Raw genomic sequence first — 140,389 nt, 5'->3', positions numbered from 1 at the left:
GTGTTCCACCAGCCCAGGTGGGCAGATTATTCCGCGTTGGCACGGCCGCCCCTGCCCCCAACTTTCCAGTGCGGCACCGACCTCTTTACACCTCATTCCCACCGCCGCCACCTCCGCCGTTGCCACCCCAGCACGCCCTCGCCGTCGCCACGGCCCTATATCTCGCGCCCCTCGCCTCTCCCACTCTTTCTCCACCCGCCCGCTCGCCTCCCTCCTACGCTTCGTGCCGCCGCCGCCACCTCCTCTCTCCCGTTTCAGGTGAGCGCATGCGCATCGAGGGCCCCTTCTCTTATGCTCCTTTAATGCTGCTGTTTCTTGTTGCTACCGAGGATGTTTGGATATCAAGAAGCTGGGTTGGGTGGAAGGGTGCAGCGGGGTTCGCCGATTGTCTTGGGGTTGTGGTTGACTGTCAGGCGCAGGATCCGTAGTAGTAGGAGTAAGGGTCGCAAAGTTGCTGGGACTTTCTTGGTGACCTGTGGATGCTTCGATCTAATTTGTTAAGGTGGGATGGTAGTATCGCAGTAGATCTCTTGGTAATTTTGTGGTATGATACTAGTTTTGTGCTAATGGATGTCTAGTTCTTCTCAATCGCAAGAAATGGAATTTGTGATCTTAGTGTTCAGACAGAACCAGTTTGCTTGAAGTCAGCACGAAATTGTATTGGCTTTCGTTTGAATCTTCCAAAAGTAGTTGTTATCTCTGATTAATTTTTAGTAGCGAATTCGTTTCATGGGGCGATCAAAATTTTGGCCAAATTTTGTGCTTCTACAGGACACGGTTAGAAAGAAGCATAGCCAAATATTGCTTCATGACTTCTTAATTTTTTTTAAAATGTCCTATGATCGAAAATCTCCTGTCCACAAATCATGGAGATGGTATTCATTTACCCCAGAAGGTAACAAACATGTCATGAAGTGTGTATTGGAAATCGATGCGCATTGTCTGTATTCCTTGAGCTGCTGATGCCTCAAGGGCCTTCTGATCAGAAGATGCTAAATTCTTCAGATCGTCAGTTTTTAGGGATCATAGGTTTGGTTCCTGCAATTGACCATGTGTTTGACTAAATCTTTCATGGACTGGCAACATGCCTTGCACTATTGCGCCAAGAATTTGCATGTATTGGACTTTTGGTGCTTCAAACCAGCCTGATTTGTTTGTATATTTACAACTGAAATTTAATTGCTTATTAATACAACTAGAAAAGAACGGGTTTTGTTCTTGTAAGACTAGCGGTTTCTGATTACGACTATTTTTCTTTTGTTTGAATATGGTCCCTTTACAGTTAGCATTACTTGTAAAGTTGTGTTAAGCTTTCCTGTTTTATAAATAGCACTCAAGGGGTGTTTAGAGGCATTAGCATGGCCTGTTAAGATGTAACTCAAGTTTTCTGTTGGTAGAAGGAACATCAGCTTTTTCTCTGTTACTGAAGTAACTTTAATGCATATTAGTCTACAGTCTTGGTAAATGCTGTTTCCATTCTTGCAGACTGCAGATCATTTAACATAAATGGCTGACGGAGAGGACATTCAGCCCCTTGTCTGTGACAATGGAACCGGAATGGTCAAGGTAATTATGGCCACTTGGCATCAGATTCACTAACGAACATTTTATGGACCCTGTTATAATTAGAATTTCAGTAAGTGTTAAGTAATTGCTTTCATCTCAAATAGGCTGGCTTTGCTGGAGATGATGCTCCACGTGCTGTTTTCCCAAGTATAGTTGGTCGTCCACGCCACACTGGTGTCATGGTTGGGATGGGACAGAAGGATGCATATGTCGGTGATGAGGCCCAGTCCAAGAGGGGTATCCTGACTTTGAAGTACCCCATTGAGCATGGAATTGTAAGCAACTGGGATGACATGGAAAAGATCTGGCACCACACCTTCTACAATGAGCTTCGTGTAGCACCAGAAGAGCACCCAGTTCTTCTTACTGAGGCTCCTCTTAACCCTAAGGCCAACAGGGAAAAGATGACACAGATCATGTTTGAGACCTTCAGTGTTCCAGCCATGTATGTTGCTATTCAAGCCGTCCTTTCACTATATGCTAGTGGCCGTACCACTGGTAAGTGATCAAAGAATCCACATTTTACTGTTGTACATTCATTTAGGCTGCTCTGCAATCTTAATCTAAAAAGAGCAATTGGCCAATGGTGAAATGTGATACTTGCATTTAACCAAAACTGATAATGTATCTTCTGGAATGCAACTAAATCAAATTCACTCGATTCTTCTTTAAAATAACACATGGACATGATCGTTTAATAATTTCTTCATAAATGATATGGGGTAGAATTATTTTTTATTTTGTTTCATTTAATTGCTCAGTGCTCACTTGGATTTTGTTTCATTGAAAAGGTATCGTCCTGGATTCTGGAGATGGTGTCAGTCACACAGTCCCAATCTACGAAGGTTATGCTCTCCCGCATGCCATTCTACGTCTTGATCTTGCTGGCAGGGACCTCACTGATTCCCTCATGAAGATCCTGACGGAGAGGGGCTACTCTTTCACAACCACCGCCGAGCGGGAAATCGTCCGTGACATCAAGGAAAAGCTTGCATACGTCGCACTCGACTACGAGCAAGAACTCGAGACTGCCAAGAGCAGCTCCTCAGTTGAGAAGAGCTACGAGCTGCCTGATGGGCAGGTGATCACCATTGGCGCAGAGCGCTTCAGGTGCCCCGAGGTCCTCTTCCAGCCATCTTTCATCGGCATGGAATCTCCTGGGATCCATGAGACAACCTACAACTCCATCATGAAGTGCGACGTGGATATCAGGAAGGACCTGTACGGCAACATTGTCCTCAGTGGTGGATCCACCATGTTCCCTGGCATCGCTGACCGCATGAGCAAGGAGATCACCGCGCTTGCTCCGAGCAGCATGAAGATCAAGGTTGTAGCTCCGCCCGAGAGGAAGTACAGTGTTTGGATCGGAGGATCAATCCTTGCATCTCTGAGCACATTCCAGCAGGTAATACCAAGTTTTCCAACAGTTATTCAGTATCCTGTATCTAGGTTTATTTGAGGCGTTCTGACGTAAGTTCCCCCTTCCCCCCCCCCCCCCCCTCCGTGCAGATGTGGATCTCGAGGGAAGAGTATGAAGAATCTGGCCCAGCTATTGTCCACAGGAAGTGCTTCTAGTCGTCACCTAGCCTTATTCCCTGTCCTGGAAACGTTGGTTTTGATGACTTGTCTGTGGGTGTATCTACTCTACTATAGCTCGCGGTTTTTTTGTGTATGCATATATACATATCCTGTAACAATGTGGAGTCAGTTGGGCACTGTATGAAGTATGTAGTTTGCTTTGATGCATTGATTGAATTATTCGATTCTATGGGTGCTCGGATGCATGGAATGTGCAGGATTCCTGATTTTTAAACCTTTTGTGCGATGCAGTGGATTTCGCACTTGCAGCATCATTTCTGCTGCTGTGCATATGTTTGTTCTCTCTGCTTGGCTTGCCAGTGGGTTCACAATGGCTGATGGGAAGCAGCTGGAATTAGCTGCACCACCCTTATCTCGGAGGCTGGGAACACGCAGGTCCGTGGGAATCTTCCGTGCCCTCCCGGGGCAGCATTGGTCAGCTCGCGCGTCGAGTGGAAATTTCCTGACTAATTCCGCGCGAGAAAAAAAGGGTACTCCTTGGGGTTTATTTACTCTTTCGAAAGAGAAAGGAAGTCAAGTCTTCAGAAAAGAGAGAAAGGAATGAAATGGAGACAGCACAACCTTTTCTTTTCTTTTTTCCATCTGATCATCATTGGCTCATCGCTGCCCTACTGTGCTGAGATGCACTGATTCGATTCGACGGGGGCTCAGGAAGTCAGGAGCGATGCTTTTGTTCGTGTATCTCTTCAAGCCCCCACCCTGCCGGGCGATTCAGTTGAGTACCCTGCTGGTCGTTTGAACGGGTCCAGGAACTTTCGGAATTCAATCTTCCTTTGATCTTACTGCCATGATCGAACTGAACAAATTCACCAGTTTCTTTTCGATTTTCATTGACACGATTTGAATCTTAAACGCAGGAGAGGTTTGTTCAGAGTTGCGTCTTCTATGGGAGCTCACATGGCATCAGAATCCCCAATGACCTCACTCCCTTTTGCCTCTGTATCCCACTGACGGGATCGAATTCTCTTCTCTGGCACAGTAGGACACCATCACCGATGGGTTTCCTTCCCATCCGCAGAATCATCACACTGGTTTTCTGCTCAGCCAGCCTGTTGCCGTCCTGCTCGTCAGACAGCAGCCTTCTTCCCAACAAGCCGCTCACCGTCGGAAGCACCCTCATCTCCGACGACGGCACCTTCGCCCTGGGCTTCTTCTCCCCATCCAGCTCGGGCGGAAACCACTACTACGTCGGCATATGGTACAACAGCATCCCCAAGGACAACGTCGTGTGGGTTGCCAACCGTGCCACGCCAGTCATCGATCCTTCGTCCGCGACACTTGCCCTGACAGACAGATCCAACCTTGTTCTGTCCAGTACTGACGGCCAGCTGCTCTGCATGGCAAACGTCAGCGCTCCAGGGAACCTGGCATCATCAGAGAACGTAACCGGAGAAGCCACGCTCGACAACACTGGGAATTTTGTCGTCCGGACATCAGAGGGCGCCGTCCTGTGGCAAAGCTTCGATCACCCGACCGACACCCTTCTCCCTGGCATGAACCTTAAGAGTCACCCACAACAGACATGAGCTACAATGGCTGGTTTCTTGGAAGGGGCCCCAGGACCCATCCCCGGGCAGCTTCTCCTACGGCGCAGATCCGTATCAGTTTCTGCAGCGCTTTGCCTTGAATGGCTCAAGACCATACTGGCGAAGTCCGGTATGGAATAACTACTTGATGGTTGGGTCATATATGGAGAGTATCAAGTCCACTATCTTCATGACAGTGCGCCGCATTGAGGATGAGATCTACATGTCCTTTGGCATGCCAGGGGGCTCCTCAACTGTAAAGATCAAGATGGAGTACTCAGGAAAGATAAAGATCCTAGTCTGGAATAGCAGCATGTTGGAGTGGGATGTCCTGCAGGCAGAACCTGACCCTGAATGCCATGCATACGGATATTGTGGTGCATTTGGTTTCTGTGATAACACAGAGCCTGTTCCGACTTGCAAGTGTCTCGATGGTTTTGAGCCGATAAGCAAGGAGGACGGGAGCAATGGTAGGTTTCCAAAAGGATGCCGTCGCAAGGAGACATTAAGATGTGGTCGAGAAAATAGGTTCTTGACTTTGACGGCCATGAAGATTCCTGACAAGTTCGTGTATGTCAGGAACAGAAGTTTCGAGGAGTGCTCAGCAGAATGCACTAGCAGCTGCTCCTGCACAGCGTATGCTTATGCCAATATGAACACCTCGGCTATCAATGGGGATGACACAAGGTGCCTAATATGGATGGGAGATTTGATCGACACAGACAAGCTCATTGGAACAGGAGAAAATCTTTACATTCGAGTGAACAGTTTAAGCGGTATAGTTTCTTGCTTCTCTTTCTCTGCTTTGCTTATGTTATTTTCTGCAGGTCTGGAAAGGATCCAATAGCTTCCACCTATTGCTCCACACAGATCACAGTGTTGGACCATGAATACAGTCTAAATAATAGTTAGTGGCGGTTAAAAATTATAGTATAATGCTATATCATTGATCTATAAAAATCTTACTGATTTGATTAGGATAATACAATCTGCCATTTGAAGGTATCCCATGATTTTTTAGGACTTAAGTTCCTCTCTGATCGTCCATGAGAGAAATAGGTCTTCAATATTTGTGATATAGAAAGTTAGGGTATTTAATTTTAAGGGTAAAGTCCGGTTTACACCCTCGAACTATCACAAAAGTCTGATTTTCAACCTTCAACTACAAAATCGGATAACATAGGCCATCCAACTGTCCAAACTGGGCAAATTTAGCCTTTTGGATGGTTTTGAAGGTGGTTTTCCATTTTATAAAAATAAAAAATATTTAATTTTAAACTAAAAAATTATAAGTAATTCATTTTAAATTAGAAAAATATGAAATAGGTATCAAAAGTTTTTAAAAAATATAACCTATCTATTGGCACTATACTTGTCAGTTATTTGGATCCATTTTCTTTATATTCATAGTATTTTGTTGCTTGTAGTTATGCCTATTAATTTTTAATAAAAAAGATTCAAATAGAGCAATAATAGATAGGTTACATTTTTTAGAAAAAATTGGTATTAGTTTTATATTTTTCTAATTTAAAACCAACTAGTTTTAATTTTTAGATCTAATTAGAATTTTTTATTTTTTTAAAAATATACAAAACCACCTTCGAAACCACAGTAAGTGCCAAATTTGTCCGGTTTCGACAGTTGGATGACTTCTCTTATCTGGTTTTGTAGTTGAAGGTTGAAAATCAAACTTTTGCGATAGTTCAAAGGTGTAAACTGGATATTTTCCTAATTTTAAACATCAAGCAAGGATTTGCATTGCGCCCAATGCTACTATAATGCCATATTTACCACTAACCCAGTAGTCCATGCGAGAAATAGGTCTTCAGATAGTTTTGCGTGTAGTGTTTGTTTGCTGTCTAGTTATAGCACGAATTCTCAAATCACGATCCTCTTTCTGGCTTAAATTTGGACAGATAAAAAGAGAAGGCGAAATATACTGAAAATTACTCTGCCAGTTGTATCAAGTTTGCTCATACTCATATGCATGTGGCTTGTTTGGATCTGCAACTGCCAAGGTAAAACACAAGTTCCCTATTTTTGCTGTGTATTTCTCCCAGGACGTTAGGCCCCTTCAATTATTTCATAATCGAATTTCTCCAACTAGCTTTAAGAGTGTGTGCTAATATTCCTGTCAGCCAAACAGAGTAACAAGAAAATTTGGAAAAAGATGGTATCTGGAGCTTTGAGCAATTCTGACGAACTTGCGGATGGAAAGTTTCCCTTCTTTAGTTTCCGAGAAATTGTACTGGCAACAAACAATTTTTCTAGCTCCAACATGCTTGGACATGGAGGTTTCGGCAATGTTTATAAGGTAATGAGAAATCTTTTCCTATAGTAAAAAGTCATTGTAATCTGTTTTGATCTAAGAAATATGTCATTGTGCAGGGAACATTAGAATGTGGTAAAAAAATTGCTGTCAAAAGGCTTAGTAAGGGTTCTGGCCAGGGGGTATTGGAGTTCAGAAATGAAGCAGTTCTCATTGCTAAGTTGCAACACAGAAACCTAGTTAAACTTCTTGGTTTCTGCATCCATGGAGACGAGAAACTATTAATATATGAATACTTGCCAAACAAAAGTTTGGATGCCTTCCTTTTTAGTACGTTCTCATTTTGTCTTGCTAAATTTCAGTAATAATTAATTAAACCAACAAGCATTTCTGATGTTATCACTCAATTTATGCTACTGCTGCCAGATTCCACAAGAAAACCATTGCTTCATTGGTCAATTAGATTTAATATAATCACAGGGATAGCTAGAGGGCTTCTTTATCTTCATCAAGATTCAAGATTGAGGATAATCCACAGAGATCTCAAAGCAAACAACATACTGTTGGATGATGAAATGAGCCCCAAGATATCTGATTTTGGTATGGCAAGAATATTTTATGGCAACCAGCAACAAGGAAACACCAACCGCGTTGTTGGCACATAGTGAGTAATATAATACATGAGTGAACTTTACAATACTGTTCTTGCACTTGAACCAAAAAGTTTTATTTTTATTAATTGGACAATGTTTCAAACAGTGGTTACATGTCGCCTGAATATGCTTTGGAAGGTGTGTTTTCTGTCAAGTCCGATGTGTATAGCTTTGGAGTTTTAGTTCTAGAGATTGTGAGTGGATCAAAGATCAACTCTACGCACGTAACAGAAGATTTCCCCAACCTTATAGCCTATCACTACCGGATTCAGGACCTTTGCCGAGTGTCTGGGACACTCGGCAAAGCTAAGAAAACACTCGGCAAAGGATTTGCCGAGCGTAACACTCGGCAAAGCGCACTCGGCAGCGAATATTCCGGCAAAGACGTCTTTGCCGAGTGCCTTCTGTCGGGCACTCGGCAAAGGCTTTGCCGAGTGTCATGGAAGTCACTCGGCAAAGAAAAGTAGCACGGACGGCGTTTGCGGCCGTGACGGCTCTTTGCCGAGCTGGCGCTCGGCAAAGACTGGACCTTTGCCGAGTGCCACGACACAGGCACTCGGCAAAGGGCCTAGCCTTTGCCGAGCGCCCTCAGTTAGGCGCTCGCAAAGGCCCATTCTTTGCCGAGTGCCTGTGTCGTGGCACTCGGCAAAGGTGCAGTCTTTGCCGAGCGCCGGGAAGAGGGCGCTCGGCAAAGTTTAGGTCACTTTGCCGAGTGCCTGGCACGTGGCACTCGGCAAAGTTTAGGTCACTTTGCCGAGTGCTTCGTTTATACACTCGGCAAAGAGTTTTTTTTTAAGATATTAATTTGTTTTATCCCCACCATTTTTCACAGGCATATATTCACACAGGCATATTATATATTCACACAGGCATATTATTTGAAATTTCACAGACATAACCAAATTCACGCAAGTCTTATCGTCACAACGAAATTTAACAAAGTCTAGTTATCACACAAGTAATATCACATACACAAATTCACCACATAAGTGTTAAGAACGATAAAGGTTCATTACAGTTCACCACACAAATTCAGCACACATGGTCACCACACAAGCTCCAATGTCACATATGAAGATTTCGAGATGGCTGATTTGGAGATGGCGTAGCATGCGGTTCATTTGACGCCGCCGATTGTCTCTACACAGAGAAGAAGAGATTGCATGTGAGACAAGATAAATGACGATCATACGTAAATATAGCCAGACTATTAGAAACCTAACCAATAAAGCTGACAAAGAAGATGGATTACTTTTAACCAATAAAACTGAAATGCAAATGACAGCAAATATGAATATAGTATACTGTTATATAGCTTGTAATCTGATCAGATTTTAGTTCAAATGAGACCTTGCAAAGCAATGCCTGATAACTGTATCAATATACTATACTGTTATATAGCTCAAAATCTGATCTTGCAGAGACATAAAATGTTCATCAAATATCAACCCATAGTAGCAGATGTCACAGACATGTGAATGGTTTCTGTTTTTCAAAGGCCAAAATTGTTACTACTTATTACGCCTATATATGATCATCTTACTACCTGCCTCATGAATGTAGCACATATTGTAGTATTTAGAAAGTCACCATTTAGCTAGATGACTCTGCAATTATTTTGTTGCCTACTAGAAATGATAATGTTATATAATGCGTATCTAATTCTTATCCATAGAAGAGAAAACAAAACAATCATAAACATCAGCATTTAACTAAATGCCCATCTCAGTATGGTCTCCAAAGTAGAAAATGTACATGCAGTAGTGGGTCCAGCACTCCTCCAAGGAAAACTCTACTACGTACAATTTAGTAGAATATATGTGTGGGGGATCTACTACCATTCTGAATGAAGCGGGAAAGATGCTACACTTACAGGAGTAGAGTACGGATCAGGTGGTGGAGGTTGCGCAAACAGAGTAGCTGGCGGAGGTACACCCGTTGCAGCGTGCATGTAAGTAAGTAGAGCACTCATCCTTTGCTCCAACTCCTGTCGTTTCCTCGTCTCTTCTTCCAGCCGGCCCTGCACAGTTTTCACCCCAATGTTACAATAATGCAAAGAAAACGTATGTAATAATCAACGAACGACGGATAAAGAAGGAATAACCTCGAGTGCCTGTATCTGATGGCGTGAAGTGTCCTGCCGAGGTCGTATGGCCGGGCTCGCACTCGTGCTCCTTGCTCGGATCTGAGAAAGTGTAGGAGTAGAGGACGAGTCGATTGCGGCATCGGCAATCCAGTACCGTCCTTTCTTCTTACCTCCTCCGACCCTCATGACGATCTCTGTGTCAAGATCCTCTGTGGTGGGATCATATTCTGGGCTATGGACCTCTCTTGCCATCGATGTGTAGTCACTGAGGCGGGAGTGGATGCTCGCATTGCTGTATGCCTCGGGCCCGTCCTCCGGGTTGTAGCTAACGTCGGAGGTCGCCTTTCCCTTGTGGGACAGAGCAAATGCTGTGAAGAGATTGCAAGGCTGGCCACCATGTGACGATGACTGCGAGAAAAGCAACAAGATGATTAGAAAGCATGCATAATTGAGTGTTAGATGAAATAAATGTGCGTACCCATGCTTCAGCGTATCCGCTGAGGTTGCGGCTGCCTTGATGGTGTGCTACACCTGGCATCATCAAACGTCGCTCCCGGCAAGCAACGTGATTCTCCTCCCACTCCTCGGAGCACCACTTCTGCACTATGTGTCGCCAGCAATCGGGATACGAGATGCACCAATTAGGAGTCACCTAGAAGACACCAAGTACATGCATGACTTATTAGAAGATGAAATTAAGCCATCCTTATGTACAAAAAGAATCAAGCCACAGTGTTTTGTTCTTTACCTGTATGTACTGCTCCGGAGTCAAATAAATTGTTCTTGCTTCTTCTTTGGTGACCCTCTGTCCAAGGACGGTGGCGTGGTAATTTCTGACGGCTTGGATACGCGCCTCGTAGTGCATCTCCCAGACCAGTTTCTTGCAGCAATTGGTGATCACCACATCTGCCTCGCCCTCTTTACCAGTCTCGCATCGGAAGAAATCCTACATATACAAACACAATGGATCTCATTCATTTATGGTATAAAATTGTGCAATTAATATGCGATTTATCGAGCACTTACCCACAGCTCCCCCTTCACCCGCTCCGCCTTGTTGCTGAATACCCTGCCCTCCCGATCTTCAGCATCGGGGGCCGCGGCGTAGTGCTCAAACGTATAGGCCGGCTCCCACACTCCGCCATACTCAACCATGCCAGGAAAGTGTTGCCTGCATAGAATACCGATGATGCCATTGACGGTGCGCTTGTGAGAAGCTCCAGGCTGCACAATCTTCCAACCCCTGCACAAGTGATTAAGAAAAATCATTACTTTCTATTCCAGATTTGAACATATTACATGTACAAGCGGTGAAAACATTTAAAGTTACCTGTTCTTATCGGGAGTAATCAGCGGGCGCCACTCACGAGGTATTGGTCGGTGAGGGAGACTCGAGGGACCTCGCAAGTAGACTCTCGACGCACCAGAGGCTGCGGAACCAGAGCCCGTGGAACCAGAGGCGGTGTGCTGCAAATCCTCGTCCTCCTCCTGCGAGTCCTCGTCCCTCTCCTGCACCTCCTCGTCCCTCTCCTGCACCTCATCCCTCTCCGACCCCTCATCCTGCGTAGGCAACTGTGCCACCTCCTCCGTGTCGTCCTGCGAGGGCCCCTGTGAGCTCCCCCTCCCCTCCCCCTCCCCCTCCTCCCCCTCCCCCTCCGTGACGACCCCTCTGCTACATCGGACGGTGCAAGGGCAGTCCTCGCCCTGGAGTAAAGGGACCGTACGTTCCTCAAGTAACCACCGCCCACCATCTTTGTTCAATCACCTGAAATTAAGAAGAGTAAATCAATGAGTACAGATAAATACTTGCCATACTTAGAAAGAGATGCAAAATAAATAAAATATAATTACGTAATAATATAGTATTACATTGATTAAAAGTAATCTTCATCATCAGGATTAGCTGGATCATAAGTCTCGTCATCACTATCAACCATGTCATAGTCCGCATTATCCGAAGCATAACTATCGTCATTGACATTGCCTAAATGTAATGCTTCTAGCATTTGTAAGTCTTTTGCATTTTGCACCTCATCCTCCTCTTCCTCATCATCAATAACCATTTCAACTTCCGTTTCGATCGCTTCGGTTAAGTCTATCTCAAATCGCCCTTCTAGCCCGTCTTCTTGAAAGAACTCTCCGTCGTATGTGTTTGGGTCTAAGTTGTAATCCTCATCGATTGGGACAGGTACTTTGCCATGCGGTGATACCTTGTGCACAACATACCAACCCTTAAGATGCTCCTTGGTTTGGCACGCATATGGGAGATAATAAACTTGTACGGCTTGTTGGGCCACAATATAGACATCATCTCCTGGTAAGATGGAATCCTGTCGGACCTCCACTAGCCCAAGATTAGAATATGTCCGTCTCGTTACCTCTGGATCAAACCAATGGCATTTGAATATGACGGGATTGAGAGGTTTGGAACCACGAAAACTGAGTTCGTATATTTCTTCAATTCTTCCATAATACTCGACATTATCAAGGCCGAGAGTAAATACTCCAGAATTTGTGGTCTTTCGATTGGGTCGACTTGCCTCATGGCTTCTCGTCCAAAAACGGTATCCATTAACGTCATAACCAGAATATGACCTGACCCTATAGTCAAAGCCATCTGCAACCTGTCTCAACTCGGCACTCATCCTATGACCCTGCATGTTCAAGCACGATAGATCGTTATATTATTTGCACGTAACAACTACGTTTGACAAACTAAGTACGAGCTACATTGGACGGTACCTGCTGTTTGAACCAAGCAATAAAAGTGGGCGATCCATTCCCCGCGCCCTGTCTAATAAGGGTGTCACATTCCTGCTCGGTAGGATCCCTTGATTGACGCCAGAACTCACGAAGAAATCGCTTCATGTACGGCACCACCTCTTCAAGGTTGGTCAACACATATAGCATGATCTGAAGCCATTCTTGAGGGCTCAATGTCTTATTGCTCGAACCACTTGCACTTCCGAGTTGCCCTTGCAACAGGCTGAGGTTTGATTCATTTTCGCTAGCATTGTAACGAGGGGGAGGATTATGCACGCTAGGGAGGTTGTCACCTACAGGACAGCAAGTACATGCATGACATATTAGAAGATGTAATTAAGCCATCCTAATGTACAAAACGACTAAAGCACCTTTCTTACCATAGTATGTTGTTGTGAAGTTGGACACCTCTTCATGAATGTATGCCTCTGCAATGGAAGCCTCAATTTTGCTTTTATTTCCACATTTCTTTCGAAGCACCTTTAGACATCTCTCGATTGGATAGCACCAACGACCCTGCACGGGCCCCCCCATTCGTGCCTCATACGGGAGGTGCAAAATCATATGCTCCATCGGATTGAAAAAGCCGGGGGGAAGGATCTTCTCCAACTTACAAAGCAACACCGGTGCCATTCTTTCTAAGTCTGCAACCACGGTCCGAGATAACTCCTTGGCACAAAGCTGGCGGAAGAAATAGCTCAACTCTGCAAATACTAGCCAGACATGCTCAGGGAAATAGCCTCGAACCATCGCCGGAAGAAGCCGCTCAATCCATATGTGGTAGTCATGACTCTTCATCCCTAAGACTCGCATAGATGAAAAGTTGACCCCCCTACTCAGATTAGCTGCATACCCATCAGGGAACATCAACTTCTTAATCCACTCTAGTACTTCCCTCCTCTGGGGCTTGGTCAAGACGAAATCGGCCTTAGGCCTTCTCCATGTCTTTCCGCGACAAGGAGGCTTCATCTCTAGGTTCGGTCTATCACATAATATTGCCAGATCAACTCTAGCCTTAACGTTGTCCTTTGTCTTGCCGGGAATATTCATGATTGTTGACCAAAGTGCCTCAGCGATATTCTTTTCGGTGTGCATGACATCAATGTTGTGTGGAAGGATCAGGTCATCATAGTAGGGGAGCCGAGTCAAGCCTGACTTATGAGTCCACATATGTTGTTCGCTATATCCCACAAAGCCACCTGCTGGATTGACCACGAGACCATCTATTTCCTGACGAATTGCGGCACTAGTCTTCATTGGTGGTGCAAGGCTTGTCACTGCGACACCTTTCGTAAAGTTCTTGATGTCTCGTCTGAATGGATGGTCAAGAGGGAGGAATTGCCGATGTTTGTCGAAAGCAACATACTTGCCACCCTTCTGCAACCAAATGAACCTAAGACCTTCCTTGCATACAGGACATGGGAACTTCCCGTGAACACACCATGCGCATAATACCCCATACGCCAGCAAGTCATGCATGGAGTATTGGTACCAAATATGCATTATGAAGTTTTGCTTTGTAGCCCGATCGTATGTCCATACCCCGTCCTCCCAAGCATGGATCAAATCATCAATGAGAGGCTCCATGAACACACCCATATTATTCCCCGGGTGTCCAGGAATAATCAACGACAAGATTATGTTCTGCCGTTGAAAGCATACGCCCGGGGGAAGATTGAGGGGGATAACGAATACAGGCCAGCATGTGTATGTGGTAGCCGACATTCCATAAGGATTGAACCCATCTGTTGCCAGCGCAACACGTACATTACGAGCATCTCTGGCTTTCTCATGATGAATGCTATCAAAGTGTTTCCATGCTTCACCATCGGATGCATGTACCATCTTGTCATGATTGTATCGTTTGCCATTTTTGTGCCAAGTCATTTGTTTCGCGTAGTCCTCAGTCATGTATAGCCTCTGGATCCTCGGTATGAACGGAAGGTATCGTAGGACTGTCACGGGAATGTTAAGCTGCCTCTTTGGGCCATCACCATCACAGTCTACCTCCATGAACCTTGATAATTTACACTTTGGACAGTACTTTGCTTCCGTGTATTCTTTGCTAAACAGGACGCACCCATTCCTACAAGCATGTATCTGCTCATACGGCATCTTAAGTGCACGAAGCAGTTTCCGTGCCTCGTACATGCTCTTTGGCAGAATGTGACCCTTCGGAAGCAGGCTGCCAATAACTGTCAATAAAGCATCAAAGGCGCCTCGACTCAGACTGTACTGCGACTTTAACGCCATTATGCGTCCAATGGCATCAAGCTGAGAAACCGTCGTATGTCCATGAATGGGTTTATGTGACGCGGCAAGCATGTCGTAGAACGCCTTTGCGGTCGACTCTGGCTCCTCCTCCGTTTGTCCCTCGGCGAACCGTGCCTCCCCATAGTCATCCAACATGTCCGCTACACCGGCATTAGCATCATAATCCTCGACACGTGGTCTCACCACATCCTCTCTCATACGATTGGCTTCACCGTGGTAGATCCACCGAGTATAGTCTGCCGTAAATCCATTCTTGCAAAGATGTTCCCCCATGTTCTTCTTATTTTGTCTTTTCCTGTTTGCACACTTGCTGCATGGGCAGAGAATCATATTCGCTCCTTTAGCAGCTTCACCAAACGCCATTTCCAAGAAAGCATCGGTCTTTCTGATCCATTCACTAGTCATCCCAACCTGACTTGGCCGGCCAGTGTACATCCACGCACGGTCTTCCATCCTCTAACATATACACCGGAGACAGAGTAATATCAATTGCCCTACGTATATGCACGGAAGCGAGGAATATGGCATGTTATATCAACACAGCAGAATGATCTATAACAACTCCTAAAGATACATGGTTTATTTTTTTAAAGAAACGTGCATCAGCTGGTGGAACATGAACGGATGCAGTACCTGCAGCGGCCGGGGCGCGACGGGGGCACGGCCGAGGGCGCGGCGGGGGGCAGTACCTGCAATGGAAGCCTCAATATATGTTACACATGTTACATCAAAGGAGGCACACATATCTTCACTAAATGGTATTCATTTCCGGTAGTGCTTGTAAATAGAACGAACATGTACAAGAAGAAGTGCAGCACCACATATCTTCACTAAATGGTATTCTGTTGAACCTTGTGAATCCTATGGGAAGAAATGCACTGATGCAAGTGGGTGAGGAGATTGCCAATTATTTACGTGTGGAAATACAGAACACTAAGGAGCTTCTGCTAACTACATCGCAGAACGCAGATAAGTTGAGGGACATCATCAACAGGACTTCTGAAATGAATTGGAGTCTACAGGTTCTGGTAATCAAGCAATGAACATCCGTTCTATCATCTGTAGGCTTTGTCATCCTTACACACTGCCCCATCTGCGTTTCTCCAAAAGCCAGCGCTGCTGCAGTTAAATTTGTCTAAGAAAAGAAGAAACAACAGTCTGAAAGTGATGTGTCAGAAGTGACTAATAAGAGCTTTGTGTTCTCTTCTTTGAAGTGTTGTAAACCTTGTAAGAGTATGGCTCCTATGTATCTTTGGATGTTCTAGTTTGTACTGGTGCTGTTGTTTCCATGAGTATCCAAACATGTAGTAATAATTCGCCACAAGTGCATCTGGAGACTCTAGTCTTACCACGCACGACGGGGGCCGGGGGCGCGGCTCGCGGCCGGGGGCGCGGCGGCGGCTCGGGCCGGGGGGGGGGGGGGGGCGGGGGCGCGGCGGGGGCCGGGGGCGCGGCCGGGGCCGCGGGGCGGGGGAGCGGCGGCGGCGCGGCGGGGGCGGGGGCGGGGGCGGGGGCGCAGGCGCGGGCGAAATTGAAAATAGCGTGTGGGTAACGGGCGCGCGGGGGGCGGGGTGGGCGCTGGTATATACTCCCTCTTTGCCGAGCGCCTCCGATCTGAGGCGCTCGGCAAAGCGAGGCGCTCGGCAAAGAGGGAGGCTTTGCCGAGCGCCCCGAGCAGGCACTCGGCAAAGAGGAGGCTTTGCCGAGCGCCGCTAACAGGCACTCGGCAAATTATTTTAATTTTTTACAATTATTTGCCACCAAACTTTTTTGAATTGATACTCACATTACATGCAACAGTATGTGCAATTCGTGCCCATTAATTGAAGTGTTTGCTATATTTCATCAATTTATTTCATGTTATTGAATTTCTTGTAATTATTAAAATTTGAACTACAAGTCACACGAATAATGGAAAATAATGAATCAAAAATTGATATTCACGTTATTGAAGCATGCGTTAAGATATTATCGAGAAAAAAATCAGAAATTTCAAATTTGTTGTCCACGAAACATGACGACGAACTTATTGTTCAGTTTTTTTTAAAATGTATAAAATCCAAATATGGTCCGAAAATTATGAAACTTGTCGAGATGTAATGATATCACATGGGGAACCTATGATAAAAATCTGATGAGGTTTCGTTAAAGTAAAACATATGATGCTTACAAATTAAAAGTTTCCCAAAGAGATGCATGATTTTATATACAGACCGGTTAGGTGTTAAGCATTGTAGATTGCAAACTTTCATGAAATCTTATAAAAATTTTATCACAATATCCTCACATGATAACATGACATCTCGACAAGTTTCATAATTTTCCGACCAAATTTGCTTTTTATACAATTTAAATACGACTCGAACACAATTTAGTCGCCATATTTCGTGAATAGTAGTTCAAAAATTTCTGGTCCATTTTTCGGTAAGGCATCAAAGCATGCTCATTAACATAAATAACAATTTTTCATTCATTTTCTCCACCATTCGAATGACCACGCAGTTCAAATTTGAATTATTCAAGAAATTCAATAAAATAAAATAAATTGATAAAATATAGCGGACACTTTGAGAAGTGAACCTAAATTACATATGTTGTTGAGGAGAATGTAGGATGACAATATAAAAAAATTAGGAGGAAATAGAGAAAAAAAATATGTACATTTTGCCGAGTGTCCTGGCCAGGCACTCGGCAAAACGTCTCTTTGCCGAGTGCCTGTGACGCGGCACTCGGCAAAGAATGACGCCGTTAATTGCGTGGCGCTTGTTTGCCGAGTGTCGTCCTTTGCCGAGCGCCCGACACTCGGCAAAGTGTTCTTTGCCGAGTGTTTTTCTTTGCCGAGTGTGTGGCGCTCGGCAAAGAATGCGTTTACCGTGTGTTTTTCTTTGCCGAGTGTTGCACTCGGCAAAGAGTCTCTTTGCCGAGTGCCCGATATTTAGCACTCGGCAAAGCCTCGGACACTCGGCAAAGTCCGCGTTTCCGGTAGTGTACGTAAGTGCTACTGTCCGAACTACTCGAATCACCGCAACTTACAGTAAATATGCATCTTGATGGGATATTATCTGTGCAGGCATGGAGTTCATGGAAGGATGGGAATACAGAAGATTTTGTTGACTCATCAATTATGGAGACTTGTTCTCTTGATGAGACTTCACGGTGTATCCATATAGGGCTCTTGTGTGTTCAAGACAACCCAAATGCTCGGCCACTCACATCATCAATCGTTTCATTTCTGGAGAATGGAGATATATCACTTCCACCTCCAAAGCAACCAGTATATTTTAAAGAAAGGAACTGTGGAACATATGGGGCGTCAGAAACTATTGTGAATTCTGCAAATACTATGAGCATTACAGTGTTGGAGGGACGCTAGAAGTCTAATTCCTGCAGATACCAATTAGTATGCTTGCTTGACTATTTTTTTACAGCTGTATAATACATGATAAAGCAGCATTTAAATTTACAGAATAAGTAGCTTTTGTTAAAATGCTGGCAATGCATTTCTTCTTCAACAGCTTTCATGTCAAATGGGAGAAGACTACATGTTCGCATCCAAAGAACCTCACCACCAAGGATTCCAAACGTTTTAAGTGAAATAAGAGAAGGTATAATATAACATGCTTAAAGTAGGTATCCCAACGGAGAAATATTTGTATTGCGAGAATTCTTCTTCATTGTATGAGAATCGAACTACTTCCTATGATATTAGCACAAAGTTCTCACAAAATTCATGTGCTCTAAATGGGGCATGGGGCATAGGGCATTGTCTTTAACAAAGATTATCCTAGACCACTATTTTTTTTTGGGGGGGAGGGGTGGGTGGGTTGGGTCTAACTAGGTTCTTTCAGGTTTGATTCAGGATTGGTTTCTTGGGATAGATGGGTTATTGATATTGCACAGCCTGAAAGGGCAGAGCTGTGCGACCATGCTCGGGATGTATGTGCAATTAGCCAACGTATCATCACATATGTCTGCTGGAGATAACAATATTTCAAAATAAAAAGTTGAAGATAACAATATTTTAAAATATTTTTATTTTATTTTGAAATATTTTATTTTATTCTGAAATATTGTTATCTTTAACGAATACGATAATACAATAACAAGTCGTACATGGGACGAATAAACGCCGTCATTGTGCCTCCATCTCTGCCTCGCCCGCTAGTGCGCACGTCCACTCCTCCACGACCTTTTCCATTGTTTATCCGCCAAGATGGCAGACGGCTATCCAGCTAGCTCGGCCCTCGGCGGATCCCGCCTTCGGCCAGCGGGGACGGTGGTTGAGCAGGTTCCCGGTTTGAGAAAGCTGGGTTTGGCCGCCTGATCTCTCCTCCAAAACCAAAGCCGCCCCAAAGTCCCCCCGGCAAACCGGAACCGGAAGTCCGGACCGAGGTTGGCTGCCAGTTCACTCCCGCCTTATCCCATCGTCGCATGACCAATTCCGTCAGCGCTGCACCAACCTCTCTCGTTGTCCGTTGACATGAGGAACATGTTTGCTCGCTGGCAGAGCTGCTCCCTCCTTGTCCTAAGCCAAGGGTCAACTCCATGGTGCCAATCCTGCCACTACCGGACACTGGGAGTCCACTTGTTTTGCTCGCATGGCGGGATGCCCAAAACAGGAGCGCGGCCGCAGCCGGCGCCAACCTGCCCGTGAGTGAATCCGACCATTTCTTTACGGCAACTTGCTGCCACCGCCTCCGCCCCCGGCCATCCAATATAAGCTCCCGTCCTTGTCCCCGGTTGCCACTCACGAACTCACGATCACATCAGGAAGCCACACGACTCGGAAGTCAGGATGCATTTGACGCTCAGCCCCGTGAGGACGGCGAGGAAGGCCGCGGCCGCGGCGGCGCACGCGCGTTCCGCGAGCGAGCCGTGCCACCCGGCGCTCGCGCGCCTCGAGGGCACCGTGCGCGCGCTCAGGTCGTGGTCCTGCTGCTGTGGTGGAGCCGTGGACGGCTCTTCCTCCAGCTACGGCCTCGCGCTCCTGGAGGCCGTCCTCGCCACGCTCGGCGAGACGCTCGCGACGCCGCGGGCCGCGGCGGCCCTCCGCGACGCCGGCGACCAGGCGCTCGACGGCTTCCTCGCGCTCGCGGACGCTTACGGCACGTTCGGCTCCGCGCTGCTCGCGGCGAGGCAGAGCGCGGCGGACGCGCGGGCGGGCGCCCGGCGCGGGGACGGCGCGGCGGTGGCCGCGTCCGCGCGCGCGCGCAGGCGGACCGAGAGGGAGCTGCGCCACCTCGCCGCCGCGATGCGGCACGCCTCGCGGCACGCGGCGGCGGTGCCGGGCTCCGCGGACGCCGCAGGCGCTGAAGTGATCGGCGTCGTGGCGGAGGCGACCGTGGCCGTGGCGGAGGCGTCGGCGGTCATCTTCTCGCGGTGCGCGGCCATGTCGCCGGACGTGTCGGCCGTGTCCTCGCGCAAGTGGCTGGCGAGGCTGGGCGTCGCGCCGGCGACCAGCAAAGTAGCGCCGGAAACGGTGGCATCGGCATTGGAGAGGCTTGAGGAGCTAGAGGAGTGCATTGCCGGGCTGGAGAGCGGGAGCGAGAAGGTGTTCAGGAGGCTGCTGCAGAGTAGAGTTTTACTCCTTAACATCCGTAATCCCTTGTAATTCCTCGGCTGTGTTGCATACTTGCGGTCAGGATTTCAGAGTATCAAATAGGAAATATACAGAGTAGTTTCAGTTGGGATGAACCACACTCTTTGCTTCTTGAACAGAATCGTTTCTTCCCTCACGTGGTATTTTGATCAACGAACTAAGCTTCGTTCATGGAACGAAATCAGTTTGACCCGTGCATGCCTTACAAAAAGAAATGGAGGGAGTACCATAGCGAATAGAATTATATGAGTTTACTGGTAAATCTAGAGCCAATATCTCCAAAGACAACACGCTGACAATTGGAAGAAAAATAGAAAATATGAATTTGAACTATCAACAATGGTGGCAACAGACAACATGGCAAAAGTATATGCTTATTATTTATAAGCGAACCAAACACTCAACCAATTACAGGGAAGAAAAGATACAACTACAGCGAGGTATATGAAGAAAATATGCTTGCTATGTACCAAGCATGAGGGAGACTGTAACCACCAATCTTCAGGACATAGATTGGGTCGTACATTGGCGGCCACAAAATTGTTAACTATGGAGAAACACTTAGCAACGCTGCAGCACCTTTTACATGAGCATTGTATTATTAGAAGGTGCAAAACTGTCTCTCCATCAGGGATAGTATAGGGTTATTCCATCATCATCTCTTCATGATATTTGAACATCAGGCACTTGTTCTGTGATGCCAACCAGCAGCAAAACTTGCAATTCATAGGCATTCAAAGTTCCCACATCAGAGTAGGCACTGAAAGCTGAACTGACAGTGTATAGTATAGGGTTATTTGATCATCATCTCTTCATGATATTTGAACATCAGGCACTTGTTCTGTGATGCCAACCAGCAGCAAACTTGCAATTCATAGGCATTCAAAGTTCCCACATCAGAGTAGGCACTGAAAGCTGAACTGACAGTGTAAGTGCCTGAAGCCGTCCATTGCTATATTTGCACATCTTGCTGACCCTGTTGAAGCTGAGAATGTTGCAGTAATGACTAGGTTGCACAAATTACTTAAGAGAACCTGGCTCTTCAATTCAAGCAATGCCACCAACCAGGCATAGTCAGTAGCACTTCAGCCAATAGCCATAACCAAAAGACTATCACTGCCAGACCAAAGTGAGGAGCTAGAGGAAACTCATGAATCCTAACAAAGTTTTTCTGACCAGATAACTAAAGCAAACCTTCAAAGGTTCAACCTTGCCTCATGAACCTTGACCTACCACCAGGATAGCGCGGACAGTTGAAACATGACTTTTGAGTTCCAAGCATCAAAAGCCACAACAACGTCCAGTTGAAACATGACTTTTGAGTTCCAAGAATCCAAGCATCAAAAGTCACAGCTATGGCCATCGCACTAACCCTATCAACCATGACATACCCATTCTCGGTAAATTCATATACCTTCTCATTTGCTTATCTCAAGCACAGTTGACAATGGCCTACTGAACATGATTCACCATGAAGTTGGGAAAATCTTTACTGCTCTTATGTCTCCGGTACATCCAACAAGCAATCCTCATGCTCAACAAAATCATGAGCACTCTCTTTGGCATCAGAAGTGGCACCTGAAGCCATGTTGGCACTTGAATTGGCGTTCCCAAGTCCACGCCGGCGCAGAAGCATGAGCTCAACGAGCTTGGCCCTTGCCTCAGAGACTTCATTAGGCTCAACAAGCTTCCCACGATCATACGCCTCCCTCAAGAACACTGTGTGCCGCTTTCCCTTTGCTGAGAGGTAGAATATTCCGGGGTGATCCAAGAACACGTCCCGGACATTGACCTCGGTCCCAAACCACTTCCTGAACTGGCTGAATTTCTCCACCTCCACCATCTTCTCCGCTGTCAGGCTCAGGAACTCGTGAGCAATCCCCACTGCCCTCTTCTCCATCTTCCTCCTGGCAAGCTTCGACACTCTCTTGCTCCCTCCAGCCTTCGGACTGACGATCTCATACGGCCCGGCGTACGGGAGCTGCTGCCACTCCTTCACCTTCTTGCGATACTCCTTGGTCAGCCTAAACCCCGGCGGGAACTGCAGCTTGAACGCATACTTGTCCGGCCGTGTCTTCTCCACCGCCGGGGTGAAGTCCTCGGCCGCCGGATCGGCGATGAGGTGAAGAATGTGGGTGTTGGGCTCGGCGGGGTTGGGGGCGAGGCGAAAGAGGTGCGGGTGCCCCGCGACGACAGAGTCCTCGAAGTCGTCGGGGAGGGCGAGCTCGCGCCAGACACAGAAGACGGCGCGGAGGGGCAGCGCGCGGGAGGCCGACATCGCGAGCAGGCGGTGGAGCGTCCGCGCCGCGTCGGTGGGGGAGCTGGCGACGGCGAGGAGGTCCGCGGCGGCGGGGGTCAGCGATAGGGAGAGCGGGAGCGGGGCGCGGAGGTGGAACACGCGCGGGAAGAGACGGAGGAAGTGGAGCGGGCCGCGGCGGTGGAGGCGGAGCGGGAGGCGGCGCGCGAGGTTCGGCAGCGCGAGCGGCTCGGGGGAGGCCCGCAGCGCGTCGACCAGCGGCGACGCCGCGACGAGCGGGAGGTGCGCCGTCGCGAGGCGCTCGAAGGCGTGGTCCAGGTGCCGCGCCGCCACGTGCTGCGCTGCGGTGGTCTTGCCCCGCGCGTGCACCAGCCGCGCCGGCACCCGCAGCGGCGACGGCATGGCGGCGCGTCCGGCTCCGGCCGGGCCGGCGCGCCTTCTGAGTGGTGTGAGGATGCCGCTAGGAACTGGGCCGTTGGGCTGGATGGGCTCGGCATGCGGAGATGCGGCAGCAGCCTTCTGGGCCTAAGGGTTTCGTTGCGGAGTCCATAGTATTTTCCGCCGAGGTAGGACTCGCCGGCGGCGAAATTTCAAACGACCCCCGGAATCAGAAGAGGTTTTCTACGGCGCCGGAATTCTCTGCTGCTGTTGCGTGGATCGTCTTCGTCTCCTCCTCCTCGTCCGTCCTCTTTGGAGTTATACGCAGTCGAGGACCTCATCCGGTGAGAGTGCTTACGCAGTTAATTTTCAGTTCCTTCCGTTCGTGCTAATGTTCTATGCTGAAATTGGAATTGCTCTTGCTTTTGCGTTGGCCCATGATGATTGGTGAGCGAGAGACTCCGATCCCGTTCTTTGTTTCGTTTTGAAATGGGAGACACCGGTTCTTGGATCCTGTGAAAGAGGGGGATTTGTGCCCGAGAAACCCTCCCCATGGAGGAACATCGATGCTGGTTCAAGGGGGAAGGGAGGTGCGCCATTGCGTGCGTCCACACTTTTTTCCTTTTTTAGAGATTCCATCCATGGCATTCTCTTTTTCCTTTCGTTCTCCGTGGGGTTTTTTATTTGGTTTCATCATGTGAGAGAGAGAGAGAGAGAGAGAGAGAGAGAGAGAGAGAGAGAGATGTGCGTCCACCATGCAAAAAATCATGTCTAGACAACCAGGATTTGTGTCTTTGCAGGTCTCTGACTGCATCATCAAATGTGAAATAGCACACCTCTGAATATCTATCCGCCTGGCTTTGACAAAATCATTTCTCCCTGAAACAAAATTGAATTCAGGAGTTAGGTGTGCACAAAGGATCCTAGGAACCGCAGCTTTCATTATTCCCTGGTGAAATCATGTACAAAATATCAGGCCAAATAGGTAGGACACGCATGAACAGGAACCATGGCAAGGGGTTGCATCAGTCTGTGCTGTGGTCCCTGCATTTTTATTGCACCGACACTGTCTAAGCATGCCATCAGCCCATCACAAAGCTGCCCTTTTTTTCTCCCCACATAAGGCTTTCTATTTTCCAAGTCAAAAGGAAAAGCAGAAAATGCTGAGAGCAAATGGAGGCCCGACAATCTCTCCCCATAACCCTCTGTGGTGCTCTTTCGCCATTGACCCAATCCTGTTCATTCTCCATGCAGGCGAGGAACCAAGGAGGGAGAGAATCGCCAGCGGCAGTGTGTGAGGAGATAAAAAAGGGTAACAGCTCAAAAGGAGAGCCTTTTGGTTTTACCCTGCTTATACTGCAAACAACCATCATGGCCGGGCAAAGCTGCCCAGATCAATGATAGAGTGGGCGAGAGTCAGAGAGGGGCAGGGCAGATTTGCTACGGTGACATCGTAAGATTTGCAGGTGAGTAATCCCAAGATTTAAACCAGTTCTTTTGTGGTTATTTCATCGTATCCATGCTTTCCATCCTGCCATATTGGGAAAAAAATTATGTGGGGTATTAAAATTTTCCTCTAAAGTACTAAAAAAAGTTACTTTCCCCCTCAATGCAATGCCCTGAAAAGGTTGTGCGTTGTGCTTTGGGAGCAAAATACCTAAAACATCATAATTTGTATGCAAATGCTAGCTGATTGGTTCTTGAGATGTCAAAGATTGTTCAGAAACCAATAGTCCAGAAATTTTGTTCAGAATCCAATATGCCAGAAATTCAGAGCACATTTCTTGTCATGGTCCATGCGACCATGCATCATCAAATTCATCATCATCATCTGTTTACAGTCCAAGGAAAGAAACGTCACATTCGTGCAAGGGGCCTAATTCCAAGGACTGAAGACTGCTTCCTCTCTCTTTTTTGAAAAGAAATACTTTTTCCTCTCAGAAGTCATCTTCCTACCTTTAAAAAATAAGAAATCATCTTCCTCCCCCCACGATCCGCTGGGGTCTCCATAGCAAGCCAATCAGCCATTGGTCCATGGCCATTACCACGTGAGGAAGGACAGGCAGTGGTCTGGCCTCGCCCTCGGTGCGCTCCCCGCTTTTTTCTTCCCAATCCCATGTCGGCCTGATCTTTCCGGGTGTGGCTTCCATTCACACCCCCGCTTTCTTTATTTATTTATTTATTAGATAAAGGAATATTTATTTATTTATTTATTTATGAAAGGGGACGGGGTTAGCTGGGCTGCTGCTGCGAGCGTGTTCGGCATCACGCCACCACTTCACTCCCCCCCCCCCCCCCAGTGCTCAGTGCCGGCCTCACTCACCTCACCAGTCACCATGGCTGAGGCAGCGCTCGAATAAATTGGCCGGGCCCGTGGTGCTACTCTATTGCCCCCTTCCCCCTCTGGAACTAGGGGTTTCGCTGCCTCTTCTTCGTCCTCCACTCGTCTTGGCGTCCTCCAGGCTCCAGTGCTCTGCCTTCCTGAGCTGGCTTCTTGCTCGCAGGTCTGGTACCTATGCTGATTTCATTTCGTGCTCTTTCTTTCTTGGAGCGGATGGATCCATTTGGAAATGCAACGGCTCCGACCGAGGGTCATTGATGGGGTCTATTTCCCATTTCGTTAAATTTTTGGATTCATGGGATGGGCTGGTGCTTAGCTGCCACTATGGTGTAGCTTCCGATTTGCCTTTTTGCTTGGAATCTTAACTGTTTAGCCCCTTTGCCCTTTATCCTAGAACAAAATACTTGCCTTCAGCAAGAAGCACGAGTCCTGCTGATTTTTATTTGAGGCGTGCCTAGGATCCTGCTTAGTTTTCTCCTCTTGGGCAAAGCAATTTTTTTCAAGAATTTTATCACGAATTGAGGATATTATCCCTGATATTTTCCTCTGGGTATTTCTTTAAAAGCGACCTGTCTGTTGCTTTTCGATTTCTTTAAATTCAAGTATTATTCAGTTAAACAGATCAAGCAAATTTGCTATTTTGACACCCTTGCTGTCTGGATTTCTATGTTCTGAGTCTGAATCGCAGCTAACTACAGAAATTTACTGCCCATATTCAAAATGCTTATAGTTTTGATCTCACCCACTGGTACAGTAATTCCGCACAAACCCTCACCAAATCATTGTGAATTTCAAATATTGATAGTATCTTAGACTTCTTTCACGGCTTATTGTAAAATTGCTGTTTTTTTTATACAGCAGTACAAGTACTATGTTTTTACCTAAATTTTCAGCTCAAATCAAAGATGTGTAACCTAAATTTGTTGGTTTAATCCCTCTACTCCTGAACACTATGAGCAGTTCCTAAATTTGGTGTGTCTCTCCATGAGATTAGCCTCTGTTGACACCTCATTGATTCTTGAAACATGCAGGAGCCATGCCGAAGGAGTACCCAGCTTCTCCCAAAGCCCAACAGCTGCAGGAATCCAAGAAGCAGCGCCTAACATACATCCTTGTGGTGAGCGCGCTCTGCATCGCCTTTTATGTCCTTGGTGCATGGCAGAACACCACGCTTCCGAAGCCTGTGGGAAACTCTGCGGACATCACCCGGGTTGGCTGTGACCCCACCACCGCCACAGCACAGTCCTCGGGCTCTGGCTCCGTGCCATCCTTCGGACCAGGTTCCGGTGAGGCACTCGACTTCGACGCACACCACCGGCTCACCATCAATGACACAGATGCTGGCGCGGGACTCCAGCCGTTTCCGGCTTGCCCGCTCAATTTCAGTGAGTACACGCCGTGCGAGGACCGTACGCGTGGGCGCCGGTTCGACCGCGCCATGCTGGTGTACCGGGAGCGGCACTGCCCTGGCAAGGACGAGCAGATTCGATGCCTCATTCCCGCACCGCCTGGGTACATGACCCCCTTCAAGTGGCCTAAAAGCAGGGACTATGCTTATTTCAACAACATCCCCCACAAGGAGCTCAGCATCGAGAAGGCTGTGCAGAACTGGATCCAGGTGGAGGGCGACAAGTTCAGGTTCCCCGGTGGCGGCACCATGTTCCCACGTGGCGCTGATGCCTACATCGATGATATCAATAAGCTCATCTCGTTGTCAGATGGGACGATCAGGACTGCAGTCGACACAGGCTGCGGGGTAAGTGGAGGAACACCTTAGGTTCAGGCTTATAAATGTTGTGAATTGTGATGGTGCTGATGCTGATGCTGATGCTGATGCTTTTGTTGTTGAAGGTTGCTAGTTGGGGGGCTTACTTGCTGAAGAGAAACATCATTGCCATGTCGTTTGCGCCAAGGGACACGCATGAAGCGCAGGTGCAGTTTGCTCTGGAAAGAGGTGTCCCTGCCATCATTGGTGTGATGGGGAAGCACAGGTTGCCTTACCCATCTAGGGCATTTGATATGGCGCATTGCTCACGCTGTCTAATTCCTTGGTATGAACATGGTGAGCACTTCATACCTCTGACATTCGCTCTATTGAGTACCTTGTATTGTCCTTGGGTTGAGACAAACTTTCTAATTGAGTGGATGTTTACAAATTTCCTTTAGATGGATTATACCTTGCTGAAGTCGATAGAATTCTAAGGCCAGGAGGATATTGGATTCTCTCGGGTCCTCCAATCAATTGGAAGACATACTACAAGGGGTGGGAGAGGACCAAGGACGACCTCAAGCAAGAGCAAGACAAGATTGAGGATGTTGCGAGGAGCCTTTGCTGGAAGAAGGTTGTTGAGAAGAGGGATCTTGCCATCTGGCAGAAGCCTAAGAACCATCTTGAGTGTGCCAATATTAAGAAGACATATAAGACACCCCATATCTGCAAGAGCGACAATCCTGATGCTGCTTGGTATGGAATTATTTTACCAATAAAAAAATGTCTGATAATCCATTCAGTTGTCTATTACTTATTCTTTTTCCATTCCATATACAGGTACAGGCAGATGGAAGCCTGTGTTACTCCATTGCCTGAAGTAAGCAACCAGGGAGAAGTGGCAGGTGGAGCGGTGGAGAAATGGCCAGAGAGGGCATTCAAAGTTCCCCCCAGGATTAGAAGGGGAATGATTCCAGGATTAGATGCAAAGAAGTTTGATGAGGACAATAAGTTGTGGGAGAAGAGGGTGGCATACTACAAGCGCATCATACCCATAGCAGAGAACAGATACAGAAATGTGATGGACATGAATGCAAACATGGGTGGCTTTGCTGCTTCTTTGGTGAAGTACCCTGTGTGGGTGATGAACGTCGTCCCTGTTAATTCTGACCGGGACACCCTTGGGGCAATATACGAGCGAGGGTTCATTGGCACATACCAGGACTGGTGTGAAGCCTTCTCAACATATCCAAGAACCTATGACCTCCTGCATGCTGACAATTTGTTTAGCATCTACCAAGACAGGTAAGGAAATTATGTTCACCCTTTCTTTTAGCCATGTTCAAGACATTATTGCTTCCTATCTTCTTCTTGTTACCTTTGTTTTCTTTTGCCATCATTTATCAGCCTTAAAAATCATAATCAATTGGCAAATTCATCTTGGCCTTTTTAAGGAACACACTGGCTTACTTTTATCAAAAGAAATGTTTTGTGGTTAAGATTATAGAAGATATTTGTGAGTTAGTTCTGCATCAAACTTTCTCAAGGATGCCAAGTAAGCGTGAAGGTTATGCTAGACATCTCAGTGCAACATCTTCACAGCAAATTAAATGAGATAGTCCTTCAGTCCTTGCTAGATCATTACCTTGCCTAATTGACGACTGCATGTCCTGTGCAGTACAATTTACTCTTGATATTGCCTGTTACACAGGTCTCAAGTTTAACTGCTATCCTCGTATGCATTTGTGACATTTTTGCCACTGGCCCTACTCATATGCCTGCTAAAACTAATCTGGTTGTTCACATGAGCTCCTCTGTCAGCAAGTCTGGGAGCGATGGCCCATCTCCGAAATATCCCTAATGTATGACAATTCACAATCCTCAGGCCCTAATGATGTCTTTTTCCTGAACTTTTCAGGTGCGATATAACAGATATCCTCTTGGAGATGGATAGGATACTAAGGCCCGAGGGCACAGCTATCATCCGTGACACGGTTGACGTGCTCACGAAAGTCCAAGCAATAACCAAGCGGATGCGGTGGGAGAGCCGCATCATGGACCATGAGGACGGCCCCTTCAACCCAGAGAAGGTCCTCATGGCAGTGAAGACGTACTGGACTGCCAAAGCATCCGAAGAACAGAATTAGCACATAGGCAGTCGCTGAAGCCTGAATCAGGCTTGTTCCACCAGCTGTGATGATGGCGTTAGGGTTTCACCATCTCAGAGTAGTACGAGACCACTTGGTCGCATGATTCCTTTCGCTTTTCTCTAATTCTTTGTAGTTCCAGTTAGATGAGAAGGTTGAGGAAGGTTTTGGGGTGTGGTTGAGCATCAAGCGATACAAGAACTGGTTCTGTAGCAGGGGGAAATAATGCTGATCTTGCATAGGTTCCTGGCCCAGTTTCACATGAGGGGAAGAGCATAGTTTTTAGTTTGTAATGTGATGGCACCGAGCAGGCCGTGTTAGGAATATTGCGTTAACTGAAATAGGTATTTATTCAGTTTGCCTCTAAACTCTGAACTTTCTATTGCTTGAATATTGAGGCTGTCAGTTCAGTTCTCGTGCAAATTACAAGCTTGTTTGTTCCCTAGCACTCGCTGGTACTGGTTTGTTCCAGCATATGGATAGCAGTCGATGGTTGCTGCTTCGGCTTTCACTTGCAGACTGAAGCTTTGTTTATTTTGAGATCTTCTGGCCTGAAGTCTGAACCCACAGGCCACAGCAGAAGACAATATCTTGCTTGCTTCATCGTTCTCTTCCGTAAGCCCATGAAAAGTGTGCAGTTCAGTCCTTTGTATAGAATTTGGCCCATACTACAGAACTCGTCAAGAGCCCAAAAGGTACATTTTGTTTCGAAGGGGGAAAAGGTACATTTTAGCATCTGCTCGACTGCCCACGGTTCTTGACTTCAGTGCATGTTGTGATGTTAGCCCAGTACAAATTATTGGCGAAGAAAGAAAAAAGGTCAAGTTGTAAATCCTCATGTGCAGTAATAAATTCCTCAAGTCTATGACATGGACCCCATGTCGGCATGGCATGAGAAACTGCCTAGACTACTACAGACTTTCATAGACGTGAAGAAATACAAAAAGAAATAGACCGTATCCCCGAAGCCTCCAAGGCTTTCGGCGCACTTACGCGAATAATTGAACAGCTAATCTAGAGTCTAATGACTTGAATTATTTTTTAAGCAAAAAGGCTCACGAGCCCTCGTCCTCCTGTTTCCTTTTGGCGTGGTGCGGTTTCATCTTCATCCTTCTATCCACTTTACTAAAGCTCTGGTGTTCCTAACCGTGGAATTTCTTATGCCAAAGTTAAAAGCTAATGTTTGTCATTATGCCATGGCACCGTCAGCCCTTGAAAGGTACGGCTAACCGACCCAACTTGTTTGTCTTCGCAGCCGCCCAATTTCATGCCGACAAGTCACAGAAGAAAATTGCCAGTGTTCCGTCTTTGATGTCCATGCCGGGACGTTTTTAGCAGTCTACTTACCTGCTAGGTAGTAAGGTAGCTCGAAATTTCCCCGGAAAGATGGCCAAATCAGGCCACTTAGAAGCTACTATAAACCATCAAAAACCTTCAGATCAAAGAGTAACAAAGACCCTATTTTGGTAGGTGAAAACTAGAACCAACTCAAAAGTGAAAAAAGAACCCACGGCTTGACAGCAGTGGCACGGTGCGCGGCCCAACAGCACCCAGTGGCTGTTGCGACCCGACTCAGCTTCGGCTATTTGCGGGCGCCCTATGGACATTGCTGACATTCTGGGTCGTAGGATAGTGGGTCGGCGGCGGCATGGTGGCGTGATCGACAGTGGCTTGCTCGGGCGCTCACTAGAGTCGCCATGGTGGCGTCGTTGGCTGCGCCTGCGCGAGGTTGCATATGCACCACCATGGTGGTGGGGTGAGTGGCGCCGATCATTTTGCACCGCTGTGAAGATGCAGGTGAAAATCCAACCCTCTTGGGATAGCGTCGACGACGTCTTTGGCGTCATGTCCTTCTTGAAGGCGACGTCAGGCATCTCTACCACGGACCTTGGCTTCCGTCTATCGCTGACAGGTATGGACGCTCGCCTTCCTTGCCGGATGTGGCAGGTGAAAACCCATCCCAGCGTGGGCTGGAATCGACGGCATCCTTGACGTCGTGACCTTCCTGAAGGCGATGTCAGGCAACTCTAGTAGGAAGGATTCACTTCGGCGGTGGTTTCTTCCACAAGGGTTTCTTCTCTTCCGTTTTTCCATTCTTTATTTTTTCCCTCTCTCTCAAAAAAAGGAGGGAGTTTCAGTTGGTGGCGGTGATTGTGTGGTGGCTCGTGTCGACGTCCCAATCCGACCGCGCAGAGTTTGTAGAGGCTCGTATCGATGACCCAATCCAGCCGAGCAGAGTTCTCACTGAGGCTCAGGTCGATATCCCAATCCGACTGGGCAGAGTTTCATTAAGGCTCGTGCCGATGTCCCGATCCGATCAGACGGAGTTTTCATTAAGGCTCAGGTCGATGTCCCAATCCAACCAGCCGATGTCGTGTGGTTGAGTGGAGTTTGAGTAGTGCGTTGATGTTGTACGGCGCAGGTTGAGGTCCCAATCTAACTAGCCGGAGTTGTTTTCTTATTGTTTCGTCTAGTCTAGGTTTATTCTTCTTATTAACATAATCGACAACTTTGTTTAAAAAAATTGAAAAAAGAAAGAAAGAGTGGAGTGAAATGCAATACCAACAGTAGCGTCAGTGGGAAAGGATCGTCAGGTTATGCGCACTCATTGCGTGCTGGCGCTTTAGTTGCAGCGAGATTTCCGGAGCTCTCTCTAAACACCTAGCAGCTGGCTGGCCCTTGGACTTTTGACTCGAGCACGCCAGCTCCGGTTGTTGATTCAACGCGAAGCTGGTAGGCGTGTGGAACTAAATAAACTTGGATTAGCCACGGCAATTTGCTCAGTCCCAAGCTAGCTTCCAACCCCCACGCGTACGTCAAACATCAACCGCCCCAACCATGAAACGGGTGTTATTTTGCACCATCAAACTAATTAACGTGCGAGGACGACTTCCAAAACTGGTGGATTGGCAAGGCATATTTGGCCCGGACCGATTCAAAAAGGCGGTTTGTTTGTTTTGTACACGTGTGCAGTAGTTTACTAGCTAGTTCGTGCTTGGCTGAAGATGAGCAGGGCAAGGAAAATTTGTAGAGCTGCCGTCTTTCAGTGGCCAGGCCCATGAATCTAAGGGGTAGTTCTTGGCATGCTTGTCCAACCCTAGCTAGATCAGGCACTACCAAAGTCTTCTACTCTTCTGTCTTGGCTTTCTTTTTTTATCAATTTACATATATAGCCAAATTCTAGCTGGATTCTAGTATTGTAAAGGGATTCCTATGGTCATGATCTGTTTCATTCAGTTCGTTTCCTTCTTTTCATTCATTCAATTTGACAAGCTCAAGACCAGCAGCAGCTAACGCGATTGGAAAAAAAATATCTTCCATAATTTTTCAAGTAGTATTGTAAAATAAAAGGTTTGCTAAGGTGATCAGAGAAGCTGCTTCCGTTATGTTAGGCAACGTCGCCTATTTCACTTTACGCATCTTTGCCAGTTTGACATGGACACAAGAATATGTACTTGGCCCGGATATTACTGCGGAATATGCTCAAACCGGAAGAAAGTGGAGGACGGAATATAAGTTGGAAAAGGATGCATATCAATTCGAGTTATGCGAATTTCCCATGATTGTAAAACTACTCGCTGATTTTTGCTAATTGTGTTGATCTTGGCAAGCTATTTGCGCCCAAATTTCCCTCTAAAATTTTCGCCGCAAAGGCTTGATGGGAAAGCCACACCCACAGCTCACCGAATCGGATGCATTAGCGTTAACGCGTTTGTGATCGATGCCAATAGTTTAACAAGGCCATTCAGGCGATTAATCTTTACAATTTACGAACAAAACCACTTTTTTGCGGAGCATATAAGCAAAGTATTAATTATATTGACGTATAGGCAAAGGGGGGAAAGACTAAGGCTAAAGATCAATAGGATCTCTCTAGATCTTTACAATTGAGTTCATCTCATCACAATTTTTCGTCATCATCGTCAACATCTAGCTAGATGCATCATCGGCCTCCATGGCTCTCGCCGCAAAGCTTCACACCGATCGTCACCAACCCTCACAAACCAACAGACAGCGCAGGACGAGGAAAACCAAAAGCTAATCAATCAAGCAGCACAAAGGAGCCACCTCGACCGATCGGCCACCGGATCATCAGGCGCGGAAGCAGCCGACGAAGCGCGGCAGGTGCAGGTGGTGGTGGTGGTGGTGGTGGTGGTGCGCGGCGGCGGCGGCGCTGTCGAGGTCGACGAGGTGCTGCGCGCAGGTGCTGCTGGTGCCGTGGAGGTCCTGGCCGATGAGGTGCTCGACCTGGACGAAGCGGTCGACGCGGCAGGGGATGGCGATGGCGCCCTGGTGGCGGAAGCCGTACTCGCGTTCGGCCTCCTCGAGCAGCGCGCCGAAGAGCGGGTGCTTGAGGTGGCCCAGCGGGACGGCGAACCGGCGCTGCTCCTCCCCGTCCGCGCCCACCCGCACCGTCACGCACCCCTTGGGCGCCACCACGGCCGGCGCCATCTGCTGGTGGTGGTGCTGCTGCTTGCCGTGCATGATGATGGCCGCCAGGCGGGCCAGATCGGTCGAGCCCCCGAGAACCGAAGCGAGGAGGAGAGGCCGCCGCCCGGCTGGTTGCTCTAGAAGAGGAGGAGGAGGAGGAGGAGGAAGCCGAGGCGGAGGAGGCTGGTGGCTAGAGGCAGGAAGAGAAGGGCCAGGGGTCGGAGCTGGAGATGGCGAGGCGGAAGACGGTGAGGGAGGAGTCGCGGAGGGAGGTGGGCACGTTGGACATGGCCTACTCCACTTTGTCTCTCTTCTCGACGACGGTTCCGGGCCGGGCTTGCCTTGCGATGATGGAGTCTGCGAGCTGCGATGCCAAGCGAGGGAGGTGGGGGAGAGGCCGGGGGCGCGGGTTTTATAGCCCCCCCGCGCCCACGCCGCCAGGTGGGGTTGGTGCCCGCCCCGGGCTCGGTTCCCACCGTGTCCCCCCCCGCGCGTGTTCCCCATCCCAATTCCCAACCGAGCCGGGCTTGGCCCGTGGAGACGTGCGCCCGCGTGTCGCGCCCGGGGAGCTGGGGGTGCTTCGCTGCCCGCGGCTGGGTTCAGATCAGATGATGGCGGTTGGGGTTTGCTCGGGACGGGTTTGACTCTTGACGAGATCCTGTTCGGTTTCGTATTCCAGTTTTTTAAATCCTCGGATCGGGGTTGACCAGGATACGGTGAGTTTTACTGGGATATTTTAAATCAGCACTGTATTCATTCATGGGCGCTTGGAACGAGCTCGTCCGGAGAGGGTAAAGATGACAACGGAAAGGTTGGCGATCGTTGCAGCTCTGCGATCGCGTTCGTTGGGGGCGTTCCAAAGCTGACTGGAAAATTTCTTTGCTGACGCCACCCGTAATAACAAACTAAAGAAATTATTATTCAGTTGGAGCTCCTATCTCATGCTTCCGTCATGCCGCGGTCTCTAGAATGCAGCTACGCATCGACGACCAGTTCGTCACGACGACGACGACGACGACCATCACCTTCCGGCAGGTCGATGGGAACTGAAATGTCCGGCGAGGCGCGTTATTGCTGTACGCATACACGTTTCGCATTGCTTACGGACTTCTAGTAATCACTGTTCCATTGCTTATTGTTTATGGGTTTTCCTAACACTTTGCTTAAGGACTTGGTCGTCAAGGCACGTCTTCAGGTACTGGCGCACGGGAAAGATCCTCCCCTACGCGCGCGCATGCCCCCAGCGTCGAGCGGTCAAGCCATCGTCGCCATCACCTCCTCCGTCCGGAGGCGTCACGCAAGCCTCGTCGCAGGCTCGCAGCGGACCAGCGGAGCAGAGGTCCCTCCAGATTCTGGTGCTGCCGGGTGCTCCGGGAGATTTTCCCTGGAGGATCGGTCGGAGAGGCCCTCCGCCCTCCGGCGCGCGCCACATGCTTCTGTGGCGCGAACTCAGTCGCCGAGTTGATTAATTTGGATGGATTCCCGTCTTGTCTCGTCACGGCGCGGTGCGTGGCTGCGATTATTCCCGCCGCTGCTGGGGCCGGACCCGGGCGGCGAGATCATTATCCCAGCTGCCTATCCACGTTCACGAACCTGGAGGGTGTTGCCGGCGTTGCTCGGCCTGTGGCGGCGGCCGAGAGGCTGACGGCGCCACCCGCCTGCCCACGGCCATCCGGGTAGGTTTCGTCCTGGCCTCGGTCACACGGCACGTACGGCGCGCACGACGGCCAAGCAGCTTGGCGTCTTGCTCGCGCCTGATGAGGTGTCCGGCTCACCAACAAAGCTACCACGCGGGCTTAACCCCGCTAGTCTGACCTATCCTGACTGGCCTCTCACCTGCGATGCTGGCTGGCTGGCTGGCTGACTCTGGAGTTTGGTGGGAGCGGAGTCCTGGCAGACGCGCACAACAAAGAAAACCGATGGCAAAAGGGCAATCCGGTATGGTTCTGCTAGCATTGCTAGTGCCGGAATTGATTTTGATTTATCGAGGTCGACAGAAATGGTAGAACAGGACTCGATGTTCCCTACGAGTCCGGTCCTCACGGCCAGCCGTTAAACGTGCTCGATTTGACCGGATTACGCTCCCCCGCCGATTTTTTTTAAACACGTTTCCCTCGAAAGGGTCACGGGACGGGACGCGCGCGTGGCCCCTCGCGCACCGACCCGGGGCTTGACTCGTTGACCCCGCCGCATCGATTCCCGCTGGTGTGTGGACCACGCACCCAGACGAAACGCGGCCATCGAGGACCATCAACCGCGCGCGCACCAGAGAACAGGAGGAGGAGGCACACGAACACGGCCCCGCCGCGCGTTGACATGCGCGGCCAGCCCCGCCAGGCGCGTGATGAGGGTGCCCGGCTGGCTGGCGGGGCGCACAGCTGTTCGCCGCGCGCGACGTGAAATTCTTTGCTTCGAGTGGAAGCGCACTCGCGCCGGGCGGTGGCCGCCGGGCCCGCCTGGCCGGCCGGGCTAGTTGGGTTGGGTGACGCCGCGCTCCACGCGCGCGGTGCGGTCGTGGATGTGGTAGGATTAAGTTTATCAGCAATTAATTAGTTTGCATATTTTTATATAGAGATATCTTTTATTATATAGATATAATATTTTATAAAATTATGAAAGAAAGGAGTCTCCTAAGGAACTGTCATTTGAACACATCCTTTCACCGTATGTAAATATATAACCACATTGTTCATTCAATCAATTCATGAATTATTTGTTTACTTCATTCTAATTTCTACTTTTACTATATTATCAGTCATGCATCGCTGAGATCGAGAACATGAAAGAGAGAAGACAAGAAGAACGGTGGCCGCCGGCGATATGATCGGCCAACACCAGAAGAACGGCGGCCGCTTGCCGGCAACGACAACGGTGGCACATGCATCCATCGACGCCGCCGCAACCAATACAACACATGCGTAGGCTTAATTGCAGGCTCGATGACCTGAAGACACGAAGAACCAGAGGCAAATTGAACATCAAGGCCACGTCCAAATAGATGAACGAAGGCCTTTTTCCTTAACATTACTCAGAAGAATTAAATATCAACAACTACGCGGTGGCCTTAGGGTGTGTTCGTTTCCTCCCCTCTAAAGTTTAGACCCGTCACATCAAAGAGAATCTTGCTATTTAGAAGTATTAAATAAAATTTGTTTATAAAACTTTTTGCACAGATGGGTGCTAATTCGCGAGACAAATTTAATGAGTCTAATTAATCCATAATTTGCCACAGTGATGCTACAGTAATCATCCGTTAATCATGGACTAATATACCTCATTAAATTCGTCTCGCGAATTAGCTCTGGGGTTCTGCAATTAGTTTTGTAATTAGACTCTATTTAATACTTCTAAATGGCAAGATTCTTTTTGATGTGACGCCTCTAAACTTTAGACCCTACGAAACGAACATAGTTTAAGAAGGCAAAACACAGGAGCAGAAGAATGTGCAATAATAATCGCCACTCACCCATCAACCAGAGGCACGAACACCAAGAAGCTCTACACGCACCATGATGGCCTAAATCGGAGCGCAAGAACAGAAGCAAAGATGAGAGAGGCTATTCGGCCTCCAGGAACTCAATCTATTTATATATATATATATATATATATATATATATATATATATATATATATATATATATATATATTTCTTGTCATTTTTGCTATTGCATCGCTAATGGACAACATGCAGGAAAGTTTGATTTTATGGCAAATAAGAGAACAAGAACTAACTGCGGGAACAAACAGAAAAAGATAACCATAGGGCAAATCGGTCTCAAATTGGTACGCATTCGACATGTTCTTACTTTTGCCCGTACACTAATGGCTGCGTACGCATCGCCCGCCGGCACGTCCCCCAGTTGCAGCAGCGACGACGCCAGGTAGAGCCACCGCGGCCAGTGGCGAGCGTCGGGATCAGATGACGGTTCTCGGATGAGGCCCTCGACGACGGTCTGGCACGGCGACAACACTTGTCTGCCAGCGCTCGTGCGGCGATGTAGTCCGCTCGGTGCCGACGACGCCTGAGACGTGAGGCATGTGCTGCACGGATGGCAGTTGCCGATGGACTACAAGTCCATAGTGTCGAAGGTAGCATCACAATACTATTGTGGGATCTACAATACTATACCGTGACTATCCTCAACGTGCGTACCCAATTTTGAATATGAATTATAAGGTCTATATAGTGACTGTCCTCAGTGTGCGTACCCAATTTTGAATATGAATTAAATAAGGTCTATATAGTGACTATTCTCAATGTGCGTACCCAATTTTGAATATAAATTAAATAAGATCTTACACCAGCATGGTAACCACCCCTACCAGCATAACACATACGAGTGGAGTATAAGGCATTAGTCGACATCATTTAGGTGACTACCTTTGATGTGTTAAATTACAAATACATAATAATAGAGTTGATATTTAGATGATGAGTATCATTCATCTTTGATAATAGCAGCGATTTTATCGTCTATTAACTTCGAGGTCCACACACTACACGTAGATCAGGTAGCATTTTAGATCTATAAAATTTTGCATATATTAATTCAAGACTCATCTTGAATTCATAGTATAAAGCATTCATCATTGCTTAGTTAAATAGGAGAAAATAGTGCAAAATATTTTGATGACTATCTTTACTCAAATAAGCAGAGGCTATGTTTTGACAATGATTCTTGCATTGTCTATTCATTATAGAAAAGAGTTCAAAATAATATCAGTGACATTTCGTCACTTGTCATTGTTAATTATTGGATAGTCCACTTCTACTCAAGTATCACATTGGTTAAGAAATATGCACATCAATATTTTATGTTATGTAATTTACAATCCAAATAAATTAATTATATACATGATCAGTTCACGTAGGACATGGCTAATGTTTTGGCAATGGATTTTCTTTTCCTGAACTTGTATTGATTGGGATTAATTCTCTAAGTAGAGGTACTATATACAAATAATATTATTGGGCTGCTCATGACAGCATTGCCATCGTAGCTCTACCAAGAGAATTCTCATCCTATTCCTAAAGTAACCACACATGCAATATAATATAGTGTGTTCTGTCTACTCAATTTTTTTTAAAAAAGATGAGTATTTAAAAAAGCAAGGTCTATCAACTTTTGCAATTTCCATTTGGAATTGCTAACAAAGAATGTAGTATTGGCCAAACATAAATAATTGTTTACTTAATCATCTATCATGATTTTAGGTTAAATGGTAATTTACAACGCAATGGATCTCAAAACAGATATGATGTTAGTAATGGCAAGTCTCACACTTGTTCAAAAGTGTGGTTGTATAGCTTACATGCATACTAAATTAAATATTTGGTTGAGTCATTTCTCCAATCTACTTGAGGTAGTCGAGTTTAAGGGGATAAGTTTGAAGCTCACTTCAACAAATAAAATTCACAAAAATATCCATATTATACTGAATTAACATTAGTTATACTACACGCGTAGTATATTGTCCATTATAAATATCATGTAATTATACATGGTATTCATATCTTGTATAAGTTAAATTTCATACTAAAGTTCATTTGGGATCCAACTAGATAGAAAATAAAATTTATTTAGTGGAGTATTGCACCGCTAACATGAACATAGAGATCATAGTATTCAGCTATTAATCATGGATGCACTCATGCATCACCGTTATATGTTCTCACAATATCTATTTATATGATTTCATATTGAAATCTATTACTAAGAGTGATAATGAAATATAGCACTCAACTTGGTACAATGGTTTGGAACAGTGGATATGAAAACTAAATACTTATAAAAAAAATCTTTTCATAGCATATGGGTGTATTATGCATACATCAATCCCTTATTACATGTTGTGTGCAAAATAAGTTTTCAATCTTAACAGAAAACTTGGCATGATAGTCTTATCATTTTGCATAAGGGATGATAAGAAAAATTATTATCAATTCTATTGGTCATGGCATACATTCATGTAATCCTTAGATTTTATGTACACCTCATGTGTGACAAGGGAATTGATTTTAAGATCTTATTATCTTAAAATTTTAAAAAATGAGTCATTCAATGGATTATGTAGTTACTCTAAAATCTAAAATATTTGTTAACGCATTTAAAAATAGTTTTACATGTGTCCCTTACTCATAAGGCACCCTAATTTTACCAAATTCATTGCTCGTATTTTAATTAGAAAAAAGTCAATTTTACTCTCTTCAACAATTCACTTTGTCCGTTTAACCTCCTGAGGAAAATTTAGGCTTACTTTACTCCCTCAACAATTCCAGTTAGTACAATCTACCCCTAATGCTATTTTTTTCTCCGCATACAAATTGAATTTTAAGTTCAAATTTTATGAGTGAGTAGAGAACATGATGCCCTATGTTAAAAAAATATATTAATAATTTTTCATGGTTTTTTTCATAAGTGGAAAATATTTAACACGAAATTTATCACAAAAATACAATTCTGCATAAAAAATATTCATGAAAAAATTATAATGTATTTTTCTAGCATAGCGCATCATACTGTAAGTTACATTGCGAAATTTGAAGTTGAAATTCCCCTTGTATGCGGAGAAATAAAAGAGAAATATCAATAGGGCGTAGATCGGACTGGTTGGAATAGTTTGGGAAAGTAAATTGAGTCTAAATTTTGCTTAGGAGATTAAGTGGACAAAGTGAATTGTTGAGGGGAGTAAAATGGACTTTTTCCTTTTAATTAAGGCAAATTATCCCGAATAAGGGATCAAATCCAATCTCATGAAATTATTTGGTTTTCGGAACTATAATATTATAAAATTAAGTACTCTATATCCATATTAATTATTGGCTATTTGAATCTCTTATCGAGATTATTTAAATGTATTACCAATGAAATAGAATTGCAATTTATCTTGGTAAATGTGGAATTACACACCATATTATTATAATAAATTCATTAGACTACAATCATAAAGCTCCCTCTGTTTCAATTAGTATGTGAAGGATTAGCCTCAAACAAATATTTCCCATATGTGTGTCGGTTATGTTTTACACATAATGATATCATCACCTCAGTATACGTTCATAGCATTGAAAATCTATAAGGAGGTATTATTATCCGTTATAAGTTCCTTTGATCACTTATAGAGGATTAATTTACACCCTGTATACTGACTACACTATTGAGGGTAATTCCTGGCATTAGGGGGAGATAAATACCACATATATAATGCCAGGAATCCAAAGTGAATGGTATACAAATTCAACCCTCAAATCCACGTACACACCAAAGAATATCTGAAGCACACTTCAGAATATTTTATATTTGTAACACATTACAAATAATCTGCCAAATGCATTTACTTATTAAAAGTATCATCACATTCGATCCCTATTAATAATATACCAGAAAGAGTGGAAGTATCTAACAGCTCCCAAGTGAAAATAAGAGAGGGGAGAAGTATGGTCATTAAGGATAAATCTTATTTCAAGGTTCCATGGAAGTGAATAGGGGAGACATTCTTCACGATAGTAAATGCGAATTAAAATCATGCATGTTGTTAGACACTTTGTGGATATTCAAATCCAAAATCTATGAATGTTGTTTAACATTCAAAAGCCAAGTATTTATGCACATAAATTCAGGCACTGGGTTAATGGAACACCCTAACTCCATTGTGCGAAATGAGATAGAGTTCTAGAGGGTGGATATTTTCACAAGCTATATTGGTTCCATTGAATCAATAATATAAAGACTACAAATTCTCGACATATACTCCGTATCAAAATTGTCATACACTTTCAGCTGGATCGAGACCAAAAGTGCTAGGCAGAGTGTCCAGACACTCAAATAGGTCAAATCAAAGATGACAATTAGGGAGAAGTATTCTCGTCCAATGGTGAAAAGTATTCAGGGTAGAAAAATCTTCTCATATTGCATTCTTTATGAAAGTAATGTGGTGAAATAGCGAGAACTTGTACTACATGGTTTCACGCAGAGAGTGAGCAACATACCCGCATGATATGTGTGAAAGTTATGTTCCCATATTCAATCGTTGGCAGATCAAATGAATTTGATAGATTCAGATATACAATGGATTTTTTTTTCTGAATCAAAATTGAAGTCGCAACATATATTATGTATAACTCAAAGTCATGGGAACTTGAAAAGGTTGGGTTGATGTGGTACAACTAACCAAGTGAATATCTTCCATACAAGGATTACTTCAATTATTATGATTGCATACGTCTGTCTATAAGTAAATTCTGAAATAAATTTTATCATCTCGACACATAAACAAGTAAGCAATCATTTTACGACGGATTTTAAGATAAAATTTGGGTAAAACCAAATCATACTTAAGTCTACAACTTAATCAAGAACATCAATTTACCAATATAGAATTGATATTATACACTGATATTCGAATAATATTGGAAAGTTATATCCATCAACACTCGTTGTCAGTCAATCCCTAAAGATGGATCATTTTCCATAAAAACCACGGGATGACATCCTTAATACCATCAAAGTGCTTATAGATGTATCCCACAAATCGCAACAGATCTAATACTGCATTTGTAGATACTTTGCTATAGCTCAAAATAGCACAACTCAATTACACCATATAGATGGGAGTCAAGGAGTATATCAACAGATATCAAATGGTACCGAAAAGTTTGATTTATTATGAATAAATCATGATGTGATAAAAGTGGGATAACAAGACACTGGCTAACTGATACTCATATTGCCAGACTATTAACTGATGCTATAGAAGTAAAATTTTTATTGGAGTTATGAAAATAAATTGTAACTGTCGGTGCATACAGACAAGAGTACCTCTGTAAGCATCTAGGCCCTCATGGTATGTTTCGGTGATTAATGACAACCATTATTATGACTAATGAGTTTGTGCAGCGTTATAGATCATTATCGTTCATTTGGTCATATGTCAAAAGAGGCCCCTAATTTTCATTATTCAAAAAGGCGATCTCAGCATTCAACTCAATAATTTGTTAAGACTAAGGATCTTTCTAGTCCTAAGTGTCATAAGGTTGAGAAGGACACTTAGGTTAGTATAGGTTTTATAGTTTTGTAGTGATCGCACTATTAAGAGGGGTTTAGTCTAAGTAACTTGAGCATGGACATGGTTATTTGAAAATGGATGCACACAATGGTTACACAGGTTTCTACAAGCTCAAATAAGTGGTTCTCAACTTATATCTCAAGAATAATTGGATTTCATTCAAGACTCAAATCAGAAAAGGCAAAATCAGGAAAAATTCTTAACACCGGTTTAACCGACGCTTCAACTTTTGTATACGTCACTTAAACAAGGTCAGCAGAGTCTGGACAGGTCAATACACCGGTTAAACCGACGATATTTGAAATGGGACGTCGGTGCAGTTGTCCAGAGACTTGGTTGTTCAGTTGATCAGTGGACAATTACACTCACCGGTTAAACCGATGATACGTCGGTTAATCTGCCCAAGCTATAACGGCTAGTTTTCAGAAGGGGTAGTTTGCATTCACCGGTTAAACCGACGATGACTATTGGAGGTACGTCGGATTAACCGGCGCTACGCAGTTTTCTGGCAGCTTTTTCTCCAACGGCTCTATTCGTGTGAGCTGCCTATATATACCCCTCCAATGGGTCATTTTACTACTCTTGACACCAGGCAACATCCAAACACTCATACTATAGTCAAGAGCCACCTTGAGCTTCATCACTTCACATACTTGTTCATTCAATCATTCAAGAAGCAAGATTAAGGACTTGAGTAGAGAGAAGCTTGTGTGCATCCGTTCTTGGTGATCGGTTCTTGCTCAAGTGAAGACCTTAGCTTGTTACTCTTGGTGATTGGCATCACCTAGGCGATCTTGGTGATCGAGGTGATTCTTGCGGAGCTTGCCAAGGATTGTGGGAGCCCGGAGAAGAAGATTGTACGTGGCTTGATCTCCACCATACCGGGATGGTGAACGGAGACTCTCAGTGAGCGCCCTCGTCTTGGTGACTTGGGAGGTGACAAAACTCTTTGTGAGTGTCACAACGTGGATTAGGGGTGTGTGCCAACACATGGATACCACGAAAAAAATCCGGTTGTCTCTTATCCACTTTACTTATTTAAGCATTATCTTTCATGCAATTCATTCATGTGCTTGATTTAGGGATCATTACGTTGCTCTACCTTGCTAAGCTTTACCTCTTTTTATCTTTCCTAGCTTGCGTAGGTAGTTTAGTTACTCGGTTGGTGAATTGGTGCCTTTCTAACTTTGCATAGGTTAAGGTTGCTTTACCTTATTTTAGAAATTGAAAAAGGCCCAATTCACCCCCCCCTCTTGGTCCATCAATCCTTTCAACCTCCTGCTAGGGCGTCCAGCCCGAAGGGTGCGAGGGTATACGTAGCCTCGCCCTTGGCCTTTGGGTAACGTGGCGTACGGCCCGGACCTGACAGCTGGTATCATGGTCTCCGGACCTTCCTCCCGTGCTCTTGAAGGTCCGGTGCCTCCGCGTACCCACGAGGACAGGGTGCTCGGGAATGGCCTCCACAGGCCCGGACCCCCCAGGGAGTCCGGCGCCGCCACGTGTGGAAGCCAGACCCCTATGGGCCTGTCCACCTGGACTGGCCTCGGGGGCCCGGACCTCCTTTCCCCTGGGAAGGGGTCCGGTGCCGCCACGTGCCACCAAGGTGGTGACAGCTAGGCCAACCCTGCCACGTGCCCGTGGCAGAATGCCTTCCGTGGGACGCCAGCCCAACTATCACATTAAATGCGGGAAGGTGGGTTGCGCGCGCCCAAGACAGGGCATGGCCTGCCCACTGACACACTGGGTAGTTATGCTGACACCATGGTAAGCCCGTCTGTTTCCAAGGCGGCGCGTCGCATCACTGTGCACTGTGCGCGGGCAGGCGGCGTACAGTCATCTCACAGCGCCGCGCACGTGAGCAAGGGGTGATGATGGTCTGCTGCAGGAGAGCTGAAGCGTGCGCTGCCACAGTGTGCGACGGCGCGACTGGTCAGCGCAGCCCCTTCGCCTATGAGAGGGTACTAGTCCAATAGTGACAGCACGTCTTCCACTGTGCGTAGCACTGACAGCAGTCACTCTGCCGGTAAGGCGGCATATGACCATATCCTGGCTGTAGATATGCATATCAACTTCTCGATCGAGAGGACTACAGGAAGGAGCTGGAGTGGAAGATCTCTGTATCTCCCGCATTACAGGCTCCAGTCGGTGCGTTATTTAATGTATGGCCGAGCCACTTGTCGGGGACCCGCTCAATGTATGCACTCCCCTTAGTCTATAAAAGGGAGAGTGCACCCATTAGAAAAGGGGGTTCACAAGGTCGAACAAGGTTCAGATAAGCTTTCTCAAGCAATACAACTCACAAGTGGACGTAGAGTATTACGCTCCGGCGGCCTGAACCACTCTAAATCCCCTTGTCTTTACTGTATTCTTCCACCCTTTGACCAAGCGTTCCTAAATCTCCCCCAAACTCTTCCTAAACTAGGATTAGGCGGGTGCATTCCGCCACCCGGCTGGAGATTTTCTCCGACAGTAACGATAATTACACCTATTATTTCAAAGCATTACATGAATATGCATAACTTCACTGAATGGTTAATTGTGATTCCTTCGAATCACTTATATTATTTACATGGATAATACGACTTGTATTGCTTAGATGATAAAAGGTTATACGAAAGTAATATTACTAAACATATTGCTAAACATCTTGAAAAATTAGATGATAAGATAATCTTGTGAGATTCACTCATAAAGTTATTACAAACTACTACATTCTATAAATGTAATTCTAAAATTGGTAAACTTTGATTTTTGCAAGGTTTAGAGGAGACTCTTCTTAAGTTATAATCTATTCAAACATCATATTGTACTCTTTTTCGCTATATGAGTTTTTTCTCAAAACAGTTTCTCATAAAGTTTTAATAAGGCAATATCAACACAAGAATATATGTCATATATCCTGTTTTCCCTATCAGAATTTTTAATGGTGATATTTAAGACATATTGGATGTCGTATCCTTTTTCCTATAGAGGTTTTTAAGAGGTATCAAAGTCATTATTCCTCCTCGTATTTTCTCATTGGATTTTGGGGGGAGTTTATTTGATTATGATTCACAAATCATGATTATTGATCTCCAAACTTTCTTACGATTTTCTCCTTTCGAGATTTTCTTATATAAGTATGCGATGAGACAATAATCTACATATGATATATTATTTTATTCTATTTTCCCACTAGGTTTTAAAGGAGTTTTTCCATAGTATTTTTTGAGAAGTTTTCCCATACAATAATGAAGAATGATTGAGCAAAGGTTACATGAAGCATACAAGGAACTAATTGATCAAAGAGAGTGTTAGAATTAAATTAATTAGTGATCAATTAGTTTGCACACCCTTGTAGAAAGACATCTCTCAGTAATAGACATGATCTTTCACAAAAGGTTCCAGATCTTTCGCGATAGGGTCTGAACCCTACGATATATATCCTTTGGACAGACTCTTTCACCATATATAAATATATAATCACACTAATCCATTTCCATCAATCAATAAATTAATTATTTATTTTATTCTACTATCTACTTTATGCTTTTTAACGGATCCCATCCCCACCCCCCGGCGCGGCGTTGGGGAGGGAGGCGGTGCCCGCGCCACGCGCCGCCTTTTGGGCCGCAAGACGCGTCAGGCACCAGCAAACACCCCCTGGAGTCCCGGAGGCGGCTGGGCTGGACGGAACCCGCCCAGCTTCCGTCCTCACCACGTTCTTCTGGTTGTCTGATATCCCGGCCGGCGCGCACGGTGCGCGTGCGCACCTACCTACCTGGTCACAGCCGCGGGCGCCTGGGTCGCGGCGGACCGCGGATACGTCGCCTGGGGGGGGGGGGGGGGGGGGGGGGGGGCAGGTCCGGCGGCGACGTCGTACCTCGTACGCATGGCTAGAGCCTGGAGCGCGCAGGCCGCAGGACAGCCTGACGTGCGTGACGGGGCCTGCCGTGCCGCCCCCTCGCGCGTCCCGCTTTGAAACTGGGATCCGCGCATGCGGTTGCGGCGTCGGCAGGAATTGATTTCGGGCGGGACTGGAACGGGGGAGGCGGGATCGGGGGGAGGCAGGCAGGGGCGCGGCGCCGGCGCTTGCCTTGCCGGCCGGGTGCCGCTTGCACCAAGGGCGCACGCGTGCCTCGCCGCCCGGACACCCGGAGGAGTTCTTGGCATCTGTCTACTGGCCACTGGGCATATGTCCGGCGAGGCCGGACGGCATGTTTACAGTTTCCAAATTGGAAGCAAATACAAAGAAAATAAAAACACTAGTAGTTCTGAACTAGTGGGTGCCTTTGATGTGCATGCTATATCTCAGAAATGGTTGCGATCAGGCTGGCGCATTGGACAGGTGGGTTAACGTGATTGTGAGAGTTCTGCTGTTTAGATTATCCCGCGGCTGTTGGAGGCTTTGCAGTTGCAGCCTGCACTCCTGCAGGTGCTCCTGGGTCAGGAGTGCAGGACACGCAGGCTTTCTAGAACACCTCGAGAACTCTGAACTCGATCATACCTTGCACGGGCAGGCAAGCATCGTCGCTGGCTGCAGTACAAGCCAAATTAAAGCACGGCAATTCTCATTCTCTATGGCCCCTTGCCACGCTTGCCGTTAGGGGACGCGCGCGGGAAGCTTCGCGCTGGCACGCGCCCATGCCGCTCTTGCGCTTACAGTACAACATGGAGAGGAGAGTAGAAGATCGCATCAGAAGGCCGCCAATCATGCCGTTCAGAAAACCGCCATGCCAGGACCGGAGAATACGTGCGATTTTTTCAAAAGGGCAACCGCCAATGTCATACGATTTTATATTCGCCTTTGCTTGCGTAGTTCCAACACCAAAAGAAGCAGGATAGATTTAAAAAAAAAATGCAATCATACGCTGAAGAGAGTTTTATTATATAAGATAGAAACCGGACGTCAACTGATGAGACGGGGCGTTGTCTTAGCCCACAAACCAAATAAAATCCCCCGTAGCCCACAAACCACATTGCGACTTGTCGCCGGCGGCAGTTGCCCGGAAGCGTTGACACTCGGAGGGAGATCGGATCGGATGCGCGCTTACATTAATCTGCAAATGCAGCTGAGGCAATTTCGCAGCTCAGTTGGTGGATGGTGATGCGTTGTTTGCGACGGCAGGCAGGCGGCTCGGTCCAGTGTGTCCCGAGAAATTAGGAGCGGATCGCCATTGCTGCAGAGTCAACGGCAGCTGGCTGGCTGGCCCTGGACCCTGACGCTGGGCGACTCAAACAAAGATTTGGAAGATGCGTGCATGCTGGCTTCAATTCGTTCGACTGTTCAAGGCGAAGAAAGTTTTGGCTCTCTGTAGGCCCTAGAGGCGGACAGTCGACAGGCCACACACCCGGGCGCTTTCAGAGGACGTTGGGCTTTCAGACACGCATCGCCCGTCGCTCATGCAGCATTCATACAGTCCCAGATGTTATGGTCTTAATCATTTGCTGCTCTATACGGAGTACATACGAGCAGGAGGCAGCTATTTTGTTTCTGTCAAAGGGCAGAGTTTAGAAACAGGCGAAAAGCTAAGGTTTGATGCGGACTAAGGTAAAACCCGCCTCAGTTCATGTCTGGTTTTTATCGTATCATCATCATCAAACTCGCTCTTCGGTATCTGATCATTTGCAAACTATCATACTTTCTCCATTTGGCAGTTCTGAACTGATCCTTTATTATTATTTTTTTTGAACGTAAGCTCCGAACTGATCTTCGCTCCGCGTATATATACGATACCTTATAATGTAGAAAATTCAGGCGTGCATGCGGGGGCGCGGCCCCTCTGCGGCGTGTACCAGGCCGTCACGGTGGCACCGGTGGACCCTTCTGTTGGCCTTACCTAGTGGAGAGAAAAAAAAGAAAATTCTGGCATCGTCTGGGACAGAACAGAACGCAGCTCGATTTGCCGGCGGCTGCCAAAATGCCATGCTGCTGTGTGAACTGGAAGCGAACGAAGGGTTATTCTTTAACCTGTAATTACGCATGACCAACGCCAGTTGACCGAGCAAATTAAGCGCATGCGAGTGGAGCAGGAATCCTTCGGCGGGTTGGGAAGGAACAAAAGCAGAGCAGGTCGTGTGTGGGAGAGGCGGTGGAGGAGCGAGGATGGATGGAGTCGCCGATGGGCGACGGCGACGGTGGGTTGGCTCGCGGCGGCCAGTAGGCAGTGGTGGTGGACTTGTTCCCCTCGCATCGGGCCTCTTAATTTTTCTTCGTTAATAACGCAGCAATCTAATCAGCCTCCAATCCGTCACTTCCCAGCCTAGTCACGGGCCCTAGCCCAACGCAAACGGTGGCGGACTGGCGGCTGTGTGCAAGCCCAGGTATTTGTTCCGAACTTGCGATCCATTCTCGGCTTCTCGCACATTTGGGCTTACAGCGAAAGACCCTCAATTGGGCTGGGCTCGAAAGCAAATGAAATTTTAGTTCGTCGCATAACTTTTGGGCTTCGCTTGCCATTCACCATCATCTTTGCGAAGCGACCAGGCTACTATTGAAGCATTTTCATTTTGTAAGGATCTGATGTCAGGTGACTGCATAATCATACTCTCCTCTGAATAAGAGTCTGCTCATACAATCTTCGAAGTTCTAACAATAACAGCTATGGTAGTGCTGCAGACCCCCCAGAAGCATCACAAGCCACATTCCAAATGCAGAAATTTCAAATACTTGACATCCAGCAGTTATGTATACGGATCAAAGAGCCATGATATGGAAGGAGCCCAAGCGTGGCTATGGGTACGCGACTCGTGTGTTCGGCGATTCCCATGTCAACTCGAAACAAGCTCTGAGTGGGCTCGCCACGGATAAGACGCTTTACTCACCAGTGTGACTTCAGCGCGTCCGCTGAGCACCTTTTGTACTTGCGTTCATTTGTTAACTGTCCTGAGCACCATAAAAAGCTCGCCGTACGAGTGTCCGGAAAAGGCAGGGCATAGTAGTTTCCGCTGCCCCTTTTGCATTAAGGTAGCCTTGCTCTACCATATGATAGGAACATGCTGGCAAACCACAGCATCATCTCAGGCATTAAGATGAGCACATGGCCTCAACGATCTCACCAAAATCGCACACCACAGCACCAGCGACCCAACTTGCCCGATCGCAGCATGGGCCAACTGTACAATGCCCATTCATAGCCGGAAACGAACAGTGTACCAGAACCAAAACATGACCTTTTCTTCTACAACTCCATTTTGAGCTATCACTTTCCGTTTCTTTTTTTCTTTCCCCCCCCCCCCCCCCCCCTCTCTCTCTCTACAAGCATTCTACAAGAAGCTAAACCACCAAAAGAAGAGAGACAAAACACCAGCATCCCTCCAACACCCCATGAACAAAACCAATGGAACCAATTCAAGCGACTACCAGGGCAGCAAAAGAATCAATGGTGCCGCCTTGCGTTGCCGCTTCGCATAGTCAATCCATGCAAAAACTTGGTGTAGCCTAGAAGGCTAAGCTTGCCATCCGACGGTCTAATCCAGTCACGGACGATGGAATACGCCGCTGAGGAAAGATTCATCTCCTGTAAATGAGAGGAGAGGTAACTTGATTAGCATCTACACAAGACCAAAGATTCAGTTCATCACTCTGTTTAGCATAATTAGGTCACATACCTGAGCCAGCTCCTCGATTGTGATAGCACGGTTGCCTTCTTCCTCAAAGTACTCAAATGCAGTATTGGCGATTTCTTCCCACCGTGCCACAGCCTCAAGCTGGTAAGGGCTGATTGTAGCAGCTCTGAACTCCTCAAAGTCCATTCTCCTATACGCGAGCGGCTCCAGCTGAAGGTGATTACACCCATAAATTGAAACACTGAACCTTATACGGCATATACATCCAAAACAGGGAAGGAATAAAGTCGGCTATAGATTCTGTATTTCATACCGCATTTAAGATCTCAAGTGTTCTGGATTCCTTCATTGCATCTGTTGAGTTCTGTAAAAGAGCCTGCATAATTAAAGGGGTAAAAGGGAAAAGTTGAGTATAGTGTCCTAAACATGGGAAAAACTTCAATATATCATAATACATGTCTAAAAATGGAATATGAACAAGCCAACTGCAAATTTTTATTTGTAAGCACTTACCATCCTGAAGTTGTCGATACATATTCGACCATCTCTGCTGTTTGGTTCTAACAAGTTGTATTGTGCTCTGATGTAGATAAGCTCATCTTCTGTTATTGCTCTTGACAAAGCCTGTCAAACAAACGAGACAAATAAATTAACATGACTGCAAATTGGATAATGTGATTTCAGCAAGACCGATGCAACATAGTTTTGTATTGTAGAAGGTAGTGTAGTTCAAATGTATGCCATGTAAAAACATTGCTGTAAGCATGTGTTTTCCACTAAACCATCAACAAAACAGGTATAGTTAAATGCCCAGAGGAACTAAAATATTAACCTTCAATGCCGCTCGTTTGAGAGGCGTTGAACGAAGATATGCCTTGACCAACTTGAATACTAGCATATCAAGAGGTATTTGTTGGTGTTCATCTCGCAACCAGGGGTGAGCTGCAACATGCAAACAACATGTACGAAGACTACTGTCAGTCTCATATGAATAAATGTTCAATACAGTTGATATGCAGACATTAAGAAGTGAAAAAAAAATGTGTAAGTGAGAGCACTTACAGAGTGCCTGGGCAGCAGTCATTCTTTTTCTGTAGTCCTTGTTAAGAAGTCTTTTGACAAAATCTTTAGCTTCAGGAGATACTGATTGCCATGGTGTATCATCAAAATTAGGGTCAGCTCTCAGCACTGAGCGAAAAATTCCTGATTCAGTTCGTGCCCAGAATGGTCTGCTACCACAAAGTAATATATAAGTGATAACACCAATACTCCACATGTCTGCTTCTGTACTATATGATCTATGCAAGACTTCTGGAGCAACATAGTATGCACTGCCAACAATGTCATTAAGCCTTTCATCTGTAAAAGGGGGGGAAGCATCAGGCTTTGGAACATGTTTTGGACGTATTTCATTTATGTCAATGTATTATAACATATTTGTAAAACAGAAGCCCTTTACAATTGGATGACCCTTGTGTGGAGGTAATACCTGGTCTTATAAAATCTGAGAGGCCAAAATCAATAATCTTCATAGGAGAATGCTCATCCTTAGTGCTGAATAGGAAATTCTGTTAAAAGACATTCAAAGGTGGAATTATCAGAAGGAACGGACCAACAAGATAAATCATATTCTGTTTATATACACAACATTAAGTCCACAGACCTCTGGCTTCAGATCACGGTGAACAACACCCTGAAGATGGCAAAAAGCAACAACATTTAATATCTGTTCAACAATAATTTTTGCGTCCCCTTCATTGTATCTTCCACCCCTGCAAAAAGAAGAACATCAGTAATGTAGCAAAGCTACACTTGTAGTGGTGCTCAGCAAATTTTTCCCAAGAAAATGTGATACCTGGACAAGATTCTGTCTAATAATTCTCCACCTTCACAGAGCCTGATCGATACAGGTGAAGAAAACATCAGTTATCATGTAATTTCCCACTAAACTTGCTCAAAAGAAAAGACCTTTAGTAACAGGTTGTGAGTCCTCCTATAGCTAATGTTATGTGCAGCAAGACACCATCAACCCTAAGGTGGACAGCATGACTTTTGAGCATAGCCATAGATACTGTTTTAAGATAGCACGTGCAATATTCACAGTTTTTACATTTACTTGATCAGTGATATGAAAAGGCTAGGGGGAACATACTCCATGATTATGTAGACATTAAGGGCATCCTCACAAGCATCGTAAAACTTGACAAGATTGGAATGTCCAGATAATGCCTTCAAAATTTTCACCTCTCTGCGCACATCCTCAATAGATATTGCTGTCGTCATCTGCTGGACAAGATGAAAAGGTTGAGATCACTTGCACAAACAAGAATGTGAATTATGAAATCACAACCCAGAGGTATTTTTTTCCATGGGGTAATGAGTTCAGAAAGTGATTTTGGCACTAACTGATGGGTCATCTATGAGCTTAATTGAAAGAATCACTTGAGCACCAGTTAGCTTCTAGTGTCAAAATATTTATGCCGTGTAAGTGTGTTTGTGGAAATAAGGAATAAAATTGCATTCTATGCAAATAAAGAAATATACGAAGAGGGGAAAACATATTAGACTCAATAAATACATCTAATGCTCACATGATTTTGGTAGAAGTAGAGAAACTTATAGCACATCAAAAATAGTCAATAATTTATTGAAGTAGTAACACTCACAAAAACGACAAGATACGTGCATGAGAACATCAATGCTGCCATGCACGTATACGCACATAGAATTTTGTCCTGTCACCTATTGTATACTAGGTTTTCTCAACAGCTTGCTGCACAAACATTCCACATGCCAAGGGAAACAGAGATTAAAACCAAAACCTTTCTGATTCGACAGTAAGTTTCCGCGAGGACAATCTCAGTAGATTGATGTTCTCAATATCAACATATTCTCAGCTTTGGCACCAAAAATCTAAAAGATATTTATTTATTCCTAACACTTTATCCTTTCTTCTACTTCTGTCCATATCATTAAAATGTTGCAAAATGGATTGAGGAACTCCTGAACACATGACACTCAACTGCAACATCTTGAAGATACTGCATCTACAATGCCAGTATTTGATAAGCTATCTGAGGTCTCATAAAGAACTTAGTTACTTCCAAGCTAGTGATCTACTACTGCATGAACTGATACCCCATGATAGCTTAACGAAAGAACAAGGAAACAAGAAAAACGCGGCAGATGGTTGAACAGTTGAACACTCAGATCAGAAAACAGACAAAGCATTAAATGCAGCATTGCTGAAACAAGATCTCTACAATGTACTTCTAATCCTGCAGGAAATGCCAATGCCGCTACGATCGCAAAAACCCTGATCACCGCGCAAAGGCATCCAAGAAGCAAGTGATGAACTTATGATTGCAACATCCGCGCTACTGGCTTTGCAGAGTTACTGAATTCTTGCGAAACTAACACCCAATCCATGATCTACTAAATCACAGGAAAAAGGATCACGAGAGGATGGCAATTCTTTTCCCTAAATAGTTGGTTCGTGATCCTCTGCAGGAGCCAAGCCGATTGAAACTCGAAAGATTGTGCGTTGAGTAAAAGAGGAGTGCGGGATCACGGATGGCGAGACCTTTGCTTTGGAGATGACCTTGACAGCGAGGACCTGGCCTCTCATGTCTCCCTTGCGGGCGCGCGCGAGGCAGGTGTGGCCGAAGTGGCCGCGCCCCACCTCCTTCCCCAGCTCGTACTTGGCGGCGAAGTGGCGGTCGTAGCCGAAGCTCTTGTCGAGCTCCCGCTCCACCTCCCCCGCGCCACCGGAGCCGCCACCTCCGGCCCCGTGCTCCGGCATCGGGACCTCGGCCGGCGGCTTGGGCACCTGCGACGCGGACGCCGGCGACCGCTGACCGAGGCGGCGCGCCAGGGACGCCTTGATGTGCTTGGCCGGCGACGGCGGCGGGAACGGGCGGCGGAAGAACCTGCGCGGCGTGGACGCCGAGGTGGCCGGCGACGGCGCGATGCCGTCGGGGAGCCCGAGCGGGCTCCCCGCCCAGGGGCTGCCCGCCGCCGACGACCGCGCCGGCGTCGCCCCCGCCCTGCCCCCGCGCGGCGTCCCCGCCGGCGACGGCCGCCCGCTCCGCCTCCCGCCCCCTCTCCCTGCCTCCGCCGCGTCCTCCGCCGCGCCCGCCGCCGAGACCGTGATGGTGGTCGCCCCCACTCCGCCGCCGCCGCCGCCGTCCGCGTCGACGCCGTGCACGTTCCTCGCGTAGCACTGCCCCATGGCCGCCGGTCCCCCGGCGATCGCCGGAGCTCGCGCACGGGAATGCGGGGTCCGGGAGCGGGGGCGCCGAGATTTATAGCTCCGGGAGCGAGCGAGGAGAGGGGAACCGGGCGGGGGGGGGGAGGGGGGGGGGTTGGAGTGGCAAGTATTAATGCAGTGGAGGAGGAGGGGGACGACGAAATGGAAGGGAAGGGTGGTGTGACGAAACGAAACGTGAAGGGGGAAAAAAATATGCAGCGGCCGTAGACCGAGTAGTAGTAACGGAACGCGCTGGGGGGGTGACGGGGTGCGCACCCTGCCTGCGGCCGCGCCTGCGCGTGTTGGGTTGCGCGACCCGGGGGGCTGCGGAGAGAGGGGAGACCAGGGGCAAAGGGGTTTTGGAGGCGAGAGGTGGAGGTGGATGACGCGTGGGGTCGTTTTCGGTTGAGGGGCAGTGGGCCCAGGTGGCGGTGGGTGGAGGGGCTGGGCGTTTTGGTGCGAATAGTTTTTGCCAGGTCTGGATACGGTGGAAATTTGAATTTGGCCGTGGTAAGAGATACTATGGTCATATGGAGTACAAGCGTATGGTTTTTTTGTTCCGAGACGGAAAATGGGAAAGATGATGAGCATTGTGTATTTCTTTCCATCTTCTCTAGCTATATCGGTACAGTAGACATATCCGTGACAACGGTTTATGTTTTGTAATACTAGGTTTTCACTATTTGTTGTTTTGCTGAAGCGTTAATACTAGCTTGATCATGCGTGCTACTTTAATAAGAACCTTGATCCTTTCTTACCAACAAAGTATCATTACCTTTTCTATATGACACAACATATTAATGTTAGTTACATCCATCCTATACTCCTATCTAGCCTTCTCAACGATGTGAGCTATACTTTATCGTGCTCCAACTCCATATTTTGTTGGATACTATTAGGCCATCTCCAGTGGCTGAATCATGGGCTGATGTGGTACCGGAATAAATATTCATTCCGAATTTTACGACTAGAGAGAAGATTCGACTCGCCATTGGAAGTCGACTTCTGCGGAATATAAAAAGGAATCAAAGCTATCTTTTGTGTGTGCTGTACGCTGAAATCAACGAGGGAAAGGAGGAGGAAGCCGATATTTTATTTACAGTGGGCTCTTTGATCAGAATTGCATTAGATGAAATGGGAGGAAGGAGAAAATCTATGTTAATTTGGAGCATATATGGCATCTATGAATCGGTTCATACGAATCAACTACTGCTGATGCTCTTAGAGTGTGTTTGGTTGGGCTTTTGCACCTACTTTTGCTTTTGCAAAAGTCAAAAGCCAACCAAAGGGGTTAAACGTCATAGGTGCTTTTGCCCAAAAGCAGCTTTCACCCTAGTACAAATGCAAAAGGCACCTCCCTCCCTGCTTTCAGTAGCTTTTAGGATAAAAATTACCCACTTACCACTAATTATGAAAATAACGGTTGGTTCTATCCACCTTCCGTCCCCATCCGCTCTAGCATCCCCATCCCGGCCCCCACCCCCCTCCCATCCCCACCGCCCGCCCGGCCCCGCCCCGCCGCCTCGCCCCACCCCGCCCGCCGCGCCGGCCCGACGCCGGCCACCCCGGCCGCCCCGACGCCGCGCCGCCCGCCCATCCTTGGTTCTCCTCAATCCAGCACACTGTCTATATAATTTGCAAGAATCTGGTAGATTTCATTAACCAATTTGCAAGATTCGCTAGCTGAGATTTGTGTATGCCTTTGCACTAGGTTTGTTTTGGAACTAGCACGCCCCGACGCCGCGCCGCACCGACGCTGCACTGTCCCGGCCATCCCGACGCCGCCCCGCCCCGCCCGCCCCGACATGAGTATTTCACACAAATCCGTGAACATATTACAAATCCGCCCCGACGTCCATATGGATGAAATTTTTTTAATATTTTTCTTTCCAAAAGATATATTTACATGCAAAATAGTGAACATATTACATTTGTACGAGTATTTTGGTATATAGACAGTCCCACAAATATTTTGGGGTATTACAGATATTTCACCCACAAACAGTCTTCTGCTTTTCCCACAGCAGCTTTTCACAGCCCACAGCTCACAGCAGCTTTTCCAAAAGTCACAGCCTAACCAAACACACCCTCAGCTCCTTCGCTAAGATCTAATGGGATGAGTACTTACAGAGCTCATGAGTTTTGCGCGTTCACTTCTACTACCATCAGTTTCGCAGTTTCCACCGCGCGAAATCAACTGGATCATTTTTTTTCAAGGAGCAATCAGCTGGATCATTGCGAGTGATCATGGTGTGTTCATCTCGGCGGGATCACCCAACTCCTTGCCTCGTCCCTCTATAAACTTGAGATCGTAAAGTGGCCCACATCGGTTTGCCGGGGCCCAGTCGTCATGGCCTCGCTACCCTGTAGGACTAGGAGAGTAGACGAGTAGTCAAGGGCTCCGGCTCGTCCTCCTCGCACTGGAGTACAATGCATCTGCATCCCCACACGGAATGCCATGTGACCATTTCCACCCCAAAATACCCCTGCTTTCTAGAGAAAAAATAACTCAAATATACGCTAGTATACGAGTATTGGACTGAATTGTTCAGAAACGTTTGCAAGCTCACCATCCCTGCAAATCTCTAACGATACCAATTCAGGGAATCTGCAAGCTCACCTTAATTAATTATCCCACTTTATTGCCCATATATCTCTAGATAGTACTCCAGTATACGTATATATGCATATCATCCGCGACATTCTTTCCAGAATTTTCGTTTCTCATTTATTCTCCAGGCCTGTGACTGTGATTTCGACCGGAATTCAGTTCCGCCGCATGGATGCTTGCTTGAAGCCGTCCCTGCTCGTCGGCCAGGCAGACAGGCGCGAGCGCAAGGTGGTGGTCCCTCGCCGCAGTAGCGTCTCTTGCAAGTCTTTCCTCCGTGCTGCCGCCTGGTAGAAGAACCTTTCCAAGGCTTGCATCACGGAGAAGAAAGCAGGGGATGATCAGACGACTGCAGCTGCTAGTGTTAAGAATGGCTGACTGTTCCTAACCGGCCGGTAACCCCTCCGGCCAAATCCTGATGGCCAATTTGCCAATCGACTGGTTGAATCTCGGTGTGGTGTCCTGGTTAATTTAGTGCCCGGTCCGTGTTACTTGCGTCCTGGTCTGGCCATGTCTAGACTTGTTACTTTACCACACTGCACGGGTTGATCACACTCACAGGACACGGACGCTAAGATATATAATTGAATATGCCTTTTCCTGCAAGGTGCCTTTTTAAGCATATGTTTTATCTTTTATCCACTGCTCTCTTCACCTGCGAACTTTTAGTGACTTGTAACATAATACTCTATGTTAGAAAAAAGAATATTTCAATTTTTTTCGCGATTATTATTCATGCAGTTTTGCATCTCTACTATCAGTTTCATATTAAATGTTCATAACTTATAAAAGTAACCATGAAAAGAAATTAAAATATGTTTCTAATATAAAGCATAAAAGCACCTTGTTCTATGTCCGCTCACAAAGCGTGAACTAAAACTTGCACGCACGTGGAGAAAAAAAAGGGTTAAATTCTAAAGAGGAAGATTAGATCAACCGAAATAGTTTGAGAAAATTAATCTAGCGTAAATTTTGTTCAAAGTGGATCGATGAGAGTACTAAAATAAACTTTTTCCTAAGAAAAAAATCAGCAACTTTAGGTACGTACTAGCAGTAGCAAACTGGATTACGTGAGACTATAGTTTATCTGCAAATCTAAAAACCAAGAAACGACGGGAAAAATGCATCTGCAGTTAACCAACCACCGCTTGCTCCTTTGACCTACCGCGCGCATGCGTGCGTGTGCCTGCGTGATGCATCTCGCCCGTCTAAAATAAAAATACCCATCTAATTAACCTGTTATAATAAAAAATTGCTCCCAGATGCTCGACATGATCTTCCAGTATAAAACCCGCATAAAATACACGCCCCCGCGATCCCAGTGAGCGCCTGCCGATCGAGCACAGAATAACCCCAAGATCGTGAACTCCCTGGCCGCTTGCTATCCATGGTTTAATTTAGATCCAGAAGGCTAAACTTTAGCCTCTAATATTAAAGAGAATCTTGCTATATATGTAGGAGTATTAAATAAAATCTATTTACAAAATTTTTTACGTAAATAAGTGCTAATTTGCGAGATGAATTTAATGAACCTAATTAATTCATAGTTTGCAACAGTGGTGCTACAGTAACCGTATATTAATTATGAATTAATATACTTTATTAGATTTGTCTCGCCTATTAGCCCAGAAATTCTGTAATTAATTTTATAATTAAATTTTATTTAATACTCTAAATACTAAGATTTTTTTATGTGGCAGGGCTAACATTTACTACTCCGGAACCCCAGCCAGCCACGAAACCCGATCACGCAACCTGAACTTGCCGGACTCATCAGCTGAAAGAGAACCAGCACCAATGTCCATGTGGGCCGGTCGCGCGCGCCATGCGCCGGCGGCGCTGCCGGCCAACGTGGCCGAGGTGCCCGGGTCGTCGCCGTGGGCACGGGAGTTCGCCGCAGCTGGTACGTACCGGCCGGTCCCTTGTTCGTCGTCCGGCTGGTGAGGAGCCGCGGGAGTCAGAGCCAGGGATTGGATTTAGCATTTATCAGTGAGCTCCGGCAATACAGCATTTATCAGTGAGTTCCGGTAACGATAATCAGTTGAAAATCGGTGAAAGAACGCCAAAACCGATTGGTAAAGAGATCTAAATTCAAAAAAATGAAATTCAACAATTTATCGTCGATAATCAATGTAAACTGAACGATTTATCGCTTCGCCTACTGAAAATTTGTTTTGGCAGTGGAAAAAAATAAAGGTTTGATAGCATTTAATTTTTTAGGTTATGTATTATATTATATTAGATAAATTATACATACATGCACAATTTTGCATATAGAATTGGCTAAGAAATAAACATGTTTACATATTTTGCCCATAAAATTGCATAAAGCACATGAATTTGCACGTATATACAAACCACGAAGTGCATAGTTCATATAAACAAACGAGTGCATAGTCCATACAAACTTCATAGTTCACAGAAATAAAAGAGTGCATAGTTCATACAAACCTTACAGTGTATAGAAATAAGAGTATATAGTCTATACAAGCCACGTACAAACTTAGCAAGCGCATAGTCCATACATGAAGGTATTCGGCATATCAATTTAATCATTCTTCGGTCTCTTCGATTATCGACGCCACGATCAGCTCCCTCGCTCCCAGCTGCAGCATCATCGATAATTGCCGCATATATATTGATTATCGGCCTTAATTGTACGAAAATCGGCCTTAATTGCACGAGTTAGTGGATGGTAACGGGTAGTTAGATAAAAATATTTTTTTCCTAAGCAAACAATCGTTGCTTTCAACATGTGACGACATTCTGGAATGAAGAGAAGGTCTAATTTTTTATAAATATAAGTTCTCTACTTTTTATAATTTTTTTTAAATTTTTGAATTTTTCATTGAAATATAGCGAAATTCCAATCGGTTTACGTTCTTAGCTAGTATTGGTAACGATAAATTTCACCGATAATCGCGATTATCGAGCCGTTTTGTATTCCCTGGTCAGAGCCGGCACGAGGGGGAGTCCGGACTCCGCTTCGAGTGACAGTTCGGGGAGAGTAAAAGGTGTCCGTGGATTTGGCCGTGAGCGCGAGCTGGATTTGGAGACGACGACCTGCGCGGCCCGTCCGACGGAAAGCTCCAGAGCTTTCCGGTTCCGGGCGAGGCGAACGGCCGCGTGCGTGTGCGGTTGCTGGGGGAGAACGATCTCGAGATGGCGCCGGATCGATACGGCGGAGTACGTCCCGGGCGGCCGGAGAACGTAACCCAGCTCGGCAGCTCCGGTCCTAGAACGACACGAGGCCTCCTTAGCTGCTGGCCGGAGACCACAGCCGCGTCGATGAGCAGATTCTATTCAGGTTCCGGCAACAGTTGTAATCCGTTGATAATTCTGCTGGCGGAGCAGGTAGCTGATGCACGAGGCGTAGCAAGTTGAAGAACTGCTGTTACTGCTACTTGCTACTAGTTCGGCGAGAAGATACGTAAGAATCTTTAATTTTGCGCGTGTGCAAAGTCCAGAGACCGAGGGAGCTAGTTGGTCACTGTTTTTTTTTCCTGAATAAAATGAGTTGGTCGCTGTCCTTCGCTAAATAGCTACGGCGGCGTAGACTAACGAGAAAACGCGAGTCGGTTATATATACCAGCTCCGTCAGTGTCAGCAAAACCGCAGAGGCAGAATGCGTGCACACAAAGAACAGTAATCGCCGCGGTAAGGTCGAGGCCGGACTACTCCGATCCAACCTGACCGGCAGACGCAGTGCCGCCATTGCCATCACAGACAGTAACCTTGAAGAAGAGTTCCCAGCCCTCATCTGTTTTTCTGACAGCGCAAAAGAAAATCCCTATGTCCAAACATGTCTAGTCTGTACAGATGCGCGCCTGTTTGGCGCCAGAATCTCGCAGCAACTCTGAAGAAACCAGCTGCATTCCCGTAGGAGTCGGAAAACATTCCTGCATTTCCCAATCATTCAAACTGTCCAGCAGAAACAAAATGAGCGCACAAAATAGTTCTCTGCAGCGTGGTTTGGTACTCCTTCGTTGTAGGTCAGATTGTCTGGTCAGTGGTCATAACTCGTAAGTAAGCTAGATTCAGAATGGTAGGAGTACCTTCCAATGAGCAAGTTAATGCGGCTGCGGCTAACGCGAACCCTAGACGGCTGCGCATGTGGCAGCCAACCCTCTTCAGGCAAGAAAGTTTTATTCTATTTCTACCGGTCTCGGATGTTGAGCTGAGCACACGGGTGGCCGATGGATCCATTTGAATTTAGCGGCCAATTCGGGTTAGACGACGCGACGCATACTGTTATTTTCGCTTCAGATTACTAACTCTCACCAGTCTCCATTCTTCAAAAGTTGCTAAGATTCTGATGCACGCACCACCAATGACATGATCGCCGCACTAGTGTGACTTGACTCGGTTTGTCTAGGGCTCACAATGCCGTGCCTGATAATCATGTCAAAAACATCATCTATCCTAGACATCTCCCCAATTACAGACGTACAATCAGGCAGCACCAAAAATCTCCCGTTGATCTCTTCTTAATTGGTCGGCAGAGCCACTGCCCCCTTTCACGGAAAAAGAACCTCTCGTTCCCACCTCACCGTGGAAGTGAGGAACAGCCGAACAGGAAACCCAACCGCTCGGGGATCAAGACCAGAGTTTCAGCCACGAGAACATCTAAACTTCTCAAGATTCCAACCACAGTTCTGCTGAAGCTAAGACTAATTATAATGGGGTTTTCATGGCGAGTTTCATGGCATTAATTACCATGATACATCAGCATTTCTGATGATGTGGCACTGATTTAACGAGGGAAGAGAAGGAACCAGTTTCATCCCCATGACACTCTGCTAACTCGTTCCAAGATGTTGGAAATGGCGTGAAACGACCACTGTGACCGCCGTTATTTTATGGGGGATTCCATGTACCACTAGATCAACTAGCATTTAATTACACTGGTTAGCTTTGGAAACAGTAAAATAAAACTCTCTATTGAGGTATACTGTTTCATTCATCCCCCAACCTGATGTGGTATTCTTGGAAACAGGAATATAAAACCCCCGTTGTGATTAGTCTAAGCAACGAGCTTCCGCAAGACTGTAATCGCCTCACGAACCGAGGAAACATCAACCGCCCTTGTCCCCGTCTCCCCGGAGCTTAGCTCGCAGCAGGCAGCAGCGACGAGCACGGAGGCCTACGCAAACACAACACGCTGCTTGCTCACTGGCATCAGGGCAGTGTGCCACGCATCACGCACGGCCCCTGCTCCCTACCTGCTCGTGGTTTCTTTTGGTGCGAACGCGGCGCTGCTGCTCCCTGCAAAAGGAGGCCGGCACCGGCAGCCGAGGCCTGGCGACCGCCTGAGGCTGGGAGCGAAGGGGACAGTGGCCTGTGAGGGTGTCCTCGGAATCGGCAGGCAGGCGTTGGCCGGTAGTGCCGCGTCTCAGCGCCGGCGCGCGCAGCAGGGGAGGCAGGCGGGGCGCAACGGTTTGGTGCGTGCTTTTGGCGCGGCGGGAAGGAGCAGCGTGCCCACGAACACGAAGCGCTGCGCGCTCGTGGTCTCGTCGGCGCTCGCGCACCGGCGCACGGCAGCACGGGCCAAGCTTGGCAATCTGTGCCACGCAACTGCTGCCATCGCCCGTTGCGCTCGTCCGATACGCTTCGCTGAAACCGAAAGGCGCGTGGTTCAGGGCGCCCAGGGTGGATGCGATGAAGGATTATTCGTGTGGTGAGCTCCTGTGTCTCTGCACCTGCGCGCGCAGGCAGCAGTCGCCGTCGATCGCCAGCCACACCATTGAGGGTGGCCGTGGCGGCTTGCGTTTTTGTCATGTGCTGTATCCTGCAGTAAACCGTGAACCGGTTCAGAGACTTCTCTCTGACGCCGCAGCCTGAAAACGACCCGTCGACCGTCGACGTGTACACTTCCTGCCGCCGTTCGGAGGTGTGCACGAGTAATGACTAAGAACCTCGCCGGCTGCTAGCACGCCGGAACTGTAGAGATTCCATGCACTGCCCCTGTGCCGCATCCATCGGTACCAGAGTGAGCTTGTTCCGTTTCTCTTCCCGGGAAGGCAGGATCTGTCGAATCAGATATGAAGTTAGGCACGGCTCGTATGAATATGATCCGTCACAGCTGCACAAGGCACCAATGACCTCGCCGGATCACCGCAGAGATCAGCTCGTTCAACACACAACGACCACCCCTCGCTGCAGCCGCGCTCTGATGACCGTCGCGTCGACCAAGCCGCACCTAACACTCCTCCCGTCCCGTCATCCAGGGCTCCAGCAGGCGCCTCCGAGAGGTTAGGCAACTCGTACAACCTGCTACACGACCATCCCTGCCGACCTGCCGTATCTGGAAGGAGACACCAACCGGGCGACAGGGGCGGGAGGAGGACCGGGCCACCGGCTCCCCTCGGCGTCTTCTGCCGCGGCGCGTGCGCGAGCGCCGAGACGCCGGCGGGCCGGCGAGGCGATGGCTGACGAGCACAGGAGAGGGCGCCGGCCGCCGGGGAAGCTGGGAATATCGGGGGTTGTCGCATGTAGAACTAGCAGCTACCAACCGAAACACCGGTCACCTACTCCTGCCGCGCTCGCCCGTCTGCTGGGTGGCGCGGCCTGGTCTGGTCCCTCGCGCGCGGCCCCGCCCCGCCTCGTCGGCGTCGTTCTTGTCCGTTGCGCTGCGCGGGCCTGAGCGCACGTACGCGCTTGGCAGCAGCACCCCCGCCGCGGCAGCAATGGCGGGCTCGATCGCCGGCTCGTGTCTCCAGGCGCCTTTTCAAATTTGACCGCAAGCGTCTAGCGCCCGCGTGATGCCTGGCGTTTCTCAGTGTTGAAGTAACAGGACATCGTTGCTTCTGGCTTCTTTTTTTGTGCTTCTTGGAAGTGTCGAACCGTTGATTTGTGGAATACTATTTTCTAAGGGGCGTTCGTGTTTCTTTTCTTTGATAGAACGTGTTTGGTTTTTGTACGGGATGAAGGCGATTCTGGCCGATGTCTGCAAAATGCGTAAAAAAAACGACGCTGCTTTACAAAGGTGAAAAACGTGTCTTCCGCATCGTAGTCATATGAGGTATGAGCCATTAAATCATGAGAAAAACTGCAACCATTTTAGATTGCAAACGTAACGGAGCCCGAAAATTCAAAGAGAAAAAAAAAGATGACGCAAGAAACTGACACAAAGCCTAGACTGACGAACGAACTCCTCGAGCCCAGGAACGGCCCCCATGCCATCGCATGCGGTCCATTTATCTGACCCAGCCCCAGCCCACCACATTTTCCTCGGCTAAGCCCACCCCAACCCCAAAGCGGGAGAGTCTCTTGAACGTGCGGCCCAATACTATCCGTCTACGTTACCTACCACGCGGGTCACGAAACGCCCCACACAAATACGACGTGCACATTTCCTCTCAAAAAAAAAAAATACGTGCACATTTCCTCGCCAAAAAAAGAAAAAAAAACGTGTACGCTTCGCTCAACGCCTCTTCGCGTTTGCTTTGCTTGCCTTGCATCGAAAGCTCCAAACGCAAGTCCACTCCACTTCCATTGATCCTTTCCCATCCATCCCAGCATCCCACCACCGGGCGCGGCGTGCAGCGAGACGGAAGCGCCGGCGATGGGGTCCGGCTCCGCCCGCGCGGCGACCGCGGCGGCCGCCCTCCTCCTCCTCATGCTCGCGCGAGGCGGCGAGTCCGTCAGTTTCTGGCTCCCGCCGCCGTCCGCCGGGGTAGGGGAGGAGGGCTTCCTCGGCGGCGCCAGCCGTTACCTGACGCGGGACGAGCGGTGGATGAACCAAACCCTCGACCACTTCAACCCCACGGTATGTATCCACTGCGGATCGATGCGTTCTCTTCGAACTTATGTTGAGGAGCCTTCTGTCGTTGGGACTGTTGGGAATTGGGTGTACAACTTTGAACTAGAGCACTTACTTTTGCAAATTGAAGATGCCAAACCCAAAATCTTCCTAGTTCACGTGCACGTCATGTTACCTCGATCCTGAGTGAAGAACAACCAATGGCTCTTCCTCTACATGATTTCTCACAGAGCAATATATTAATCGATGAGTGTTGGGAGCAGATACCCAATGTTACCTATTTTCTGCTTTTTTAAAAAGCAGATGTGGGGTCTCTGATCTGTGAAATTTTTTGCACAGGTGGAGTTGCTACATATATTAAATTTTAGCCCACATTTTAACCTATCTTGCATTTGTATCCACTATAAACATTAGTTTCTGGGAGACTCTAATCTGCTGCAAAGCATGGGGTTATTGGTACTTCCTTATTTCTCATCTGATCCAGTTTCGAGTCACAATGCTGCATGTTGTGAAACTTTGATTGTAACCTTGTATTTTTATCTGAGATGTATTTTACCCAGAAGAAAACACAGGTGTAGTTTGCTGTATCCATGGCATGGACCAGGAATTTATGTGATTTCTTATGTGCAGGACCATCGGCAATTCAAACAGCGTTACTATGAATTTCTTGACTACTACCGAGCTCCAAATGGGCCGATCTTCCTAAAAATCTGTGGAGAAGCCTCATGCAATGGAATTAGCAATGACTACTTAGCTGTGAGTTTGATGAGCATACAATGACACATCTTTGAGTTAAATTATTGGACATTCTATACTGCATACTCCAGACATGATTTGTATTTACTCTAGGCTTACATCTGCATACTCCAGCTGTTAGATAACATACATCTGGATGGATTGTCTAATTAGGTGATGGCAAAGAAATTTGGTGCTGCAATTGTTTCTCCTGAGCATCGATACTATGGAAGGAGTTCTCCTTTTAACAGTCTGACGACAGAAAATCTACGGTTCTTGTCATCAAAGCAGGCTTTATTTGATCTTGCTGTTTTCCGCCAATATTATCAGGTCTGCATATGTGGTCATATTATCTGTCAGTGCCCAAATGTGTGCACCCACTTGTTCTGATATTTTCTTTCTGTCATTTGAAGGAAACCTTAAATTCCAAGTATAACCGCTCTGGGGCAGACAGTTCTTGGTTTGTTTTTGGAGGGTCATATGCTGGAGCACTCAGTGCTTGGTTCAGATTGAAGTTTCCTCACTTGACATGTGGAAGTCTAGCAAGCTCAGGAGTTGTTCTTGCTGTTTACAACTTTACCGATTTTGACAAACAGGTTAGTGAAGGAGCAGGTCCTGATTTATGCATTAAAAGTTACAACGCTTTAATCTGCACCTAAAGTTCTACTTCTGTATATGATTTACATCTCTGTAGATTGGGGACTCTGCTGGTCCTGAATGCAAGGAAGCACTTCAAGAAGTAACAAGACTTGTTGACGGACAGCTTCAGTGTGGCCGCAACTCAGTTAAGCAGTTGTTTGGAGCAGCAAAGGTAATCCATCTGTGACATGAAGTGTATCTCCTTAGCTTTGGCAACTTTTCAATCCTTCTTGTTTGCAATTACTTCATCTTTTTAAATTTCATATGTGCTGTCACTGAATGATCTTACATATTATGTCGATGGTTTGGGTATGCTTGAAGAGGACAATGCTAATTTGAAAGAGACATATAGTGGTGCTGCTGAAAATAGTCTGCATTTTTCAATATAGATAGCAATATCTCCTTCACTTCTTTTCTTCTTTAGACATCATATCATATAACGTATTGGAGCCAAGTATCTCCACACTGCTGTTACTGGCAACCAGTTAACAGTCACATAGAAGAATTATATGCTCATGCAAGGCTATGAAGACATCTCCTTTTCTGACGTGTCCAACTTACCTGTACTACCAATACTTCTCTGTGGCCTAAGCTTTTCCTTATTGTTTCTCATATATGCATCTGAAAATCATGCTTAAACTTCTAAGTGTGTTGCCAATGACTGCTTGCAGGTTATTTTATGATTCTTGATTTAGCTCCTTGGATTTGTTGCATAAGGTTCATGCATTTATTTTATATACTTGCAGTTGGAAAATGACGGTGACTTCCTCTACTTACTGGCAGATGCTGCTGCTATTGCGGTATGCTCTATGTACATCTATTTTTGACCTCATTGTTTGTTGAAAGCAATTGCAGTATTGAGATCTGATATCATTTGCAGTTCCAATATGGCAATCCTGATGCCTTGTGCTCCCCGCTAATTGAAGCAAAGAAGAACGGGACAGATTTGGTGGTAAGTAGTACCATTATTTGAAAGTAGGATATGAAGGGTAACATTTTTCAAGAATCAATATCTGGTGACTAAGTTGCCAAAATTTCCCTTCTCTAAAAATATTTGTTATTAGTAAGCACATGATAATTCCTTTTGAACCTTGATTCTTATTTCAGTTGTGCTACCTAACTTTCTCATAAATCTAGCATGCTCTAACAACTGTTATCATGCAGGAAACATTTGCTAGTTACGTGAAAGATTATTACATTGGAAAATTTGGGGCATCTGTAGCATCATATGATCAACAGTATTTAAAGAACACAACTCCTGCTGTTGCTGAATCCTGTAAGTGCTAGCCCCGGTATTCAATGTTACCAAATATCACGCTTTAATAGTTTAGAATGGAACTGTGGGAGGCTATTTTTAATGTTATCTAAACATTGCTTAATGTTAATTAACTATGCATTTGACTTGATTTTCCTTAGCATATAGACTTTGGTGGTACCAAGTTTGCAGTGAGGTTGCATTTTTCCAGGTGGCACCAAAAAATGATAGTGTCCGATCCCCAAAGATTGACACAAGGTTAGTAGAGATACTTTACTCAGTCACACCTTTTGTTTCTACCGAGTATCTTATTCCTACTACAAATCTGCACTATTACAATATGAAAATAAGCACTTCCACCATCAACTTTATGATGTTGAAATCTGTCTCAGACTCTCAGTCTAGCGGCTAGGATCTTCTGTCATATGGCATCTATAGACGTTGTATTCATTTGCGTCCTTGTGGTTGCTTTGTTTCTAGGTACCATTTGGACTTGTGCAGAAATGTTTTTGGGGAAGGAGTCTACCCTGATGTCTTCATGACAAACTTATACTATGGAGGCACAAGAATTGCAGGTATGGCCTTTGAGCTATTACCATGACTTATTAGCTTTATGCCATTTTGCTTTCCTTTACCCTGAAAATTTGAGTCATCTCTTGCTTGGAAAAGGTAAAAAACTTATGAGGATTTAGCATGACTTCTTTTTTGAGGTTTGCACTACCTATTTATTATTACAAGATATTACTCTCAGAGGGCATTAACACATCGATATTGTGAGGTCAGGATCAGTGAACATTAGTAAAGGATCAACTAAAGAGTTGAGTAGCCTCATATCTGCAGTGCTAATAGTCCCTATTTTTTCCACACTAGAAACTCTCCGATAGTAATGATCTCTTAATTGATATTGTGGATATCCAATTGTGTGCAATGGTCTGAGCACAATTATTTAGATTTATGGTGCGACTTCTGTAGTAGTGTATCGGTTGGTCAAAAAAATATTCATGTATTTGGAATTAATAAATCACTTGGCTGCAGGTTCTAAAATTGTTTTTGCAAATGGATCTCAAGACCCTTGGCGCCATGCTTCTAAGCACAAATCATCAGAAGAATGTGAGCATTTTTAGCTCCATATGTCATTTTGTCACCATTCCCTGTTTCATACACACACACACACTATCTTTGTTCCAATATAAGAAGTGGTAAACATTTTCTTTTTCGGGATGCTATTGGTATGCTTATGAAAGTTTTGCTATGCCTGCAGTGCCATCATACTTAATTGAGTGCAAGAACTGTGGACATTGCAGTGATCTCTCTGGATGCCCTCAGGCTCCTTCAAATATTGAAGGTAGATCCATCATTCCAGTTTTTGCTTGAGCGTAGTAGCACAGAGGACGGGTGGATTTCTTTATACAATTTCTGCTTTCATTGAGTCATCAATGGTTAAGATTAGGTCCGTAGCTTGTTTAATATGCAAGTGACCTCCAAATTTGAGCTGTCTATTCTATGCCCACCAGGTGATTCATCCAAGTGCTCATCTCCAGAAGCTCTCAACAAAGTAAGAAAGCAGATTGTCGATCACATTGACCTGTGGTTATCGGAATGCCAAGAACAAGGTTAGTTTGGTCTATCTGGCTCTCCTGCCACTGAACTATTGTGGTTCCTAATTATACTCGATATTTTCTGTCTAATGTCTCTAACATTCCCTCTGAGCTTTTGCGTTATGGAAGGACTGGTGACTAGCTGGGCTACCTCCAATTCAATCCTCGTTCAATTTTGGCCTAAAACATTGCATCTCTATCTGCATTTTCAGGGCATGACAAGGAGCCATCGCTGGGAAGCAGATGGAGCATAGCTAGTATCTGATAAATCTGTGCGAGCTATAGGCGTATGTTGCAAGGCCAAGGCAAATATGGTTGTGTTTTTGCAGTATTGCAGTATATCTTTCGCGTAAACAGTAGAGGCTGATGTATAATCCGCTGGCGGCAAATAAATAAAACAGGCGGCTCTCAGCTTCTTGGGATGCCTGCCGAGTTCAGGCTCGGATGCGTTGACCTGTACAGACATTACCAGGATATGTAAATGTGAACGAACTGCGTACTAACAAGTTCGTTAATATACATCTGGCGCATACCCTTCAGCATGTGAAATGATTGTAATGTTTCCTCTTCTTGGACGTAGCTTTGTGAAGAAACCTTGAAACCTCTTATTCAAGGTGATGTAGTGATTGGCAGCTTGGCACCTCTTATTCAAGTGCCATGAACGCTCCGGTACTGGTATCGGATATGATCCCTTGCTAGGGAGGGAGGGATGCAAATTATATATATTTATAGTAAGGGATGCAATTTATATATATTTTAAATCATTTGGTCAATCTAAAAAGTTGATAAAATAAGCTAGAATGGCATTCCGCGCAAGAAGAAATGAATTAGACTGGCATGCCATCGTAATTAATTAGCTGATCCTCATAATTAATTAGTTGATCAAAAATACTATTAGATAGCCATAGCCATTTACATCCTTACTATTAAATCATTCGGAACACCGTAAATCATTCGGAACACCAAATTTCCAGAAAACGCAGCAAGCATTCGTCTTGAGCTGGGGAACAGGAAGGAACGAACAAAGATCCGGTATTGATGAACAAGATCTGGTACAGCAGCATCGACGCCGAAAACTGACACATCAATTTCTAGCCTTTTTTTTACGACTTTTCGGTGACCATTCTGCTGGTTCGCGCAGTTCGAGCCAATTTGTCACATGCGCATTCGTGGCTTCGTCAGGCCGCTGTCGGAGCGTCGTTCCTGCCACGCAGCGCAAAGCCCAGTCCACGGGGTCCTGTAATAACCACCACCGGAACGGAAGGGAATCTTCAGCTGGAGAGTGGGAGACGATGATGGGGTCTCGCGCTCGCCTCGTCTCCCTTCTCTTCGCCTTCCTCCTCGCGCGCATCGCCGAGGCCGGGCCGCCCGCCGCCGCCGCCGCTGGCAGCAGGTACCTGACCAAGGACGAGCGGTGGATGAACCAGCGCCTCGACCACTTCTCCCCCACCGTAAGTCAACCCCACTATCCAATCATGGGACCTACGAAACATTCCCGGAATCGCACGCACCCGTAATGTGTATCTGGGGTGAAAGGATGTCTCTTACTCGAGCGCCGTCGCTCATGCCGGCGGCCACGGCTCGCAGGACCACCGGCGGTTCAAGCAGCGCTACTTCGAGTTCCTCGACTACCACCGCGCCCCCGGCGGGCCGATCTTCCTGCGCATCTGCGGCGAGTCCGCCTGCGGCGGCATCCCGAACGACTACCTCGCCGTGAGTCGCGTCGCGCCCTCTTCGCACCGCCACGCACATCGCACAGCGCGTGCTGAACGATTGCGCCTGGGCTCGTACGTTTTGCTCAGGTACTCGCCAAGAAGTTCGGCGCGGCGGTGGTGACGCCGGAGCACCGGTACTACGGCAAGAGCTCCCCGTTCAAGCGGCTGGCCACCGAGAACCTGAGGTTCCTGTCGTCGAAGCAGGCCCTGTTCGACCTCGCCGTCTTCCGCGAGTACTACCAGGTTGGGCTGCCGTCGTGTTGGCTGAATGTTGTACTTCAGAAATTCATGAAGTTACTGTTTCTTGTCCTGAAACTGAAATTATGCCATTTTCTCTTCGTGTAGGAATCCTTGAATGCTAGGTACAACCGCACGGGATTTGACAATCCTTGGTTCGTCATCGGGGTCTCCTACTCCGGCGCCCTCAGCGCCTGGTTCAGGCTCAAGTTCCCCCACCTGACATGTGGGAGCCTTGCGAGCTCAGGGGTGGTTCGAGCGGTGTACAACTACACCGACTTTGATAGGCAGGTTGGTAGTACGGCATAGAAGGAGACGGCACACACTAATTCTGTCTGGTCCGTCTACTTTTACCTGATTCAGATCTCCGTTTGTAGGTTGGAGAGTCCGCTGGCCCTGAGTGCAAAGCTGCCCTTCAAGAAACGACCAGACTTGTTGAGCAACAGCTTCTGTCAGACAGCCGTTTGGTGAAGACCTTATTTGGGGCGCAGACGGTAAACCCTTGTGTTCAATGACTCAGGAGCCAGTGTCTTCATGTACTTCCAACTCACTGTTGATTTGCTTTCTTTACACGCAGTTGAAAAATGACGACTTCCTCTACTTACTGGCAGATGCCGCAGCAGAAGCAGTATGAACAGGACAACTTTTCATAGTTCTGTTGATTAAAAGCATCTTTTGTGGTTATTGATCAAAAGCCGGTGCTATTTTGCAGTTCCAATATGGGCACCCTGATGCCGTGTGCACTCCTCTAGTAAATGCAAAGAAGAATGGGAAAAACTTGGTGGTACATGTCCATTTACTTCTGGAGTCATACCTATATGTTTCCGTTATTAGTAGGACTTCTTAGGCATCCGTAAAATCTTGCTCAGGGAGAGCAAAGAAATACACTACCAATATCGATCTTTTCCATTCAAGCACACCTGACATATCTATTTGTTAAGAAGATAACCAAATAGCAGACTTAAATCGTGACCTGTTATGGAAAATCTATTTGTTATTTCTCTCATTTAATTAGTATGTGTCTTCTTCTATTTTCACTTATCCTTTGTACTGTTCTAGGCTTCTTAAATGACCCCTTTCACTATTGTAGCAAATTTTGTGTAAATGTGCGTGTGAGTTTCAAGCTTTTGAACTTTCATGTTCTGGTTTTGCTGGAAACATATTCTCAGTCTGTAAAAGATTATTTCGTTAAAGAAATTGAGACACTTTCAAGCTTTTTTGAACTTCTACGTACTGGTTTTGCAGGAAACATTTGCCCAAATTGTGAAAGTCTTTTATGTCAAAGAAATGGAGACACCAGTATCTTCATATGATCAGGAGTACCTGAAGAAAACAACTCCCGACGATTCTAGTAAATGATTCATTACATATTTACTTTTAGAAAAAAAATCAGAAAATGTGCTGGCATCAGCTTTGGAATGATACACCATGACATCTCGTGTTGGCATTGAAATATACATAGCTAAAGTACTTATCCACATTACAATTTCTATTAGGTTCTCGCCTCTGGTGGTTCCAAGTTTGCAGTGAGGTTGCCTACTTTCAAGTGGCACCCAAAACTGATAGTGTTCGTTCTGCAAGGATTAACACAAAGTAATAATTCCTATATGTTTTCTTCTGTGTGTTGTAATTTATCTAACTTTTGTACCTCTCCAGGAACATGTTCTGATCTCTAAATTGTCTTTACAATAACTTTATTGTTACATGTCTGCCTCATAATGTATGGGATTTAAGTAGTGCCAGCGTATCAAGTACTCTCTGCCATCTGCTAATGGACACGTTTATATCTTTCTTACATTTTAGGATCATGTTCGTATACAACATTTATGCTTGTTCCTCTTTCTGTACCGCCAGGTACCATTTGGATCTATGCAGAAATGTTTTTGGGGAAGGTTTTTATCCAGATGTGTCCATGACGAACTTGTATTATGGAGGCACAAGAATTGCTGGTTTGTCTTCTAGTTAGATACCTTTAAATTTCTGTTGAATGTTTCTGGCATGGTAGCGAACTGACCCCAAGCTGGTTGTGTGCTTGCCAACGTTCCAGGGGCGGAGCTAGAAACAAGCTAAGCCCCAGGCTGAATAGCTAACCAATATCTATCTTCGTACTAGTTTAACATGTTACCTACTTTTTTAATCTGATTTACCATTGTATTTTAAGCCCAGGATCCGGGCTGCAGCACAGGCAGCACGGGGCCTGGCTCCGCCACTGCAACGTTCCATCTCCTTGTTTTTCCTCTGATGCTCCGTGAAATATGTGCAGCTTCTAAAATTGTGTTTACAAACGGCTCTCAAGATCCATGGCGCCATGCCTCCAAGCAGAAATCATCGAAAGACAGTTAGTCTTGCAACATTCTTTGTTGTTTTATTTCGTAGCAATATTCACACAGATCTGAATGTATTTGCCTTTATGTGCTAATAGAAGTTCAACAACACATGCAGTGCCTTCGTACTTAATGAAATGCAGCAATTGCGGACATGGCACTGATTTGAGGGGGTGTCCTCAAAGTCCTTTCAGGATCCAAGGTACGTTGAAAAATAATTAGTGCTCTGTAAAGCTATCTACGATTACACTGCAATGTACTGATCTTGATATTTCTTCTAGTGACTAGTGGCTCTTTTGCAGAGTTGTTTTTATGTTTTTTTTCCATTTAACCATTTGATCTATCACCGGATTCAGATGAGAGTTCTCACGTGTTTCGCACTGTTCAGGGGACTCTTCAAACTGCTCATCTCCCGCAGCAGTCAATACGGTGAGACAGCAGATCGCCAAGTACATTGATCTTTGGCTATCGCAGTGCCAAAAACCATCAGCGTCAGGGTATGGATCTCATTCACCCCTACCTGACAACTTCTGAATTCTGATCCCGTTTGGCTCTTTTTCTACTGACGCAGGGAGTGGTAACCACGAGTTGCTGACCCATTCGGAAAGAGTAAACGGAGAGATTTGCAGATCCTTGAGTAGTCTCGCGCGTCGGACGACATGCGCAGCTACGGCTACCCGCAGTTACGGATGCAGAATTGCAGATAGGTGATGGATAGCCCTTTCGGTGACCGGAAAACAACTACCGTCTCCGGCCCAGAATATAGCTATTTAAAAAAAAATTCGAGTCAAACTTTTTAAACTTTGATCATGGATGGTAAAAAAGTTATAAAGATTGACAGCATAGAAATGATATTACTATCATAATATGTAAATTTTTTCTATTTAAGAATAATTATTTTTGAAGATAGTATTGGTCAAAGATAAAAATATTTAATCTTGATCAAGTTAAAAATTATTATATTGTAAGACAGAGGTAATAGTTCGGACGAATAGGAGGGACCAGAGAATCGACCACAACCACAAGGGTCTCGTTGGATTGCATTGCCTGCCAAGCGTTCACCTTCTGACCCCAGGCGAATAAACTCTGCTTTACATCGTGGTATTTGAATGTATAGGACCGAGTGAACGTGTCGTCCGTACTCTGTTAGCCCAAGAATTTTAGTGCCGTCTACGATCCCATGCATTGTCCAACATTTTTAAACTGTACAATCTCTTCTCTTCATTGTGCATAGATGTTATGAGTTGCATGACAATTACAATACATATAAAAGTGGTAGAATTTTTGCGCCCGTTTGTATGAGAGGTTTTAGAGCTAAAACACTGGTAAATTACACTCCCTAATTATTTTCCACCGGTTAGGTTAGAAGTCTGTTTGGATTAGTGGTTAGCAAACTAAAATTACAGACGGTTTGGTCTAATACCGGTGTAAAAGAATAATTGTGTGAGGACGTCTGGAAAAGAAAACGATAATTATCGGGAGCGTCCTCCCGTCGTCCCTATTCCGTGCGATTGACTCGAGTTGCACAGCCATCCGCTCGCCCCACGCGCCGCCGCCGCCACCGCCGTTCGCTGCTCCCCGCGCCCGCGCCCATACGCTCGCCCGCTGCCCCTGTCCCCGCCCGCACTTCTCTTCCTCGCCGGCGTCGACAAGCCCGACCGCTGGTCTGCTCTGCCTGCTCGATGCTGCTCACCGCCCTGTTTCATCGCTTGGAGCAGTTTCAGTTCAGAAATTGAATGGATTGGGGCCGTCCTATTTTATCGCTTGGAACAATTTTAGTCCAGAAACTGAATGGATTGGGGATAAAATTGCGCACAAAAGGAAGCGGTAATGCATAGGATTCCAGCTTGCTTGCTTTGGTTTATTTATGTAGAGTGCTTGGCCTGGTTGTCAGACTTGTTACTGAATTCACGGTGTGAGCGAGAAGGCCGAGAGCCCGAGATGCACCGATGATGAGCGCGCGGATGCGTGAATGGTGGACATGTCGATCGCGGCGGTGCCGCTGCCGGTGTTTTACGGAGTATTTACCCAAACGGATATTTTAGTGGGGAAAGAAAATAGAGTTGTATTCTTGTGCACAAATTGCAACCGGAAACTAATTACTAGTGAATAAAATTACAAACCTGCCAAACACGGCTAAATACTCTTTTTGGCATAGCCTCAGCTTCTTCTAAAACGCTCGTGAAGCAGCCTATCTGGTAAAACTGAAGCTATTTTTAAAATTATTTGGTGAAATATGAGCCTGCGGGAGAAGCTAGGCGAAGCTACAATTTCCGGCTTCTCCTCCTCAGTGTAAACTGAAAACAGCTTCACAAGGTGATTTATGGATGAAGCCGTCGGAAAAATCCTCCTTTAGCACAGGTTTGTGTGAAGGTCTTTTTCGACCTCTTTAGGCGGAAGTAAGTGACTACATGAAATAACTTTTTATTCTCTCACCTCCCTCTCTTCTCGATATCTAAAAAAATATTATATGAAATAATAATGAGATAACCTATAAGATTAGTAATGTTTATCAATGTACTTTCGGAGATATGGATGTATTGTTTTTCTACTTCGTGAGATGATTAGGCAAGTTTTAATGCATTATGAGATGACATAGCATACAATTAACAAAGAGAGGAGGGATACACATGGAACAAATTCACAGTCGCAAACATATCTAGTAACATTTAATTATCGGATTTATTTAAAAAAATTTAATTATGGGACCTAAAAAACAACCTATATAAAAGGACCTCAAGATGCCTAGAGGGTGAATAAGTTAATCTGAAATTTAAAACACTTTGAAAACTGTTAGTAACACAGATGTCCGGATACTCCGGACCTTGTGTCCGGAGTTTCCGAAGATATTGTCTGGAGAGTCCGGGTATGAAATAATCTACACAAAAATAAAGATACTGATGCTGTAAGTTAGATCGAGTAAATTTAGAAGAGCTAGTGGTATCTTTGGAGTGCTCCTCACCAGTTGTCTTACTCTAAAGACTTGTATAATAGTAGATCGATCACAAACCCTAAAATATTAGTCTCACAAAAAAATAACCAATAGTTCAAAATAAGGTGACATGGAGGAGGCAAGGATTTATTTTCTAGAGTTCACTTATAAAGGAGCTACGTCTCCGTTGAGGAAGAGTTCAAGAGACGGTGCTCAAAAACCCTTATGCTCCTCCCCAAGAGCGAGACCGACGCTCAAACCCAAAATCACTTACTATGAAATCCTCCGAGAGGATGGCGAGTACAAACTTCTTGTGGAGCTTACAATACGGTTGAGCACTCACAAGCACATCTAGCCGTCTAGGAGCACTTAGCTCCAAGACTAACAAACATCAATCACCGGCTTGACAAAGACCTAGTGCTCAAGAGATTTGAATGGCAGCTCACTAAGCATAAATCTCTCCTCTTGTAACACTCACACTTGAGTCCCCAATGGAAATCACTCAAAGATGGAGGAGGGGTGTGAGATGGCTCTTTCAAGGTGTTTCAAACTGTGCAGCACGAAAATGAGCAAGAGTTGCGACTGTTGAGGGTATGGTGGGGTATTTAACCCAAATCCAAAAACTAGCCGTTGGAACAAGAGGTGCCCGGAAACTCCGAGCAAATGTCCGGATACTCCGGACACTGGAGTCCGGACACTCCGAACTCAGAGAAATCTATTAACGGTGAACAATTATCCGGAGACTCTGGGTATATGTCCAGATACTCCGGACTTTGTGTCCGGACATTCCGGACCTGGAGTCTCCGGACTCATCAGGGACGCTATCAAGAATATCATTTCAAAGTGGTTTTTTGACTCACAAGTATTTGTATAGATTTTCTTGAGCACTAGTTCTAAGTCAAAAATCTGCAGATCAAAGTCCCTTCCTCTTGATAGCATGGGGTTCCTATACTTAAAAAAATAAAATAAAAGTCTATTCTTCGAGTAAATTTTAACCACCGCTTTTTCATTTTCTTTTGAGGGGTCGTACTTCATCATATGTTTTGCTTGTTCAACTTTAGCACCTGCACACATGCTAGATAACGAGATTAAATGTATATGCATTTTATCATCCAAATACCAAAACCCACTTAGAGATCTAGATATCTTTCAATTATCTAAGTTAGTCGCATTTTCCATAGTTCCATGTGACATGATGGCTTTGGAGAGTGTGATAAGATGCTAAGTATTGGGATTTTATTAGGAAACTGGTTGGGACACCTAAAAAATCGATCTCACAATTATTTAGTAATAATGGATAAGTTCCTTATTGTTTTGTGCTATGAGTATATCCATGTGTGTTTCTCCACAAGCTTCCTTATTATTTTGTATTATTGGTCATTAAATGTGTGTCCTACAAGGGCTAAGTGTTTTCTAAGGAAGGATGCATCTACCAATGCTCGAACAATTTTCTCCCTGCACATACTCGAATTTCTGGGTCCTTGTTCCAAAAATGAACCGCTCATATCGACCATTGCTCCTTCTTATCTTCACCTACCTCAGACCTTATCTTCTACATTCATGCTCTCAAGACACAGCCGCCCACCTGAAAGCATCTAGGCCCCTAATTCGTGTTTTGGTAATTAATGACAACGGTTTGTGGATTAACAATTCTTTTTGAGAAAATAAGTATAGGTTGATCCACGGATGAATGAGAGTTATTTACGAACGTGTGGATTTTTGGAGACGATGAGAAAAGTTTGGGCTCAAGGCAAAGGTATAAAATAGGATCTTTTGAATTTTACCGGTCACAAGGTGCTTAGTGGATGTTAAGTGACCGGATTTGTTGGATAGATAGCCGTACTATCAAGAGGGGTCATGTACTCGTGCTTGACAGGTCTCTAGTGCCATTTTGCTCAAAATATCTAAATGCATGCATGAGGGCTAACTACGCTTTGCCGGGTTTTGAAAAAGAACATATTTGAGTGCTGACTGCTCAACAGCGGACGGTCCGCCCCTTGGGTGCGGACGGTCCGCTACCGTTTCAGAAAGGCTTAGAGGGTTTATCTGGTGGCTGGCGGACGGTCCGGCTCTCCTGAGCGGACGGTCCGCCACTGTAACTCTTTTTCGTTCCAGAAAGGATGTTCTCTGGTCTGTCTAATTTGTGTGGCCCGCGGACGGTCCGCTTCTGTGGTGCGGACGGTCCGCGGTCACTCTGATAAATTGATCCAGAAACATTGTTGTCTCTGCTTGTTCCTCTAGGTTGAACGGCGGACGGTCCGCCCCTTTGTGGCGGACGGTCCGCAGGCTAATTCCAGTTTTGTTCCAGAGACCCTCATGTCTCTGGAGTTGTGGAACACTTAACTGCGGACGGTCCGCTAGTTGGGTGCGGACGGTCCGCCAGGGCTGTAACGGCTAGTTCTGACACGCATTAAATGCTCTCTGACTCTCTGGATTATAACGGCGGACGGTCCGGTTTTTGAAACCGGACGGTCCGCGATCTCGCAGAAAAGACTGTAACGGCTAGTTTTTGATGGGATGTCTATATATACCCATTGCCCGGCACTTGGGTCTCTCTCTTGGCCATTTGGACTGCATTCTTGACCCTCTAGAGCTAAGACATCCCTCTCTCTCACACATTTGCTAAGGATTTGCATTTTTGAGAGTGAGAGTGCTTCCTAGTGCATTGCATCAAGAGGTTGAGCTTTGTGGCACTAGGGAATCTTCAAGCAAGGTTTATTGGCTTGTTACTCTTGGGAGTTGCCGCTCCCTAGACGGCTTGGAGAAGGTGATTTCGTGGAGCTTCTTGAAGGAGATTGTTGAGAAGCCCCGATTTCGGTTGTGAGAGGTTTTGTGCTCACCTCACCGGAGTGGTGAAGAGCAACTCTAGTGAAATCGAGGTGTAGAGAGGTTCCTTGATTCTAGCCGGCTCAAGATCAAGAGGTTCTTGATAGAGGAGCGGTTGATTCTTGGAATCCACCTCAACGTGGATTAGGGGTGACCGGCAAGTCATCGACACCACGGGATAAAATTTGTGTGTCAAGCTTGGTTATTTCTCTAACTCTCTCTAATTGTTGTTATTTTGAGAAATTTACTTTACTAGAGCTTGAATTGTATTTTGTCACCCTAGGTTGCAAACCTTTCTAGACATAGTAGTAGCACGACATAGGGCTTTCTTTTGTTACTAATTAAATTTCTCTAGTGTTGTTGGTTTTAGTTTTTAAACGCCTATTCACCCCCCCTCTAGTCGGTGTTCTTGATCCTACACCACCGCCTCACTATCGCCGCCCTCCGCCTTGGTGATGCCGACATGGCCCGCCGCCCCTACTTCCTCACCCTTCACCATCTGCCCACGTCGTTCGAGCTCACCTCCATCACTATTCGAACCCGCCTCTGCCACCACCCTAACCGTCTTTGGTGGCTCTTGCCATAAGATCCGCCGCCGTCGCTATCTCAACGCTCCCCCACCAAGTCATCGCTAGTGCTCGCCTCCGTCCCCCTATCGCTCAATCAGGGTCCACTATCGACCAGGTAGGCATCGCCCCACCGCCCGCCTTGCCGTCATCTCTCCCGCCACCATCATCTGCTACCCCCCTGCTGCCCCAGATCTGCTCTAGATCTACTGGATATAGGTAACCCAAAACCCTAAAAAGCACATCAGATTTTGCTAGAGGTAGAGAAGAAGGGGAAGAGAGGGAAGAGAAAAAAGTTAAGAACGGGGGAGATAGTTTTTCGCTCGATGCGCCTGCACTACCTCACCTCAGTGCCATCTTTATTTTAATGCCCCGGATCCTCTGAATGTAGGTATCTCAAACCCTAAAAAGCTCGTTGATATACAGAGGTAGCGAAAAAGAGGAAGAGAAAAAAATTCAATTATGGTGGAGACAATTTTCACTCGTGGATATCACTGTTTCTTTTTTGCCTGGATGTTTTACTCTTTCAATTACACTCGAACTTTTCACTTAGTCCATGCAGGGTAAGGTTGATCTTGTTAGTGGGTTACAAGATCTCAAGGCTTGGGGATTGGGGTAAGTAACCTAGAATCAAAATTCTATAGTATTTTAGGTTAGTTTTTTTTCCAACGATGGATGTATGTAATTTAGAAACAAAACAATAGATGTGGATTGCTTGTTTCTTTTTAATTCTCAACAACGGCGTGGGTAATTAAAAAACCAACCTTTTGGGTAATTTGGGTTATTTTTTTTCTAAGGGCAGATGTGGATAGTTATGGGCTAAGTATACCTAATTCCGGGTAAGCCTTGCTGAGTATTAGAGTATTCAGCCTTGCAATATGATTTTATTTCAGGTAATGTCCCTGAAGACCCCAGAAATGACTTCTAGCTAAGATGTTTTAGAATATCTAGGATTCTCTTATTTATTTGTTTGTTTATTTAATAACGACTCACCGAAGGATTAGCATCGAGACTCAAAAGCTCCAGCTCCCATTTCCATTAGAAAATCAAGCATGCGATAAATGAAAGAGCATCCAAGACATTTTGCTAGAATCCATTTTTCTCTTGGGAAAAAAGTTTGAACATGGAAGAGATTAACTTCTGGACGGGCTAAGAAATTTGCCAGAACCTTTGAAAAAAAAAAGAAATTTGCCAGCTGGCGGTTCCATGTCGTGTCGTGTGACCAATGAAAATCCGAGGAAATCATTGTCTTATTTTCTTTCTAATGCTCCTTTAAATATGCGCAGCTTCTAAAATTGCGTTTACCAACGGTTCACAAGATCCATGGCGCCATGCCTCTAAGCAGCAATCATCGAAAGACAGTGAGTCCATCATAGTTTGGTCTGTTGCACTGTAGGCAATCCGGTTCTGAATCTACTGGCCATATTACTGCACTAACAGAAATCCAAAAACGCATGCAGTGCCATCAATACTTGATCAAATGCAGAAATTGCGGACATGGCACTGATCTGAGAGGTTACCCTAAGAGTCCTTTCAGGATTGAAGGTAGCTGGAAAAGTTTACCGCTCCGTGAAGCTACTGTGATTTTGTTACATTACACTTGTCTTGTCATTTCATTTAGTGGCTCCTTTTTGTTTACTTTGATGTCTAGGAAAATACAGCGTGTTCTTTCCACCCAATTCAGATGAGAATTCTCACTCGCTACATATTTGTTAGGAGACTCTTCCAACTGCTCATCCCCAGCAGCTGTGAATGCAGTGAGGGAGCAGATCGCCGGGCACATTGACCTGTGGTTATCGCAGTGCCAGCTTTCCAAGAACCAGCAGTGTCGGGTTATGGATCTCCAACAATTCTAGTGACTTCTGGTAATCTACAAGCACGAGTGCCCGGCTTTAGATACACTTTTATTATTAACGCATGCACTTAATTCACTCCAACTTGGCCGCTGCCATTCATTTTCTCTTGGCGCAGGTTGTGGTAGCATAGAGCTGCAGTTTGTTCAGTTGGAGAGTGAATGGAGATCTGCAGATCCAACGGTAAGATTGCGCAGATAAGAGAACCAGCCCTATTAACCACCAAAGCAGGGGCGACGCTCAAACTTCCTCAATGGGCAAGTAAAAGATTAGCTAAAATTATAACTAATTCTACTGCTTTATTTCTAAATACCGGAGTGATTTATAATAAATTAACTAGACCGAACCCGTGCTGCAGCACGTCTAGCGCGGGCCTGGCTCTGCCCCTGCACCAAAGGGCAGGGATTCTGGGCTGTTTGAATCGTCAGTGGAGTTGCAGCTGTACTGCGACTCGAGTTAAACAGGAGGCGCGGTGCTATTGCTACGATGGTACTCCTCTCCGGTCCTCTCCGCCTTTACGTGCAGCGCGACAAGCATATGTACCGTGGGTGCGTGAGTTTTTTTTTTATCTTCTACAAACAACATAAGTGCACTTGCAGACTCTCACATGCATAAACGTACGGCGTACGTTCATGTCAAGTCACCACAAAAGTATCGTTTATTGAGAAACATGTCGCCAATAGAGTAACGTCGTGAGTTTATAAAATAAATTAACAACAATGTTCTTCCAGTGGTACGTGACGTATCCATAAAAAAAAAACTGGTGTGGTCTGATTTTGTTAATCTCAATATTTGCCGTGAGGTGTTTATAGAAAAAAAAATATATTTGCGCTCTTGTATTATTTATAAAGGCGTGAGTCTACGCATGTGTACGTCAACGTTTTGTTCCTAAAATAAAAGGTTGTCGAGTTCTCCGAGTACGACGAATAAAATTGACGGATAGCTAGCTTCTGATAGGTTTGGCTAAATTATCTCACATCTTGGTAACGTGTGGCCGTAAACCATGATGCCTGCCGTGCAGTCTCCTACTACCCATGTACGGCTGATAAAAGGCCGTAGCCCGTCTAACCAGCCAGGGGCACGTCAAATTGTTTAAGCAGAGGATTAGCCAACCTCTCACTCAACTAGTAGTACCATTTTTTTAAAGAGGCCTCATCAAACTACCATCAGTCACAGACCGCAGAAGATAAAAACAGCAACAGTGTCATTAATTGCCCCCATGCAACACAGCATATATAGCTAGCTGCTGGAACGTGAGACGAGCCGAGCTCACAGAGCGAGCGATGCAAAACCTACAACATGTGCAGAAATGAGAAAAGTTAGGCTGGGGCGGTACACGATCGACGGCGAAGCGTGTAGTCGTGGCTGCAACCAGGGACCAGCAAAGATAGCGGGCGAGGGTGGGCCGGAGCTTTCTGCCTGGCTGCCCATCATGTGCGGAACACAAGACCCGCATCGCTCCCCGTGTCATTAGGTGTAAACACGGGCGCCCTCACAGCCACTTCCCACACGCGACGCGACGCAACGCAACGCAACTGCACCGGTGTATCGCCAGCAACCGGCACTACTCCCTCCCGATCCTCCAAGCGTGCTCGCCATCCTTCGTCCGCCGTGGCCCGGGCTGCGCGCGGGCGCACGCCCCCACCAGGCACGACGGCACGACCCGACGCCCACGGCAAAGGCATCGCCCGCCCGCGTACCGCAGGAGCCGGGAAACGGCCGCGGGAGCGCGCCGGGAACCGCGGCGTAACGCCGAGAAACCGCCCAACCCACGTCGCCGCGCACCACGCACACAACACAGGGGTCAAAAAGTTCGCGCGCGACCGCGCCGCCACGCACGGCACACACGGCCACCGCCCGCCCGCCAATAACTGCAGCGACCAACCACGTTCGCCCGCCACACGTCTCCCCGCCCCGCCCCGCCCCGCCCAATCGCCGCCGCGCCGAGCACAGGAAAGAGAGCCCCGCCGCGCCGGGGAGGGGGACCGGCGCCGCGGCGGGAAAGGGCGCGGCCCCGCCGGCCCCAGCCTTTTCCCTCTCCCGTCCGTGCGCCTGCCTGCCTGCCTGCGTGCCTGCCTCGCTCTTGCTCCTGTCGCGTCGCGTCGCCGGGTGGCTGGCACGCACCGACCCGGCGGAGCCAAAAGGCCCCCCGCCGAAAACCACCCGGATCGCGGCCGATTTTTTTTCACCGGGTGGGAAAAGCCCTCCACGTTTTACGCCAGCGCGTCAGCTCGCCTGTTTGCCTGCCCACCCCCCCGCCTTCCCGTTTCGAGCTCCCCCCGCTCGCCCTCTCCCTCTCGCTCGCTGGCTCCTCACGCGCTCGCAGTCGTACACCAACCCGAGCCTCTCGCGCCTCACGGGGGCGCCGCGGCGACGGCGAGGGCGGAGGCCGGGCTAGGGTTAGGGTTTCCGGTCTAGCGAGCCCCCCGGTCCGATCCATGGACGGGGGCGCGGGCCCGGGCGCCGAGGTGCTCTCGCCGGGCGAGGCCGACTGGCCCCCCGAGCTCCGCCTCCCGCCGCCGCCGCCGCCCGCGCCGGCCGCGCTGCGCGGCTGGGCGCCCCCCGCGCCCCACCTGCACCTGCAGGTCCCGGCCGCGGCGGCGCCCAAGGAGGAGGAGGAGCGCCCGCCGCCTCGCCACGCGGAGGGGGGTTTTGACGACCAGCAGTTCCTCGGATCGATCATGGGGGACGCGGCTCCGCAGCACCAGCAGCAGCAGCCGCCGCCCGCGGCCGCGGCGCCGGTGAAGAGGAAGAGGGGGAGGCCGCCGAAGAACAGGGACGGGGCGCCGCCGGCGCCCGCGCCCGCGCCGGTGAAGCCGGTGAAGAAGAAGGACGAGGAGGTCGTGTGCTTCATCTGCTTCGACGGGGGCGACCTCGTGGTCTGCGACCGGAGGTATGTGTGCGATGGCCATTAGATGTTGTATATCCCGGAACGGTAATGCAGGTTGGAGTTTGATTGCCCGTGCTGATAGGCGTCACTTGTGCCTTTAGGGGTTGCCCGAAGGTGTACCATCCTGCGTGCATCAAGCGTGACGAGTCCTTCTTCCGGGCTCGGGGCAAGTGGGATTGTGGTGAGCTTATTCTCTTGGACCCTGGCTTCTCTGTTTTCAATGCTGACTCATTTCTAGTAGAATACTAGATACTGAGTAGTAGTAAAAATTAATGCTCAAGTAGATGTTGTTATTAGCACTTTGACAGATCATGACTTTTGAGATAATGCAAGCAAAGATTGCTGTTGAAAAAATAGGAAATGTTTGAAAGAAATAAATGTATTAACATTCAAGCAGACGAATGGTAATTAATGCATATACTCCCAACATTAAATAAATTAGTCAATTATGGTAATCTTGCCACCTCAGTCACCTCCAGCATGCAATTGGAAGCTGATTTTATGTTACTATGTAGATGGGTAGAAGAGGGAAAATTAACAGTATAGCTTTCTAGAATGATTCTTTGTTGGGGATTTTTTATAATCCGCTTAAAGTCCGGATGCAAAAGGGATTTATTGTACTTGGATTGACAGAGGAGAGAAGAATGCGTTCTTTTGGCAGTATATTGTATCTGGGTAGGAGCTTGGCTACAAAAGCATCTTGTTTTGATGATTTATCACATTGATGAATTATGATTGTGTGAATAATTACAATTCATGAGGGATCAGTTTCATATGCACTTTCTTGATGCCGCACATGTCAGGGTGGCACATATGCAGCAGCTGTGAAAAGGCAGTACAATACATGTGCTATACCTGCACGTACTCCGTCTGCAAAGGGTGCATCAAACAAGGAAAATTCTTTGGTGTTAGAGGGAACAAGGGCTTCTGTGATACATGTTATGGTACAATATTGTTGATAGAATCCAAAGATGATGGCGCAAAGGTACCCTACTTTTCGTCCTATACTTTCCATTTCTTCAATAACGGAACGTTTTGTACACAAAGATATGTATAGGAAGAAGGTTAATCCTGCTCTCAGTGAAAAAGTAAATACAATCGAGTAATACCATTATTGGTCCCAAGCTTTATTTTATGCTTCATTTGGGTCCTTGTACTTTGAAGTTTTGGCGATTGAGCGTTCAAACTTAAACGCATGATTAATAGTTACTTACAGCTAGCAAGCTGACATGGCATAAAAAAGTCATAAATTGGCACTCCAAGTGACTAAGATAGCCTGACCATAAGTTGTGCTCACCTTGGAATCCAGATTATGACAATTTATATGGCAGGATCTGACATATACTGTTATTTAATTTCTTATCGATCTCTGCTAGTGAGGCGTGATTTTGTGTTAATATCCTTATTATACTGCAACTTTACGCAATTTTCCTATCAAACACCATACCTTTTCCAGATGTTTTTACATTGTAGTGTTTCCAAATCTGCTAGCTTCAAGTTGTAGGCAGGGGTGGCTTTACTTGATGTTAATTTGCCATGCAAAAATTTAGTGTTAGCTCGAAGGAATGAAGGATATATATCGAGTAAATATATTGACATCACCTTCGAAACTCAAAATGTCGTAATATATTGATCTTTTTTTACCTGGGTGAACTAGATACTAAGTAATTTTTAGGAACTCATGCCTTAACTGAATGGACACTGATCCGGATAAATTACACCATTGCATTGCTAGTAAATTTGATAAGTATTCTTCTGCTTTCAGCAGAGACCTTGCTTGAAACAAGCAGTACTACCTTTTTGACATATAAATGCTTTGATCCATAATTCCATCCTAGGTTTAGTTGTGCACATCTTGAAATGATCTGTTGGTCATCCTCTGACACCCTTTTCAGGTTGGTGTTGATTTTGATGATAAAAATAGCTGGGAGTATCTTTTCAAGTTATATTGGTTGGATCTGAAAGGGAAGCATTTATTAACATTGGAAGAGCTAATCAGTGCCAAGAGCCATTGGAGTGTCCCTACTACTGCTGGTAGGAGAGAGAAAGAGGAGTCGTCTGATGATTTATATGATGCAAATGATGACCAAAATGCTAGTTTTGACATCTCTTCGAGGAAACGAAGACGGAATAATTCTTCAGGAAAAAGAGGACAGAAACGCAAAAAAGACAGTAGTATTACTGCTAGGCAGTGTGGAATCTCAATCAACAGTGCTGGAAGCTTACCAAATGGATCGAAAAGTGAAGGGATGTCCTTGCCAGGTGTTACAGAATGGGCTTCATCTGAGCTATTGGAGTTCATTGGACACATGAGAAATGGTGATAGTTCCTATATTTCCCAGTCTGATGTCCAGGTTCTTTTGCTTGAATATATAAAGCAAAATAACCTCCATGATCCTCGCAGAAGAAGTCAAGTGATGTGTGATTCAAGGCTTAGGAATTTGTTTAGAAAACCACGTGTTGGTCATTTTGAGATGTTGAAGCTTTTGGAGATGCATTATCTTGTGAAACAGACTCCAACATTAAATGCAGATAGTCAACGAGCAGTTGATTCAGATTCTGCTGAAGCAGACGCTGGAGGATATAATGAGTTGATAGCTAAGTTAGGTTCTGATAAGAGAAGGAAGGCTCATAAGAAGATTGAAAGAGAACTGACAACTAATCTAGAGGATTATGCAGCCATTGACATGCACAATATCAATTTAATTTACTTGCGTCGCAGCTTGCTGGAGGATCTTATTGACAATGATGCTGCATTCTCTGACAAAATTGCCGGTTCTTTTGTGAGGATAAGAATTTCTGGTCTTGGCAACAAGCAAGATATGTACCGTCTAGTGAAAGTTGTTGGTAAGAATACTGCTTCTACATAGTACAGAACTGAGCTACTAAATTCTTACGTAACCGCCGCTTTATTCTATATGCAGGTACACCTAAGGTTGCAGAGCGATACAGTATCGGTAAAAAGACAACAGATTATGCTCTCGAGATATCAAATTTAGATAAAAAAGAGGTTATCACAATGGATACGATCTCAAATCAAGATTTCACAGAGGTAAGAAGAATAAGAAAACAAATCTGCGCTGATGCATGCAAGGAGATGCAGTGCAGACATTTATTTTTCAGTACCTGGCTAGTATTGTAGAATGAACCTAACTGATTTGAAAATTGTCATATATTGGTATCTTTTTGTAGGCTAATTAACTCAGTATATACTTTTAGCACAAATAAATGTTATTACAAAAAAGTATCATAGATAGCTTCGCAGTTTGTTTGTTTAGATACCGAAAATATCATAAATGGCTTTTCAGTTTGTAATGGTTTTTAGCATAATCTGTATATTTAAAGTTTACTTGAGCAATGGAAATCATTGCTTCAACCTAGAAATATATTGTTTATTTTTTGGCTAGAATTGCTGGTGAAGCTGATTTGGATCTTAATTTAATAGCACAAAAATATCAGTGTTTGGTGTTGAGTATCATTATAGTACTAAGTTCATTTTTTTAACACAATCATACGGAATCTTATCTCAGTTGTTCCATTCAATCTGGTTAAGTACACAATGATGCTTATTTTCTTGACTATTTAATCTGTCCTTGTTTTTGGCTAAATACCCTTATGATGTGGTATACTGTTTGCATTCCTTAGAAGTTGCTGACAATTTAGAATTGCCCCATAGTGAATCTATTACTCATTTATTATATACATGCTGGACTATTTTTTTAATTTTTTGCATTTGTAATTTTTCTAGCTATTAATGCAATATCTCTGATTCTCCTTATTACTATAGCAGTGGAGTATTTTCTTGTGCTTTCTTCTCTCTAAACTGTAGGTTTGCATGTCCTTGTGTAGGAGGAATGCAAGCGCTTACGTCAGAGTATGAAGTTTGGTCTAACCACCCGGTTAAAAGTGGTACTGCTGTGATTCAATATATGATGACGCATCTGTATATCAAATTTGCATAGTCTGATATATCCTCTTTCCTTTTTATCAATTCAGGTAGACATCTATGAGAAAGCTAAAATCTTCCAATCTCTGCGATTTAAAGATGTAAGCAAAATCTATCAAGGGACATTGGCTGCATGCTGAACCTTCATTATTTTAGAATAACCTGACATTCTTTGTTAAATTATTTTCCAGTGGTTGGAAAATGAGAAACAGAGGCTGAGCCATCTTCGTGATCGTGCTAGTGAAACTGGACGTCGAAAGCAATATCCTTTTCTTGTAGTAATGTGCTACTGTTCCTTTTTTTTTATTTCCTTCTGCCCCTTTGTCCCTGGGGACCATTTGTTTTGGATATATCATCTAGCAGTTCTCAGTTTTTTATCACCATGTTGCATGCTTAGTTGCATATGCTTGATGGAGAGTCGGAAAAAACCCTTTAGTATCATGGAAACTGTTTTTGGTATTTCGGTAAAAACATAGAAACTTACGGTTTTCTTTATTGAAGTTTCAGCAAAACCTCTGTGAGAATATGCTTTTATGGATATGCTAAATATTCAGAAAAGAATTTCTTGAGAATATGCTTTTATGGGTTTGCTAAGTACCTTGGGCTTCATACTAATCTGGAGATGTTCAGCGATAAATTTTTAGAAAAGATCATTCCTCTTTTCCTTCACTATTTGCACATTTGAATTGGCCTGCTAGCTTTGTCTTGTCATTCTCTTCGAATTCCAACTGCTGAGATATTTATTAAAGATTTACTATCACTACAGCTTTTGACAAATATGATTAAAATTTTATTGCACTGAGACGATACATCTGATAAAAGCTCAAAGATTTTATTCTATGGCCTTCTTTTGATTATCGTGGTTTTGATGTCAGAATCTTGTTAGAAGAATTATGTCTTAGAATTTATTTCGTAGCCTTAAGTGTCTTAAGGCTCCAACTTGCCTATGCCAATTATGATTGGCATCAAACATGCTTTTAGTGATCATCATTTATGATCCTTAACTGTATCATACATTGAGAGAGTGTGTAGAAAAGTTGCAGCTTCTGGACACTCCTGAAGGAAAAGCCCGTATGATTAATGAAGTGCCAGAAGTACATGCTGATCCCCACATGGCTCCAAATTATGAATCTGCTGAAGAACAGGATTATAAGAAAGCCGGTACTAAATCTACCTGAACTGTTCCTATCTATAATGATGTGCTCTGGTTATATTGAACTTTTGCAAATTTGCTTGTTGATTTTTTATGCAGTTGATTGGACCATAAATAGGAATGGACCAGATCTAGAAAGAAAAGGAGCACAATCGAATTCTGGGGAGAGTCATATGCAGAAGTGCCTGGATGGAAGCAGTTACACGAGTAGTGCACCAACAGAGGATGTGGGCCATAAATCAGGAGCTGGAAGTAACATTAATTTAAACAAGACAGCAGAGCCTGCATTGCTTGGGGCTGTATCAAATAACACTGAGCCAGAACAAGTTTGGCACTACAAGGATCCTAAGGGAACTGTTCAGGGCCCGTTTACTCTTTCGCAGTTATCCAAGTGGGTAACTTACTTCCCACGCAACCTGAGAATATGGCTCACATTTGAGAGTGAAGAGAACTCACTTCTGTTGACTGAAGTGCTCAAAAAACAGCAGACAGATTTCGTTCAGCCTTCAGCAGTCTCTACCAGTGATAAATCAATATGGGCAGGCACAGGGCAAGATAGAATCAACTCAAATTTAGTTGCAAATAACTCTTCCTCCCCTATTGGTTATAATGCCGTGTATTCTTATGCACCATCTAGGCAGTTTGCTGAGGGTTCTGATACTACAAAAGAAGATCCAAAGCCTCTGGGTGCAACTTTACCATGGAGGTCACTGAATGATGCTCACACTTTGCATGGCAAGGTTCAGCATCAGGTTAGCTATTCATCAACCATTCTATCTTCAGCAGGTTCATATGCAGCACCTAGCTCTCATGATAGTCGTCAGGACAATGGTGGTATGTGGAATTCAACCATAGCGCCCATGAATGATAGTCGCAAGAGTAATGTGGAGCAGCATCCTGATGGTTGTACTATGGAGGACCAATTGCAAACTGACACTATGAGTAATCTGCATAAAGTTTCAGTTCTTACTGCACAACAATCTGAGAGGGACCCTGCTACTTCTCATAGTACTACAAGTCTGCCAGAGTTCAAAGCCATGTGCCAGCAGGAACGCAGTTACTGGAGTTCAGCAATAAATACTGGTGCTCATGACCTGCAGTTATCTATTGCTTTAGCAAAGCCTGAGAGCTGTTCTCCAACAAATCCTGTTGAAGACAGAGATTCGAGTTCTGCTTCTGTTGTGTCTATTCAGTCAGGAGCTCCTGCCTGCCTTCCCCAAACAGGTCCATCTACATCTACCTCAAATTCTAGTAAGACTGAGGCAACCACGAATCAGCACAAAGCATGCCGACCTGACGCATCGAATGCACCATTTGATCAGCTTCCTGAACCTAAAAGTGGCCCAGTGTTTTCCTCAAAAACTCAAGATGTTGAGTGTGAGTACCCTAGTCCAACCCCAAAACTGGAGAGGAAGGAGCCTTCCATGAACCAGTCAGGATCAACATCAGTAGCACCTGAAGATTTAGCTACAAACACATGCGTCCACTCTTTGATATCTTTTGTATCAGAACCATTGGGCCAACCTGCTAGTAAAATTGATAGCTTGCATTCACTCGAGGAAAGATCATGTCTAGAAGAAAGACATTTAAGAGATAGGGAAACTATCACTCAAATGAAGCATCTATTTGAAGAGACTACAGTAAAGAGAAATAACAAACTGGTTAATCCTGTATCTGATGCTGAAGGGATTGCTGTATCAGATGTGTTGGAATCGTTAACGGAACAAAGTTGTGAAAAATATAGTATACATGAAGCCGTGCCTTCAGAAAATTTTGTGCCAGCTTCAGCTGAGGAAGAACAACCACAATGCTCTAGTCCTATTGCATTGTCACCTTGGGGTGAACCAAATTACTATCAGGGTGAAGCTGTTGATTCTGCTCTGTGGGGTGTACAAGATGACCCTGGAAATGACATGTGGTCAATGCCTTCACCAACACCTGCTCTCCAACCTTCCTCAGGTTAAGAAAAATGCCTACCATTTTCTATGTTTGCTTCCTTGACAACTTTTAATCTTACAAAATCTTCTACAGGTCTTGGAACTGATGGAAAAGACGCTTCATGCATCATAGAGGAGGTGATAGCAGACCGAGGAAGTAATATTTTTGTTGAAACATTACCAACACAAGGGGAGAAAAAGATGCAACAGGGAAACTCAGGTGCCTCCACAGGTCCTGGAGAAACAGAGGAGGTAATGCTATTCAAATATCTAACTGGAGTGAGCTTCCAACTTGATTCATCTTTTGACTATAGAAAAATCTTGGTATGTTTTAACTAAAGAGCATAGTGCTTCTGATTCTTTCAGGTAAAACCAAAACCAAGCGCTGCATCAGGTCCATCCCTAGATGGGAGCACAAAAGCTTCAGGTTGGCAACCCTCAGGCTCATCTCTAGAGGGGAGTGCAAAAGCTTCAGGTTGGAGACCACCAGCTTTATCGCTTGAAGGGGTTACTAATGATTCAGGTTCGCAACCATCATGTCTCTCTACACAAGGAAGCGCAAAAGCTTCAGGTTGGCAGCGATCAAGTTCATCTCCAGATGAGAGCAGAAAAGCCTCAGGTTGGCAGCGATCAAGTTCATCTCCAGATGGGAGCAGAAAAGCCTCAGGTTGGCAAGCACCAGCTTCGTCTACAGAGGGTGCATGGCGCCGATCAAGTACGTCGCCAGATGGGTGCATAAAAGCTTCAGGTTGGCAAAGGTCAGGTTCTTTCACCCAGGGAAGTGCCAAAGCTTCTGGCTGGCAACCCTCAGGTTCTTCTGCAGATGGGAGCACAAAAGTTGATGGCCGGCAACGAACAAGTTCATCTCCAGAGGGAACCAGAAAATCTTCAGGTTTGCATTGGTCTGGTCGTGAGAGCTCAAAGGTTAAATCGGTTTCTGGTGCCAGCGAAAACCGTAAATCATCTAGTCACCAAGCGACTACACCAACAGGCAGGCACTCTGTGGAAGCCCCAAAGAGACATGGAAACGGTGACAATAGTTCTTCTGTCTGGGATGAGGCTCTCGGAAACTCTCGGGAAGCTTCAAAGAGACAGGGAAATGGCGACAAGAATGCAGGTTGGGGAGAGGCTCTAGGAAGCAACAGGAGCTGGAATCCATCCTCTGGCAATGCCAGTCGGGGCAGCCAGGGGAGTCACCACCATGACAGGCACTCCCATGGCACCGAATTCCGGCGGGGCAGCTCAAACCACCCTCGGAGTCCTCGGAGGTACGACTACCGTCATGATCATGGCAGCGGTGGGTCATCCAGGTCGTCAAGAGGGCAGCCCCAAAGAGGGGTCTGCAAATACTACGAGAATGGCCACTGCTACAAGGGTTTGAAGTGCCAGTACCTGCACCGTTGATCTCCGCGGTAGCAAAACGATGCGCCGTTGCCTCGTCGGCTTCACATTTTTGTATAGTCCCATATGGTCACCTACTCACCTCGTAGTCAGTATAGGAGCAAAGCTTATTAACCGAGTTGGCACCACCAGGTTGCTAGTAGTGTATATCCATCAGAGCAGGAATATGATTAAACTAGCATTTGAAGCTTACAGGGTCCACTAATTTGTGCCCGTGAAGGTAGGTTCTCAACTTTTTGAAAGCAATCGTTCTGTTCAGCTAAACGGAGCTCTTGGCATCCCAACATGAGTTTCCGCCTCATCCAGAGGCCAAAACTTCAGCTGCGGCCGGTTTGCAGTAGAAGCTTCTGGTGGGCGGCTGACGATCGACGTGTGAACCGACTGCCTAGCTGCCGTGACACAAAGCGCCGGGTGCAACCCTGTCCTTGCGACGCGATGTCGTCTGGCTTGCGCACCGTGGCACCGCGCGTGTGCCGACATGGCCAGGCTCACGCCGCCGCCCGGCCGGCCGGCGGCCACCCTCTCTCCGGGTACCGCCGCACCGGCACCGAAGCGCCCATCCTGCAACCAATGCTAAGGTAAGAGGCAGACACTGTCCCTAGTCCGGCAAGTTGTCACTACGAACAAGCATCATTTGTTTCTATACAAGTCGGAAAGACACATTAGCACAGCGATTTCAGGCGTATTCCTCTCACAAACCGTCCCTTTATTTACTACAAACCATCGCTGAATTCCGCCGGCGGCTGTGCAAACGACGAGCCGGGGCATGGATCGCTGCAGCTATTTTTCCCTGGGCGTGCAGGGATGGAACACCGGGAAGTAGCTGTTGAGCTCAAGGTGGCCCAGGATTTCCTGGAGAAGCGACCGGTAGGAGGAGTGCCCGAAGACGAGCTCGGTGACATCAACCTGTGCATCCAGCAGTAAATCCAGGTAAATGGATGGACAGAGAGTACGTTTCACTGATCAGTTGGATGCGAAGTGAGGCTTACGTTTTCTACTCCAGGAACCTCGACGGCCTGGATGCCGGCCAGTCCTTGCGTGAGCAGGCTGCAAGGAAGCAGTTCATCAGTCACTGCCGGCACAGGCCAAAAGTATGAGCTCCGAAAGGCTAGCATGAGTGGGATTCACCTGGCGCGGAAAGTGATGCCGAGAATCCAGTCGTTTGTGGAGTACACGTTCACGAATCTGCCAGCAACCATCTGCAAAGAGACATGGCCATTGGGAGGAAGGAATGGTGTTTTCTTCAGGGAGGAAGCTTTCGTCACTGCGTTGTTTGGAGCACATAACAGAATTCACAAGGGAGGAAGCAATGCTCAGATTCATCGTACCTTCCTGGCAGACTCCCACATCTCACCTTGAACTGAAACTGGTGCGCCTATGAGCACAACTCTCTCAACGATTCCCTCTGTCCATCTCAAACGTGGTAGCAGAGTAAGCTACAAATTGACTTGCAATGTTCCTCGCAAAAAAAAAACAAAGAAAAGAAAAAAAGGCTTGCAATGTGCAGGCATTTACAGGTACCGTTATTTCCCAACTGCGCCAACTCCTGCAAGCACTTGAACACAACACGAGCTCCTAGCGAATACCCGACCAGAGTGACAGGCCTGGAATGATTTTGGTACCGGTGCGAATGTTAGCTCCATGAAGCCAGCGAAGTTGATTTACTGAAGAAAAGTACACTGTTGAAGCAAGAAGCCAAGAACCTGCTTCCTTGCAATCCGTTGAGCAGAACATCAGCAAGCATTTTCCCAGCTTTATCTGCCCTGGATGAATATACCAGATTGAGTTGTGAACATAACAGCTATTCCATTAGACGAGGCTAAATTTAAGAAGGAAAAAAAGTTCGGTTTACACTTTCGAACTATCACAAAAATCCGATTTTCAACCTATAACTACAAAACCGGATAATATAGACCATCCAACTATCGAAACCATACAAATTTGGTTTTTAGGTGATTTCAAAGGTGGTTTTTCATTTTGTGAAAATTAAAAATATACAATTTTAAACTAAAAAATTTCATAAGTAATTCATTTTAAATAAAAAATACGAAATATGTATAAAAAATTTTCTAAAAATATAACCTATCTATCTATTGACACTCTACTTGTCAGTTATTCAGATCCAATTTTTTATGTTCATAATATTTGTTTGCTTGTAGTTATGCCTATAATTTTTCAATAAATAAGTTTCAAATAGAGCAATAATAGATAGGTTATATTTTTAGAAAAAATTTTATACTAGTTTCATATTTTTCTGATTTAAAATGGATTAGTTTTGATTTTTTAGATCTAATTAGAATTTTTTATTTTTTAGAAAAAATATTCCCATTTAAGAAATAATGCAAAATTTCATAGTTCTCTTATGTTACAATATAGTGACATACATTTTGCTGAGAATCAAAAAATGCAGGGCAATTAGAGTTCAAAATGGGACCTGTCAATAGCGACGGTCCATTTGCTGTCGATGAAGTCTGCAGCAGATACCAAGGTAGCAGGCCATGCAAATGCTGAAATGATACCACTCAACACAGTCTGCATCGCACCTTCCCTCATCAACTCCAATGCAACTCCTACAGTGATAACCAGATTGTTTTAATATAATGGTTAAGTGCAGTGGAAATTATGTGCTCAAGTGAAAATTACTTGAGGCTAGCCAATCCTGTATTGCTGTGCTGACGGCAAATACATGCTTAGACTCCCACTGCAGAACGTACCTGCCAATATCAGCAAGAAGTTCATCAACCCTCTAGTTATGCAAGGCAACCTTATTAATAATTATGCATTGCAAGCTATTTTTCACACATATAATAGCCATGCGACACTCATTGTTATCCATGTTATCTGAACTCTATGTTTGCTCAGAATGCATTGTGTTTAGTCATGGTTCTTTACTTCTGTAACATGAAACTACATAAGAAATAGGTACCTCTCTAAGTTAGTTTTCCATCCTTCCCATGGCTTCGAATAATCTTCCTCAGTAAAAGCAAATCCAGAAATACCTATGCCAACTGCTAGGCGCTGGAAGACAAAAACATTCATGAATGGATAATCTGATCAATAAACTTCGTTCTCATATTTTTGTCCTAAAAGACAATAGATAATAGCATGCTGTGTGCCGTCTTAGACCATTTGAGCATCAAAGTCACAGTGCGCATAGAAGCAGAACAAAAACTCACACCCTGGTTATGGTTCTCGCCGATGGTCTTGAACTCAAATTCTTTAACGTTCCCTATTCTTGTGGCCATTTTGGTCCCAGTCAACCCAGCTCCAGCAGCTGATTTCAAAATTAAGAAGATGATGATTAATTGATACTCACGAGTCATGATCAAAGACTTCTGAATTAATGCCAGTTCAGATATGCGTAAATAAGTAACATTCAGGCTCCCACCTCCAAAGGATGCTGCAACCGCTACAGAGCCAGCAGTGTGCCCAGCAGCAGTAGCTATAGCAGCAAAACCACTAGCTCCGATTATAGGTACAAGTGTATGCAACGCTGGAACCAGAGCAGTGAACCCTGCAGCAATTGCTGGAGCTGCTAAACCTGTCGGATTAGCAGAAAAGTTCAGCAAACTTGAGCATACAGAGTACAGCTCCGATCAATATCTGACATTTCAAATGGTTCCTAGGACTTCATGTGAATTCAGTTCATACCCCCAGATATAGCCATCAACGTTCCTCCTGTCAGCGCGGCTGCGCCGATGATCCCGCCGCGCTTCCAGTTCTCCCATCTGCTTCTCGGCGACGAACTCTCACGTGACTGTTCCTCCTCCTTCGCTGCAGCCATAGCAGAGCAAGCAACCATTATCTCGACAGCTTCCTACAATGCCAAGATGTCCAATCACAAAGCTGTACACGACGGGATGCGACAATGCTGTCTCTTGGCAACGGAGAATCAATGGCGGCATGGCGCAGAGGACTGACCATCTTGCCCCACTTGACGTTGAGCCACGTCGCGAGCAGCCGCAGCGCGACGCGGTGGCGGGCGTCGTAGCCCTTGGTGACGCGCGGGGAGCCCATGCCCTCCTCGGCCATGTTCACGTCGGCGACGCACGCCGAGAGGAGCATGAACAGCACCGCCATCTTCCGGTAGTCCTTGCCGCGCGCCGACGACGCCGAGTCGTCGTCGTCGGAGCTGCAGCTCGCTAATTTGAGTGCCTCGGCCGCCGACTCGATGATGCCGCACTCCAGGCCCATTGCCATCGCGTCGACGGCCTTGGCGAGCGCCAGCTCCTGGTCGGATCTCTCGGACCGGGCCTTCTCGTCGTCGTCTTCGTCCTCGAAGATTTTTCGAAGAAACTGCATCCAGGGCAAGAGGACACGCATGGTTCAATATGAATTGCCGCTAAAACGATGTGAATTATTCAAGACGAAATCTTTATTTGGCATGCATTTCATTCAGTGCGTACGGCGCCAATGTGGTGCTTGGGATCAGAGGACGCGGCCGTCTTCTCCACCCCGGCCCAGGCCTTGGGGTCGATCTCAAGAAACCTACAAGAAACGCACGAGAACCCCTCACGGATCATGCATTCGATGGAGAATGCCAGCGTTCGAGCATGCACTGGGGAATTGATCGGCCGGAGAGGCCGGCCGGCCATGGTCGGTCCTCACCTGAGGACGGGGCGGAGGAGGCCGCGGGACTCGTGGGTCCAGAGGTCGCGGGCGTCGGGTTCGACGGCGGTGGCCTCGTCGGGGTGGGGCTCCTCGTCGAGGCCGTGGGAGCCGAGGAGGACGGTCTGGTGGGTCTGCGCCTGGCGGAGCGCGAGGGCCAGGAGCGCCCCCGCCGCGTACCGCTGCGTCTGGCCCAGCGTCGACGAGGCCATGGCCACTGCCTGGTGGGGACCCGATCGCCGGCGAGTGCGCGGGCGGGCGGCCGGGGGGTGGTGGCTGCCTGCTCGGGTCGGTAGGAGACGTGGCGCGCGGGGGTGGTCGATCCCTGGTGGAGTGCTGCGTCGCGCCTTGCGCGGCGTGGTCGACACGGGCGTCGCGGTTTTGGTGCGGTTTCGGTCGGCGCGGTCCGTGCTGTGCCCGTGGGCCGCCGGCCGGGAAGACCAAAATGGCAGCCCAGCGACATTTTGGGCTGCACTCAAGGATGCCACCAAGATCCGGCCCTTGACACTCCTCTATTCAGCCCAGTTCTTCAGCACGGTGGCGAAGCCATAGGGACACTTTTGCCATTTCACAAGCCAGTAAAATGGAAAAACAAAACCAATAAAAAAGGCAAAATGGCAAGTAAATCAATATGTCAATGATGTGGATGTTAAATTTATGAAGCCTATTTTTATAGTATTAAATATAGAAGCCTATTTTCGGACCAGGAATATATTAGAATATTTTTTCTGTTAAATATCTTTATTTATTTTCAAGCAATATTTATTTTTTCAACATTATCTGTTCCTGCAATATATGGGTTGTACATGCAGCAGTGGGACACGTGCTCTGCGATAGTATAGCAACTGATCATGCGCGCTCAGAATAGAAGTCCCGCGGGAAGGGCACGGCTGCAGCTGGCCCGCATGTCAGGAGGCATATGGTAGGCCTCAACTTATCTCTTCCCGTCCATCGCCTTCTTCTTCGTTCCTCTCACCCGGCTGCCCTCTCTCTACTCTTTCCCATCATTCAAATATCTACCGCTGCTCAGATTCGCCGTGGGCAACGAAGAGCGCCACGTTGTGGAAGAGGTCATCGTGCCACCCGTCGCTGCTTGAGCTGGCACCATCCATCGTCCCGTTGTTCTACTTCTCGAGGGCGCCATCCAGACCGTGGTGGGTGGCGGTGGCCAACGGCAATATCGGTCAGATGGTCGACGGTAAGACTGTGCTGCTCCCAGCACGCCGGCGTCATGAATCTCAAGGGACTCAGTTACCTGCTACTCGCTATCGAGGTATATGCCCACCATGTATTCGGCAATGAGTATTTGATGACAGTGAGTTTGTTTATCGGGTGTTTGATGACTGAGATGCCGAACAAGACTTTGAATAGAACAAGTATTATTGATGATGTTTTTTAGCATATACTATGATTTCTAGATAGATTTTTCCTATGATACGCATCTATCATTTGAAACAGATAGAACTAAGCAATTGTTGCCTTTTATTGACCTGCATAAATTTAGCTGTCTAATTGATGGCTGAAACCATAGGATGTGTGAAGCGCGCCAAATGTTCTAGTAGACAATAAAGCCCCTGCTGTTCAACATGACCAATATCTTGCGTTTGATGGTCAAAATAATACGCTGCTACTTTCAGTGATGCATGGTTAGACCGGTTGTTTGTACATGCCACTGGCACCGCAATCTAAAACCCCAAACGAAATGGTAAAAAGAGGTGTTGCCTATCATGGTGTGGCTGTACTGTACCCAAGATCGCGATGGAGTGGCTCCAAGACCCTCTGAGCTGGGTGCTGGTGGCCTCTCTGGCCATCGTGCTCCTGCAGCTTAGGCGGCGGGGCAAGGCGCCGCTGCCGCCGGGCCTGAAGCCGTTGCCGATCATCGGGAACATGACGATGATGGACCAGCTGACCCACCGCGGGCTGGCAGCGCTGGCCGAGCAGTACGGCGGGCTGCTGCACGCCTGCACCTCCAGCTGGGCCGGCTGCACGCGTTCGAGGTGTCGACGCCCGGGTACGCGCGCGAGGTGCAGGACGGCGCGTTCTCGAACCGCCCCTCCACCGTGGCCATCGCGTACTCTGCTGACCTACGACCGCGCCGACATGGCGTTCGCGCACTACGGGACCTTCTGGCGGCAGATGCGCAAGCTGTGCGCGATGAAGCTCTTCAGCCGGCGGCGCGCGGAGACGTGGGTGGCAGTGCACGACGAGTCCGCGCCGTGACGTCCAGCGCGGCGAGGCCGTGAACCTGGGCGAGCTCATCTTCAACCTGACCAAGAACGTCATATTTCGCGCGGCGTTCGGCACCCGCGACGGCGAGGGCCAGGACGAGTTCATCGCCATCCTCCAGGAGTTCTCCAAGCCTCGCCGCGCGGAAGATGACGTCCTTGGATAGTTTGAATATGAGCTCACGATGATCGGCGACTGCTGACGTTCTTGGCCGCGGTGGGTCAGCTGGTCCATCATCTTCATGTTCCCGATGATCGGCGATTGCCTTGCCCCGGCGCTGAAGCTGCAGGAGCACGATGGCTAGAGAGGCCAGCAGCATCCAGGGAGCCACTCCATCGCGATCTTGGGCACGGCCACCATGATCGGCAACACCCCATTTTACCTTTTCGTTTGGGGTTTTAGATTGCGGTGTCAGTGGCGGAGCTAGGATTGAAGTCAAGGGGTGGCCAATTTCATCATGATCTTAACAACCACATAACTTAAGTGCTATATTATGTAAAGCTAAATAAATTAGCTACATTGAAGAACTGTAGCTAGCGTGAGAATGCAATGAATGAAATAGGTAAGGAAAACCTGGAAATGAACTGTTGGTAGGCATACTAGCCGTTGGTGAGCTAGCACAGCGACGTCAGCTAGCAGCTGCAGGAGTGACGGAGTGTGGCTTGTGCCCTTGTATAGGAGGAAGAGAGCAACCAACAAGTACATACCCGGGCTTAAGATCTGATGACGATTGTGTTCTAATTTGCTGGTGTGTGCAACTGTGCATCAAGTGCTTATATTGAGGAAAATGTCTCTAATTACACTACGAATATAAAGTAGTAGTGTCCAAGCCTTAAAGAATAGAGCTAACTAGAAAAGCAATCAGCGATGAGACCGAATGAGTGTAGACATGCATGCATGTATAGCATTGTAGCCACGCAAATTTACAGCAGTTCAGGCAGGCATGCAGTAGTAGCTATAGTGGCTGGGCTTTTCACTTCATCAGAACTGCCTCCAGAGCAAGGGGGCCATGGCCGAGGTTGGCCTTAATGTAGCTCTGCCAGTGTGCGATGTGGTGGTAGAACGCTCTAGTTTGCAATGGAGCTGAGGAGAACGAAATGGGGGATGTGCAGGGTTTATATATATAGCTGGAAGAGTAGGTGAGGAGGACTTAGAGATTAGGTTGAGAGATTTGGGACTGATGGGTATGTGAACTGCTGAACTTATTTTTCTGCACACGTTTGTTCTTTAAATTTTTTCATTGAGAATGGGTTGTGGTATGCCTTCCCTGATCACGATCAAGAAAGCGATGGATTACACAGTTGATATAGTGAGAACAAAATGCTAAAGTCGCTTGCGTAAACCGGGTTACGGAATATTACGGTGTCATATCAAGAACGGTTGCTGCGCCGCAGTCTTTCACCAAATGAGCAGAGACGACAGTAGCTCGTTGAAATCCTGAAGAATCGCTAGTGAGTGAGCTCATCATATAGACTTAATAGAGCCGGGGCAAGGAAACTGCTTGGCACAAGCTGCATAGCACATCAGCATCAGCAATCCAGCATACAGAATGCATGGGGCCCTGAAGTGCATTTGCCAGAAAGCAGCTCCTCACCTTTTCATTGGCTAATTCTATCAGGGAATCTGTCGTGGTTCTCGCCGATTCACCATTCGCATTCACCATCACAGATCAACTCCAATGGGGGTAGTTTATTTTTCAGTAATTTTTTTACTTTGTTTAAATAACGTCGTGTAAATTGTGATTGCGTGGCTCCGGATCAAGCATGACGCATGATTTAGACACGCACAAAAAAGAATCTGCAGCGCTCTGAGAGGTGAAGTCCATGGCCTCTTCTGGTATGGCGACGCTTGGGAGGTGCAGTGCGCTGGGGAGAAACAAGCAAAAGAGCAGATTGAGAGGAAGAACGGATGGGGTAGCGAGACGCTGGACGAGGACTGCCCTTGTCGCCGGCGGCAAGATGCGCCAGAACGACCGAGGAACAGACCCAGTCCGGGACTCTATTCCTTCGAAAATCTGGTTACAAGTTCCTAAGCTGCCTTTATAGATCAGGTGCCTAACAATCTCCTCTTTCCTTAACTAACACAAACTCTATCTCTAAAAAGAAGGAAACAAACTCTCTAGAATATTTGACTGCCTAATTAACTCAGCTTCCTAATCTCCGAACTTCTTCAGATCAGTTCGCGGACGCCGGCGGTACACGCGCCCAACAAACGCGTCCGTGACACTTGAGTTTGGAAGCACCTGGGTGCGGTTAAAGGCGTTGCGGCGTAGAAAGGACTCCTCTTCAGGCATTACTTCCCATCCACGGTAGCAACGTGGGAAGGCAAAACCAGACATCATTGTCAGCAATGTTATGTCTTGCAGGTAGAAAGCATCGGAGACGTGTCGCGTCGGAAGCATGTCTGGTCACTGACTTCTTTCTCATGGGAAGGTAAAAGCAGTTGTCGTTGTACAGAGTGAATAGGAAGGTGCAGCAACATCTGGGGTTGGTATCTCCACATTGTTCCAATCTGCGAAGAGGGAAACTGCGGAACTGTCTGTTGTCAATAAGGTCTGTTAATGAGCAGAAAGCATTGTTGGAAGTGGTGTGATTATCTGCAGGAATCCTGACAAATTTCTAGCTGCTTGCTACAGAACCTCACAGTACACTAATCAGTGATGCGGTGGAGGAAAGAAAGGGCGGTTTAGTCTCAGTGATGAAAAAGTTGAATGTGAAATGAGGTCCCACAAAATCAGATGCTGATGGCCATATTGAATATTTCTTGTAACATCAGTAACCATGCTGTCCTTGTTTCATATTTGTCTTCATTGTTACTGTTTCCGTTCTAAACCACAAACTTCACCAACCAATGGGAGCTAATAGACATGTCGGAGGAAACGATGAAACTTTCAGGCAGCCATTGACCTCATGGTACCAACAACCATTAGTTGGAGGAACCATACGTCCATACGTGATAAGAGATCAACAAGAGGGGAAAACCAAAAGGCAGAACAACCAGACAGAGAGCCAACTGATGATGCAACCAAATATGATGCAACTAAGATTTTATAATACTCCTTCCGTCCTAAATTATTAATCGTTTTGACTTTTTTAATTGTATAGTTTTTTCTATGCATCCAGATATATAACGCATAATAAAATCTATATATCTAAAAAAGTCAAAACGACTAATAATTTGGAACGGAGGGGGTTGCTGTCTGCCATGAGTGGGATTCATGACATCAATTTGTTGATTTGCCAAACCACAAAGCTCCAATGTTCTTTGGTGGTAGGTCCGGTCAATTAGAAATAGAATTGGGTAAATTTGTGACACATCTGGCTCGACTGCTGAAGAGTTAGTTAACACGCATGACCTTAGAAAAAATAAAAGTTAAACTGTCCTATGTTAGTTCAGGACTTCCTTGGCAGCCCAAGCCCAGCGATGCTGCTAAGACAGTAAGAACAAGAAACTTTGATGTCCATACTAACATTGATAATCTGTTGGAATCTTCAAATGCAAACAGAAATGAGCCCATTGGAGCCTCTTTTGATCGTCAAAACTCAGCCCAGGCCAACCCAACCCTATCATAACAATCTGGACAACACAGTTTCAACCTATCACCCATTCTGTACACTTAAGGCCCGAGTGAGCCAACATTCCAGTGGAGACAGTTATTGCTGGGCAGGAGAATCTTCTAGGTTCTAGCATCAACACCAAACATAGGGGTATATGTGCTCCATGAGCATCAACTCGTATTATTAGGTCTAACTGCACATAGTGCTATTGATTAAATTTCTTCTCTAGAACTTAACAGACCTATAGATAATGTTTGGTTGAGGAAAATATGACGGGACCCAATTAAATACAGTTATAGGTCCCGTAACTAGTTTGTTTCAGCCTTCTTGTAATTAACTCAAACCATTATCCGTTGGGCCCCCGAGTATGCAGGCCGCAAAAAGCCCAATAGAGCATATTGGCCCAGCCCACAATAGTTACTCTAGCTCCCTCTCGCCATCTCGCTCGGTGACCGGTGGCCGGCGCCCCTTCCTTCTCCGACTCCTATCTAGCTCGGCGGCCAACGCCCCTTCCCCTCTTCGACTCCGACCTCGCTGCCGGCTGGCGGCCCCATTCCCCCATTCCACCTCCATCCTCCGCCTCTCCCCTATCCCCTCCGATCCGCAAATTCTGCATCGCTCCCAGCCTCCCCTCGATCTGCTCCGTCGTCGCTCCTCGCCCGTTCTCAGCGACTTTTTGGGTCCCGAGGCACCCGCCCGTCGGGTGCGAGATGCAGGCGTGGGGATCAGCCTCGAGTGCCGCCATGCCCAGTCCCAGATGCTTTTATTAAAAGCAGCTTTCACCGCAGTATAAATGTAAAAATATCCCTTCCTCGAATTTTTAGAGTAAAAAATTACCCACATGCTATTAGTTATGAAAAAACGGTTCGCTTCTATTCCCCACCCGTCCGACTCCCATCCCCCATCCCCCATCCCACCCGCGCCTCGCGTACCACCCCGCCCGCCGCCCCTCCCGGCGCAGCCCCATCCGAATGCTCTCTCCTAGCCATGTTGTGCCCGCTCATCCTTTGAACACCGACACGTCTTGGCTGCTCCTTCCTGAACAAACAATACAAGCAATATTATGATGCGATTATTACATTTTATTGGTGCTGTAAAGATTCATTAGATTTTAGATACGTTAATAGACCACTAGTGCAAAGTTGATGTATGGATTAACTGCTAATTATTATTTTAATTTCTTGTAAATATATTATATATCTATTCAAGATAAAAAATAAAGAAATTATTGACATCTCCTTATATTTAGTAAAAAAATGAGATATCGTCACTTTCGGGGGCACTTCAGACATCTTATCACTCACATCAGAAAATCGACCGAAAATAATCAGAATTGCCAAACACTAAGCTTATGTTGACATATATCATAATTCTATGAGTCATTTACCTTGTGTAGTTGCTACAATTCTATTTACATGGACCATATGGATGAAAAATTTAGAAAATTTAATATTTTTCTTTCCAAAAAATATATTTATATGCGAAATAGTGAACATATTAGGTTTATATGAGTATTTTGCTATAGACAGTCCCACAAACCTTCAGAGGTATTACAGATATTTCACCCACAGCACACAGTTTCCCACAGCTCATAGCTGCTCTAACCAAACGATTTTCTGCTTTTTCCACGATAGTTTTTCACAGCAGCTTTTCCACAGCCCACAGCTTACAGCAGCTTTTGCAAAATCCATAGCCCAACCAAACACATCCGAAACCTCAAACGAGTAATTTCACAAATACAAGAAAGAAGCTGTAAAACAAAGAAAGAAAGCTACGAGACTAAGCTTCAATCTTTTTCTATGTTTCCGCTTCAACCTTACAATGTATTCACGTGGCACCAATCCATCACATTTCTCGTCTGCTTAAAAACTTGATATCCGGATTATCACCGAATCTTTCACATAAATCTCCACCTAGCGTATGGGTACGAGGATATATCGACATCGCCTCTAGAGGATAGTGGCATCAAGAGGTGTCACCAATATCGACACTAGCATAATGCCGGATAGAATTTCCTCAAACGGTTTCCTGTAGCATCCGTCGTCAACATGGACCAGCCCTTAGGCTAGCATATCAGCAAAGCCTCCGAGAAGGAAAGCAGCGCAAGAAGCCTCGCCATTGCTAGCTCGGGGCGGATTTCTCCATCCTAGATTGTTTTATTTTTATAAATACATAATTTTTTCTATGCAATTAGATGTATATTATTTCTCTCTCTATATATATCTATCTAGGATGAGTTTTGTCTACACTCGCGACTCGCGTGCAGCTATTCTCACCATCAGTATACCACTGTGTATATGTCCACATTCTTGGTACGTTCATATCTACAAACATATCTAGATGTATACTATTTCTCTCTCTCTATATATAACAAAAACTATAAATTTTAAGAGAAATCAAACCAACTTACAATTTGCGAGGATGGATGAAGCATGTATCTTTCTCCGCCTTGATTATACCAAATTATAAGTAAAGTACCACATCGTTTTTTTGGCTGATAATTAGGACAGTTCTAAACGTCTGATTCCAGAGGCAGAGCTCTCAAGCTTGTATAACCGCTCCTGTCGTCCTGTTCGTTGGACGGCGCTTTCTGAGCCGAGCCTGCGTGAGCAGCTTGGTCTACAGGTCGAGCACTCCGATCCTCTCGCGACATTTCAATGGTCGACGAGGAATGCAGAGGCGCCGGCCAGCCGTGACCGGGACGTCTCGATGTGCCCGCGCATTTCGCGGGCGAGGGAGAACGACCGCCGGTGGGCGAGAAGGTCCTAGCCTAGCCTCCTTCCTAGGGATGGGTCACGCAAGGCCGCTCTCATGGATGTTTCCATCATCTTTTTCTCCGAGCCTTTCCGACAGTTTCAGATCTCGTGGCGCGGAGCAGAGCCTGTGCTCTGCCGGAAGGATCGGCGAGAAAGAGAGCGCTGGGTGCTTGACCATTGTTGTCTGATGCCGATTCCTGCCCCCACCGACTAAGGAGAAAGGCGAGTGCTGCCCGGCCGCGCCGGCTGTTACATCAGGGTTGGTGGCTGATGACGGAGAAAAATTCTGTGCGGTGCGGCACCGCTCCAGCGGACCATCAGGAGGCCCATCCGCTCGAGCTATGTGCCGTTACTCCATCGAGCCGATTAAGAGCAGCAGCAATGTTTAAGGACCAGCCGGTCTATTTGGGTGGATCCAGCAAAACCAGTTCTCAACTATTGCATACGTCACAATATCAATAGCCAGCTATGGGTCCCACCTATAGCAAAAGAATCAGCCATCTCTCAGCTGCCTGCTTTCTTCTTCACTGGCTTCATTCCCTTAGGTGGCGTGAACAGCAACAAAACACGGAGAGGTCAGAAGGATAAAAATTGTTTATTTCTTAGGGTAGACCATAGTGCTATGGTCGAATGTAAGCAAATTCTTACTATGGTCCAGTCTCACAGTGTATATGAGCGGTCAATAACACAGCACTTATTGCCTAAGAATTGCTTTTTACTCCCATTGCTGGTGCCCTAACGATCGAAGAGCCGTTCGCTGCTCCCGCCGTTGCACAGAGCCAATAGCTAAGCACCGAGCGATTAAACCGGCCGTCGTCGCGAACATTAAAAGGGCGTTGATGGCTGAAGGTTATGATCTTAGATTAATTTTAATAAAAGTGTTATAAGCATTAAATGTTATACTACATCAGCAATTTGCTGACATAGCAGAGATATCTACGAGCAGAGATATTGACACTTCTCCAATATAATTATCAAATTTTCAATTTTAATAACTATGCGATGATACTCCGTACTGGTGCATCACGCTCGCATTCGCTAGCTGCCGGTCGACGACGACGCGGTCGAGGCATTCCCGGTCGCGGCGGAGTTTGCCGGCAGCGAGGCGCCGCTGCATCTCCCGAGTTCCAAAGCAACAGCAGCGGCATTGCGGCGGCAGCTGAATTCTCAGCTAGAAACTGGAATCGAAGTCGCTGGAGCAACATTTTGTGGCATCGGATCGCCTGCTCCCCGGCCTGCAGATTCGATCTTGAAGGTCTCCGTGTACAAGTACGAGCTGACGCTGTAAATTAAATGCCATGAGCGACGGCATAGGCGGCTCAGTTGCCCAGGGCTCGGCTTCGGCCCTCCTCGTGCGGTGACATAGGCGGCTCGCCGGAGGATTGCCTAGATGGCCCAGCTCGAGGGGATGGGCTGCTTCCGCCTCCTGATGGCCCCGCTGGGTGTTGCCAGGTGCGGCACCGCTCCAGAGAATTTTTCTCCAGGATGACCGGCCGGATCAAATGTTCAGACGACACGAAGATCGTTGGAGCGACTGAGCGAGAAACCAGTTATATCTGATACAGACGTAGTAGTACAGACAGGTCACAATCCGATCCTACGAGAGTGTACGTCTCTACGTTGTGCATGAGTGACAGGTTATTTTCATTCAAGCGTGCAATATAATTCAAAAGTACAAGTCCACATTATTGTTTTTTATCGTACAAGCTTATCTTCGGAAACTTCGGACGGAGGTTAAAAATGGGAAGCAGCTTCCGGAGGCCCGAGAAAGAGACACAGCAACACTGACACCACAGCATCTGCTCCTCCACACTCCACATTCAGCTCAGCTCGGCAGATCCGGCGAGTGACGTCGCGCGCGCGGCAGCCACACGAACGGGCCGCGCACTGCACGAACAGATGGCGACGGCGACCTCTTGAGGATGGGGTGGCCGGCCGACGAGCTCCACCGTGCGCGGCCGGTGACCGAACCAAACGATTTCTGTCGTAGAAGACGAATTAGGGTGCGTTTCGACCTTAGAGATCTTTTCGTACCGATTAGATGGACTATTAGAGCTAATAGCAAAACTAATTGCATAAGTCGTGGCTGATTGTCGAAACGAATCCATTGATACTAATTAGTCCGTGATTATCATATGTCTACTGTAGCATAATATTGCCAAATCATGATCTAATTAGGCTTAATGGATCCATCTCGCGAATTAGTCTCTATTTATAGAATTAATTTTATAATTATCTTATATTTAATACTCTTAGTTATTGTCCGGACATGCGTTACGATGGGACTAAAGTTTTAGTTTTAGGAGGGATCCAAACGGCACCTTACCTAGCTAGCTACCTTTCTAAACAAGTAGAAGTACTCGAATGTAAATGAGAGATACAAAATGAGGGAGAGAATGTAATCCTTGTATTGTCAGGCGTCTGTATATACATATATATATATATACACACACACGCACACACATATGAGTAAGAAGTGCCACGAAGGGACACCAACGAATAGACACTTGGTGGATGAGACCACACCAGTTTATTCCTAACACTCCCCTTTGATCGAATCAATCCTTGAGATCAAAATTATTTCATAAATCCCTCCAAACACCCTGTGGAAAAAATATGAAGAATATATATGGATATGTCAATTAAACTTCTGCAAAACCCAGTGGGAAAAATAAGAAGAAAATGATATGACATATACATCATCGCTCAAACAAAATTTCTTAAGAATTTAGAGAGCAATGCACATCTTTAATATATCCTGGATATCTTCCTTAAAAAAATCCCGTAGAAAAAAAATAGAAGATATAACATATATCCTTATATTGATATTGCATTATTAAAAACTTTTATATGAAAAACCTCAAGGAAAAAAGTACATTATGATACGTAACATAACAGTTACAATAAAGAGGAGACTTCCCCTGAACCTTGCAAACGTCAAAGTTATCGGTACCAATTCAACAAACACTTTATAAGTGTGAAATATGGTAGAAACTTTGTGAATAAATTTGTGAAACAATTGCATATTAATTTGCAAGGTATTTGTTCCTCAAATGTATTGTTATACATGAGGACAAACCATTTTGTGAGCAATAGTGCAATATTGCTTTCACATAACATGTTTGCATCCAAGCAGTACCAGTAACCTTATCTTGATAAATAAGGTCAGTGATTTGATGAAATCACAATGATCACTCAATGAAACCTGATCCGCATATGTTAGATTTCAGAATAACACGCGGTAATAATCATTAGAGTCTATTACCACTCCAATGAGAATTCCACCACAAATATATCAGTCTATGATATGCATTAACGGGGATTAGCTGAGCAATATCTACACATCCCTCTATGGTCATGTTTAACCTTGAGAGGACCTTAAGATGTCTAGAGGAAGGGTGAATAGGCTAATCTGCAATTTTAAACACTTTAAAAAAGGACAAAGATCAATACCAAATGAATCCGGATACTCGGGACACCAGTCCGGAGTCTCCGGAGATAATATCCGGAGGTTTCCAATAAGAATGCTATGACAAGAATAGCTAGGTAAATCAACAAGAAAAGTAGATCTAAAGGATTTGCAAGTATCAGGGGTTCCTACAGAGAGATTCTTGCAGGCTGTAATAGACTAAAAACTTGGCAATAAGTAGATCGAGCTCAAACCCTAGAAAGTTAGTCTCACAAGTAAATAACTAATAAAATAAGTAAGGAGCATAAGAGAGAGACAGAATTTATATCCTGAAATTCACTCCTAAAAGAGCTATGCCTCTGTTGAGGAAGGATTCAAGAGACGGTGCTCAAGAACCCCGATGCTCCTCTTATAAGGGTGAGACCAACGCTCGAACCCAAGGTCACTTACTATATGTTCCGCCGAGAGGAATGACGATTACAAACTTCCCGTGATGCTTACAACTTGCTTGAGCACTCACGAGCGACGCCTAGCTGCCTAGGAGCTTGAAGCTCCAAGAGTAACAAACTTGAATCCACCGGCTATACGAGGATGATGTGCTCAAAAGATGGAATAGAAGCTTACTAGCACAAATTTTTGCTCTTGCAACAATCTCACTTGAATCCCTAAAGAAAATCACTCAAGAATGAAGAAAAGGGGGAGTGAGAGAGCTCTTTTACTTCTAGGGCGTTTCAAGAGAGTGTATGAGTGAAGGCTAGCCGTTGGTTTGAGGTACCCGGAGGCTCCGGATATATGTCCGGAGTATATGTCCAGATACTCCAGACATCTTTGTCCGGATATTCCGGACCAGGACCCGAACACTCCGGGTTCAGCAGGAGATTTCACAAGAAGACTGTTTATAGTGGTAGGTTTGATTCTTATAGTTTTTGTAGGTTCTCTTGAGCACAATTACCACATCAACACCTATAGATCAAAGTCTTTTTTGATAGTACGGTGTTCCTATACTCAATTTCAAAATAAAATCTAATCTTCAAGTAAATTTGAAACACCGCTTTTCATTTCCTTTTTGAGAGGTCATGCTTCGTAATACGCTTTGCTTGTTCACCCTTAGCACCTGCACACATGCTTGATAACATGATTAAATATACATGTGCTTTGTCATCTAATACCAAAACCCACTAAGGGGCTTAGATATTTTTCAAACCTATCCATTGATATCTCTTGACTCCTGCCAGAAAAATACCTTATGGAGTAGCCTATTTGAGCGAGCAAGTATCTGCAAATGCAATATCAGGCCAGTTGCGTGATACATGAGCACTTGTTGGCACTAGGTTTGATCCCAGTATCAAAATGATAATAATCCATATTTAGGGACTAAACGGCCATAGAAGGTGATGGATATGATCATCCAATATGTTAGATATTGGTAGACTGATGAATATGCTTAAATTGTAGACTTAAGTGTGATTTGATTTTACCCAAATCTTCATCTCATAATCCGTCATAAGATGATTGCATGATCAACTGTGTAGTCAGGAATTATACAGAATCCATTTAGGATTTCAACAGAACACACCAATGCAACCATCATTGTTGGGAGTAAACTTTTCGAGGAAAGAACTTACCCAATCATTGTACCTATTTCAAGTCATGCATTACTTGAGTTATACATAATATATGTTGTGATTTTGATTCCTAACATGAAGCCCATTGACTTGTGTATCCGAATCCATCAAATTCCAAAGATTTGGCAATGATCGAATGTAGGAATATAATTTTCACGCATACCAAGGGTATGCCAGCTAGATCTCTGCATGAGACCATATGCTACAAGCTATTGCTATCTCACCATCATGCTTCTACAAAGAAAGCATTATGAGAGTAACATATTACTCAAACATCATTTAGCAAGAGCGATTCTCCTCAATGGACACCTTTGATTTGACCCAAAGTGAGCGTCAAAACGCTCTTGCCTAGAACTTTTTCAGTAGGTGTAAGGCAATCTAAGATAGAGAAATATCGATATTGTAGACTTTGTATGATTGATTCAACATAACTAACATTTCTTGTGAAAATATTAACCGTTGAACTCTATGTCACTTCCCACAACAACATAGTTAGGGCGTTCCAATGACTCAGCACCTGAATATGTGTACACATATGCTGATCTTTTGGATGGTAAACATCCGTAGGCATTGGATAGTAAATATTCATAAGGTGTCAATCAACTTGATATTGATTAGCATTCACTCCATTTATCATGAAAGCTTGTAAAAGCTTTCTTTCTTGTGACCATACTTCTCCCCCTCTTATTGGGAGTTGAGTGGTTTTAAAATGGTACCTCCACTCTTTCTGGCACAATGAAAATGATAAATAAATATTACCATGAATAAATGCATTTAGCAGATTATTTGCAAAACATTGCAAATATATAAGACTCTGAACCAGTAGTTTAGAATGTTCTTGTGCATGGATAAAAATAAATAGAGAATATCAAGATGTGACATTCACTCCTGATTCCTGGCATTCTATGTGGTATATAAATCTCCCCCTAATACCTGGAATCCTTCTAAAAAAATAATCAGCATACAGGCTATACACAAAATCCCCTTTGGATAATCCGAGGTATGTAATGAATGACGGATACTTATATCTCCAGAATTCCCATGCCCACAAGTGTATGCTGAGGTGGTGATATCATTATGTGCAAGATATATCTGACTTGTAACTGAAAAATATTTGATGTCAAATATCCATGTATTCACTGCAAAACGGAGGAAAACGTATGATTGCAGTTTGATATATTTGAAATGTATATGGTGTGTACATCCACATCCATCAACAGATGTTGGCAATTTGCAATTCTATTTTAATCACATAAAATAGTTGCATTCTCTTGATCAGAGATTCAACATCTTTCTCTCATGCTCAGTAGAGAGTCACAATGCTGATAAAATGTTTAGAGTAGAAGTATTCGAATGTAAATGAGAGACACAAAATGAGGGAGAGGAATATAATCCTTGTATTGATCTCAGGAATCTGTACATATATATACATGAGGAAGAGGTGCCACGAAGAGACACCAGCGAATAGACACCCGGTGGATGAGATCACACCAGTTTATTTCTAGCACTTTCCGCACATCCCTGAATAATTTGCCCTCGCTTTCAGCCGGTTAATGTCCATCTCGGCTAAGCTTGCGCGCCTTTTCGGCCTGTGCCAGGCACCATTTCGGCATACATGACGTCTCTGTCTAGTGTCCACTCCGCTGAGTTGTCCATCCAACGAGTGACTATTTCTCTTCTTCTTTTTCTATGAGAAGGTTGCTTTAATTTTTTTTAATTTAATGACTGCCAACGCAAATTAAAGAGGGGAGGAAAAAAACTGAAGCGCAGACTGAGAGAGAATTTACCTGCAGTACGTGCCTCAGAATGAACTCTGAAGTTTGTTTAACTTTAACCTGGTGCAAGCGGTTGTCCTATTTGCCTGATGCTGATTCCTGCCCGCACTGAAATAGGGAAAAAGGCGAGTGTTGCCTCATTGTTGATGGCGAGATGACCAGCCCGGCCGGGTCACAGTGTTCAGACGGCAGTCCGGCACACTACCAGACTAACATTGGAACAAGGGATGTGTCCTCGAACCATAGTTTTGCGGGGAACGCTTCGTCGCTTCCACTGAGTGCTGACGAGGGGAACTTGACTTTTGGGAGATTCTGACCGTCGTCACAATCCAATCCGGCTACACACGCCGTGGATGACAGTGGCTATGTATCGGACTGCCTACGCATCATGATTTCATCCACACTTACTAGTGTCGTTTAGTTTTTAATTTCAGTCATACGTAAAATGCGAAGTAAAAAAAGTATATGCTACTTTCATAGATCAGAGAGAAGACGAAACACTGGCACGGTGGCACCTCACTGTGTATCCCAGCTCGGGAGATCCAGCGTGTAATGTAACGTCGCGCGTGCGGCAGCCACACGTATGGGTCACGCGCCCACTGCACGCTCCAATGGCGATGGCGACGGAGACGAAGATTTCATGGGGCCTGGGGTACCACCAGAACGCCGTCACATTGTGGCCGGTGGCCAAACCAACCATATCACTACTAACACCCACGACTGTAGCTCACTTATCCACCTAGGTTTTGTCTGCTTATATTTTTCTGAATTTATTTCAAAATTTAACCGGCGCTACTCTTTCAATAATAGATGAAATATCCGTGGTAACTTCGTTAATCTCGAAAATCTACTGGCTGAGTTTCTCGGAGGTACTCATAAGGATAAAAAAATACATGCGGCTCCACTTGATTGGCCTTCTTACCTTTCAGCCAAGCCGATTATATATAGGCCTTGCCAAACAGTAGATCAGCATCCATAATATCATAATATCTCTAATAAGTTCTCTATTACTCCCTTCGTCCAAAAAATAAATCATTCTATGATTCAAAATTTATCCTAAAAATAAGTTATTTTACCTAATTAAGTATGCGCATGTGCATTCATCAATCAATTAGTACCAAATATGGCTAATAAATACAGGCAATCATTTTACCTCCGTATTAGTCTGTCATAAAATTTCTAGAATGACCTGTACTTTGGGATGGAGGGAGTACACTTTAGTTCTTAGCTATGAAAACTGAAATGCACTATATAGGATAACTGTGCTAATCATGTCTCAAAACTAGGGATGATGCAAATTGGTGCCTAGTGGTTTCTAGGTTGCAAGGTTCATTTTCATTCCACTTTTCTTGTTGGGATGTCAATTGGGAATACAATGATGGATTTTCATTCACCATCCAGTTCACCTAGCAGCTTGGTGTTTATTTTATGCTGTAAAAAGAAAGATGTTTTAGTCGTACTTAAGCACAACTTTTAAGCTTAACCAATTTCGTTCCCTTGAACCTAACTAGTACTGATTCCAACACAACTGGGAGGGTTTCTCAGCTTCATTATACACATATGGATCTGTACTTTTATCTGCTACACCATAGGAGTTCTGACAGTTTTATCTCATACAACACAGAAAGATTACCAATTGGGTCCCATCCATAACAAATTGATAAAAGCAGTGTTCAATTTTGTTTAACGAATCTCGTCTTAACATAGCTAGGGGGTTCAAAGTTTTAAAACTAATTAGTTAATGTCATTGTTACCATTTTGTTAGTTGATGGGGTAGGTAAGTGAAACTAGAATGGATACGCATCTATTTTTCCTGACAACAATTGAGATTTGAGAGCGATGTGCATATATTATATATTACGAGGTAGCCACTTTCTCTGCTCTTTGATGTTGATGATTGATTATGATGAAATTATCACCTCACACACCATAATCTTTCAGTTTGCAACAAATGGGACGGAACATGCTTATCTTCAATTATCCCCCCTCAATTTGGAGGTCATGTGTTGCTGATGATCCTCGCTTCAGTCTCCATCATCCACTTTCTTGGAAACATTGAGGGGTATGCATGATCATCGCCTCCTGAAAGGATCGATGGACCAAGAGGGGGGGGGTGAATTGGGCCTTTTTCAATTTCTAAAACAAGGTAAAACAACCTTAACCTATGCAAAAACTAGAAAGGCTCCAATTCACCAACCGGATAACTAAACAACCTACACAAGCTAGTTAAGATGAAAAGAGATAAAGCCTAGCAAGGTAGATCTAACTAGTGATTCCTAAATCAAGCACATGAATGAATTGCATGAAAGATAATGCTTGAAAAAGTAAAGTGGACAAGGGACAACCGGATTTTTCCCGTGGTATCGATGTGTTGGCACACACCCCTAATCCACGTTGTGACACTCACAAAGAGTATTGTCACCTCCCAAGTCACCAAGACGAGGGCGCTCACTAAGAGTCTCCGTTCACCATCCCGGTGTGGTGGAGATCAAGCCACGTACAAATCTCTTCTCCGGGCTTCCACAATCCTTGGCAAGCTCCGCGAGAATCACCTCGATCACCAAGATCGCCTAGGTGATGCCAATCACCAAGAGTAACAAGCTAAGGCCTTCACTTGAGCAAGAACCAATCACCAAGAATGGATGCACACAAGCTTCTCTCTACTCAAGTCCTTAATCTTGCTTCTTGAATGATTGAATGAACAAGTGTATGAAATGTTGAAGCTCAAGGTGGCTCTTGACTATAGTATGTGTGTTTGGATGTTGCCTGGTGTCAAGAGTGGTAGAATGACCCATTGGAGGGGTATATATAGGCAGCTCACACGAATAGAGCCGTTGGAGAAAAAGCTGCCAGAAAAACTGCGTAGCGCCGGTTAATCCGACGTCCCTCCAATAGTCATCGTCGGTTTAACCGGTGAATGTAAACTCCCTTTTTTTGAAAACTAGCCGTTACTGTTTGGGAAGATTAACCGTCGTTGCATCGGTTTAACCGGTGAATGTAATCATCCATTGAACAACTGAAAAAACGAGTCACTGGACAACTGCACCGACGTCAAATTTCAAATAGCGTCGGTTTAACCGGTGAGTCAATTTGTGCACTGATCAACTGAAAACCGAGTCTCTGGACAACTGCACCGACGTCAAATTTCAAATAACGTCGGTTTAACCGGTGTATTGACTTGTCCAGACCTGCTGACCTCGTTTAACCGACGTATAGAAAACTTTAGACGTCGGTTAATCCGGTGTTAAGGATTTTTCTGATTTTGCCTTTTCTGACTTGAGTCTTGAATGAAATCCAAATATTCTTGAGATATAAGTTGAGAACCACTTATTTGAGCTTCTAGAAACCTGAGTGACCATTGTGTGCATCCATTTTTAAATGACCATGTCCATGCTCAAGTTACTAAGCCTAAACCCCTCTTAATAGTGCGATCACTACAAAACTATAAAACCTATGCTAACCTAAGTGTCCTTCTCAACCTTATGACACTTAGGACTAGAAAGATCCTTAGTCTTGACATATTATTGAGTTGAAAGCCGAGATCGCCTTTTTGAATAATGAAAATTAGGGGCCTCTTTTGACATATAACCAAATGAGCAATAATGATCTATAAAGCTGCACAAACTCATTAGTCACAATAATGGTTGTCATTAATCACCGAAACATACCTTAAGGGCCTAGATGCTTACACCTCCCTTCATGGTCGGATCACCTATTCACCTCTATGGTCACCTAGCTTACCCCATATATCAATGATAAATGAGGAGAATAATGAGTTGCATAGTCAAAAGTTACATATGGTAACAAGCACTAGCCAAAGTTTTTTTTTCCAGAAAACTAACCACTAGCAAATGGCATGATTCGGGAAAAAGACTATGATAGCTATTGTTGTGCAACATATGTCGGTGTTTAACCTCCAAGCTCGCCGAGGGATACTCCCGAGGTGTAGATTGTAGGTAGGGTGTCGTCGAGATCAGGAACTCAAAAGTGTAAGGAACACGAAAATTTAGATAGGTTTGGGTTGCCGAGAGCGTAATACCCTACGTCCTGTATGGTGGTTTGTATTGCCTTAGGTGTTGTAATGTTTAGAGGTGATCCCTGCCCGCCCTTATATAGTCTGGGGAACAAGGGTACATGAAAATCCTAGCCCGATACTAGCTTAAGAGTCCTACCTGAGTACTGCTCAGGTAGTTTTCTTCTGTTCCGACTGGTCTTACTCTTGTACGAGTAATAAAATTGATGCAGGGTGTGGACCATGTCACATCCCATATCCTAGAATATATACGCTATGTTCGCAGTCCCGTAGCTCCGGATCTTACAAACTACTGCTAGTTCAAGCCTTGTACATAGAGATCAGAGTTATAAATGTTGACACTTGACAGTGATATTCTCTACAAGTCTTCATAAACCAAGACTTGATTAATGGTCTTGTGGAGCAGAGAGGATAATTATTAGGATTGTCACAGTTATATCATATCTGTTTCGTAAAGGATAATGTTAGTTGAATCAACAATCTGTATTTTTTTTGTTCAGGTGTATATGTGGATTTAAAAATAGGGACTGTATGTGTGTATATGTACTGTATTTCGCAAAAGAAGAAGAAAAAAACACCTCAAACGTCCATAACATATTACTATTACTAATTGAAGGCTTCTTTTAAGACCTCCACGTGAAGCCACCTAAAATCCTAGATGGACATTTAAAAAATAGAGAAATCCTAGAAATTGGATCGTTAATTCGGTAACTCTAATCTAATCACACTAGTTATTGGAACTGTTATCTTTTCTAATAAATTACACACCTCTATCGTTATAAAAACGAACTAAAGTAACCCCCTATCTAAATTATCCACCTCTACCATTATAAAAAAATCTAAAGTGACTCCTAATCTTCATGTAAATTACCCACCTATGCCATTATATAGATAATGCAAATAACCCCCTAAATTTGCGTATAAATTATTGAATTATATTATTATTAAAATTTAGAGTAACCCCTTAATTTGAATCCAAATTATATAATCATAAAAAATTATTAAAGTGTAACAATATAAAATTCTAAATTATGATTTCTAGAATTATTAATATATTATTTATGTTATTATTTATATAAAAATACTACTCACGGTATATGTCACCATATTTTCATGTATGATAGAAGAGATAAGAATACCAATTCACAAACAAATGGTTCAATTAAATATATATCAAACACACATGGAGGTGTGACGCAAAATGAAATCTATTACAACTAAATAATGATAAATATATATTTTAAAGTATGTGTTAGAATATTTAATAGATGAAAGAGTACGTAAGATAAATAATTATAATTATTAGCTATAAATTTTTTATATTAATTCTAATTAGTCCGTGCGGGTTAAATTTTACATTAAAAATCCACCAATCGTGACCAGCATCTTTTTTATACAACTTGATTAGTTCTTGTGGCCACACTTCGATCCTTACACTAGTCATGCGGCTATCCATGAGCAAGAATTCCCTTATTGCCCTATAGCATCGGACGACATGATTTAAACGAAAGGGAAAACACACAAAAAGAAAAAAGAAAGAAAGAAAAAGCCACCAAATTAAGCTCCTGCTGCTCCCCGGAATCAACACCATGCATCATACGCCTGCTAATAACAACACAGTTTGCCGCGTACGTCGATCCGCTACCTCGTCAGTACAGGGGGCAGTTGAGCCGGGGCGTGGGCACGGCGTAGAGCCGCGTGGCGCGCGGCGCGGTGAGCCCGAAGATGTCGCCCATGTCGAGCTCCGAGGGCTTCATGCCGTCGGGCAGCGACCAGCTGAAGCCGTGCGCGAGCTGCGCGACGGCGAGCTCCAGCGCGTACAGGCCCAGCGCCATCCCGGGGCAGGAGCGGCGGCCGGAGCCGAAGGGCAGGAACTCGAAGCAGCCGCCCTTGAAGTCGAGCCCCGCGGCGTCCCCCTCCGGCGCGAACCGCGACGGCCGGAACGCGTCGGCGTCCTCCCACGAGGCGCGGTCGCGGCCGATGGCCCAGACGTTGATCATGACGCGGGAGCCCCGGGGCACGGAGTAGCCGCCCACGACGCAGTCCTCGGCGGTCTCGTGGAGGAGCAGCGGGATCGGCGGGTGCAGCCGGAGCGTCTCCTTGACGACGCACCGGAGGAAGGGGAGCCTGTCCAGGTCCGACTCGCTCACGTTCCGGTCGTACCCGACCACGTCGGCGAGCTCCTGCTGCAGGCGCCGCAGGTCGTCGGGGCTGTGCATCATCTCCGCCATCGCCCACTCGATCGCCGACGCCACCGTCTCCGTCCCGCCAAACATCACATCCTGCATCCATCATCCATGAACAGCCATTAGTTCAGCTCTCGGCAAAAGCAGGTAATAAAGAGATAAAATTTTTTGGGGAGGAATTCAAAATAACATTGTTTACAATGTTTAGAACAAGCTAATTGGATTATTGTCCTAAACTTCAGAAGTACTACTCTATCCATAGTGACTTCAGAGTTAATGTAATCGTAAAAACGCTAGACTATCTTTTATGATGTCATATACCCATCATTTCTGTCTCGACAACGGAAGCTTACTGGATCACGCAAATGCATACCGGCCGGCCGGCTCAAAAAGTTACAAAGCCGTGATGGTTTTCTACTCTCAATATCGTAGTCATAGTCATAGCTGGTGTACGTTGCACACTAGCAAACACTGTTGTTTTACCTTGGAACTTAAGAAAACAAAGCGGTTGGTGGTGGCAAGATATAGGGGAGCGGTAGCAGTCAGTCCGTGGTTTGTGTCGGAGTATGTAGTAAAAGAATATGTACAAACATACTAGATACTTATATTTCATTCATGCTAAATCAATACAAACATACACCTTACTACATGGCGTCCACCAGTTTTTTTTGTTTAAAAAAAGGATAATTAGACTTTTAATTATATATATTTCCATCATGTGCAAATATATCGGACTAGACAATGATAGTAAGACTCGAAACATGATCATGCATATCGTACCATGTATATAGGCTATAAAATATGACAAAAGAAAACGTAGGAATCATCAATTATGTGCACCAACCGCAGCCAACGTGTTTGGCTACGTCTAGCTTGACCTCAGGCGCCTCCGGACACCACGGAGACTTGCCAAAACCGCTAGAAAGGGATGCCGTAGACCCGGGGACGTCACTGTCCTAGACTACTTGTTGGACGACGTTGAATGCGAACTACTAGTATAAAGAAGGAATAATAATAATATAATAATAATAATAATAATCCATGCATCGATCCGTTCACGAGCCATTCAAGATTGTCAAACCGTAGATGTATGTAGCATATGCAGTTATCCTTTGCAAAAAAAAAACAAAAAAAATTGTGAACCCCACAGCTATACAGGTATACAGCTATACAGTTAGCCCGTACAGGTATACGTCGACCGTGACAGTGGCTAGCTAGCTACTGGTGCCGGTCCAGCTACGTACGTATGTGCGTTGGGGAACCGCCACAGCACGAAAGAGGATGTTCTGAAAGAGATCTGGAATCGACGAGAAATATTGTGAGAGAGATGGCGTAGCAGAGAATATGTGGCGGGGAATTCGGGAAGGGGAAACGCGCCCATGGCTGGCCTGACTAGTTTGAGCTCGTGGTCGAGCTTGGTGGCTTGCCTAACCAGCTCTGCCGCTTCTGATGATGCGGTGTCTGTACGCATGCTTGGCACATGTTGTTAGACACGCGGATGCTAAATCTTATTGTTAGGTACGTGCTCGAGATAACAAAGATCTTACTACTAGTAGGTACCAGTACGAGGAGCACGTCACAGATTTTTTTTCGGGCAGGTGAGGCACAGTTATGACTTCCATAGATGTTTTTGTCACATATCTAGACTTTACGTATCTCTGCCAAACATTGCCCAAGAAGCACGCGACAAAGTAGTGACCCAAGCAAAGTCCAAACATGTCCAAAGAATCATATAAAAAAAAGAGACATGTCCTAAGGGGAAAAAAAAGCTTTTCTCTGAAGTAGTAATAACTTTTTATGGTAGTAATCAGCTAGCTATATATGCCTGATGTGGATTGATTGAATCTTTGGTGCTGTTTGGTATGCATGGTTTGGCAATCCATCAACACCTACCACTCAGAGGTCAGAGCAACTATGATTCACTACCAAAATCTTGGCTTGGATCCAGCACTTCTGTATATCATGCATGGACCTACACCCTATATATGTATATTAGCATATTGGACCGAATCACATCTACTATAAATATGTGGGTCCCGCCGATGCCACTAATGGACATTTTTTCTCCAGAAATATTTCATTAAACAGTGCCCTTTTTCAGGTCAGCACGAAGTGTCCTACAGCCTACGGGTTGTCTTGTGTTGCTACTGTTCGTCCTAATCGCCCTAGGATTCAGGATCTTGATCACGTTAAAAGAACCTATTGAATTAATGACGGTAAAAACGCCGTGATTAGTGTGACAGCAGGTCAGAGGGCGCGTATGCAACGTACCATGATGATGGCCTTGATGTTGTCGCGCGTGAGGCGGAGCGTGCTCTGCAGGTCGTCGACGTCGCCGGCGGCGGGCTTGCCGCCGTCCTTGCTGGGCTTCGCCTCGGCGAGGAAGGCGAGCATGTCGTCGACCATGTCGGCGTCGGCGTCGTCGGGGCTCTTCCCCCGCCTCATGTGCTCATCGATAATCTTGTCGATGAAGCGGTCCAGCGCGGCGCGGGCGTCGCGGAGGCGCCGGTTGATGCCCTGCGGGTCCATCCAGCTCAGCCAGGGGATGAAGTCGCCGATGTTGAAGGCACCGAAGAGCTTGGAGAACTCCTGGAGGATGGCGATGAACTCGTCCTGGCCCTCGCCGTCGCGGGTGCCGAAGGCCGCGCGAAAGATGACGTTCTTGGTCAGGTTGAAGATGAGCTCGCCCAGGTTCACGGCCTCGCCACCGCTGGACGCCACGGCGCGGACCAGCGCCGCGGACTCGTCGCGCACGGCCACCCACGTCTCCGCGCGCCGCCGGCTGAAGAGCTTCATCACGCACAGCTTGCGCATCTGACGCCAGAAGGGCCCGTAGTGCGCGAACGCCATGTCGGCGCGGTCGTAGGTCAGGTACGAGATGGCGATGGTGGCCGGGCGGTTCGAGAAGGCGCCGTCCTGCGCCTGCAGCACCTCGCGCGCGTACTCGGGCGTCGACACCGCGAACGCGTGCAGCTGGCCCAGGCGGAGGTGCAGCAGCCCGCCGTACTGCTCGGCCAGCGCCGCCAGCCCGCGGTGGGTCAGCTGGTCCATCATTGTCATGTTCCCGATGATCGGCAGCGGCTTCGGGCCCGGCGGCAGCGGCGCCTTGCCCCGCCGCCGGAGCTGCAGGAGCACGAAGGCCAGAGAGGCCAGCAGCACCCAGCTCAGAGGGCCTTGGAGGCACTCCATCGCGATCTTGGGCACGGCCACCATGATCGGCAACATCTTTTTTTTCCTTTTCGTTTGGGGTTTTAGATTGCCGTGTGGTGGTAGAGTGCTCTTGGAGTAGAGCTGAGGAGAAATGGAGCAGGTGCTGGGTTTATATAGGTGGAGGAGTAGGTGGAGAGGAAGATTTCTTAAAGATTAGCTCGAGACATTCTGGACTGAACTCATTTCTTCTACTCATAAAATTGTTTTAATTTTTTTTATTGAATTGCATTTGTGGTATGCCTTCCCTGATCATGAGAAACTGATGGAGTAGGAGCACATGGTAGAGTTGATAGTGAGAACAAGGATATTAGTTGTAGTAAAAGTCTAAAAGATGGATCGGCCAGAAGCCCAGAAATGACCCTGTTCAAGACTGTTGGATTCAAAACGCGTAGCTCGGAATGGAATCCAATAATCCACTAGGCACATATATAGAAATGCTCAAGTTAAGGAATTTGATTGCAAGGAATCCCTAGTCCCTCCTGCCATAAACAACCATACCATGAATATAAAATTTTATAAGATGTGTTTGAAATATTGTAACACATTTATACATTTTGGAATTGCTTTTGAAAACATATATATATATGTTTTAAAAGGTTCATTCGAAATATTAACACAGATACTGCTGGTCAAAGTTGAAACGTGTATGTATTTCAAAACGACAGTTACTTCTGGCTGGAGGGGCTACTGTATCAACTAGCCAACTGTGTATTAGTGTATATCTTGGTTTTTTCCTTGCTATTTATTCCCCACCAGCAAGATTTATGAACATTAACTGACTAAGTATCTTTCTGGATATTATTCAGTTACAATGTTGCATGCGATCGAGTTGGGTCAAAGGATGAGTTGTTTTTTATTTCCTAGTGCTCTATGGCTGTACACTACACTTCCATCACGTACTCTCATCAGCAAGTTTGTACACAAGTGCTGCTGTTATTTTCGCGCCTTGCATGTTGGTATGTAATCCCATTGAAATTACCTCGTTCGTTAGCTAGTGACGACGACTGGATCAAACGATTAGGGAGGAGATCAAGCTGAAGCTGAGTGTAAGCGCGCATGGCGGTGTGAGACTCGTTCAACGATCAACACGAGGACTCCGATCGTTCAAAAGTGACATGCTGCAGTTGCTAAACACGTTCATGTTCAGTTTACCTAATCGAACTGGAAGATGGTGAAAAGCTACCGATTAAGTGGACCCAGCACGCGCACGAGCACACCAATGCATACCAAGGACTGGACAGCAACAGCAAGCGTGAAGAAACATTAATAATCGGCCGGGCATCATAGCACCAAGTTCTTGGATGGGTTAGCATCAGCAGTGTAGCAGGTGCACTACTGTCCACTTGTTGGAAAAAGCTTTCGTTGTACAAACAATTAAGAGCACTGAAAGCCTGGAATACTTACAGGTGGCCCAGCTTTCACAAACGAGCTGGATATTTGTGTTGGACAAAAGGAGAAGGTACTTAAAAAACGAATGAGACCATTGAACCTTAATTTTGCCACACTTTATTTCGTCCTTTTCAAATGGGAAAAAAAGGGAGAAAATGAGAGTACACAGGGACGTCGATAGAACGAACGGTGGTGGTATTGGATGAGCGGCCTTGATAGCCGATGCCCTTCCAACCAGTGGCTGCGCTGAATGGACTGTCGTCTGCTTGGAGAGGTCGTCAATGGTGGTGTGCCATTGCAGCCATGTGCCCTAGATTTTTCTCCCCTAAAAACCAAATCGAGATGCACTAGTTGACGAGTACTTTCTACTCTCCCACGAGAGATCACTTTCTACTGCTATCATGGTGGTTCGATCGACCAAACAGTTATACTTGCATACCTGCAGCTGATAGATACAGCATGAAAAGCTAGCAAGATGCATCTTCAAGTATATCCAAATAAACCACCTGTGGAAGATGGAGACACCAAACCCTGAAATGCACGGGTCACTGGCCGCCGGCACCCAGCGGTGCCTAGCGAAGCCCGTGACGTGGCCAGCCCAGTTGGTTACGGGATGCTGACTTTGCTACAGGCCAGGGAAACTTGGCTCATCGACTACCAGAAACTGACGTGATGTGCAGCTAGCTAGAATGGCAGCGAGAATTCTTTGCTTTGTTCAGAGTTCGGTTTAGCCGCGCGCTCTCTGATTTCTCCGGATGAGGAGCTGGCGTGCGTCGATCACTGTCATCCGGTCGGGGCAATCAAAGGATGATTTGAGAGCGGGAGAAAATGCGAGCCGTTTCGTGATGCTGTTCCCGATGACTTTCTGGGTTAATGGCCTGGTTGAAAGAGTGCCATTGGAGAACAACACTATCCACACACTATGAGCATACTAGTATACACTTCCAGTGGAATAAATGCGAAGCAGCTACGACCCGACCGATCTCGACAGCTACGGCGCCACCTACCGCGGCAAGGGCTCCTGCTAGTAGCTACCACCCACATGTTCTTCCAGCGGCCTCTTCTAGTCAAGGCATGCACCGTCGGCGCGAGGAAAAGACGAGCCATCCCCCCGTCGCACGTAGCGCGGTCATGTCCGCCAATGTCCGCCGGCTCAGTGACCGAGCGAGCTGAGCGCGGACATGCTGGTTGCTAGCTCCGTCGGGCTCGGCAGAGCCCTCCACGCTCTAGCTACCAACCGTGCCTGTGCGCGGTGTGTACGCTAGACGCCTGTGTCCGCCCGCACGCGCGACAAGCGAGCGCGCCGCCGGGCCGGGTCACCGCCGGGAGTTCGCTGTCGCAGCATGGTATCGACGAGGCTCAGGTGGCGGCACAAGACTCAAGGCGGCGCCGGCCGTGGTGTCAACGGCGGAACAGTGCCGCATTAAGTGATCATCCCTATATATAGGAAATCTTGATACTGCCGCCGGAGATTCTTCTGGAAAATGAAATAGATGCTCTGGTGAGTTATAGCTACGACGTGAATCCGGTAGGGTTTATTTCCGATCTTTCGGTGAGAGGAGATGAATAACTCGATTGGTGGATGCAGACGACGTTCACAGTCCGACTAAAACCTTCCAAGGATGCTGCGCCTTAGCAACCGATACACCACCTCCAATGACCACCGCGATCTTATGGAGCGCAACACTCAGCTACTAGGGCACTTGTCCTACAAGCAATCAAAGAACAAGTAAGAATAAGTAGAACAAGCAACTAAATTGCAAATATGAAGATAATAACCAATCTGAAATCATAAAGGTGGGGTTCTGAAACGAGTAGAACGGATGATCTAGCCGACACACGCGTATACAAGCAAGGAGGAATGGCTAAACTTTCAACAAAACAAAATCCAATCTGTTTGTGACGGCTATGGAGGTATATGAACGTGGGAGGGTAATTACAGGGATGCTGGAGTCATGCTCCAACCATAGGACGCGTCCCTAATGGACCCAAATTCAATACACGGCCCATTGAGTTAAAATAAGATGACGCACCACGTGGATGGAAAATGTCCGCGAACGCAAACGATGACTGGGGCTAACTCCGAAAAGATATGGACGTGATTGTAGATCCGTTTGAAAGTAGACTTGATAAGTTTTCCATGAAGTCCAAGAACGCCCTAATCGGAGTCCGTACGAAGTTATGGCAGCTGTTACAACCTAGTTCCATCCTGCAGTCCGAATCCAACATCCAAAACGTGTTGGATTTGAACTCTTTCTTTCGTTGCACCAAAAGTGACGTGGTGGCCTGGTGAAGAATATTAGGAATATATGGAATTGGTCTCCAATGAACTTGTTTGGTTCTCCATATCTTCCATGTGTGTTTAATATAATTTTTGATCCATGTATGTATTTCTAAAAATAACAATGAAAACACATCGTGGCGAAGCATCAATTCATCAAATTTATCAAATACAATAATGATAAAGAATGATTTCACCTTTGAATCAAAAATTTCTAATGTGGTTATATCCAAACATGTGATGTCCTTATCAAGCTATATATGGCCAAAAGGCCCGAGGTCCAGCAGCCCGGCACAAGGTCTGAGTTTTTGGCCCGGCCCAAGCACAGCACAACCCGATGGTCATCGTGCCTGGACCGGCACGGCCTGGTATAGCGCGCCTTGCTTGGGCTGCCAGCACAGCACGGCGGGCAGCATGGCACGGCCCGATGTTTAAGGCCGGCCCGTTAGAGACCCGCAAATCATTTCATCCCACTGGCCTATTAAATATCATCTCTCAGAACCTCACTCATAGGGACTCCTTGGTTTTTCTCTCTCCCTTATCATCTTCGTCGATTCTCTTCCTTCCCCTCCGAGCTCTGGCCTTACGCCCTTCCTTTCCTTCTTGTCTTCTCCCGCAGGCGGCGCGGCAGGCAGCGGTCTACGAGCGTGGCGGCGGCCAACGGGCGGCGGCGGCGGCCTCCATCGAGCGTGCGGGCAACGGACGACACGGACATGACAGAGTCCCCATGCTTTTCGGGCCGGCCCGCCACAAAAATAGGCCCCTGAGCTTGTGCTTGGGTCGAGGATGTGGCACGATGGGCGGCACGGCACTACCCGATAGCCTGATTGTACCCGGGCTAGGCCCGATCAGTTTGTGCCCGGACCAGCCTGGGCCCGAGCCAGGCGGTCCGAATGGCCATCTATAGCTATAGCAGTGGTAATAGTGGATAAGCTACATGGGCCTACTACCGCCTATAAATAGATGCTCCATTACCACCTTAATGAACATGGATCATCCCTAATGTGAAAGATTTTTTCCAAAGCGAAACAAGGAATTGCTTGACGTGGGGAAAATGATGGAGGGACGACGACCACAGCAGCTTGGCACCGACGTCATCGCCACGTAATCGTGGCATCAACTTTCAAAGAACTCGAGACTTTGAAGTTATCATCATCAGTGTGAAGACAGTTAAGCACGGAAAGTCATTGCGCAATTACCGTTAACTTGATCCCCAAAAGTGCCCTGCTTTCTTCCGCACTACAAATACCCGTGTAGCATAGTAACTTTCAGCTCGTAGTATTAAACTACACGCTCGAACTGCTACGTCTCGGTCTCGCATGCTGCCACTTTTGACAAAGCATCCTTCAAGGAACAAACAAAATGCTAAAGGGGCTTGCGTAAACCAGGTTACGGAATATTACCGTGTCACATCAAGACAGTTGTTGCACCACGGTCTTTCACCAAATGAGCAGAGATGACCGTAGCTTATTGTAGAAATCCTGAAGAACGCTAGTGAGTGAGCTCTGAGCTCATCATCATAGGCTTAAAGGCGGGGCAAGGAAACTGCTTGGCACAGGCATAGCACATCAGCATCAGCAATCCAGCATACAGAGTGCATGGGGCCCTGAGGTGCATTTGGCAGAGAGCAGCTCCTCACCTTTTCATCGGCTAATTTTATCAGGCAGTGCAAGAAGAATGATGTTGTCTTGGTTCACCGGTTCATCATTGGCACTCACTATCACAGGTCAATTCCAATGGGTAGCTTCTTTGTGGATATATTTTTTTTAATTTGTAGCGCGCTGTGTGTGATTGCGTGGCTCTGTATTAAGCATGACGCATGACATACACACACCCACGGGAAAAAAAAAAGGAAACAAGTTCTGCATCGCTCTAAGAAGTGCCAGCCACGCGATGCAGAACAGGGACAGTTTACGGGACAACCCCTCTTCATACATCCGTACGGCGTTTCTCCCGCTTGTGTTTTCTTTCTATAGACAATGAGGGTTCCTCTCCCTCTCCACGTATGCTTAAACCATATCTTGTTCGGCTGCACCTGTTTGGATCCAAGTTAATGAAATATAACGAATATAATCGAAACGAATGATAAGCTATCTCCGTACCGAGCAAACCGAACCACTAGCGCGCTTGATCTCTTCTACCCATTTTTGCTCCTACTCTCCACCGGATCCACTCCAAGAGAAGAGGCGCATAGATGTAGGTCTAGGCTTACTAAGAAAGTAATTGGGCTAAATTAACCCTTTTCCAGCTATCATGGTGACCCTGCAGCTCAACCGACGGTGGCAGCCCACCCGCCTGAAAGGTGCCCTGGACTGGACACTGGAGTCTGGAAGCAGCTGGGTGCGGTTAAAGGCATCGCGGCATAGAAAGGACTCATCTTCAGGCATTACTTCCCATCCACGATTCCATGGTAGCAACATGGAAGGCCAAACCAGATATCGTCGTCAGCCGTCAGTTCATCACTGTCATCTGCTTTCAGCTTTGATCCCGTAAACATCTCTGATCGGTGTTATGCTTGCAGGTAGAAAGCACCGGAGACGTGTCGCGGCGGAAGCATGCATGTCTGGTTTTTCATCTTTCTCATGGGAAAGCAGTTGTTGACGTTGTTGTGCAGAGAATAGGAAGGTGCAGCGACTTGGGGTTGCATCTTCTCTAGGGCTAGCGAGAAGCCAGATCTTGTGGCATATCCACATCGTTCCGATCTGCAAAGAGGAAAAACTGAGGAACTGTCTGTTGTCAATAGGGTCTGTTAGTGAGCAACTGAGCACAAAGGTTTTGTTGGAAGTGTTGTGATTGTCTACAGGAATCAATAGGTGCTGCATGCGGGGGAGGAAAGCAAGGGTGGTTTAGTCTCGGATGCAAATGTTGAATGTGAGATGAGGTCCCCACAAAATCAGGTGCTGATGGGCTGATGGCCATACTGAAGATTTCTTATACCATCAGTAACCCATATGTCCTTGTTTCATACAAGTCTTCATTGTTACGGTTTCCGTCCCAAAAACCACAGACCTCACCAACCAATGGGAACTAATAGACACGTTCGAGGAAATGTTGAAACTTTCAGGCAGCCATTGACCCCATGGTATCAGTAATTCAAGTACAGCCAAAAATAAGTCAAAGATAGCAGGACTCTCGATGGCAACCACGAATTAGAGAAACAATATCTGGAATCTTTACCAAGAATTTGGTACATTTGACCTCATGGTTGCAGTAATTCAAGTACAGGCCGAAAAGAAGTCAATGATAGCAGAAACTCCCACCAACCACCACAAATTAGAAATAGAATTGGGCACATGTGCAACCCATCAGGCTCAACTGCTGAAGAGTTAGCTAAAGCACATGATCTTAAGAAATTAAAAGTATATCTTTCTATACTTTTTTTAAAAAAGTTTACTTTGTGTCTGAAAAGTTCGATAACTCTAGCAGGGTTCACAACTTCACTGGCATCCTAGCAATGTTGCTAAGATGGTTCTTGGACCAATGGTGACAACTCAGGAGTCAAGACAAGGGCAATATGGATGTCAAGCACTGAACTGACACTGCACCATTAGGTCCAGTGAAACATAACAGACGCAACTAATAACAAAGTCACAAAAGCCAGAACGGATGGTCCTCTGCTGTGATTTTAAGGGCCATATGAAATAGGTATACAGACAAATATGGAGAAAAATCATGTTCCCGTGCTAAGATTTGAAGGACTACGTCCAGGAGACAGAAGGAGGAGAAATATGATGACACACCAATTTTGTTGGAGTAGGTCAGATATATAAATCAATTAGGTTATCTCATGTTTTAGTCTGGGCGTAAAGTATCTTGTCCCTATTTCAATGGTGAGACATGGAAGCTTGAACCGTAGCTTACTGGCAAAGACGAGAATTAGCACTAGCATCCATATACCAGTTAGTTTGTCTAAAATTTACATGGTCTCTCCAGAGTCCAGACAGCACGAAAACAAGCCATATACCTTTTTATGGTGCTGCTACCCTCGGCCATATGACGATCCCTTGGATGCCATTGGTCTTCTCTTCTGTTGAGAGCTAAATGTGGATCCAGATTTAACAAATCTTCTGCCTGTGCTGTTTCTAGGACGTTCTTCAAATGATTCTTCAGATTTTGCAAATCGCCTAGCATTTTCTTCTTTAGATCTTGCAAATCTCCTAGCATTTTCAGCAACCTCTTGCCTCTTTTTCATCTTGCTAGTGCTAGGCCTATACAGAATAACTGAGCGGCCGATTTGGTCGACAGCAATAGATCCTGTTGACTCCTCAAGTTGCAGTATCACATTGGTTAGTTCCCCAGGGCAGTTCCCGTGAATCTTTAGCTGTCATAGCATAGAAATGTTGGTGAGAAGAACGTAACAGATATGAAAGGAATGCTGAAGGAAATGGAAAACTAAGCAATAGCCTAATATACACTGAATCTTGCATCCTTATTTTATTCTAGCACATGAATTGGATCAAAGAAAATTTCATGAGAAAATTATCACAACTGTCAGGCATCAAATGCACAGAGCCACCCATTGTCGTAGTGTTGATGGTAAGAAAATGGAAGGGTGTATAAAAGAGAAGGGCTATAGAATATGGATAGTGGATATAGACAGGAACATAAAAGCATAAGGGTTGATGCTTACTGAAACATCAGTCTCACAGGTCTATGTACAAGAGTGGCCTCCAAGCCAGCTTCTTGCTCAAGTTAATTGTAGAGAATAAAGAAAAGCAGGTGATACTTGTTATAACTCATGTGGATAAAAGTTTCATCATTTTTCTTTGCCAAGTTAGCTTCTAACATTTGTACATCTGCATTACCCAATTACAAGGACAACAAAGAAGGGTGGCACAGGAGCCAACAATGAGGTGGATAAAACTCAACCAGTCACAACTAAGTTTCATAGACCTTCCTCCTTCAGCTAATTCCCAGTCAAGTTCAACTTTCCAGTTCTAGCTGGAATCGGCAGCACAGTGGCAACTCCACACTATGTTCCAAATTCGTGATTGAACTATGAACTGGTGAAGAAACCTTATAATGGCATCCCTTCCTAGTTTTATCCATTTCAGGATGTGGTTTATTGGCTTATTTGGGTACTGAAACAACACGCAAATTCCTTGTAGGCAAAACTAAATGCACCATGGATTTGACAATTAGGGGCGAACGAGGAATACCTTGAGGAGCTCGTTTGACTCGAGGTTGTCACTGAAAGCCGAGACGAGGTTGGGTGTGACGCCGCCCTTGCCCACCTGCTGCGACTTGAGCTTCTTCCCGAGGCCGTGCGCGTACGAGGCCAGCTCCTTGCGCTCCTTCACGCTCAGCTTCGGCCGCGGCAGCCGCGGCAGCACGAAGGACCGGGGCGCCTCCGCCTCCGCCTCCGCCTCCGCCTCCGCCTCGGCCGTAGACTCCTCCTCGTGACTCTCTTCCTCCGCATCGACCAGGTCCCCCTCCGCGTCCGGCGCGGCTACCGCCTCGGCCACGGCCGCGGAGGCAGAGCCGTGGCCCAGGGAGGAGAGGAAGCGGTAGGAGGTGGAGATGCGGAGGCGTGGGGGCGGGATACGAGGGGGAGGGACGGAGCGGAGGTGGTAGTTGAGACGGGCGAGAGGGAGGCGGAGGAGGGTCACCGCCGCCGCCGCCGCCGCTGCCGCCGCCATGGTGGAAGGCGAGTTCGCGGAGGGATAAGCAGGGGATAGCAAAAGCTTGCAACCGCGGAGGCAGAGGAGATAAGAAATTTCGGACCCTGTCCCCACGTGTCAGTGACGGATAGATCTGGATAGCTGACAGCAGGAAATACGTATGGCTCACACTCTGGAGACAGCTTGCATTTGAATTGCTGCCAAGAATTCGAAATTTTCCATTCATTGTCTTCCAAGTTGATTTGTATTGACAAATTTTGGCCATTTAAGGGCAACCAAGTGTTTGGCCAATTGAACATAATACATGCAACTCTTGGAAGAGAACCAAATGAGCCCTCTGAATTACATGCAACGATACGATTTAAACGAATTTGTGAAATGATAAAGAATAGTTGGTTCTTGATTTCTGACTTTGTTGCATGCTCGAAACAAAAAAAAAATGTACGGGTATATATTGACGGGATAGTTGAAGAATGGAGATAAACATTAGTGTTCAGTTCCTGCCATACGGATTTGAACAATGCAGACGGCCGGGCAGGAACAGCCGAACAAGCCCTCAACAGGCAGGTTTCAGCAAAATTACAGATTTTCTCTGACGATAACGAACATAATACACAGTGTACAAACACGGGGATATGTATGGCTCGGTGGGCGTCTTAGAAAACTTGGGTAACTTTACTTGCAAGCACACGTTCCCGTTTCTCGATGTAGTCATAAGGGAACCAGCCAGCCTTACCCCTACATTCACCTTCGGCCCATCCATTGTTTGACACCTGATTATGAAAGTTTTTGACAGAAGTTCAGTGACCGATTTTGCATATATGAACAAAGCAATCAGTATGAAGCTGGTGCAGAAGAGATGTAGCATGGGCAATCCATTTTTAAGCTGCTGACTGGTCGGTGGACCTGGGCTAAGCTAAGGAGCAGGTACTGTTAGTCTATTACTCTATGAGAATAGCACTACCTTTCGGACCACTATGTAGTCACCAGCTGCAAGGTTGAGCTCAGTGTCGCTCTCAGCTCGATATGACTGGATGGCCTGGAAAAGAAAAATGACCAAATGTAGTAAAATAATCCATTTATCATGATATGGCTAGCAGCTAAACTTGTGCAATGTGATGAAGCAATATACCTCAGCCAAGAAGTACTCCACAGTCTCGACCAATTCTGCAACGGTGTTCCTCATGAATATACCGTTGACTTCTTCATATGCAGGTGGAGGTGGCATGGAACTTTCAACAACCGGAGGAGGTGCTCCTTCGATTCTTTGGCGCTCAGATACCATCTAGAAAAATAAAGAGTGCTTCATCAAGATACCAGAAACAAACGGATTTTTGTTGAAGACGTGAAGTTTCTTTAATACAAGCATGGTAAGGAAGTAATGTGAAACTATCAGTACCTCTCTTTCAAGCTGATCAAGAATTTGTAGGACCCTTTGGTGGTAATTTCTTTCAGATTCAACCTTCAGTTCAGTCAACAAATGTAATGAGACACAATAGCAAAGCTCAAGACTTACAAGAAAATAGTAAACGACCACCCAAAAAACTCAACAGTATAAAGAATGTACCAATGCAATAAGTCGCTGCAATGTCAGCCTTTGCTGTTGAGCTTCAACAGCAGTCATTGCTGCAACAGCTTCTTTGCCCAAAACCCCCATATTTGATTTCAACTCCTGCAGCTTTGTCTCAGCTGCCTCTAGCCTTGAAATCATATCACCATTTCCAGATGCCTCTCTTAATTTCATTTGGCGCTTCGAAACTTCAATAGCCTACAGAAATCCAAAGAAAAATTTCTAGTTTTTTCAGGAACAAGAAAAGGAAGGAAGATTCTGAAAATTCCCCAAAAAGGAACAGTATAGCATGCCTAAGTGATTTCAAGTTACAGTGCAATATTAGAAAGTGTTGTGAGCAAAATGGGTAGTGTGACCGACTAAGCAATGTGGAAAAACAATAAACAGAAAACAAAGAAGATTCTGAACAATGCAATTCTTTAAAAAGATAAGATGGTTTGTCTAGCTCAGTTGCCACTGCACACGGAAAACAAAATATAAACATATTATTTGACTAATAAGTTATCAATATACCTACTTGCTACAATTAATATAGTCAATCCTCAAGTTCTTAACTATTTACTCTGGTCTCAATGCAACATGGCCTTACAGCTCAACTGAAAAAGGAATGCTCACGTTTGAATTCTAGCACAAGTACAGAAGAAACAGAACCTGAGCTTAAGTTGCGCAAAGTACATTCCTCATATAAAAACACAAATGTCAAAATCCTAAAATTGCATGCCTTGATTCAAAAAGTTTTATCACTACATTATTTGTATCTGAGGTGTACTAAAATAGTTCTTGCTATGACATTTTACCATTTATCTTTCAATAGTAAGAATTAGTGTAAAGATTGCTTGATACCAAAAGCAAAGGTGATAATGGATGTGGTTTCTTGTTAATAGCGAGATACAAAGACTAAAGGCAAATATAAATCATACATAGTGAAGTTACCTGCGCTTCAGCTTCTTGACGCATTCTGTCGTATCTTTGGGCAAGGTGACGAGCATCCTCCAAAGGAGCTCCCATAACCATAGCCCTCAGTGGTTCTGCAACCTGATGGTAGTTCACGTTACTTACACAAAGCTTTGTCTAGGTTTGATTTCAAGACAAATGTACAAAATATGTAAGAGCATTATGGCACTCATGACAAGCAAGGAAGTTAATAGATTGCAAGAGGTAATTACCCATTTAGACAGGTAACAGATGAGAAGTTCAAAAAAGGAAAGCACATCAATAGAAAACACAAGTTAAAAACGAACTTCACAAGCCACTGCTCTCAGTATCGACCAGCTACAGTTAATTGCTTAGGGTAAATCAACTTACCCAGACCCGTGCACAGCCTATTTCCAATTTTTCCTACGATCCTATCTTCTATTTTGTTGGACTTTCATTTAACATAAGAATAAGAAACTAAGAAAAGGTTATGAACTGGGAGTTTGAGAACACTTAATACTTAACTGCTGCTTGTTCTAGTTACATATAACTTATAAGATGAATAATAGCAATTTAAATAGCAAAAACTACCCTAACATGCATTCTATACTATCAGTACAACACGAAAATAAAAATAAGAGGTAAGCCAGCAGAATTGGTAGCGTTATATTCTGTGCTAACTGACAGTTAGTCCAACAAAAACTGCCGTGCATCAAATAGTAATGCCAATTCCCTGGTCTAATTCAATAAATTTCAACACTATTGCAACCGTAACGCACAATGCACCAGTTGCTCATCTTCCATAATCCCACGTATCCATACTCATACTTACACTTATAAAAGCAAACAATGGTCGATACCTGTGTGCCCAGGGCTTTCAGCAGGTTACTCCTTTCCTTTTCCATCATGGATCGTGCCTTGGCGAAACTCAATGCCGCCTTTGACAGCGTGCTTCCACTGGTACACGTGTTCTCAGTGCCATACTTCTTACCGTCCTCGCACAACTTGTTCCCTGCACGCCACGAAGCACATTGCATTCCCCATTCCAAAATTCAAATTCCGGGTTCACCGAAAGAGAGACGGGAGTTAGCTGTTTACCGATTTCAACTTGCTTCGACCCCGTGACTATGTAGCCCTCGACGCCGCGGACTATGTCCCTTTGGAAGTGCTGAGAGGAAAAGCAAATTGCAACGCATTATGTAAGCAGAGCCTAGACGGAGCTACTGAAGTATGAATGAAACCAAGGAGGACCGGTGACGAGGGAATCGTCCACCATTTACCTTGGCGGCGCGCGTGGAGATGTAGAGCTTCTCGAGCTTGGAGTGCTGCTGCGCCTCGGCCTCGTCCGCGAAGGCGCCGTCCGCGCCGTACCCGCCCCCGAACTGCTTCATCACCGCCTGCGAAACAGGACGCGGCCGCGAGCGCGGAGGGGGCGTCATCATCAGTCACCAGCAACAACTCCGGCCAGCGACGGCGACCGGATCTCGTGGGCGTGCGGGCGGTCCGAGCCCGCGGCCGGATCGGATGGCGGAGATCTTGGGAAGGAGGGGCGGTGCGGGGTGCGGCGCGCTCACCTGCTGCTGCCGGGCGACCTGCTCCCGGAGCTTGGAGGCCTGCTTCCGGATGGCCTCCATTGGGCGCCGCCCTCTCCGGCGCCGCGGCCGACCGAGAGCGAGACGGAGGCGAGCCGGGGAGAGATCTGAATCGGGGAGGAGGGAGGGAGGACGGAGGATGTGGCGTCAGGCTCCCGCTCCGGCGTTCTTCTGTTCCCTTTCTCTTTCTCCCTTTCTGTTTGTTGGGTTCGGGGGATGGCAACTCTCACGTTCGGACGGCTGAGATGACCGGAAGGAGTCGGCTGCGGTGACGGAGGTACCTGAGCTTCGAGTGGTACTGCTAGTTCTCAACCCCGGCTGTTTCTGCAACTGCACACGGTACGCTGTACAGCGTACACCCTGCTCGTATGATCATTCCTGGGCGGCTTGGCCATTTGAAATGGATACCCAATTGTTGTTGCGGGTTACTAATTTACCTCAGCTGCTTTGAAAGTCCAGATTAGTTTGATCAGAAAAGTTTGAGATCAATCCAAAGCCCAAAATGAAATGAAACGGCTGTTAATATCTAATATAATATTCATGGTTATGAATTGATAATCTTATGAAAGTATTCTTTTTAATTGGGGTCGTCAAACCAAATAAAAGTTTGGGTAAGAGGATGATGTATCGTCATATTCTTCCAACTAAACACCACATAATTAGTTATTTGGTTAAATTTTGTGTTTCAAGTCTTGTAGACTCGGCATGGTACCTCGAGCACCAAACGCGTATCCACATGGCTGGTTGGAACTTTGGAACACAGGCGCTGTGGCAGAACCAGTCTGAATTATACCGGCTCAAGTACGTGAGTCCATTCCTGAGGGCTCCAACGTGCTTCAAACGGTATAATCTCTTGGCCTGTCGGGTAACGTCCCGATAAACCACCGAATACAGGATCAATAAGGTTACCTCACACGAAGGTGAGTCCAGAGATACAGTTACCATCATATTTTACATCACAGAGAATTACGTTACAAGAGTTTCCAACATTAGTGCAAAGTTTCAAATTTAGAGAAAACATTACAAACTGTTAAAGTTATGGTTTTTAGCAGCGGAAAACATACGCGACGATTCACAACACGCCGTCAAGATGGATGTCATGCTAAGCCCAGGCACGACATCACTCGGTATCATCAGTGTTGGCCGGGGACGGATCCCATTCCACGGACCAATCTTCTGGAAGAGCACAGGACCAAGGCAAGAGAAGAGTAGGATCTTCAAGATATTTCCTGAAAAATATATAACTAGCAAGGCTGAGTATACTAATACTCAGCAAGGCTTACCCGGGATTGGGTATACTTTAGCCCATAACTAGACTCATGAAGGCATTGTTGAGGCTTTGGGTTTATTTTCAGCTGAAAAGCAACAGAGAGTATAACTTACCTTCAAGTTTTAGCTTTCAGATTCTAGTTTGATTAGCCATTCTAGGTAAGCACCTATACTAAACAAGCAAGATAGAGATTATCATCCATCATAATTATTCCATCGATAATTACACTTTTTACTCGATGTGGCAGAAGGGATAAGCAGTCTCAATCCTCGTGAGAGGCGGACGATTCGAATCGAATTTAACCTTGCAAGGTAAACCTAACACACACGCTTGGAATACCAACAGGGCGTTCTGAAGCAACCGTTTCCCTCATATTCCGGGTTATGGATCAGGGCCACCACAAGCGACTGCAGGACCATACGCACATCACTCGTGCAGGACATACGTCTGTAGCGCGACTACAAAACCCGTATTCCTGTCTGCCATGCAGAACGTACTCCCACACGTCGGTGCGTGTAAACATAAAATAAAAGTCGAGTGGTGGAAACGCGTCCATTCGCCGAGCCAATCGGGTACTAGGCTTACCGCTTACCATATTTCGCGGCATGTGGCTAGTACTTTCAAAAGCTTAGCCACCACTACCACACATTTTGACCTTAAAACTTTTATCAAAACAGACAGGGTAATCCTCAGGTCATGATACAACACATGACCCTGTCCGTCATCCTTATAATGGTTGCAGAATTGTAAACATGCAACTCCTATATCGCGCGAGTGACAGGAAATCACCCGACTTTTACCGGTCCTATTTAGCAGAGCATCTAAGCGATAAGGACTCGGGTACAATACATTGGATTCCTAAGAGATCATGCAACTAGGGTTTCATCTCAACTCCTAGACGTAATGCAAGATATATAATATAATAATAAAATTGTAATAACTTGAAATATTGGGATGTGCACCGAGGCTTGCCTTTACTGGTGGGACTGAAGTCAGGGATGTTAATATTGTTGTCTTCCGATCTTTGGTTCGGGGCTTCCGATAATCCCTTGGTGACGTTGACTTGATCTTCAGAAACATCCTCTGCAGACTCCGGGGAGATCTAGTAGGTACCGTTTGCAGAAGTAGTCGTATCTACATGCAATGCAATATTACATTCAAAGTGTGCACATAAAACTATCTTACTTCACAATAAAGTTGCAATCCAACACTCATTTAATATACCACTCATATAATAACCAAAAAGATCTGAACTAAACCTAGACAGAGCTATAGGGGAACAACTATTTAGAATCAGCTACTTGTTGAGGGTTACAACAGAACCGATTGGAAACAACGGGGGTTTAGCTGATTGATGAGTGCATCAGGTTCCTAGATGATCGAGGAAAGCATCGATTATCTTAGCAGAGGGATGATTTCTAAAGTAGTTGTCTTAACTGAGATGTGCTTAAGTGTTATTCTAGGTAACTAGGTATGGTTGTATCGACTCGATTACGTCAGCACAACAATTGAGTGATGTACAGCCGATTGGAGTGTGATTGAGGGTATGTGATCGATAGATATATAGCCGATCTCTCAGTCGATAATTCGGCTGATAGAAGTGTGTGGATAAGGATGGGAAAACTAAGCATTGATCGGCCATATTTGACCGATACGGAAAATAACTAGAATCAGCTTAGATCAGCCGATAGCAAAAGTCCTAAGATTGTGCGTGCATCTCCGATACATCGACTATATGCAATCGATGTAGAACAGAACAAAAGAACTGTATCGGCAGTAGCCGATATTAGAAGGGTAACAACTGGATTGGCTAGTCAACCGATGGTAGAAGCATATCAAAAGAAATGCATCGGTTGACAGTTGTTACACAGAAATATCATAGACTCAAAGGAAACGGATGCTTAGTGGCTGAGCTGATAGCCGACGCTAAAGCATAGCTGCAGAGATGTAGTGGCTAAGCAGCAGATACACAAGAACTAACAAGGATCTTTATACGATAAGGAACTTAAGGAAACAGCAATCAAGACGAGGACAATATCTTGATGGTAGGGATATGAGCGTTCGTGTGATGGATTAACTAATTATCACACTTCTGCACTTGAAGCATATATCCTACAATCTATACTCAGTTACAACACATGCATATCACAAAAGATACAAATAAAGCATTCATTTCCTAAGATTTAACCTAGACCACAATCCAAGACTTTCAATCCAAGAGCACACATAAAACTTGTAAACGTTCACTGATTTGAAATAAAGAAAGTTTTGGAAATTTTACAAATAACATCCTAGAACTTTCTAAAACATAGCAATCAAGTCCCTGGTCCGGGAAAACAGATAACAGGAAGTTAACGACGATATTCCGACAAAGAGATCGCCGGCATTTAGAAAGATTCAGTGGGTCAGGGCAAACCTTGGTTGTGGAGAAGAACAAGCGGAAAATGAATTCCCGCGGTGAACAGGATTGGCGACGAGAAGAGCTCGACGATGACGAGATTCCATGAGTGACGAAGAAGCTCGCCGGGGATTGTAGTGGTTAGAGAATGGCCGAAGAAGTAGTCTTCGCGGTGATTTGTGGTGATAGCAGATGAGTGATCCACGAGGGTAAGAACTGTTGGATGTCGTGGATCATGGGACAAAACGACATAGCCGAATTGGTTCGCTAAGACAACTCCGCCGCGAACCTTTAGGGTCCATCTGCTTACGAGCGAAACCTTCTTTTGCTCACGCACGTGTGCCACTAAAACACGGCCGGCACACCCGCGTAGCTTTCTGCAGGACTGCCGTGTTTGGTTGCATCAAGGCTCCTCCGAGCTCACCGCATCCGGTCGCCACCTCCATACATCATCGCTCCGCACGTTGTTGCCCTGCATGGTTATTCTTCTTCCTCCAGTTGCTGAGCCCGCACTCACCTCGGCCTTGCCGCGTCGCAGGTCTCTCCGCGACCACCCTTGCCAAGGTACCACCGTGCGCGACCTCGTTGCCCTTCGTGCGAGTCGGTCCTGAGTCACCACACCTTACCTCCATCCGCGCACGCCCGAACCGCGTGCGTTCTTGGTCCGCATCGCGCTGCTGCTCACGCGTCTGGATCCGCCCTGCTCGCTCCGGGCCGTTTGCCTCCGCTTGGGTCCCACTCCTGCGCTCGCACGCCTACACCGCCTGCACCGCGCACGCCATCGCGCTGCCGAACCACGTTGTGCAGCCACTTCTGCTTGCCCTGCGTCTGCTCCTGTTTGCAGCGCGCGCTCCTCACTCTGGCGCCTGCCGCGCTCGCGCGCATCTGCCGGTCCCGAGCCTGCTCCAGCGCCTGCGCTCCAGCGTGCACCACCCGCACTGCATCGTGCCTCCGCTTGAGCTCACTCGGACCGCCGCTCCCACACGCTCGGCTTCCTCGCGCGCTCGCCCGGGGCCACTCCGTGCCTGCAGCCTGCCTGAGCGCCTGCTTCTGCGCGAGCCGCACACTAGCGCTCCGTATCCACGCGCCTGCCTCGCTCTAGTCTTGCACGCGCCGCCCGCTCGGCCTGGG

At 46.0% G+C, this 140,389-nt stretch overlaps 13 protein-coding genes and 2 pseudogenes across 14 annotated transcripts; 8 read left to right on the top strand and 7 right to left on the bottom strand.

The window, feature by feature from the left end:
• The first annotated feature begins 37 nt into the window (after window positions 1-37).
• Window positions 38-3,324, top strand: LOC112875196 (actin-2). Its single transcript, XM_025938955.1, has 5 exons — window positions 38-258; window positions 1,486-1,566; window positions 1,671-2,064; window positions 2,358-2,971; window positions 3,076-3,324. Exons 2-5 carry the CDS (start codon window positions 1,507-1,509, stop codon window positions 3,139-3,141), a joined length of 1,134 nt encoding a protein of 377 aa, XP_025794740.1. The 5' UTR covers window positions 38-258; window positions 1,486-1,506; the 3' UTR covers window positions 3,142-3,324.
• Window positions 3,325-3,457: 133 nt separating this feature from the next.
• On the top strand, window positions 3,458-18,283 carry LOC112875193 (annotated as a pseudogene).
• A 1,248-nt stretch (window positions 18,284-19,531) lies between these two features.
• LOC112877777 lies at window positions 19,532-20,459 on the top strand. Its single transcript, XM_025942143.1, has one exon. The coding sequence runs from the start codon at window positions 19,532-19,534 to the stop codon at window positions 20,345-20,347; it is 816 nt and encodes a 271-aa protein (XP_025797928.1). The 3' UTR covers window positions 20,348-20,459.
• Window positions 20,460-20,634: 175 nt separating this feature from the next.
• On the bottom strand, window positions 20,635-23,092 carry LOC112874303 (protein ROOT PRIMORDIUM DEFECTIVE 1). The gene has a single exon (XM_025937549.1). It carries the CDS (start codon window positions 22,992-22,994, stop codon window positions 21,834-21,836), a length of 1,161 nt encoding a protein of 386 aa, XP_025793334.1. The 5' UTR covers window positions 22,995-23,092; the 3' UTR covers window positions 20,635-21,833.
• Window positions 23,093-24,212: 1,120 nt separating this feature from the next.
• Window positions 24,213-29,589, top strand: LOC112874302 (probable methyltransferase PMT18). 2 transcript variants are annotated; one of them, XM_025937548.1, is made up of 6 exons: window positions 24,213-24,436; window positions 26,343-27,067; window positions 27,163-27,373; window positions 27,478-27,775; window positions 27,860-28,324; window positions 28,938-29,589. In XM_025937548.1, the coding sequence occupies exons 2-6, from the start codon at window positions 26,348-26,350 to the stop codon at window positions 29,164-29,166; spliced, it is 1,923 nt and encodes a 640-aa protein (XP_025793333.1). In that variant the 5' UTR covers window positions 24,213-24,436; window positions 26,343-26,347; the 3' UTR covers window positions 29,167-29,589. The 2 variants fall into 2 exon arrangements, with proteins under 2 accessions (XP_025793333.1, XP_025793332.1); XM_025937547.1 differs by lacking the exon at window positions 24,213-24,436 and adding an exon at window positions 25,265-25,474.
• Window positions 29,590-32,965: 3,376 nt separating this feature from the next.
• On the bottom strand, window positions 32,966-33,958 carry LOC112875368 (auxin-responsive protein SAUR32-like). Its single transcript, XM_025939193.1, has one exon. It carries the CDS (start codon window positions 33,649-33,651, stop codon window positions 33,259-33,261), a length of 393 nt encoding a protein of 130 aa, XP_025794978.1. The 5' UTR covers window positions 33,652-33,958; the 3' UTR covers window positions 32,966-33,258.
• Window positions 33,959-49,669: 15,711 nt separating this feature from the next.
• On the bottom strand, window positions 49,670-54,560 carry LOC112878265 (CDPK-related kinase 3-like). The gene is made up of 11 exons (XM_025942710.1): window positions 53,795-54,560; window positions 52,364-52,494; window positions 52,067-52,108; window positions 51,875-51,983; window positions 51,701-51,779; window positions 51,274-51,570; window positions 51,044-51,153; window positions 50,725-50,835; window positions 50,525-50,587; window positions 50,254-50,421; window positions 49,670-50,162 (listed from the first exon to the last, which is right to left on the bottom strand). Exons 1-11 carry the CDS (start codon window positions 54,440-54,442, stop codon window positions 50,022-50,024), a joined length of 1,899 nt encoding a protein of 632 aa, XP_025798495.1. The 5' UTR covers window positions 54,443-54,560; the 3' UTR covers window positions 49,670-50,021.
• Window positions 54,561-64,446: 9,886 nt separating this feature from the next.
• Window positions 64,447-69,606, top strand: LOC112877353 (probable serine protease EDA2). The gene is made up of 14 exons (XM_025941648.1): window positions 64,447-64,836; window positions 65,461-65,586; window positions 65,740-65,895; window positions 65,979-66,161; window positions 66,260-66,376; window positions 66,951-67,004; window positions 67,085-67,156; window positions 67,369-67,480; window positions 67,621-67,717; window positions 67,940-68,034; window positions 68,495-68,569; window positions 68,721-68,804; window positions 68,974-69,072; window positions 69,270-69,606. The coding sequence occupies exons 1-14, from the start codon at window positions 64,633-64,635 to the stop codon at window positions 69,320-69,322; spliced, it is 1,527 nt and encodes a 508-aa protein (XP_025797433.1). The 5' UTR covers window positions 64,447-64,632; the 3' UTR covers window positions 69,323-69,606.
• A 683-nt stretch (window positions 69,607-70,289) lies between these two features.
• On the top strand, window positions 70,290-74,240 carry LOC112878223 (probable serine protease EDA2). Its single transcript, XM_025942654.1, has 14 exons — window positions 70,290-70,508; window positions 70,645-70,770; window positions 70,860-71,015; window positions 71,118-71,300; window positions 71,387-71,503; window positions 71,587-71,637; window positions 71,722-71,793; window positions 72,255-72,360; window positions 72,506-72,602; window positions 72,864-72,958; window positions 73,273-73,347; window positions 73,452-73,535; window positions 73,722-73,830; window positions 73,905-74,240. Exons 1-14 carry the CDS (start codon window positions 70,350-70,352, stop codon window positions 73,912-73,914), a joined length of 1,440 nt encoding a protein of 479 aa, XP_025798439.1. The 5' UTR covers window positions 70,290-70,349; the 3' UTR covers window positions 73,915-74,240.
• Window positions 74,241-83,500: 9,260 nt separating this feature from the next.
• Window positions 83,501-93,083, top strand: LOC112874072. Its single transcript, XM_025937237.1, has 12 exons — window positions 83,501-84,403; window positions 84,502-84,581; window positions 85,204-85,385; window positions 86,296-87,247; window positions 87,325-87,452; window positions 88,250-88,309; window positions 88,397-88,447; window positions 88,538-88,608; window positions 89,362-89,507; window positions 89,599-91,458; window positions 91,531-91,688; window positions 91,803-93,083. Exons 1-12 carry the CDS (start codon window positions 83,949-83,951, stop codon window positions 92,838-92,840), a joined length of 5,181 nt encoding a protein of 1,726 aa, XP_025793022.1. The 5' UTR covers window positions 83,501-83,948; the 3' UTR covers window positions 92,841-93,083.
• A 94-nt stretch (window positions 93,084-93,177) lies between these two features.
• LOC112874073 (transmembrane and coiled-coil domain-containing protein 4-like) lies at window positions 93,178-97,657 on the bottom strand. Its single transcript, XM_025937238.1, has 15 exons — window positions 97,446-97,657; window positions 97,244-97,325; window positions 96,759-97,133; window positions 96,489-96,654; window positions 96,226-96,378; window positions 96,014-96,111; window positions 95,764-95,855; window positions 95,481-95,551; window positions 95,272-95,407; window positions 94,541-94,600; window positions 94,359-94,441; window positions 94,166-94,242; window positions 93,966-94,036; window positions 93,827-93,884; window positions 93,178-93,743 (listed from the first exon to the last, which is right to left on the bottom strand). The coding sequence occupies exons 1-15, from the start codon at window positions 97,655-97,657 to the stop codon at window positions 93,618-93,620; spliced, it is 1,860 nt and encodes a 619-aa protein (XP_025793023.1). The 3' UTR covers window positions 93,178-93,617.
• A 1,019-nt stretch (window positions 97,658-98,676) lies between these two features.
• Window positions 98,677-99,837, top strand: LOC112872788 (annotated as a pseudogene).
• Window positions 99,838-118,152: 18,315 nt separating this feature from the next.
• On the bottom strand, window positions 118,153-122,290 carry LOC112873900 (cytochrome P450 84A1). The gene is made up of 2 exons (XM_025936995.1): window positions 121,284-122,290; window positions 118,153-119,108 (listed from the first exon to the last, which is right to left on the bottom strand). Exons 1-2 carry the CDS (start codon window positions 122,235-122,237, stop codon window positions 118,476-118,478), a joined length of 1,587 nt encoding a protein of 528 aa, XP_025792780.1. The 5' UTR covers window positions 122,238-122,290; the 3' UTR covers window positions 118,153-118,475.
• A 7,365-nt stretch (window positions 122,291-129,655) lies between these two features.
• LOC112873906 lies at window positions 129,656-131,583 on the bottom strand. Its single transcript, XM_025937001.1, has 2 exons — window positions 131,052-131,583; window positions 129,656-130,213 (listed from the first exon to the last, which is right to left on the bottom strand). The coding sequence occupies exons 1-2, from the start codon at window positions 131,529-131,531 to the stop codon at window positions 129,872-129,874; spliced, it is 822 nt and encodes a 273-aa protein (XP_025792786.1). The 5' UTR covers window positions 131,532-131,583; the 3' UTR covers window positions 129,656-129,871.
• Window positions 131,584-131,939: 356 nt separating this feature from the next.
• LOC112873904 (SH3 domain-containing protein 2-like) lies at window positions 131,940-135,815 on the bottom strand. Its single transcript, XM_025936999.1, has 10 exons — window positions 135,573-135,815; window positions 135,279-135,395; window positions 135,097-135,166; window positions 134,859-135,010; window positions 134,017-134,118; window positions 133,081-133,281; window positions 132,913-132,975; window positions 132,646-132,798; window positions 132,478-132,552; window positions 131,940-132,286 (listed from the first exon to the last, which is right to left on the bottom strand). Exons 1-10 carry the CDS (start codon window positions 135,630-135,632, stop codon window positions 132,170-132,172), a joined length of 1,110 nt encoding a protein of 369 aa, XP_025792784.1. The 5' UTR covers window positions 135,633-135,815; the 3' UTR covers window positions 131,940-132,169.
• Between the last annotated feature and the right edge of the window lie 4,574 nt (window positions 135,816-140,389).

The sequence above is a fragment of the Panicum hallii genome, chromosome 9 (assembly GCF_002211085.1).
Source record: "Panicum hallii strain FIL2 chromosome 9, PHallii_v3.1, whole genome shotgun sequence".
NCBI lineage: Eukaryota > Viridiplantae > Streptophyta > Magnoliopsida > Poales > Poaceae > Panicum > Panicum hallii.
This window is presented reverse-complemented; position numbering and strand designations above follow the sequence as displayed.

Bases quoted from the DNA above. Each gene is read 5' to 3' on its own strand.
- LOC112873904 (XM_025936999.1), bottom strand. From the start codon at position 135,632: ATGGAGGCCATCCGGAAGCAGGCCTCCAAGCTCCGGGAGCAGGTCGCC. The intron at 135,396-135,572 runs GTGAGCGCGCCG...CCTGTTTCGCAG, and splicing joins AGGTCGCCCGGCAGCAGCAG to GCGGTGATGAAGCAGTTCGG. The intron at 132,553-132,645 runs GTATATTGCTTC...TTTCTTTTCCAG, and splicing joins TGGAGTACTTCTTGGCTGAG to GCCATCCAGTCATATCGAGC.
- LOC112874302 (XM_025937548.1), top strand. From the start codon at position 26,348: ATGCCGAAGGAGTACCCAGCTTCTCCCAAAGCCCAACAGCTGCAGGAA. The intron at 27,068-27,162 runs GTAAGTGGAGGA...TTGTTGTTGAAG, and splicing joins CAGTCGACACAGGCTGCGGG to GTTGCTAGTTGGGGGGCTTA. The intron at 27,374-27,477 runs GTGAGCACTTCA...AATTTCCTTTAG, and splicing joins AATTCCTTGGTATGAACATG to ATGGATTATACCTTGCTGAA.
- LOC112873900 (XM_025936995.1), bottom strand. From the start codon at position 122,237: ATGTTGCCGATCATGGTGGCCGTGCCCAAGATCGCGATGGAGTGCCTC. The intron at 119,109-121,283 runs GTACGTTGCATA...TGATGGATGCAG, and splicing joins ACATCAAGGCCATCATCATG to GATGTGATGTTTGGCGGGAC.
- LOC112877353 (XM_025941648.1), top strand. From the start codon at position 64,633: ATGGGGTCCGGCTCCGCCCGCGCGGCGACCGCGGCGGCCGCCCTCCTC. The intron at 64,837-65,460 runs GTATGTATCCAC...TCTTATGTGCAG, and splicing joins TCGACCACTTCAACCCCACG to GACCATCGGCAATTCAAACA. The intron at 67,481-67,620 runs GTAAGTGCTAGC...GATTTTCCTTAG, and splicing joins TCCTGCTGTTGCTGAATCCT to CATATAGACTTTGGTGGTAC.
- LOC112878223 (XM_025942654.1), top strand. From the start codon at position 70,350: ATGATGGGGTCTCGCGCTCGCCTCGTCTCCCTTCTCTTCGCCTTCCTC. The intron at 70,771-70,859 runs GTGAGTCGCGTC...CGTTTTGCTCAG, and splicing joins TCCCGAACGACTACCTCGCC to GTACTCGCCAAGAAGTTCGG. The intron at 71,794-72,254 runs GTACATGTCCAT...CTGGTTTTGCAG, and splicing joins AGAATGGGAAAAACTTGGTG to GAAACATTTGCCCAAATTGT.
- LOC112875368 (XM_025939193.1), bottom strand. From the start codon at position 33,651: ATGCACGGCAAGCAGCAGCACCACCACCAGCAGATGGCGCCGGCCGTG.
- LOC112873906 (XM_025937001.1), bottom strand. From the start codon at position 131,531: ATGGCGGCGGCAGCGGCGGCGGCGGCGGCGGTGACCCTCCTCCGCCTC. The intron at 130,214-131,051 runs GTATTCCTCGTT...ATGCTATGACAG, and splicing joins AGTCAAACGAGCTCCTCAAG to CTAAAGATTCACGGGAACTG.
- LOC112874073 (XM_025937238.1), bottom strand. From the start codon at position 97,657: ATGGCCTCGTCGACGCTGGGCCAGACGCAGCGGTACGCGGCGGGGGCG. The intron at 96,112-96,225 runs GTGGGAGCCTGA...TTTTGAAATCAG, and splicing joins GGTTGCAGCATCCTTTGGAG to CTGCTGGAGCTGGGTTGACT. The intron at 93,885-93,965 runs GTGAATCCCACT...GCTTCCTTGCAG, and splicing joins GGCATCACTTTCCGCGCCAG to CCTGCTCACGCAAGGACTGG.
- LOC112874072 (XM_025937237.1), top strand. From the start codon at position 83,949: ATGGACGGGGGCGCGGGCCCGGGCGCCGAGGTGCTCTCGCCGGGCGAG. The intron at 91,459-91,530 runs GTTAAGAAAAAT...AATCTTCTACAG, and splicing joins TGCTCTCCAACCTTCCTCAG to GTCTTGGAACTGATGGAAAA. The intron at 91,689-91,802 runs GTAATGCTATTC...TGATTCTTTCAG, and splicing joins GTCCTGGAGAAACAGAGGAG to GTAAAACCAAAACCAAGCGC.
- LOC112877777 (XM_025942143.1), top strand. From the start codon at position 19,532: ATGCATTTGACGCTCAGCCCCGTGAGGACGGCGAGGAAGGCCGCGGCC.
- LOC112874303 (XM_025937549.1), bottom strand. From the start codon at position 22,994: ATGCCGTCGCCGCTGCGGGTGCCGGCGCGGCTGGTGCACGCGCGGGGC.
- LOC112875196 (XM_025938955.1), top strand. From the start codon at position 1,507: ATGGCTGACGGAGAGGACATTCAGCCCCTTGTCTGTGACAATGGAACC. The intron at 1,567-1,670 runs GTAATTATGGCC...CATCTCAAATAG, and splicing joins ATGGAACCGGAATGGTCAAG to GCTGGCTTTGCTGGAGATGA. The intron at 2,972-3,075 runs GTAATACCAAGT...CCCTCCGTGCAG, and splicing joins CTCTGAGCACATTCCAGCAG to ATGTGGATCTCGAGGGAAGA.
- LOC112878265 (XM_025942710.1), bottom strand. From the start codon at position 54,442: ATGGGGCAGTGCTACGCGAGGAACGTGCACGGCGTCGACGCGGACGGC. The intron at 52,109-52,363 runs GTATGTTCCCCC...TGTATCGATCAG, and splicing joins AATGTCTACATAATCATGGA to GCTCTGTGAAGGTGGAGAAT. The intron at 51,984-52,066 runs GTATCACATTTT...TTCTTTTTGCAG, and splicing joins TTAGACAGAATCTTGTCCAG to GGGTGGAAGATACAATGAAG.